The 137,799-nt window shown below is 41.8% G+C and overlaps 1 protein-coding gene, 1 long non-coding RNA gene and 2 pseudogenes across 5 annotated transcripts; 3 read left to right on the top strand and 1 right to left on the bottom strand.

The window, feature by feature from the left end:
• The first annotated feature begins 11,024 nt into the window (after positions 1-11,024).
• Positions 11,025-31,777, top strand: ZNF518B (zinc finger protein 518B). Of its 4 annotated transcripts, none has more exons than XM_032272591.1 (3): positions 11,025-11,274; positions 17,227-17,619; positions 25,136-31,777. In XM_032272591.1, exon 3 carries the CDS (start codon positions 25,332-25,334, stop codon positions 28,548-28,550), a length of 3,219 nt encoding a protein of 1,072 aa, XP_032128482.1. In that variant the 5' UTR covers positions 11,025-11,274; positions 17,227-17,619; positions 25,136-25,331; the 3' UTR covers positions 28,551-31,777. The 4 variants fall into 4 exon arrangements, with proteins under 4 accessions (XP_032128482.1, XP_032128478.1, XP_032128489.1 ...); XM_032272587.1 differs by lacking the exon at positions 11,025-11,274 and adding an exon at positions 14,820-14,939; XM_032272598.1 differs by lacking the exons at positions 11,025-11,274; positions 17,227-17,619 and adding an exon at positions 14,821-14,939.
• Positions 31,778-69,040: 37,263 nt separating this feature from the next.
• Positions 69,041-69,547, bottom strand: LOC116548799 (annotated as a pseudogene).
• A 14,573-nt stretch (positions 69,548-84,120) lies between these two features.
• LOC116546263 lies at positions 84,121-103,063 on the top strand. Its single transcript, XR_004266648.1, has 2 exons — positions 84,121-84,628; positions 102,579-103,063. It is a non-coding gene; the product is annotated as an uncharacterized LOC116546263 (long non-coding RNA).
• Positions 103,064-119,496: 16,433 nt separating this feature from the next.
• On the top strand, positions 119,497-121,479 carry LOC116545758 (annotated as a pseudogene).
• The last annotated feature ends 16,320 nt before the right edge of the window (positions 121,480-137,799 follow it).

Here is a 137,799-nt window from a genome sequence, read left to right as displayed (position 1 = left end):
TTTTTTTTTTTTTTTTTTTTTTTTTTTTTTTTTTTTTTTTTTTTTTGAGAGGGAGTCTCACTCTGTTGCCCAAGCTGAATGCAGTGGCATGGTCTCGGCTCACCACAACCTCCACTTCCAGGGTTCAAGTAATTTTCCTGCCTCACTGAGTAGCTGGGATCACAGGTGTGTGCCATCACACCTGGCTAATTGTTGTATTTTTGGTAGAGCTGCAGTTTCACCATGTTGGCCAGGATGGTCTTGAACTCCTGACCTCAACTGATCTGCCTGCGTTGGCCTCCCAAAGTGTTAAGATAACAGGCATGACACCAGGTGTGGTGGCATCTGGCCTAGAATATCTTAATAACAGAAAAATATAAGAAAAATAAAGCTATGCCCAAAATATGTTATCTTTAGTTAGAACTGAGTACACAAGTGACAGGACCCCATTCAAAATGAATATGTGGGGCTGGGCATGGTGGCTTACACCTGTAATCCCAGCACTTTGGGAGGCTGAGGCAGGTGGATCACCTGAGGTTGGGAGTTTGAGACCAGCCTGACCAACATGGAGAAACCGTGTCTCTAATACAAATACAAAATTAGCCAGGCCTGGTGGCACATGCCTATAATCCCAGCTACTTGGGAGGCTGAGGCAGGAGAATTGCTTGAGGTGGAGAGGTGGAGGTTGCAGTGAGCCGAGATTGTGCCACTGCACTCCAGCCTGGGCAATAAGAGTGAAACTCTGTCTCAAAAAAAAAAAAAAATCTATATCTATATCTATATCTATATATGGGGTTCCTTGTTCAAAATATCATTAATCATGTCAAGACAGTGACCACAGAGCATTAAACCAAGCATGGGGTCCCCCGAAGTGTGGGGACTTGTGTGACTACACAGATCACAGGCCCCTGAAGCCACCCGTCTTCAGTTAAGTCTTCTTATTGAAAAGCCAACTGCATTAATTTCCTATGGCTGCTATAACAAATCACCACAAACGTGATGGCTTCAAACAACACACACTTATTATGTTACAGATTTGGAGGCCAGAAAAGTGAGCTAAAATTAAGGTGTCAGCACGATGGGCCTCCTCTGGAGGCTCCAGAGCTGACTCCATTCCTTGTGCCTTCCAGGTTCCCAACAGAACTAGCATTCCTCCTCTCCTGGCTCCACACTGAATAGCCTTTTTCCCTGTGCTCTCTTTGTCACATTGTCTTCCCTCTTACTCTGACTCCTGTACGCCTCTGTGTTAGTCCATTCTTGCATTGCTGTAAGGGAATACCTGAGGCTCGGTAATTTATAAAGAAAATAGGTTTATTTGGCTCACAGTTCTGCAGGCTGTACAGGAAGCATGGCATCAGCATCTGCTTCTGGTGAGGCCTCCCGAAGCTTCCAATCACAGTGGAAGGCAAAGGGGAGTCAGCATGTCACATGGCAAGAGCTGGGGCAAGAGAGAGGAGTAGGTGCCAGCCTTATTTAAACATCAGATCTCACATGAAGTAACAGAGTGAGAACCCACTCATCCTGGAGAGGATGGCACTAAACCATTGCTGAGGGATCTGCCCCCATGCTCCAATACCTCCCACCAGGACCCACCTTCTACACTGGGGATTACATTTCAATGTGAGATTTTGAGGAGACAAACATCTAAACTATGGAAAACCCTGATTACCTTAGACCCACCTGGATAATGCAGGTAATCTTCCTATTTTGACATCCTTAACTTGATTACATTTGCAAAGTTCTTTTTGCTACATAAAGTTCCAGAGATTAGGGCATGGACCTCTTTGGAGTTTCATTATTCAGCATACGATACTAATACAACCCTCTTTTTTAATGTCCAGTGGGCTTTTCTTACCAAAGCAGTCAAGCTACACAGTGCCATGAAATCACAGACTTGGAAAACACTTTAACTTCTCTAGCCACTGGAAATTCCCAACTGAATAGCTCATGGTCATATAAACTTGTTTCTAAAATGGAACTTTTTTTTTCTGCCCACTCTGAATGTCCTATATCAGGAGGTGGTTCAAAGATCTATTTATTTAGGCAAGGCAGAAACTTAGAGTCATCCTAAATTATTTCCTCTGCCTCATGCGCCACTTCCGCTCTCACCCGCATTTCTGATTAATCACCAAGTCCTGCTGATGTATAATCTCAAAAAATTTCTATAATTTGTTTGAATCCACCATTGTCAAGCTTAAGTCTTCATTATGTCTTCTACCAGTAGCCCTGCCTCTATTATCTCTCCATTCATCTTCTACAGATCTGTAAAGGAATATTCCTTATAGCACTGATCAAACACCAGAAAACTGGAAATACCTTAAACATCCAGGAACAGAGAACCATACTCATAGTATAGTCATAAAATGGAATCTCATACAGCATGGAAATGAATTAGATTATGCACCTCAAAATAGGTATCAAAAATATGATGTTGAATCAAAAACAGGTTGTAGAATGTGCATGCATTATAATTATTATTTTATCTTTTTTGCCTTTTAAAAAAATTTTATTTTCTGCCTGTATTATAATTACATATAGGTTGATAGATACAATTATATTTGTTGTATTATATAATGTGCATATATTTTATGTGTTTATACACACACGTGTATGTATATAATCACATATATATATATATATGTATGTGATACATACTTACATAAGAGTACTATTTTCCTGTAATCCCAACACTTTGGGAGGCCGAGGCACGTGGATCACTTGAGGTCAGGAGTTCGAGACCAGTCTAGCCAACAGGGTGAAACCCCATCTCTACTAAAAATACAAAAATTAGCCAGACATGATGGCAAGTGCCTGTAGTCCCACCTACTCGGAAGGCTGAGGCAGAAGAATTGCTTGAACCCAAGAGGCAGAGGTTGCATAAGTCAAGGCTGTACCACTGTACTCCAGCCTGGGTGACAGAGAGAGACTCTGTTTCAGAAAAAATAAAAATAAAAAGAGTACTATTTTATGTTTAACTATATACATAAATATCACATCATGCTTGAAATTAACCACATACAATAGTACTCTTATTTAAGATAACACATATGTAGTAAAATACATAAATATTCATCAAAACAGTCATCACAATATTTAGCATGACGGTGTTCTCTAGAAGAGAAGGAGGATAATGTGGCATAGCAGAAAGACAGAGCTACCTTTAAGTATTTCTTCAATGTTTATGTTTTATTTTGGAAGAAAAGGAGGGGATTTAAAGCAATATGGTAAGACGTTCATATTATCTCAAGCTGGGTGAAGACTGGATAATTGTTAAATGCTCTTACGATATTGTGAAACGACTCATAATCAAAAAGAGTGTTTTAAGAAGCATGAAATCCACATGCAGACTTCCAGGGATCTCTCAACATAAATAATGGCTCCATTAAGTCAACCCAAAGCAAAGCTTGCCAGTCATTGGGCCCTGCTGTGTACCTTAATCTCCCTTTGGCTTTTGATTATCTCATTATACTATGCAGAAGACAGCAAGGATCACCAGAAATTTGAGGAAACACTCCCACTTGAAAGCTAGAGAACAAATGACCTCAGATGAAAAAAAATCCTAAGTAGCATCCTCACAGAGATTAGAGAATACAATGCATTCATAAAGCGCAAGATTCTATAGAAAAGGGAAAAACAGAAGACAATGGGATAAAGAGTCAAGGAAATTATGTAAATTTTGGAAGATAAAGTCAAAGAAATCTTCCAGAAAGTAAATGGAAATGGAAGAAAGGTAGAAAATATGAGAGAAGAGATTGAGTGATGGAGAAGATCAATCCAGAAGTTTCAATATCTGAATAATAATATTGTCATGATTATAATGATGATAGAAACAGATAGTGTAAAAAAAAATAAAAAAAGAACAAAAAGATAACAAAAACAAGTTCCAGAATTGAAGGGCATGAATCTCTACATTGAAAGCTGCATTAATTGCACAGAACAATAAACATGTATTTATCCATATCTCGATACAGCATCACAAATGATAAAGACAGAACTCTGTAACAGTTTACCTATAAAGGAAAGAGAAACAGGCATCAGAATTTTCACCCAAACTGAGCCAAGAAGACAACAGAGCTCTTTATTCAAAAGTTTGGAGGAAAATTTTCAACCTAGAATAATCCACTGACCTAATGTGAGGAATGAAAAAGATATTTTCAGGCTGTAAGGCTTCAGAAAGCTTACGTCCTACACTACTGTTTCTTAGTAAATTATTTGAGATATTTTCTGGCAAAAAGAAAGTAAGTAAATAAGCCAAGGGATTCTGGTATCCAGGATTTTAATACAGAAAAGAGAAAAGCCACGAGGGAAAATCATAGGGTGATCCCTGGGGAGCAGGTATAGCTCCCCACGCAGATGTCCACTGGAAGAACAACATGTCTGCTGGTAATTTTTGGGTTGGGAAGAACAGGGGAGCTTTCCACCACTCCCAGCTAAGTTTTGTATTTTTAGTAGAAACGAGGTTTCACCATGTTGGCCAGGCTAGTCTTGAACTCCTGACCTCAGGTGATCCGCCCACCTTTGCCTTCCAAAATGCTGGGATTACAGGCCTGAGCCACCACAACCTGCCAGTTTCATATGCTTATAATTACAATAATGTAACTACTTTGACTTCTACTTTTATAATCCACATAATGAAGAAAGAGGCAATGATTCAGTTATGCTAAAGAGCAGAATATGCATGTTCAGCCTTGAAGATGTAAAAGTAGAGAATACAGAAGCAAGAGATGGAAGAGAAGAGGACTGAAGGAAAGACACTGGGCGGGGGGATTCTCTTACAAAGATAGGAGCAAAAGATGCTGTGTCTATAATGAAAAAAAAGAAGTTTTAATAATTATTTCAACCTGAAAAGGAAACCAGAAGAGAAAAAGAAAGAGAAATAATTATATAAAATAATTTCATGGAGGGGAAGTGATGATTCATATAAAAGAAGCAATTCTTTGTCTATCATAACAGAATAGAGAATTTCTAAAATTGATAAATCAAAAAAAGAACATTATACAAATATTATTTAGCCATATGGAGCTAATTCTCCTATGCGATAGCTTGAAGAATTAAAAGTGGAATTAAAAGACTGTTCAATAATGTTTGCTTGGCATTGTAGCAATCTTCAATCAAAACTCATCAAATGAACGGATGCTTAAGAAGGGATTTACTAGCAGACTATTGCATTTTGTCTTCCCATTCTATTTAATTTTTTAACCACATGCATGGGTGGCTTTGAAAAAACTATTCATCATTATTTATCAATACTTTAAAAGAATTTGTTATGCTTAAAAAACAGATATGTTTTGGTTTGAGAATAAAATTTATATAAAATACAGATTAAAATGCAAATTACATTATGCAGCACTGAAAATACACTGTTTTCATGACTAGTTATTTAGAACTCTAGTATTTTTCCACTTAAAATTAAGTGGTTTCTAATCTGTAATTTTCATGACTTTATTTCTAAATGATAAGAAAGAATTTCATGCAGGTATTTGCAACCACTTCTCTGCAAATAAAACACTCTTGGTGTAGACAGTCTTTATTTCCAAAAACCTCAAAGCCAAATTGGATATAATTTCTCTTTGTATTTTTAAATTGCTGGAAAAGTCTTCATCTTCTACATATGAATTTGGATCACATACCTGGAACTCAGATACCTAGAAAAAAGTTCACCTTGAAGCGTGAAAATGCTGAAAATTGTCATTGTTTACTCTCATTTTCTTGCATCAGTATTCTCTTTGCCTTTTTATTTTGTCTATTACTCAGTATGGATAGTCATTAAAAATGATTATAAAGTAGTTCAAAACTCCATGCTGATCACCATGATGGTAGGGAGTACACAGCACACCAGGTTAAGTGTCTGATTCTGAACATGCTTGTCTAATCATCACGAGCCATAATATGCATGCAGAGCACTCAAAGCTCTCTTCTTTTTTTCTGATTTTGAGATGGAGTTTTGCTCTTGTTGCCCAGGCAGGAGTACAATGGTGCGATCTCAGTTCACTGTAACCTCCGCCTCCCAGATTCAAGGGATTCTTCTGCCTCAGTCTCCCGAGTAGCTGAGATTACAGGTGCCTGCCACCACACTTGGCTAATTTTTTATATTTTTAGTAAAGACAAGGTTTCATTATATTGGCCAGGCTGGTCTCAAACTCCTGATCTCAGGCGATCCACCTGCCTTGGCCTCCCAAAGTGCTGGGATAATAGGCATGAGCCCTTTGCCCAGACTCAAATCTCTTTTAAAGACAGCGAGAGAAGATACATCACTCTTTATTCTGAGATTCAAATAAAAATCGTGAGAGCATCTCTCTTGTAGTAGGAAATGCAATGGACATCACTTTATTTCTGGGAATTTATGAAGGAGTGGTGTTGGGAGAGAAAGATTAATTCTTTTTCTTCTGTAGACTTCTCCGAGTTTTTGCTTCTGCTAAATTATTTGAATTTGCAAACAATCCACTACATGCTGTTCATTTTCCTTTTTTTGAGACAGAGTCTCACTCTGTCACCCAGGCTGGAGTGCAATGGCGTTGTCTCTGCTCACTGCAACCTCCACCTCCTGGGTTCAGGCAATTCTCCCGTCTCAGCCTTCAGAGTAGCTGGTACTTCCAGTGATTGCCACCACACCTGGCTAATTTTTAGTAGAGACAGGGTTTCACTATGTGGGCCACTACCTGCCTCAGCTTCCTGGGTAGTTACAGGCATGCAACACCATGTCTGGCTAATTATTGTATTTTTAGTAGAGTCAGGATTTCACCATATTGGCCAGGCTGGTCTCAAACTCCTGGTTTCATGTGATTCGCCTGTAATCCCAACACTTTTGAATTACAGGTATGAGCCACCCAGCCCAGCCCAGTCTTTCTTTCTGAGCAGCTATAGTGCCCAGTTAGAAATTGTAGGAAGGCCATGATTAAGGAGAAGAGAGGAGAGACAGATTTAGGGAAACGATTAGCAGGCTATGCTACCACTGGAATCTTAAACTAATTATAGGTTTTGGTGGCTTGTGTAGCAACATTTCAGAGAGTATTTCTAAAAAGAGAGGAATAAAGGGCCGCAGTGTCCATATATCTAGCTAAAGCAGGGTTCTATTAAGGAGAAAGAGAAAACACATTGGGTAAAACCTGGCAGCTTCCAACATAACTACAAATACTACATTTTATATATCAGACTTTTCCTAAAGAGTCAGGGAAACAGTGAAAAAACTATTATATTGCTCATTCTTAAAAGTCTGTTACCAGCTAACTCCTGGAAATTTATCATAGAAAGCACCTCAGGGTGTTTTCTCCAGACCCCACCTCCTCTCTCTACTCTGAACTTTTCTCTCAAGTTTTCCAAACCTCAAATTCCTGGAAGCCAAAATTATAAAAACCATAGAAGAAAATCTAGGCAATACCATTCAGGACACAGGCACAGGCAAATGCTTCATGACGAAAATGCCCAAAGCAATTGGAATGAAAGCAAAAATTGACAAATGGGATCTAATTTAATGAACTACATTTAAACTAGTTAAATTTCTTCTGCACAGCAAAAGAAACTATCATCAGAGAAAACAGACAACCTACAGAACAGGAAGAAAATTTTGCAATCTATCTCTCTGACAAAGGTCTAATATCCAGAATCTACAAGGAACTTAAACAAATTTATAAGAAGAAAACAACCTCATTAAAAAGTGGGCAAAGGACAAGAACAGGTGCTTCTCAAAAGAAGACATACACTTAGCTAACAAACATAAAAAAAAGCATAACATCACTAATTATTAGAGAAATGCAAATCAAAACCACAATGAGATACTGTTTCACATCAGTCAGAAGGGCTATTAATAAAAAGTCAAAAAACAACAGATGCTGGTGAGAGAAATAGGAACACTTTTACACTGTTGGTGGGAGTGTAAATTGATTCAACCATTCTGGAAGACAGTTTGGTGATTACTCAAAGACCTAAAGGCAGAAATATCATTTGACCCAGCAACCCCGTTACTCGGTATATACCCAAAGGAATATAAATCATTCTGTTATAAAGATACTTGTGCGTGTATTTCATTACAATACTATTTACAATAGCAAAGACATGGAATCAAACCAAATGCTCATTGATGATAGACTGCATAAAAGAAATTTATATACACCACGGAATACTATGCAGCCATAAAAAGGAATAAGATCATGTCTTTGCAGGGATATGGATGGAATTGGAAGCCATTATCCTCAGCAAACTAACACAGGAACAGAAAACCAAGCACTGCATGTTCTTACTTGTAAATGGCTGAATGACGAGAACACATGGACACATGGTAGGGAACAATAAACACTGGGGTCAGTGGCAGGATGGAGAGCATCAAGAATAGTTAACGGATGCTGGGCTTAATACCTAGGTGATGGGATGATCTGTGCAGCAAACCACCATGGTATATGTTTACATATGCAACAAGCCTGCACATCCTGAACATGTACCCCTAAATTTAAAAGTTGAAGAAAAGAAAAAATAAATCCTGGGAGCTATGCTGCTCTCTTTATGCTGTTTTGAATAAGGAGTAAACTCTCTGCTTTAGGTATGGAAAGTAAGATCGCCAAGGCAAGGTCTGGAATTTTATTTTCCTTAATGAAGATGGTTTCTCCCCAAGAGGAATTCTAGTGCCAGTTGTTGATGAAACAACATTCTCAAGCTACTTATTTGCTAAATATATGAATCATCCACATTTTTCTTTAGAGTATTCCTGGATAAAGTGGAAAGATAAATTATCAGAGCTGTCATCCCTTTACTAGTAAGATATACTTGTCAAATAGTCATTGATTCAGTAAGTATTGTGCCAGCCATTTAAGTAGCATCTCAGTATACAAAAGCAGAGGAAAATAGATGTTTCTTCTAACGGGTCTTACCATCGATTGCTATCTAGTGCTGTCTAGATTATGTGAAGAGAGAACAAGTGAACCCCAAGAGACCTGTCAGTAACACACTCCTTTGACATAAAGCAAGAATGTTGGGCTATGTCCAAGAATGGGAATAAAAAAAAAATCCATGCTGAATATCTACATAAACTCAGCCTTCCCTGAATTTTGTCATTCATGATCTTTATGGACATCACAGTATACTGGAAGTCTTCTAGAATGAATAGTAACAATAGCTGTTATCATCTAGAAAATATGTCCAGTTCTCCAAGGCACATGAACAGAGGATGGCATTCCCCTGTTCCTTGCATTTAGGAGGGGTCATGTGACCTGCTTTGGCTAGTTAAATGAGAGTAGAAGCCATGTGCCATGTTTGGTTGGAAGTCTTAAGAGTCAGTGCTCAGTTAAGCCAAGCTCTTCTTCCCTCTGCCTTGACAAGTGACCACAGATCAGTTGGTGTCTGCTTGGTCAGTCTGGTTTCTGGACTAAAGATACCAAGGAGTCCTCAAGCAATCCCTGATGGAGATCTAGTGTCAGTGAAAAGAAACCTTTGTCTTTCTAAGCTACCGACATTTGGGAGATTTTTTTACTATTGTAGTGTAACCCAGCCCATCCTAACTGATGGCAATCATAAATGTCTCTCAACATGAGAGTCTTCTATAAAAGGTAACTCATCTCATCCTCATGGAAACCTCATGAGACAGATACTAATATTATTTCCATGATTTTCCCCGACAAGAAAATTTAGAGATGAAGGAGTAGATGAATAGTTAAGTACTAATATCCAAATCCCTGAGATTCCAAGTGGACTTTCATACTTTGGTGACCCAAGTTTTTTGCTTGAATTAATAAATGGCAACTCAACTAAAATAGGTGCCTGTAAGTGTCAGGCCTCTGCCTCAGGCTCTGGGAATCTAAGGGCGGACAAGACAGAAAATAGCTTACTTCCAAGTGGAAGGAAACGAAAAGACCCAAGAAAGCATACAACAAACAGGTTCAGTTCATTATGAAGAACATAAAACACAGGGATGTGACAGAATGAGGAGTAATGAAATGGTTAGAAAGGCCTCTGAGGAGGTGATTTTTTAGTTGAGAGGAGAAAGAGATATCCCAGGCAGGCGTAATAGTGCAAAGGTCTTTCCCTGGAGAAGCCCGGTGTGTCAGCGGTGCATGCAGAGCGGAGTCAGTGTTGCAAGACCATGCGGGAGAGGGTGAGACGACGTGGCAGGCAGGCAGGCAGGGGCGCGTTCTGTAGGACTGGAGGCTACAAGGACTCTGGAGCAGGGTGACTTCATTCAGTTTGCTTTGTGTAAGGACCAGTCTGGATGTCGCAGTGTGGGTGAGAGGCCAGTGGATACAGGGAGATGAGCCAGGAGACTCCCGCAGCAGCCTAGATCTACCTGTGGTGAAGGACTAGGTCTTGCCCCCCACGCCTATCCTTTTTGAACCTACTCGAGTCAACGCGGTTCTGCGCGCAAGCGACCACTCCCTGAGTTCGACCCCACCCAAAATCCTGGACGCTGCAGCTTTGTCAGGTTGCAATGATTTTCTAAAGGCACCCTCTCCGGTTCTGATCTATACCCTCCGGAACCGATCTGGGGCCGGTCCCTGCCCCCCTCTCCGCTTTCCAGAACTCTGTCTCGGCAAGGGACGCTGGCGGCTCCGCCCGGATGGGCCGTGGCAGCCAGACCTGTTCTCTGCCGGGAACTATGCTCCTGCTATGTCCCCAAGGCTTTAATGATGAACAAAGCCCCGGCGCCCGGTGGCACTTTCAGCCCAGGGGCGGCGGGGAACACAGCTGGAGGGGCGAGGAGCCACAGTCATCAGGAACCCTCGGATCCCGCGCCAGCCTGGGGAGGGAGCAAATGGGAATGTAAGACAAAACATTACATTCCCGATTCTTGGAGGCGCCTGGCGGGCGGGAGCGAGCGCGGCCAGGTGAGCGCAGGGCTGCACCACCCGGCGCGCTGGGTAGAGCTCTACACGCAGAGTAGGGTCAGTCGGGTGCGCAGCGACGCCACAGGCCGCGGGCGGTACTGCGGCGCGCTGCGGCGCCGCGCCTCTCAAGGCTCTACCGGCCGCGCATGCCCAGTGTGCTGCTCGTGGCCCCTCCAGTCCCACTGCGCGCTTCCGCGGCAGCAGGGGCTGCTGAGCTGGGCGTGCGCGGCCGGGAGAGCCGAGGGAAGGTGCCCGCGCTGCGGGACGGGAAAGGGAGGCTGAGACGTGGTCCCTGCCTTAGCCACGCTCCAGCGCCTGACACCCTCCACGAAAGGTTGCTCCAGTTACTCCTGTTTTGCAGCTGAGAAAACATCTCAGAGACTGGCAGTAACTTGGCCAAGATCACACAGCTGGAAGGACGGCAGATGAGATCGGGATTCGGACTCCACATCCGTAACCTCCCGCGCCGCCCCAGGGCTGAGGCGAGGTAAGCTTGAGAACCGGGGCTGTCTTCTCGGAGCTTGGGGGCCTTTATCCCTCCTTCACAGATGTGTAAACTAAGGCTCAAGGAAATTACTAGAAACTTCCGAAATGTTTTAGAATTGAAAAAAAAGCCACTTTCTGGGATCTCCTGTCCATGCATAAATCTTGAAGTGTCTGAGATTGACGTGTATGTGCTCTGACCTGGGTGTTAGAGACCCAGCCCTTTTCCAAGGGACACTGGTATTTTTGTCAAGTAATATAACATTCGGGGGTCCTAGAGGCCAGGGAGAATATAAACGTGGGCAATGCAGTGTGGAAGGAAGTTCGGAGCAAGAGAAAAGATGATCGAGGCAAGCTCATAGAGAGGTCTTCCTCTGAGCCCCAAGCTCCCCACTGGCAGAATTTGATGAAGGGCTCCCCTAAGACCACAGTTTCTTGGTGCCTAGAATAATCTCAATCCACGCTGCCTTTCCTTTTCTTCCTCAAAAGAGCCCACTTCAGGCCTTTGCACATGCTCTCCTCTCCCCTGTCCTCCATCTTCCTACTCAAGGCTTAGAGCTCATCTCCCAAGTCCCATCATTCCATCTGTAAGGTTTGTGGTCTGGAAATGAATGCTCCCTGAGGGCTGAGCCTTACCTAGTTCCTCAGTCCTCTAGCCTGAGCACTAGCCTGTGCCTGCACTGAATGGGCACTCAAATACACGTTTTTTTGAGGCAGAGTCTCACTCTGTCGCCCAGACTGTAGTGCAGTGGCTTGATCTTGGCTCACTACAACCTCCATCTCCTGGGCTCAAGAGATTCTCCTGCCTCAGCATCCCAAGTAGCTGGGATTACAGATGTCCACCTCCACACCCGGCTAATTTTTGTATTTTTAGTAGAGATGGGGTTTCGCCATGTTGACCAGGCTGGTCTCAAACTCCTGACCTCAGGCAATGTGCCTGCCTTGGCCTCCCAAAGTGCTGGGATTACAGGCTTGAGCCACTGCGCCCAGCCCAATACTTGTTTTGTTGAATGAATGAGTGAATGAATGAATGTTGGCTCCAAGATCTTCTACTCGATGACTGGTTCACATCTTCCCTCTTCTCTCCTACATTTACGTAGTCATAACTAGGAGGGTGCATTGGTTTCTTGGGGTGACAGTACCAAACAAACACGTATTGTGTCGGCTTAGAAGTCTGAAATCAAGGTGTCCGCGCAGGGCCATGCTCCTGCTGAACCCTCCAGGGTAGGATCCTACCTTCCTTCTCCATCTTCCAATAGCCCTTGGCTCGGGGCAGTATACTCCAATCTCTGCCTCTGCTGATGGCTCCTTCTCCCTGTGTGTCTCTGTGTCTTCTCATGGCATTCTCTTCTCTGTATCTCTTCTTATAAAGACATCAGTCACATTGGATAAGGGCCCACCCTAATGATCTTGGCTTACATCTGTCAAGTCCCTGTTTCATATAAGGTCACATCCATAAATTAGGGGTGGGGGATATTGGCGCTTCAATGTATTTTTCTGGGAAACATAATTTAACAGAAGTGATCCATGGAATTTAGGCAAACTAAGCTGGGGTATGGGGAAGAAGACAGGAAGGGCAGACGTAAGGGTAGGGAATGTGTGATGATTCACATTTGTGAGCATCAAAAGACTTTTGGGGACATCAACCTTAAAGGTTTCTGCTGAAGTTGTTTCTATCCTTCCTTTGCCCTTTTCCAGGCTGTCAACATCCCATTCCCAGACCCTCCACAAAGCATTTTATCTCCCTGAATTTGGGCTCCTCAAGAGTAAGTTAACAGTCACTTCCTATCTGCCAGGGACTGTGACAAGTCCTGACTTGCCTTCTCTTGTTTAATGTTAACAACCCCCTTGAGAGGAAAGACCTATTGTTCACTGAATTTTACATGAGAAACTGAGGGTCAGACAGGCTCACAACTTCTATGTGCCCGAACTGGGATTTATAACCAGTTCTAACTTCAGAGAAACTCCCAGGAGACCCACAGGTACCTTACATCAATTCTGTGTGACTTAAGAGGGCAGAACTGTGATGCCTGAGTAGAAGTTCTAAGGAGCGACAACACTTTGGGCTAAAGTTTTGGAACATTTTCTCTGATGTTTAGACCTCAGATTCTCCGATATTCGGAATTCATAGTTTTTCCTCATGTGGTTCATTTTGCCACTAGAGATTTTCAGGCAGCGGTTGCTAGTATGGATTCTCAATGCCCTTCCCAACTTGACCCTACTCTCTAGGGAGACTGAGCTGTCTGGCATACTCTGATAGGCACTATCTGCACATAAATGTGTTTTTCTGAGAAGACGTCCATTAGTTTCTCTGAGCCCTAGGAGATAGAAAAGCAGGAGCCTAGCAGCTCAGGGAGGAAGCCTGATTAGGACCAAGGTTAGGAGCACTGCAGCCTAGGGCAGGGAGAAGGATTTGCTCTCTGGGCTGCTGTTTCCTCTGCCCAGCTCTTGGTATTTCAGTGGCAGAGGTTTTGCCCAGCTGCTGGACTTGTGGTTGAGCCTGTCGTCCTCAGCTCCGCTCCTCCGCGTGGCAGGACTGCCCAGCTCCACATCTCCGTGCAGCATACGGGCCGCTGTCCATGCATGCCGACCTCTGGCGCCAACAGTAAGGTGGTGGAAATCAGCCTTGCTCCTCCCCCTTTTAGAGCTTTGAAATCAGCTTTAGCTGTTCATCCCGAAGAAACTACTTCCCAGTGACTCTGCTCCCATGCCTCGATCTGCCCCTGCTGAGAGCAGTTTCACTTCATGGGGAGTCACCGATTATGGGGACCCTGGCAATATGGTCCTCTTCTTTCCTCTTAGCGGCTCTATTCTAAATATGTCTTCCAGATCGTAGATGCAGGTGTATCTAGAGGGCAGCTGGCTCGCCCAAAATAGCGCTGGAGTCCAGGAGGCAGGAAAGAAACTCGGGCGTTAAATGAGTTCACACCCTCTCCAGACGCCCACAGTCATTTTCCCCTCTGACCCTCACAACGCCCAACTGCTAGAGGAGGCTTTGCGTCTCACATACGACCTTCCCCATCTTCAGAAATGAAGACACAGAGAGGTCAGGGGACTTCCTTGCCAAAGTCCAGCAGCTAGGATGTAAAGGAGTCGGGAGAATTGGGATTTGTATCTAGGACTTCAAGGCCATCTCCTTCACTGAAGCGCTCCAAGAAGGATGAGTTTGGCGGCTGAGGACCTGAGCTCCTTTTCTCTCGCTTTCACTCACCCGCTGCAGGACTGCAAGCTCCACGGGGGCGGGGGCCAAGGCCTCCCTCCAAGGGACCGGTACCAGGCAGGCACCCCCGGGTGGCGGGCTGGGCCAGGACCGAAGCCGAATCCTTCTTTTGCAGAGGAGGCTCTGAGCCTGCGGCATGGCTAAGTGTGAACCTTGCAGGCTGTCGTGCAAACGCGTTGGGTCAAGCTCTAAGCCTAGAGGTCGGGCTCGGCTGGGTCTGAGGCTCTGGGCTCTGGACTGCGTAGAAGCCCGGCGGGGGAGGGTGCAGCCTTAGAGACCTCAGGCGCCGGCCTCGCTGGGACCGCGCAGCTTCGCACTGCGCACGCGCAGGACTGGCGCGGGCTCCGCCCCCCGGGTAGGGACCTACAGCGGGCGCGGCGCCGGCGGTCTGCGGCCGGTGGTGTAGACGCCCCTTCGCCGGTACCTGGCACCTGGATCCGGCCTGCTGGGTAAGTAGCTGAGCGGGAGGGCGAGTGTCCCGGGCTCGCGTGCACAGGACGGAAGCGCTGGCTGCGGCCGGGTAGTGGGGCCGCGCGGGGCTGGGGCCTGACGGCGCCGGGCCGGGTCAAGCGCTCGCGGCTCCGCGTGCCCGCGTGAGGGCTGGCGTCGCGGCGAGCGGCACCGGGAAGGCCGAACGCGGGCTCCGGCTGGTGGGCGCGGGGCACCAGCCAGGGTGGGGGCCCGGGCCGCATCTCGGCGCGCTTTGGAGCAGGGACGCGGGCCGGGCCTGGGGTCGGGGTCAAGCGCGGCGCCCCGCGCTCGCCTTTGTGCGCCGCGACCCAGCGGACTCCGCGGGGGCGGAGGCGGAGGCGGAGGCGGGGGCGTCCCGCAGGGCGTTTGGTGTGGCGACCCCGAGTGGCCTGCGCTCCCCTCCCCCAGCGTTTTGAAAGATGCCTCCTCCGAGGGCTCCTACCGTCCGCGCCGAGCAGGAAGTGTCGTCAGGAGGCCATTTTTAAAGCCTCCTGCGGGCCTCGTAGCTGAGCCTTGACGGTTTTGGTTTTCTTCGGCTGGAAGAACCCCGGCCTTCCCTCCCGGCGGGCGGGACGCTCCCGGGAGATGACGATGCGCCCGCTGCGCCAGGCCTCGCCCTCCGAGCGCACAGGCTCAGGCGCGCTCGCCTTGGATGCTGCCTGCCATCGGGGAGCGTGCCGACAATAAACTCGAAAACCAGCCTTGGCATTGTCTTTTCTTGGGAGGGACAGGAGTGGGCCCGTCTATCGAGGACCTGCGCATCTTTTGCGGGGGGTGAGGAATAGGTTGAACGAGAAGAGATGAAGACTTGAATTGTTCCAAATGCTGATGTCATTGTGTGACCTCCCCATTCCGGCCTGCCCGTCTTATCTTGTTGCCTTTGGGGTTTGGGGTTCTGTAAAGCCAGGAAATTGTAGGGTTCGAAAGAATGAAAGTTTCTTAACCAGAAAGGAAAAGCCAAAAGAGAAATGGGAGAGAAAACACTTAAACCTTTATGTATCAGTTGGGTAGTTAACCTATGCTGTTAAAATACCTCCGACTTTAAAAATTGGAATAATGAACGATTTATCGTAACATTTAAAAAAAGTGAACTACTGAACATTATGTCCAGTTTAAAAGTAGAAATCTACGTAGCTAAACTCTAATATTGTGTTAGAATCCTTAAACTATCCTAAGTTTAGACTTGAAATTACCAAGTTAAGACAAACCTGGGTCTCCAGAAGCTTGCAGTGCTCCCGTACAGTAGAGCAGAAAGACTGAGAATGGAGATGCATCTCTCTCTCGAGTCACATATGCAAAGTTTATGTCAGTACACAGCCAAGGGTTCAGAAAATATTGTTTAGAAACCTGTGTTATAGACTGTTGTCTCTTTGAGTAGAATACAAATAGTTCTTTAAAATTGTGTGATACTGGTATCTTTAACCTAGGATACAATTTTTAAAAATTACTTTCATCTTGGATCAGATGAGCCTTGAAAACTAACACTTTTCTATGCAGACAGTTTTGTTATGCTGATAACATTCATTGCAAAAGCAATTTGAAAAGAGCATAGGATGGCCATTATTTATTGGGACTCCTCCCTGATGTATTATGCACAACCTATGAGGATTTTAAAAATGCAAAATGGCAATTAAATAATCCATTTCGATCTCTAGAGGTTTATTTGCCTTTAAGTAAGGGGGTCTGGGCCAGTTTTTGTGCAAAAGGAAGAACAGAGAACATTTTTGTTTTTGTCTCTGTGAAGGCTGACCTTTCTCTTATTCACTCATTCTTTCAACGAATACAACTTTTTTGAGTGCCTTCCTTGGCCAAGCCCTGTGCTATTGCTTATGATAAACAAGGTCATTACCAGGGAGGGTTTTCCCAATCTTGACTGTTCTGAAACTGCCTGCTGTCTACTGCATTTTCTTTGTTATGCAAACCCAGCTAACTGCGATTTCCTAGATTCATCCTTGGAGTAAAAGCAGCTACAGATCAGCCAGTCTAAACACTGTCATCAAGGGGTGAGAGGGGGGAGGCACCAGAATCACCTAGGGAGAAATTGAAACCATATGCCTGAGCCACACCCCAAGAAGTGGGAATCTGATTTGCTAGGTTGTATGTTTGTCCTGGGAATCCTTTTTTTAAGCTCCATGGGTGACTTTGCCATACACCCCTGCTTGAGCAGCACTTCTGGGGCTCATTCCCCTTATCTTCAGCACTCCTTGAGATACCAAGGCTGTGCTGGTCCAGGACTTAAACCCAAGTATTTGGCTTCTGTTGCAGGCCTCTTTGTGCAGCGCCTTGCTGGGGCCCAGGGTACTGATGTAGAAGCCTACACCAGGGCCTGAAGTTGTGAAACTCGTGGCACTCCACGCCTGAGAAGAGAAGGCCTGAAAGAGAAGGAAGAGCCCATGGCACTTGCCATGTTTTTGACTTATATCTGCAACTCCAAGGCTCCAGGCAGGAAGTAAGAACAGTGCTCAAGTGGCAGCAGATACTGACTATATAGCTTCATCTCACAGCTTCACACAGCAAGGTAGCAAACAAGGAATGTGAGATTGGACACAGTTGCTGCTGTTCACCAAATCTGTGATCTTCAAAAAGCCATCTAGCTTCTCCAGACCTGTTACCAGAGAAAAAGCAGATAATTGAAGCCTGGCTTCAAGAAGTTTGGAGGTAACATAGGAACCTGCTTATGCAGGCATTCTTTCATCTGACTTGGGCCAAGGTGCTCCAGGAATGACAAGCAGCCAGCCACTGGGAGAGCATTCTCATTATATTCCTGATAGAACATTCACTATTTCACTAATAATACCCATTTACTTCTCTTTATCTTCTGTTACACTCCTTAAAACCAGCAGGTCACAGCAGGTGTGGGAATAAAACAGTCCTGGGCAGTGCACATGACAGGCACTGAGCCAGGAACATACAAATTTCTAAGAATCTACAAAGCAGTTACCTCATTATACACCTCACAGAGAGCATCATTGGTGTTTCCAAGGTCACAGGGCTAGGGAAGGGCGGAACTCTTGTCTGTTTGCCCCATTACAGCCCCGCAGTGGTGGCCTCTCCCCACCTCCAGGCACCCACAAGTATATAAAATCTTGTACAGGGACGTTGATATTATTGTTGCCGTTCCAAAGTGCACCTGCACGTGTGATGTCAGGTGGTCCGCAGCCTTGGCTGCATGGCTGCATATGAGAATTACCTGGGAAGCTTTTAAAAATCCCAGTATCCCCACCGCCTCAATTACAGTGGAGTGTTTGCAGGGGACATTATTTTTAAAACTCCCAAGTAAATTCTGGTGTGCACTGGGGTGACCAGCTGTCCCAGGGATCCCCTTTAAAAAATAAGTTTAATATCCTGGGCGCTTGACAGGCCAATTGCCCTAATGCAGCCAAGGTTAAGAACTACTGGTTTAATGGTAGCTATATTTTCTGTGTTTAATTATCTTTTTTAACTCTGAATCCATTTTTTTTCAACTCTGAATCCATTTTTTTCTGCAATTTAAGGCAAAAAAAAAAAATGCAAAGATACATGTCTCTTTAGAAACCCAAAGTCATTTGATGTGCTTCATGACATAAAACTTAGTATTTTCATGTAATACTACCTTGGTTTTAGCACATATATTTTTTAATGTTTACCAAGAGCATATTTGCTCTTTCACTTTTTTTTTTTTTTTTTTTTTTGCATACAAAGCATAAATTTTAGAAATCAAGCACTCTAATACTGGCTATATTCTTCTTTGGAAAGATTTTTTTCTTCTTAAAATGCTAAGAAAAAGAAAGCGTATAATATTACTTCCTTTGTTTTCTGATGTAGGCTCAGTTGATGTGTGCAGCAGTGTCAAGTCAATTTCCAAAAACTCCCTGTAGACAGGGTAGGGAGAAGACCCCCACTTCCTGCTGACTAATGAACTGTTGATATAGACCTTTGCCTTGTCAGATTCATTTGTTAAGCTAACCAGTGTCTGCTTCTCTGGACATTACTGGACTCTTCTACCTGAGAAGGGATCTTAAAAAAAATATTGACTGATTTCTTAACAAAACATCTACTCTTTGCCAAGCATAAAGTTACCATACACTCTTTTCTCATTTATCGTCACATCAGCTGTATAAATTAGAAATATTCCCATTTTATGAGTGAGAACATTCAGGCCCAGATAGGTTAACAAGTTTGAAATCACACACTAGTAAACCAAACACCTGGGTTTTGAACCTTGTTCTTGATGGCCCAAAGTCATTATTCTCTACTTTGTTAAACTCAGCTGCTTTCACCTGGAAAGCAGAGGAATTGGGCCGTCTCCTGTAGCCTTCTTGCTCCATTCTGCTGCCGAAGCAGTACACTTGGTTTCAGATGGAAATCCAGGATCCCAGGGGTGGCACATTTATCAGCAGCATTTGGATATATTTTTCATCATCAAGATGGCAATCAATTTGCAATTCAGTCATCTCAGTGCAAGGTAGTTTGGCATAAATATTATGGCACTTAATGGATTTTTTCCCTCCTTTAAGTCTGTTTACCTAGCAGTTTGCTTCTGATTCATATTAATGGTCTGAAAAAGCTCTTTCTGAGGCAACAGTTTCTTCCTCAATATTATCCTACTGGGGAAATTTTGGCAGTTGATGTCTAATGTTGAATTTTTTTTTCTTGATCAAGTTTTGTTTACTGGGCACTTTGGGGTAGAATTGTTTTAAAATTTTGGTTACTGGGAAAAGTTAGACAAGCCTTTGCTATGGTGAAACAGACAGAAGGAGTGTAGATATAATTTGTAAGTGGCTATGCCATTGGGCTAAGTGCTTTGCATCCATTATCTAATTTGTATCTCCAGATCATGCTTTAAGTTTGCTGATGTAAAGCGTAATTCCTTGCCTGGCAATGCACAGAGAAAAATCCTTTGCTGAAAGACCCTGCAAATGAGATACAGGATCAGAGTTTGAACTGTAAACTTTACGAGTCCATTCCATGTGATCTTCATGCGTACAGCAGCTATACCCTGCCGCAGTGATGGGTATGGTAGAAGTCACATTCAAAGGAGAGCTTTTGGGTCAGAATTGCTGAAAAGAGCTGCTTAAGTTTGCTTCTCCATCCAAAAAGGATACAATCAGTCAACTAACACTGAGCTTGCTGGGCATCTCATGAACAGAGGTCCATGTAGCATGCATGCGATATAATTGGCTGCTCACCTTTCCTTTTCACACAGCATTTATCACAGAAACACATTCATTTGCTGCAGGGATATTTCCCCACTTTGGCTGAGCTTTGAGAGAAGTGGGTGAGGAAAAGGTAGTTTAGTAACTAGTTTATATGTAACTCTAAGTTGTAGTGCATACTCTTGTAGTTGGAGCATCTTTTCTATGGTGATTATAAACAGCTGTTAGCTCTTGGCACTAAAGCTAGGCGGGTGGTTGTGCCACAGAGGTAAATTATCTTTTAGGCTGTATAACCAAACACACAGGATTAAAATTATAAAGTGAGATTTAGGGCATATTCTGAATAGAGGAGTAAATCAGGCAGCTAAGAAGCCTGTATCTTAGTCCCTCTGACTATGTGATTGGTATATTTTTTATTAAAAAATGGAAACTAATTTAACAGCATATGTCAGTAATTTAATCCTCACAGTAACTCTATGGGGTAGGTACTGTTGCTGTCTTATTTTACAGGTGTTAAAAAAAAAACTGTCTTATTATACAAGACAGTTTGCATACCTACGTCGTATATCTAGAAAGTGATAGAGCTAGGATTTTAAACCTTATGGTTCCAGAATCTCTAGCTTTAAACACAATTTCTCTTCTGATTCTGTTGAGCATTAGATGTTTCCAATATTTAGAAGTCCAAATGCTTCCTTTTTAATAGGAACTTACACAGTCTTTTATGTTTTTTTAATAGCCCTCAATGTCACTGATCTGGATTCTTCCAAACTTGATACCTTTTTTTTGGTCCCCGTAATAAGTCTTTTAAGAAAACAGGGCAAGTGAGCTGAAAATCAAAAGAAAACCCACCAACAGTGAATACATTCAGATCTATTTCCAGGTCTTTCCTTTGAAGAAAGACAAGACTGAATCCAGAGAGCACATGTGTGACACACTGTGCCACTTGCCTTTGCCGCATAGCAGTCTTCTTTGGCTCATGCTGTACATCATTCTACATTAGAAAATTCACTGTATGTTGCTAAATAATTCTTTGAAAACAGGCAAATTAATAAATGGACATCGTATTTGTTGTGCCATAAAGTTAATGTTACTATCCTCTGTGTTTTTGAGAGCTTTCCTATCTGAATTGTCCTAGAAGGTCAAATGCAGAGGTTTTTGTAACATATGTTGAGAGTTTGCAGGGTAGGCGAACACTGACCTTGATCTTAATAGTGATTTATTGAGTGCCCTTTTAGTGCTAGCATACCCATGCACAGCTTTGTCTTCAGTGCCTTTTGTACTGCTTGGTCATCCACCCAGAGGGCCATAACTTGCCAAGAGGACTCAGCTTCACAGGTGTCTGTACTTGGGTGTGAACCATGGAAGACGTTGTGTTGAAGGGACAGGGGCTAAGAGCCTTTTACACAGATATGCCGGATGTCCCTCAGGAGTGTCCATGTGTAAATACCAACATCAAAGCCATCTTCATTCTGCCGTGCGGCTGCGTCTGTTTACCTTTGTATTGGAGTATTACATCTGAGGTGCATTTTACCCTGTCAGTAGACACGCAGGTTACAAAGGCTGAAGAGAACTCCCATCTGTTCAGTTTGAAGAAACCTCACATCTATTTCACTTGAACAGTGAGATGTGTCAATGTAGTAACATTGCATTAGTAACATTGAGCATAGTTTAGAAGCCAAGCAGATACTTTCAAACTGGTGACATAGTTCAGTCATGGCCCAGATGTCCTGCCTTCCCCATCACACTGCATTTGCTAATAATCATGGCTGCATCCTTCATATTGGCACTTCCTCCCATGGATTCTTAATTCAAAATAACTGCTGAGACAGTTTTGCAGAGGACCCTCCAGGAGGACTCTGCTTACCTCATGCACTCTGGCTGGCTTGGTGTATTCTCTAGGGACTTTTCTTGTCTGGAATGCTCTCCCTTCGTTGCTGATGGACGTGATCTTACTGTCTAATCTGTCTCAGATTTTCAAGTATTCAGTTTTAGAATAAATGACACACATACCCCTCAACTTTTTAGAAGGACTGAGAGAGGAAAATGGCAAAAGTGGCTTCTGTGATTTTTGGACTCCTAGGGGCTGAGCAAGAGCTGAAACATTGAAAATGAGCCACTGGAATCCTGGTTTGGAGGATTGTTCAAATAGAGAAATCTTGTCACATGACTTAGTTGATAATTTCTTAGGGCCAATATAGAGGGTGTTGTATTGAAATAGTTGGTAAGCAAATTGTGGCAGGCAGATTAAGTTTATCACACACATACTAATATTATGAGGTTGGTAGATAAGAGCATAAACATACCTATCAACTTGGATGCAAATCTTTTGAGCAGACTGGAGAACTGAGGATGAGAGAAGAGATGTACAGATTGGTAACTGGTTGATCAAGAGGAATTAAGTTTATTTTTGTTGCCCAGAGTCAAAGAAATTTACAGGAATGCTGATTTCTGTTTCGTTTAAGGGTAAATTGTTGATAATGAGAACTATGTGAAAATAAAATTGGCTGCCTATAGAGGGAAGTGGCTTTTTGTTTATGACAATATTAAACCGTCAACTGCATGGTCAATTGGACAAGATAGTTAAGGATTTAAATATTGCCAGAAGCTTCAACGAGTAATTTGGAATGCTGCCTTTTCATCAGGATTACTTAAGGTGCCTTTACATGCCACAAAAAAATCTCATTTTCTTCTTTCTCTCCTGAGTCTTAGATTCACTTGCTTCAAGATGAAGTCTGGGAATGTCCATTTTTGCTCTGATTCTGAGGCTTCTCCAGGTTAAGAACTGCTGGACCAGATCTCCCTTATACCCAGTCTTTAGCCTCTGCATTCCTTGGGCTTTTTTTTTTGGGTTCTGGTTGCCGTTTTTCTGTTTTACCTGGATAACAATGCTGACATGACAGTGTTGAGGATAGTAGCATTCTTAGATGAACAATTGTGTGATTTCAAGGATCAGCAGCATCAGACTGGGCATAGAAGTCATGGACCTTTTTTTAATAGATCAGTAAGAGATGCAGGTGAGTTCTTGCTTGAGGTCATTTGATGAACAGCAGAAAACCTGGGAATTACTTCTGTCTTCCTTCACTAAAGCCCTTGCAAGTCTGAAAATGAAAGTGTATGCCAGCTTCTAATAAAGACTCCTCTGAAAGTTCTGTTGTCTTTACCAGAAATGCAGTGGAATGTGAAAGTCCTTATCTTTGCACATGTGTGTGTTTGCTAGTTTGAGGCATTCATGTGTCCTATCCAACACAGGCATGTGTTTGAACATTGAGGGGTTAGATGTTCCCCCAACTCACCGCTGCAACCCTGCAGGCCTCCATCTGCTTAATGTCTTAAGTGTTGTATGTATACTTATGATAGGGCAAGTCTGATTGAGGGCTTGATTTCATGTTGGAAAGTGCTTTCGAAGAAGGTGGCTATCTAGTCACAAAAGTAGTGTAGGAAAAGAAAACACTGCCAAAGAAAATACAGCTTGTCATTAGATATCATGTGGTGTTTTGGTGCTTTCCAAAGCAGCTGCTTTTGAAAGGCAGGTTTTACACCGTATCTGAGTGTGCCACTGTTGCATCTCTTGAGCCCCTGTGGAGGGGCCTTTTCATTTCCCCATGTCGGTCTTTCAGACTACCTTTATATGGCTCTTGGCCTGTTAGCACTGTGCCAGAAGGAAGCTATCTGTGTTTCCACCCATCATTGTCATTGAACAAACACTGACTGAGTCCCTATGGGTGCCCCTTGACACTTGGAGAAGGACTCGAAAATTTCAAAAGTCTTCCCCTATACTCTAGCGTTCTAATCATCATGGTGGCTCTGGGAGAGATTGGATAATTGTTCCCAATTCTAGTTGCCACATGAAAAATTGAGGTTTGGAAGATCTAAGTTACTTTCTTAAGTCATGAAATACTTTTTACAGATTCCAAGCTAGAATGGATTTTGTTAGGCTCCTGGTGCTGCATATTCTGGGGGAAAAAAAAGTGCCTTTAAAGATCGTATAAAAGAGTCACTCTGTGTATATTGGAGTGCTTACACTTATTGTGCTCCAGGCCCTTGGTGATCTCCTTTCTGCCCTGCCCTTTCCCTAGCCATGTCCATGCAATACTGGGTTGTCTTTCCTGGACCATGTCCCATGTTCCCCATCCCCCTTTACTGTTCCTCAGGAACAGCAGGCCCCCTTCCCACAGACGTTTGCCCTTTCTCTGCTTGAAATACCTGTTTCCCAGCAGCCAAAGTGCTAACTCCCGGTTGCCCCCAGGTCTCTGCTGAGACATGAACTTAGCATAAGGCTTTTCCTGACTGTCCTTACCTCCACACCCAGCCCTGCAACCTCATCACGGTGGCCTTCCCTGTCCTGTTGGCCTTGCTTTATGGTATTTCTTTTCCCAGTTACCTTACCATCATTGGCAGATATGTAATCTGTTTCCCCCTCTGCAGTGTGTACATCACCAGGATAGGGACTGATTTGCTTTTTTTCACTGCCTTACAGCACTTTAGAATAATCCCTAGCACGTAATAGATTCTCAATAAGATGCTGAGGCAGGCTTCCTAACATTGTCAGTATTATGGGCTTTGTACCACTCATGAAAGCAAATTAAGCATGTGAGTTAGAGAGTTGATATCCATGTTGATAATAAGCTATAATGTAGAAACAAATGTGAACACCCAAGGCCAAAGCCCTAGCTTTACCAACCATTTGATAGGTAACTTGTTCAAAAACTGAACTGACATTGTCCTGTTTAACATTTTTGTGAAGCTAGTATGAAATTATACCTATGAAAGATATGTTCACTGACACTTAAAAATGACTTTCTCTGATCAAAGGTTTCCTGAATGGTTGCTATGATGTCCTTGCTCCTGATATATCTATATTCATTCATGATTTGGCTAAAGTGGTAATTTATAAGGGGCTGAGTGTATAACACGTGTCTAAAATCATATGTTGAGATTTACCATAAAATGTCCAAGGCCATTAAAATATAGGATAAGTTTGTTAATAGCTTAGCCAAACTCTTATATTAATCATGCTTTATAATTTTGTTTTCCTTTAGTGTTACCTGGAATATCAGAGAATTGAAAGCAGTCATATTTTGGGATCATGCGCCTACTGTGGCAGTATATAAAAAAAGATAAGTATGCACCCAAGAAGTAGCTGCTCCTCTACCTATCACAAACTGTATAGAAGGATGTCTCCTAAGGATTTTATCATGTGAAAGCTTTCTGAACTTTAGTCGGCTCTTTTTAGAAATGCAGATAAAGAAGATGAAGGATATCGGACAGCAGCTGTACAGTACACACGTGAACGGCGGACATAATTCCTTGACCATGTCACCGAAACAGCCTGATGCTAATGGAGCACCTCGACCAGATAGACAGGAAACACCAACCATTTTGTATCAAGGCTCAGAGGCAGAGGGTGCCATGATGACCATTGCTACGTGTGCAAAGTGCAAAAGTGTTCACAAGATCTCTCTTCAGGATTTGCAGAAGGGTACAGGGAAGGACGGTATGTATGTCTGCTTCCAGTGTAGCCTCGGTGCAGCTTCTCCCAGTTTTCATTTTGTGAGCAATAATCCCAGTGCTACTCATGTTGGAAATAGAGCTGACACCTTCTCAAGTTCTGTTAATAACAAATTTAAGGTAAGGAACTTTAAGCCAGGCAAATACTATTGTGATAAATGTCGATTTTCCACAAAGGACCCGCTGCAGTACAAAAAGCACACCCTTCAACATGAGGAGATTAAATTCATTTGTTCTCACTGCAGCTACATTTCATACACAAAAGGGGAGTTTCAGAGGCATTTGGTGAAACACACAGGCATATTTCCTTATCAGTGTGAGTATTGTGACTATGGTGCTATTAGAAATGATTATATTGTCAAACACACCAAGAGAGTACATGAAAGGGCAGGTGCAAAACGGCCAGTCAAAGCTGTTGCCAAGCCGGAGCCAAAAAGAACCGGCACTTCAAAACAAAACCCAGACCTTTTAAAAGCATCCAGTCAACGGGCTGCAATTCAAAATAAGTGGTCAGATCAACTATCAGGTTTCTCTCTCCATGCAAATAAAGACAAAATGCACAATATCATGTTACCCGAACCAAAGGAATACCAAAAAGATGTAGTTTGTATTCCAAATAAAATGACCCTTTCTGAGCCAACTGAAGTGAATCTGTTTGAGAACAAAAATGTTGAAGTAGAAGTGTTATCCCCTGCGAAAGAACCTGTTCAGCCAGGTATGCCGTTGACAGTTGTTGCACCAGCAGAACTAGTTGTCCCTGCAAACTGTTTAGCCCAGTTGATAGACGTGAAGGTGGTCAATGGTACACAGCAGGTTGTTCTGAAACTGTTTCCGCTGGAAGAAAATACTTGCCTTGAAGCTGGGAGGGGCAATGAAGGTAATTCTGAACATATGGCGAAAGAGAAGGGTTCAGATGAACAAGAAAAAATACTTTCTGCAGAAAAAACAAAGTCACTGACAATTGATGAGAATGTTGGAAAACTTGTGGGCATTGATAGTTTTCAATCTTCAGTTCAAAAACAACTTAAAAATATGAAATGGGTAAGGTCTTACGATTTTATTATGCCAGATTCTAGTGTGCACCACCATGGAAAATCCTTCCTTCATTCTGAAACAATTGAGGATTTTCAGAAAAAAGATAATTTGTATCCACATAGAACTGCTTTTCCTTCCGTTGCCTTAAAAGGTCATTCTCTAGCATCTGTATTGAAAAACAGTGTTTTACGTAGTCTTGGAGCTGCATCAAACCCTTTTCCATATAAAGCTGTTTGTTTTGCTGAAAATGGAAGAAATTTACACAGTAATTCATTCCCTTTTGCTGCATCACCTGCAACCTTTCCCTTTTCTGGAGAAAAGGGCTTATTGCCTATAAGTGAAAATGACTTGGAATCTAGAAGAAAGATGAGTATTCCTGTAAAAATGATTTCCTCTATTAGGAAGCAGGAAGATAACCAGACAGAGGAACACAAGGTGGTTTCAAGTGTAGGCCAGATTTCCTCTCAACATAAAAATGAGTATTTACATATTAACATAACCGGAGAAGATAGACCTCAACAGCCTGGGGATAAGCCTTTGGAATTAAATAATTCTGAAAGGACTAATAACACTAATGATGGCCCAGTCATCTCATCAGTATTTTCTCTGAGCTCTGGATCTGAAAATGTCCCTGAGGGCATCAGGTGGAATAGCTCAACATCTAAAATAAAGTCAATCGAACTGTTGCGCAGAAAGATAGCTCAGTTAATTGAGTCCTGTGGCAAGCCTTCATCTTTGGCTTCAAATAGTGCACATCGTCGCTCTGTAGGGCAGGCGTCAAAGGTAACTTCAGAAGCTACCTCTGAAGGTATTCAGGAAATCAATGTGTCACTCACTGGCCCTGACCATCCCACAGGTACTCTTCAGAAATCTCCGAATGATGGTGTTACTGGTAACAGACAACTTACTCATCAACAAATATATCCACAGTTTGCAGATGGCAGTGTTAGGAAAACCAAAAGAAGAGTGGCCAGGAAGGCTCATGTTGCCACACCAGTGTTAATCCCCAAAGGGGCTGTGCTGAGGGTTCTTAATTCCTCTGAGGATGCCCACATCATAGAGGCTACGTGTGAAGCACCTGTCAGCATACCTCGCAGCGAAACACAGTTAAAACCAGCTCCATTTTGCCCTGTGAAACAGGCAGACTCAGACTTACAGCCTTTAAGAAGTGAAAGGGGGCCAATAGATATGTCCCAAAATCTTGAGACACCTCCAAGGCCTAAACTGAGAAAAGAGAGTGCTGTCTATAGCACCATCTCTAAAAAAACTGGCACTCTGCATGGACAGCAAGGAAGCAGTGAATTAAATAAGCAAGGGAGACTGCTTTCCAGAAATCTTTCTGTAAGTAGAAATAAAACCAAACAAGTACACTTAGCCAAGAAGAAGAACAAAATTCAGGCTGAACCCAGCCGTTCTCTCAAGGATCCTTCAATTTTTCAAGTTGCAAGACAACTTCGGCTGATAGCAGCTAAGCCAGATCAGTTGATTAAATGTCCCCGTCGGAACCAGCCAGTCATTGTGTTAAACCACCCTGATGTGGACTCACCAGAAGTGACCAATGTGATGAAGGTAATAAATAAATACAAAGGCAATGTCCTCAAAGTTGTTTTATCAGAGAGGACTAGGTGTCAGCTAGGCATCAGACGACATCATGTACGCCTGACCTACCAAAATGCAGAAGAAGCCAGTCACATTAAAAGGCAAATGATGTTGAAAATGAAACTCAAAAAAGTTCATAAAAACAACTACCAGGTAGTGGATTCCTTGCCTGATGACTCCTTACAGTGTGTGTTTAAGTGCTGGTTTTGTGGGCGGCTGTATGAAGACCAGGAAGAGTGGATGAGTCACGGCCAACGGCATTTGATAGAAGCAACTAGAGACTGGGATGTGCTTTCCTCCAAGGGCAAATAAGTAAACAGTTACTCTTTGAAGCAATTTATCTTTTAGTTTATTCTGGTTTGGAGTCCCTCCACCCAGAATGAGTAGCAGAAGAAATATAGACTGTAGAAATGAGAGGACTGCTAATTCTTCATTCAGAACTGTAGGTATATTGGGAGCCAGGGGTCTGAACATGAAGTATGTGATTGGATCCCAGAATGTATTTGAGGTCCCTGAAATTGTACACACAAATTTGATACATACGCATTTTTCTGGAGAGAGCCTGTGAAACTTTGAACAGATTTTCAGTGGGATTTGAGAGTTTTCTTTGTTTAGCACCCGCTTTTCTAAGTACATAGAGGTCTTTCATAACCCATTCAGAGGGGCAGACTGAAAATGTTTTACACATGCTCTTCATATAAATACTACTGAAGAATTAAACCTATGTTTTGGTGTGCACATCCATTTTGTTTTTTTCATTAACTTGCATTCTGATTATTTGGTGCACAATGGGAATTACATTTTCTACTCTACTGTCTTAAATTTGGTTGTAGAGAAATGTCCATTCTTTTACTCCCTTCCTGGTTTTGTAATACTCCCAAATGTTCCATGTAGCACAAAGAGCTTTGCTTTTATTGGCCATTTTAAAGAATGTTTTCAACTGTGCCTGAATTTACTCCTTTCACAGCAAGTGTTAGAAAAATAACATTTTCAAATATTTAGCTTTTACTTTCTTTAAAATACATTGATTTATGACAATTGGGAAGGGAATGTATCTTTTTGCAAAGAAAAAAATTACAGAAGGAAAATACCTAGAACTGTTTTCTCTTTGCCCCTACCACTCCCAGAAACATAACTTAAGTGACCAATTTAAAATGCAAGGGAACAGGCTTACACATAGATAAAACTTGCAAACAAGGCTTTTAAAGTTATGAAAGGGGTTTCATATGCCTTTTAGTTTTCATTTGGGATTCATGCAGAGACCTTGGGTGGATGCTGTCTATTCTGTCTTCTTGAACCCTTTTGAGTCGTGGACAATAGCCTCCCTTTGCCATTTCTTAAGAGGCTTCCTGTGGCCTAGCACAACTTCCTTGCCCACTTCTGTTTCTTCTGTGCCTTTGAGTAAGGTTTTCCGTCATGAAATTACTAGAAAATTTCAGGAGTCAACAAAGTAAAGACCTCCCACTATTTTTGCTAAAGTTGTAGGAACATGATCCCCGATTTTCATTGATAGTAACCCTAACCCTCTGTTTCTAATTTGTCTTAACCCCATTCATGCTTACCCTGCCGCTCAGCTTTCTCGGGGAAGCAGCTCGGGGAACACTCCCACTCCCCACTCTACCAGCAGATGTCAGGACTGTTGCTTATCTACACAACACATTTGTGTTCTTTAGGAAAAGGCCCACCCCCTGCACAAGCACAGCTTCTTGGGCAGATAGATGGCTTGGCAAATGCTCAAGACTGGATTCTAGTCTTCACTTGACTGTGCAGCGGGGCACTGACCTTCAGGTAGAGCACAAATGGCATAGCCATGAGGCAGCCCCAAATTGCATTTTCCTCCCTCCAGGAGCTATTCCTGCCTTAGGTGATTTATGGGGTGCAGTGAATGAACTGAGGGGTTACATCTGAAAAAGACACCAATGATTTCTATCTTACTGGGTAGTCAATTGGAGACTCTGATTTTTTTTTTTTTTTTCATATGGGAAAGTCTTAGATTCCTGTAGACGGGATTGCAATCCTTTGCAGTTTGTTCTCATAACAGATAATCAACATTTCTTTTGTATAGTTCAATACATGATCAAGTTAATTAATTTTTATTGAAATTTAAAACTTGCATTTTTATATATGTATATATGTGTGTGTACACATAAAATATTTTTTACCATATGAAAATTGCAGTACCTAATTTTCTGATTTCCTATTTTATAATGATACAAGGGCTGGAAAAATGTAGAATGTTTTTATATTCTAGAAGTTTATTTTGAAAGTACATTTTTATAAGGGTCTAATCTCACTTTTAGAAAATAAAAGCACAGGAATGATGGGGTCTGGTTTATATGAACAAGTGAGTAAGAACCCCTGTGGATCATTTTATTACTGCATTTAGTCCTTGTGCATTTTTATTTGGTGATTTTGGGGAAGTAGATTTTTGGTACCATTTTACTACGTAAAGGAGAGCATTCAAAGTTTTATCCATCTTACGTACTTGTACTCCTATGGCATGAAAAAAAGCTCCTGGGATGGGGAAAGGAGTGAAGAAGAAAAGGCTGTGGTTTTTTTTTTTTTTTTCCTACTTTTTTTGTCTCCTATTCCTCACCACATAGTGCTTTTTACTGAAAAGCTAAACTGAGAATTGGCCTTGAATCAGGTCAGAGTGTTAACTGCCAACATGAAGTATTTGCAGTTTGCTGCATCAACTGTTTTTCAAACATTATCTAAAAACCCAACTTGCATACTTTGATGGAGCTTAATTGTGTGAGTAGAGTATGTAGCAAAGCTTTTCAGGATTTTCAGAACTAGCATACCTTTTAAGGAGTAAAGGGTTTCTGGAAGTCAAAAATGGGAAAGCAAAAAGTAGCTGTCCTCCCTATATAAAGAGCTTTAGAAAATAGCTTAACCTGTAGGCACATGTCATGAAATAAACACATTTCTAACAAAACGAGGGAGTAGAGGCAGACCTGTGTTGGGTATTCGTGTGTTCTTACCTTAATTTTGAAGGACCTCCAGTCACTACATTTTGTTAATACTACCAATAAAATCATTTTGAATTTATTTTTTAAAGTAGGTTTTCTTTGGGGGGGGACCAGAGATTTTGTTATATTTATGATATTGACAAATAGAGTAAAAGTTTTTAAAAAACCTGACCCAAAGTATACTTTAATAGACTATTCAAATTTTTATCCCCAGTCCAGAACATCTCATAAGCCTTCATTAAGGGCCAAGTGCTGTCTGTTGAACTGGACTGAACACAACACAGTGTTTCAAAAGTTCCACCTTTCTCTAGGACATACTATATAATCCATCCCAGAAATTGAAGATGTGATGCTGCACGGCCTTTGGAATAGTTTTTAAATCTGTAAATGTCTGTATGAGCAGAAACAAAACATTGTGTAACATGTTTTAAGCATTATTGTAATTCCTGTGTTAACAGTTTGTGTGTCTGCTGCTCTGCTTTTGAAACATGTTTGTATATAGATATAGGAGTTGGCATAAATTTTGTTAAATAAAGCAACAAAAATTTTCTTTGCCCTTTCATTTCAGATGTTATGCAGATAACTGTTTATTACATAGCTTATTTGTATTAGACATTTCTGAATCAGAGGCATCATTCTACACAACAGGTGTTTTGAAGTCTACCGGGGTATTTTTAGAATTAGATGCACTGATGGGATGGTTAACCTTGCACACCCTAATATGAGGAGACCAGGCTATGTTTGTTTTGTTTTGCTTGTAAATTCACAAGAGGTGCTGGTTTGGACAGCAGTGGCAATTTTTCTGTCATGGTTAGTGGCCTCAGCAGAGAATGTATCTGGGCCTTTCACCTGCCTTCCATATCTCAGGTGGAAGAGTTCCCAGGCAGTGATGAGCCCCTGGACCACGTGAGTGTACTTGCACTGTTGATGTCATCTCTCCAATGATCTCTTGCACCTGAGTCCACATACGTTTGGGATGCAAGAGTATGAGGATATTTAAAGAGGCACTTAATTTCCTCATCTCATTACCAGGCCCCAAGGAGTCATAAAGGGAAAGGAAGAGAAATGGACTTATGACAAATACTGGCAGATCTGAGGAAGATGGAGATGAGTTGCTTAAGTTCAGCATTTTGACCTATTGGTTTCTGAGTTAAAATGAGTCGTCATCTTTGAATCCCATGCTGTCATTTAATACCTTTGGCAGTAGTTATTTCGGGGAGAGTGGAGGTTAAATAAGGGATCAGGAAACTGAAGAGGATCTGTATTATGCCTGGAGTACCAGGGATAGCTGTAGTGTGGTGAGTCAAATAGGGAACATGAGTGGAAATTGACTTCAAGGGTGTAAAGCTAGGAAGTGGCCATCACTAACGCACACTATTACAGAAAACATGTTAAAACTAAAGCTCAAGAAAATAACACCTGATTCACCAGGTTTACATGATGCCCCTTGATTTCAGTGAGACTTCATTTATCATGTTACTTCATTTAGAAAATAGCTTAACTTGTGGGTACATGTCATGAAATAAATACATTTTTAACAAAACTGGAGGGAGTAGGGGGGCAGAGCTGTGTTGAGTGTGTGTTCTTACCTTGATTTTGAAGGACCTCCAATTACTACATTTTGTTAATAAATGACAGGATAAATTAAGCAATGCAATGTTTTGGATAGTGTTTTGGCAGGAGCGGCATTAGTACCCCCTGGTATCTGCAAAGCCCTTTGCTTTGCAATATGTAGAGTCATTTGCTGCCACAGCTACGCTCAGTATGAGTTGCTTTTTAAGGTTTCCACATCCATCAAATGTGAGCCAATTTGTAGCCACATTTTAAGAGAGTAAAACGAACAGATAAACATTTAATTTGGCCCAATACATCTAGAATATTATTTAAATATCTTCAATCAGCAAAATATTTACCGTGACATTATACACTTTAAAAAAAAATGAGGTTCAGAAATCTGGTATGTATTTTACATATACAACATGTTTCAATTTTAATGCTAAATTTTCAGTTATTGTAATCAGTAACCCTACCAAAACACAAGTTTTTAATGGAAAGATATTTTATACTACTTCAGTTTTTAAAATTAAAAATATAGTTCCTCAGTCACCTTAGCCACATTCCAAGCATTCACATGCCTAGTGGCTGCTCTACTGAACAGCGCAAAAGGGGCGATATGCTGTATTGTGAATATTTGTGTGCTTCTCTAAGCTCCTTGATGGGAAGCATTGGATTTTATTTTCTATGTATCTGAAACTAGGGTAAGCTAAGCTAGACTTCACTCATCAACATTTAGGGAATGCCAGTTCTGTGCCAGGTTCTGTATTAATGCCTGGCAGTCCTATTTCTATGTCTATACCCTGGAGAAACTGTTGACCTGGGACTTTTTCAGGTTAGCACTTATTTATTTGGCTGTTCTAGTTGCTCAACCAAAGAAATACTTATTCACACTACATGTCCACCGTGAGTCAATAAGGGGCTCAGCTCCCCACAGTCTGTTAGAGACCTAGGCCAATGGAGGGCCATATCTTGTAGGTGCCCCCTTGGGATCACTTGAGTGTCTCCATCACTGGGAGAGGAAAGGAATAAGAGGAGAGGATCTTGTACCGGTGAGAAACACCACACAGCACTCCACTCACAACCGGCTGCCCAGAACTGGTCACGTAACCTGCCATGGTTGTTCAGCACCATCTTTGAACATAGGAAAAACAAGAGAACCAGTGTATTGATAAACACCAATGATATCTAACACACTGGGTCATACGGTGCATGCTGGAGGAGTATAAAGGTCAATTGTCTATGTAGAAACCAACTTGCCACTCTGATAGTTGTGAAATGGTAACATCCTGATAAGAGCTGAAGATCTGCAGAAATGAGAATTTCAACATGATGTTTGGCAATACTAAACTTGAAACAATGTATTGTTTTCATTTTCCTAATTATTAAGCTAGTACCCCTTTGCAAATATTTATTGGACATTTAAATTTTCTATGAATAGCTTGTTTATTGAACATTTGAATTTTCTCTGTATAATCTATATTCTTTCTCTACTATTGAGCTATTTTAAACTTTTAGAAGAAAATGTGGGCACTCTTAAAAATTCATAAAAACATCTTTAGGATTGGGCTTCTTGTACTTGTTTTTAAAAAAGAAACCTTTCTCTACCCTGAGTTTAAAAAAAATAGTCTTTCATGTTAAATTTAATATTAAAAATAAAAATAAACTTTCACACAACAGTGGACTCCATATTGTTATACAAGTGGTCAGTTATGGGCTTTGTAAAATCTTTTTCAAAAGGATGTAGGTCCAGATTTTTTTTTAATATGAAAAAATATCAAAGTCTTTTTTAAGTCCACACTCTCACAAAAGTTAATTCCACGTGGATTATTTACTCACTAGTCCTTAAACCCATTGTTAAAGAGTCCAAGCTTTTCCTTCTGTGTGTCACACTACATCTGTATATCCAGGTTTCGTATTTGTGTAGATCTATGTCGGGGTTCAAGTGATTCTCCTGCCTTAGCCTCCCGAGTAGCTGGGATTGCAGGTGCTAGCCACCATGCCTGGCTAATTTTTGTATTTTCAGTGGCGATGGGGTTTCACTATATTGGTTGGGCTGGCCTCAAACTCCTGACCTCAAGTGATCCACCCCTGTCGGCCTCCCAAAGTCCTGGAATTACAGGCATGAGCTACCACGCCCAGCCCATATGCATTTTAAAATGCTTTTCAAACCCTGCTGAGATTTTTTATTGGAATACCATTGGAATTTTAGTTGCATTTGAGGAAAATCGTCATCAATGGGAACATGCTATCACCATTTAGTCTGGTAAATGTAATAAAGTTACACCAGACCAATAACATTTCACAATTTATTTCCTATATTTTGGGGAAAAGATCTCATTTGCAATTAAAATTAAAACCACAGATTGCAAAATCAATTTTAGTTGATTCCATCAAGAAAGTTTTAGAATTTGCAAATAAGAGAGGTGAGCAACATTTCCAAGTGTAAATTCAATATCAAAAAAAAAAAAAATCAGTTGGGTTTCTATGCATGAGAAATGGAAATAGCTCTAGCAGGAACGTTTGTTTCCATCACCTCTTCTCTTGAACACTTTAAGCCCTAACCAATGTAATATGAAATTAAAAATAAAAATAGGTATCTTTGTATTTCCTAGGTAGACAAAAGATTAGGGCTTAAATCAATATTACAAGAGGCAAAAGGGCCCTAAGATTTTTGCCATTTCATTTAAACATAATTTTTGTCATAGGTTTTTGGAAGACGCTCAGTTTAAGGCATTTTTCTTTATTCCCAAATGGCTTTTTTAACATAAAATTTTAACATTACCGCCGGGTGCGGTGGCTCAAGCCTGTAATCCCAGCACTTTGGGAGGCCGAGGCGGGTGGATCACGAGGTCAAGAGATCGAGACCATCCTGGTCAACATGGTGAAACCCCGTCTCTACTAAAAATACAAAACATTAGCTGGGCATGGTGGTGCGTGCCTGTAATCCCAGCTACTCAGGAGGCTGAGGCAGGAGAATTGCCTGAACCCAGGAGGCGGAGGTTGCGGTAAGCCGAGATCGCGCCATTGCACTCCAGCCTGGGTAACAAGAGCGAAACTCCGTCTCAAAAAAAAAAAAAAATTTAACATTACGTTTATGTGACTTTTGTCTCTTTTAAGAGTTCCTTTTGTTTCTTTTAAAGATATTGAATAGATTTTTCTCATGTTTCTCCTTATATTGCTGGAATGAACCCTACTTTGTCATGATCTGTATGTATAGATGGTACTGCTAACTTTGCAGACCTAATAGAAATCTTTAAGTGATATTGCTCTGTAATTTCCTCTTTCAATACTATCTTTACAGTGTTTCATTGTCAAGATTATAAGTGAGTTGGGTCACTTTCTGTATTTCTCTGTTGGATGTAAATTGTTTCAGAGACTAGAAATTAACTGGTCCTTGAAGTGGTAAGCCATCTCACCAGTGGAAACATCTTGGGTAGGTGTCTTTAACAGAGAAGGAGAAACATGAATAGGGTCAGGAAGGAGGGTTTGGAAAGTCTCAAATTCTGATTTGATTACTATACTGATTATTTTTGTTCAGGTTTTATCTTCTTAATTTTTCTACTCAGTTCACTATCACTAGAAACATAAATAACAGTTCTTTTGGCATATAAGTGCAAGTCAGATGATGCACCTTTTATTATTGTGTGAGACACACAGATCTATATGCCATTACCTTAGCCTCCTGCTCCAGCGACAAAATACTGTAGACCGCGTAGCTTACATAACAGAAATTTATTTCTTGCAGCTCTGAAGACTGGAAATTCTAAAATCAAGGTGTAGGCAGATTTAGTGTCTAAGGGCTCACTTCCTGGTTCATAGAAGGCACCTTCTCACTGAGTCCTCACATGATAGAAGAAATGAATGAACTCTCTAAAGTCTCTTTATAAGGGCACTAATCCCATTCATGAGGGCTTTACCCTCATGACTTAATCACTGCCCAGAGGCATCCCCAGTTAATACCACATTAGAGATTCGGCTTCAACATATAAATTTTGAAAGGACACAAACATTCAGACCACAGCAGCCAGTTGTGTATATAACCTAATCCTTCATCTATTATGAGTAAATATAGGTTGTAAAGTGAAATGTCTGGTAGGTATGTGTTAACACTGTTCCAAAAATAGTGTTTTACTCAGTTCATGAATGCAGCTCATGAAATCTCTAAGAACATGGTTGTCATCACCCTAACTGTGCTTAGAAACATGCCCTTATGTAAAAAATACAGCTAGAAAGCAAATGGTGCTTGTTATAGAATGCACCCTGACCAAGTTGTAAAGAACTGTGTCTGCTGCTGCTATTGCTAAACCTTACAAGTTTTCAAATATTCCTCAGAGCATTGGCTATTCATTGTTCACAGTGGCAGCGCCTGAAATTAACTGGGACTGGCTCACTGGCCATTGGCAATACTGGAGCATGTCTAATCCAGATTGTACTTGGGATATGCTCACATTTAGGGGATGTCAATTTCCAGAAAAACGCCTATTATACAAAGAGCTGCCTGATGTCAACACTAAGCCTATATTAGTCCAAATAATAAAATTTGAAGTGCTTTAAATATAGCAAAGGTTTATGCATACCCATGCGAAGTCTGCTACAGGTTGGACAGCACTCTGCCAACATCACCTTGGGGGCCACATGCTTCACATGGCAGAATATAAAACAGAGAAGAGAGGGCAGGAGAAAGGAACACTAGCTCTATAATACCTTAGCCAGGAAGTGACATGTGACATGTCCCCAACATTCCATTAACTGGAATTAGTTCAACAGTTTCAACCTTCTGCAAGAGAAATCAGGAAATATAGGGGAGCACGTGGAATATTTGCTAAATAACTTGCCACATTAACTGTCTGACTTTGCCCAAGTAACTCAGCCTTCCTGTGCCCCAAAACATGTAGTATTGGCTCTAATTTTACAGCCAAAATTAGCATATTTTATATCTTGAAGGATTATTATGAGAATTCAAACACTCAACATGGTATCTCAGATAGTGTTGGTTCAATAAGCACTAACTGACATCTTTTCTGGGGCAGGCACAGACCATCTTGATGTAACAGTGAGTATGCTAGCAAGATCCTTGTCCTCATGTTGCCTAGAATTTGCTACTCAAAATGTGGTCTTTGATCTGACAGCATCAGCGTTACCTGAATCTTGGAAAAACTATAGAATTTCTGGCCCCATCCCAACCGACTGGATCAGAATCTGCAGATGCCTGGTGGCTTGCATGCAGATGAGAGTGTGAGAAACACTGACTAGAACACTACTCCTTCATTTCTCCCTTCATCTGGTGAACCGTTTTCTTTCCCAAGAACACCTGCCCTGATGACCTCACCAACTCCACCCCCATCCACAGTTAGGGATTAGATGTTGCCACGACACTGCTATTGTTCTTAGAAAATAAAAGGAAATATAAAGTGCTTATGGTCCAGTGGGGAAGACACCATCTTTATGTTATTAGAGGAAGCAGTGCCATAGGCAGTAATTAATGGTAATATGAACCAGAGGCGTAAGGGGGAAGGCGTAAGCGGGAAGGAAGAAGTGGGGGACTGACAGTGTCCTTGCACTGTGCACATGGGACAAAACCCCGAAATCCAGGGTTGAAGGGAAGTAAACAAGGTTCTGTTGCTGTCCAGTTCAGTTAAGAACTTGTTCAGCACTAGTCTCTCCAAAGTAGAATACCTGCTTGCTATGGCTTTTTGTTCCTAGTTTACTGTATTGCTGGGACTGAGAGCAAGGCTTCCCAGGGCCTTGTGCATAATAAGCCTGTGATTTCAAGTCTCAGTGGAGTTTGAGTAGCACCCGCTTATTGTGCATGCAAATTATTATGAATCCCATTAAAAAGTGGATTCTGAGTCAGTGTGTCTGAAGATGTTGATGCTGCTGGTCCAGGGACCACACTGGCAAATCATTAAGTTCTCTTTTATTAAAACAGAATAAGCAACAACTTTAGGGGGAAGTAGCTTACAGCCTTGCTATTCAAACATTTTTACATATTTCTATAAACTGACACAAAAAGCAATCATATCCTTAACTTGGCAATTTACCCTTTTGAGCCTAATATACTAAAAAATAAATTTCTTAATGTTCCCTTAAACACTAGGGAGCAAATAGTGCATCAGATTACAGGGTAGTCTGCCCATCAGCATCTCAGCAACTCAGATAAGGCTTATCCTATGACAGCTATACCTCACCCCTCTACAGCCCTCCTCTCCAATGCCATCTTTGAGGATTTGGCCCTTAAGGATCTTAATGCGGTAATTTAAACCATGGACATCTACCACCTAAGAATTCTGAATACTACTTTGTAATGACCTCCTATAACTAGCCATTGTGTGGGTGGGCCCTTGGAGATCTCTAAACTGGTCCCCTGGTTTAAAAATCACTTGGGGGACTGGGCAGGTGCTTCAGGGCTAAGCAGGTGGCACTGGAGTCTCCACCCCCCACCCACATTCCAGACAGAACAGCTTCAATTTTACCTATTATGGTGGCTCTTGTTTTTAATTTATCTGCAAATGTTTTGAGGAAAAGAATCAATTTGACCTTTTGGTGTACTCCTAATTTACCCTATCATCTTACCCCAATTAGAATGACTATTATCAAAAATGCAAAACATACCAGATGTTGGCAAGGATGCAGACAAAAGGGACTTTATACACTGTTGCTGGGGGGATGTAAATTCTAAATTCATGCATTCATTATAGAAAACATTAGAGATTTTTCAAGAAACTGAAAATATAACTACGATACAATCTAGCAATCTCATTACTAAGTATTTATCCAAAGGAAAGGAAATTAGTATAGGAAAGGGATACTTGCAACTCTTAAGTTTATTGCAGCACTGTTCACAATAGGAAAGAAATCAACCTAAACTTCCATGAATGGATGAGTGAAGAAAATGTGGTATATATATATATATATATATATATATATATATATAATGAACAGTATATTCAGCCATAAAAAGAATGAAATCCTGACATTTGCAGCAACATAAATGGAACTGCAGGTCATTATGATAAGTGAAATAATCTAAGCAAAGAAAAATACCACATATTCTCACTCATATGTGGGAGCTAAAACAGCTAATTTTATAGAGGTAGAGAGATCAGTGATGGTCACCAGAGGCTGGAAGGTTGTGTGTGTGAAACTGGTGGGTAGGGATGGGGAATAAAGAGAGATTGGTTAATTGGTACAAACAGATGGAAGGGATACATTCTAATGTTTGATAGTAGAGTAGGGTGACTTTGGTTAGTGACATGTTGTACATTTTAAAATACATAGAAAGGATCAGGTGCGGTGGCTCATGCCTATAATCCAAGAACTTTGGGAAGCCAAGACGGGTAGATTACCTGAGGTCAGGAGTTTGAGACCAAACTGACCAACATGGTGAAACCCCATCACTACTAAAAAGACAAAATTAGTCAGGTGTGGTGGTGCATGTCCCTAATCCCAGCTACTTGGGAGGCTGAGGCAGGAGAATTGCTTGAACCCAGCAGGCAGAGGTTGCAGTGAGCTGAGATCACACCCTCCATCTCAATATATATATATATATATATAGATATGTGTGTGTGTGTGTGTGTGTGTGTGTGTGTGTGTGTGTGTGTGTGTCTGTGTGTGTATGCATATATATGTGAGAGGACTTGAAATGGTCCCAACATATAGAACTGGTAAACGCTCAAGGTGATAGATACCCTAACTACTCTCACTTGCTCATTACACATTGTATGCATGTAACAAAACATCACATGTACCCTATAAATATGTACAAATGTTATTTAAAAACTTTAAAAAATTAAAATACTGGCCTAGTCAATTCGTTTCATCTAGCTTCAATATTATACAAATCCCCACCTTCTAAAGGATTATGTATTATATTTAGCAGGAAAAAGTGTTCTTCCCAGTCTATATTTATTTTGGTAAAACTTTCACTAGGAAAGCCACAGAAAAGTATAATTTAGAACTCAGGCTTCTCAAATAAAATGAGAGAAGATCATTATTATCAGTTGTATTTGCTGGTAATTTACACAAATGCTTTCTAAAACTGGATGTTATCCATATATTCAATGACAGTAAGAACTAAGACTTGTAAAAAAGCTAAAAATAGCAATAAATATTTAAATGAAGCATTTTTAAAAGCAAAATAAATTTTTAACCTGTAGAATGTAGGGGCAAGACTAGATCATAAAAATAACGGTGTTTGTTATTTCTATCATTATTGCTACCACCAAGCAGAAATGGAAGGAACCCTATTTCAGTCCATCTAAACCAGGTTCTCAAGTGAGCTTTCTTCTGTTTTGGCCACAGATTGGCAGACAGAATCCCATTTGCTGGCAGAGCTGGAGAACTACAAGCCATATGACCTGAGCACACACAGGACAGGCCCTTTCTGCAGGTAGGCAGGCAGGTTGGCACCAGCAGAAGAGAGCTTAGAAGCAGCTGACCTTTCCATGCTCACTTCCTTGTCCCAGAGGCAGTAATTGCATGTCATTCAATTTCCAGTGGAGAAGAATGAGTGGGGATGGGCACAGCTAGGGTGTCCCTGGGTGTCATTCTAGTGGAAGACCCATCATGGCAACCACTGCAGTTCTCATGGCAACTATTGTGGTTCTCATGGCAACCACTGAGGTTCTCCACAATGCTGGATATGTTCTGCTTGTCCCATCACCACCCTGCTTATGTCCAGAGGGGCTGAACTCTATGGACTGAAATACATGGGCCCCCTTAATCTCTGTTTGGGTTTAAAGGTCAGAAGGTGGCAGGAGAAAAAGGTCAGGGTATGTATTCCTCCAGTTTCCCCATTGCCAAGATCTCCCTGAGAAGTACTTATATTTCTCGAGCTAAGACCACAGTCAAGGGCAGAACTAGTTTTGTGAGGTGAGGTGGACATTTACACAAATTTTGAACCCTCCTTTAAATAATAAAAAATTGGCCAGGTACAGTGGCTCACTCCTGTAATCCCAGCATTTTGGGAGGCTGTAGTGGGTGGATTGCTTGCTCAGGAGTTCAAGACCAGCCTGGGCAACATGGAAAAACCTTGTCTCTACAAAAAAAATTAAAAAATAGAAAAAATTAGCAGAGCATGGTACTGTATGCCAGTGCTCCAACCTACTCAGGAGGCTGAGGTGGGAGGATTGCTTGAGCCCAGGAGGTAGTCTGCAGTGAGCCATGGTGGTGCCACTGTACTCCAGCCTGGGTGACAGAGCAAGAACCTGTCTCAAAAATAATACAGGATGGCAAGATGGCAGAATAGGAACAGCTCTGGTCTACAGCTACCAGCGGGATCAACGCAGAAGGTGGGTAATTTCTGCATTTCCAACTGAGGTACCTGGCTCATCTTATTGGGACTAGTTAGACAATGGGTACAGCCCTCAGAGGGTGAGCTGAAGCAGAGTGGGGCATAACCTCACCTGGGAAGTGCAAGGGGTCAGGGAACTCTCTACCCTGGCCAAGGGAAGCCATAAGGGACTGTGCCATGAGGAATGGTGCCCTCTGGCCCAGATACTGTGGTTTTCTCATGGTCTTCACAACCTGCACACCAGGAGATTCTGTCGGGTACCTACACCAGCAGGGTCCTGGGTTTCGACCACAAAACTAGGTTGCCATTTGGGCAGACACTGAGCTAGCTGCAGGAGCTTTTTTTCATACACCAGTGGTGCCCGGAACACCAGCGAGACAGAACTGTTTACTCCCCTGGAAAGAGGGCTGAAGCCAGGGAGCCAAGTGGATCCCACCCCCACAGACCCCCTAGCAAGCTAAGATCCACCAGCTTGAAATTCTCACTTCCAGCACAAAAGTCTGAAATCTACGTGGGATGCTGGAGGTTTGTGGGGGAAGTGGCACCTGCCATTTCTGAGGCTTGAGTAGGTGTTTTTCTCCTCACAACGTAAACAAAGCCACAGGGAAGTTCCAGCTGGGCTGAGCCCTCTCTAGCTCAACAAAGACCCTGTAGTCAGACTGCCTCTCTAAATTCCTCCTCTCTGGGGACGGTATCTTTTAAAGAAAGGCAGCAGCCCCAGTCAGGGGCATATAGATAAAACTCCCATCTCGCTGGGACAGAGCATTTGGGGCAAAGGGCAGCTGTGGGCACAACTTCAGCAGACTTAAACAATCCTGCCTGCTGGCTCTGAAGAGAACAGCAGATCTCCCAGCACAGTGCTCGAGCTCTTTTAAGGGCAGACTGCCTCCTGAAGTGGGTCCCTAATCCCTGTGCCTCCTGACTGAGAGACACCTCCCAGCAGGGGTCAGTCAATAAGACACCTCATAAAGGAGAGCTCCAGCTGGCATCTGGTGGGTGCCCCTCTGGGCCAAAGCTTATAGAGAAGGAACAGGCAGCAATCTTTGCTGTTCTGCACACTCCACTGATGATACTCAGGCAAACAGGGTCTGTAGTGGACCTCCAGCAAACTGCAGCAGACCTGCAGCAGAGTGGCCTGACTGTTAGAAGGAAAACAAACAGAAAGAAATAGCATCAACAATCAACAAAAAGGACATTCACACAGAAACCCCATCCGAAGGTCACCAACATCAAAGACCAAAGGTAGATAAATCCAGGAAGATGAGGAAAAAGTAGCACAAAAAGGCTGAAAATTCCAAAAACCGGAACGCCTCTTCTCCTCCACAGGATGACAACTCCTCGCCAGCAAGGGAACAAAACAGGACCGAGAACGAGCTTGATGAATTGACAGAAGTAGGCTTCAGAAGGTGGGTAATAGCAAATTCTTCCGAGCTAAAGAAGCGTGATCTAACCCAATGCAAGGAAGTTAAGAACCTTGGAAAAAAAGTTAGCAAAAATGCTAACTAGAATAATCAGTTTAGAGAAGAACATAAATGACCTGATGGAACTGAAGCACAAGAACTTAATTGATACACAAGTATCAATAGCCAAATCAATCAACTGGAAGAAAGGATATCAGAGATTCAAGATCAACTAATGAAATAAAGCATGAAAACAAGATTAGAGAAAAAAGAATGAAAAGGAATGAACAAAGCCTCCCAGACATATGGGATTATGTGAAAAGACCAAACCTGCATTTGATTGGTGTACCTGAAAGTGACAGGGAGAATGGAACGAAGTTGGAAAACACTCTTCAGGATATTCTCCAGGAGAACTTCCCTAACCTACCAAGACAGGCCAACAGTCAAATTCAGGAAATACAGAGAATACCACAAAGACACTCCTTGAGAAAAACAACCCCGAGACACATAATTATCAGATTCACCAAGGTTGAAACAAAGAAAAAAATGTTAAGTACAAACAGAGAGAAAGGTTCAGTTACCCATCTTCTGGTGGGGAAGCCCATCGGACTACTAGCAGATCTCTCTGCAGAAACCCTACATGCCAGAAGAGAGTGGTGGCCAATATTCAACATTCTTAAAGATAAGAATTTTCAGTCCAGAAATTCATATCCAGCCAAATTAAGCTTCATAAGTGAAGGAGAAATAAAATCCTTTACAGACCAGCAAATGCCAAGAGATTTTGTCACCACCAGGCGTGCCTTACAAGAGCTCCTGAAGGAAGCACTAAATATGGAAAGGACAAACCGGTACCGGCCACTGCAAAAACATACCAAACTGCAAAGACCATCAGCACTATGAAGAAACTATATCAACTAATGGGCAAAGTAACCAGCTAGCATCATAATGATGGATCAGATTCATACAAAACAATATTAACCTTAAATATAAATGGGTTAAATACCCCAATTGAAAGACACAGAATGACACAGTCAAGACCCATCTCACATGCAAAGACACACATAGGCTCAAAATAAAGGGATGCTAGAATATTTACCAAACTAATGGAAAGAAAAAAAAATCAGGGGTTACAATTTTAGTCTCTGATAAAATGGACTTTAAACCAACAAAGATCAAAGAAGACAAAGGGCATTACATAATGGTAAAGCAATCAATGCAACAAGAAGAGCTAACTAACCTAAATATATATGCACCCAATACAGGAGCACCTAGATTCATAAAGCAAGTTCTTAGAGACCTACAAAGATACTTAGACTCCTACACAATAATAATGGGAGACTTTAACAACCCACTGTCCATATTAGACAGATCAATGAGACAGAAAATTAACAAGGATACTCAGGACTTGAACTCAGCTCTGGACCAAGTGGACCTAATAGACATCTACAGAACTCTCCACTCCAAATCAACAGAATATACATTCTTCTCGGCACCACATTGCACTTATTCTCAAATTGACCACATAATTAGAAGTAAAACACTCCACAGTAAATGCACAAGAACGGAAGTCATAACAAATAGCCTCTCACACCACAGTGCAATCAAATTAGAATTTAGGATTAAAAAACACACTCAAAACCACACAACTACATGGAAACTGAACAACCTGCTCCTGAATTTACTACTGGGTAAATAATGAAATTAAGGCAGAAATAAATAAGTTTTGAAACCAATGAGAACAAAGACACAATGTACCAGAATCTCTAAGACATAGCTAAAGCAGTGTTTGGTGGGAAATTTATAGCACTAAATGCCCACAGGAGAAAGTGGGAAAGATCTAAAATTGATACCCTAACATCATAATTAAAAGAACTAGAGAAGTAAGAGCAAACAAATTCAAAAGCTAGCAGAAGACAAGAAATGACTAAGATCAGAGCAGAACTGAAGGAGATAGAGACACGAAAAGCCCTTCAAAAAAATCAATGAATCCAGTAGCTTCATTTTTGAAAAGATCAGCAAAATAGTTATACCACTAGCCAGACAAATCAAGAAGAAAAGAGAGACGAATCAAATAGACACAATAAAAAATGCTAAAAGGGATATCACCGCTGATCCCATAGAAATAAAAACTACCATCAGAAAATACTATAAACACATCTATGCAAATCTAGAAAATCTAGAAGAAATGGATAAATTCCTGGACACATACACCCTCCCAAGATAAAACTAGGAAAAAGTCGAATCCCTGAATAGTCCAATAACAATTTCTGAATTTGAGGCAGTAATAGCCTATCAACCAAAAAAAAAAAAAAAAAGCCCAAGACCAGATGGATTCACAACTGAATTCTACCAGATGCACAAAGAGGAACCGGTACTATTCCCTCTACAACATTTCCAGACAATGGAAAAAGAAGGGCTCCTCCCTAACTAATTTTATGAGGCCAGCATGATTCTGATACCAAAACGTGACAGAGACACAATGAAAAAAAGAAAATTTCAGGCCAATATCCTTGATGAACATTGATGTGAAAATCCTTAATCAAATACTGGCAAACTGAATCCAGCAGCACATCAAAAGCCACGATCAAGTTGGCTTCATCCCTGGGATGCAAGGCTGGTTCAAAATATGGAAATAATTAAGCATAATTCATCACACAAAGAGAACCAAAGACAAAAACCACGTAATTAACTCAATAGATGCAGAAAAGGCCTTCAACAAAATTCAACAGCCCTTTATGCGAAAAGCTCTCAATAAACTAGGTATTGATGGAACATATCTCAAAATAATAAGAGCTATTTATGACAAACCTACAGCCAATATCATACTAAATAGGCAAAAACTGGAAGCATTCTCTTTGAAAACTGGCACAAGACAAAGATGCCTTCTCTCACTACTCCTATTGAACGTAGTATTGGAAGTTCTGACCAGGGCAATCAGACAAGAAAAACAAATAAAGAGTATTCAATTAGGAAAAGTGGAAGTCAAATTGTCTCTATTTGCAGATGACACGATTGTATATTTAGAAGACCTTATCATCTCAGTCCAAAATTTTCTTAAGCTGACAAGCAACTTCAGCAAAGTCTAGGATACAAAATCAATGTGCAAAAATCACAAGCATTCCTATACACCAATAGTGGACAGAGAGCCAAGTAATGAGTGAACTCCCGTTCACAATTGCTACAAAGAGAATAAAATGCCTAGGGATACAACTAACAATGGATGGGAAGGACCTTTGCAAGGAGAACTACAAACCATTGCTCAACGATAAAAGAGAGGACACAAACACATGGAAAAACATTCCATGCTAATGGATAGGAAGAATCAATGTCAGGAAAATGGCCATACTGCCAAAGTAATTTATAGATTTAGTGCTATCTCCAACAAGCTACTGTTGACTTTCTTTACAGAATTAGAAAAAAAGCTACTTTAAATTTCTTATGTAACCAAAAAAGAGCTCATATAGCAATGACAATCCTAAGCATAAAGAACAAATTTGAAGGCATCATGCTACCTGACTTCAAACTATACTACAAGGCTACAGTAACCAAAACAGCATGGTACTGGTACCGAAACAGACATAGACCAATGGAACAGAACAGAGGTCTTAGAAATAACGACACATGTCTACAACCATCTGATCCTTGAAACACTGGACAAAAACAAGCAATGGGGAAAGGATTCCCTATTTAATAAATGACATTGTGAAAACTGGCTAGCTATAGGCAGAAAACTGAAACTGGATCCCTTCTTTACACATTATACAAAAATTAACTCAAGATGGATTAGAGACTTAAATGTAAGACCTAAAACCATAAAAAGCCTGGAAGAAAACCTAGGCAATACCATTCAGGACATAGGCATGGGCAAAGACTTCATGACTAAAACACCAACAGCAATGGCAACAAAAGCCAAAATTTGAAAATGGGATCTAATTAAACTAAAGAGCTTCTGCACAGCAAAAGAATTATTAGAGTGAACAAGCAACCTACAGAATGGCAGAAAATTTTTCCAATCTATCTATCTGACAAAGGGCAATATCCAGGCTCTACAAGAAACTTAAATTTACAAGAGAAAACAACCCCATCACAAAGTGGGTGAAGAATGTGAACAGACACTTCTCAAAAGAAGACATTTATGTGGCCAAGAAACATATGAAAAAAAGCTCATCATCACTGGTCATTACAGAATTGCAAATGAAAGCCACAATAAGATACCATCTCATGCCAGTTAGAATGGTGATCATTGAAAAGTCAGGAAACAACAGATGCTAGAGAGGACGTGGAGAAATAGGATCACTTTTACACTGTTGGTGGGAGTGTAAATTAGTTCAAGCATTGAGGAAGACAGTGTGGTGATTTCTCAAGGATCTAGAACCAGAAATACCATTTGACCTAACAATCCTATTACTGGGTATAATCCCAAAGGATTATAAATCATTTTACTATAAAGACACATGCACAAGTATGTGTATTGCAGCACTGTTCACAGTAGCAAAGACTAGGAACCAACCCAAATGCCCATCAATGATAGACTGGATAAATAAAATTATATACTATGGAATATTATGCAGTCATAAAAAAGGATGAGTTCATGTTCTTTGCCGGGACATGGATGAAGCTGGAAACCATCATTCTCTGCAAACTAACAGAGGAACAGAAAACCAAACACTGCATGTTCTCACTCATAAGTAGCAGTAGAACAATGAGAATACATGGACACAGGGAGGGGAACATCACACACCAGGGCCTGACACAGGGTAGGGTGCTAGCGGAGGGATAGCATTAGGAGAAATACCTAATGTAGATGATGGGTTGATGGATGCAGCAAATCACCATGGCACGTGTATAGCTATGTAACAAACCTGCATGTTCTGTACATGAGTCCCAGAACTTAAAGTATAATAAAAAAAGTCAAAACAGTCAAAAACAACGATAGATACAATAAGTTTTTAAGAAATACATAATATAAAAATATGTAAATAGTAAAATAAGTGATAAAAATTATGTGAGGAAGAGGTACAAGCCTAATGTTTCTGTATGCAACAGAATTTAATTTATCAGTGTAAGATAGTCTACTACACTTATGAGATGTTTTATTTCAGTCCTAGGTAAATCCAAAAGAAAAAACTAGCAGATACACAAACAATAAAGAAAAGGGAATAAAAACTTAGCATTACAAAAAAATAAAATAAAATAAATGCCCCCTCTATGGGTGAGCACCAGCTCAATTTGATCTGGATTTCCTTTCTGCTCTAACAGGACAGCACTGAGATCAAGATCTAACAATTGTTGTGTTCTGCCTCCCTCAGTGCTCATAGATGCCCTCTGTACCATGCTGCTGTGCCTGCCACTACCAGTGAGGGAGGGAGAGGCGGTATGGTGATTCCGGACTGTTTTTTCTATCGCTTTAGTACTTCTTTTAGCTATATGAAGTTAAAACCAGGTACTGTGTGTACTCACATGCTTTTTAGTTCTTATGAAGGTGTTTTCTTTCTGTGTAGGTAGGTGTTAACTTGATCTTCTTGTTGGGGGGAGGGGACAATCAGTGGAGCTTTCTATTCCATCATCTTGCTCTGCCTTTCCCCTCTGTGTCTTTGTATCCAAGTTTCCCTCTTCTAAGGACACCAGTCATATTGGATTTAGAGTCCATGGTAATCCAACAAGCCTTCACCTAACTATATCTACAGATACCCTATTTGTATATACGGTCACATTGATAACATTTAGGGTTTTGTACTTGAGGGAACAAAATTCAATCCACAACAGTGTACATGTGCGAAGTTTCTCTGGTTTCTATTAAGCTTTAGTCTGCAATCTAGACTCTAAGACAAACAATCAGACATCCCTTTGCCTCAATCTGGCAATGTTCGTCATCTAGGCTTCTGGGCAGGTTGTCTTATTTAGCTTTTAGTAAACTACTTTAAGATTTGCATTTTAATTTTAGTGTTACTTAGAAGCATTTGAAAATTAATCATTCCAGTTTTCTTAAAACCTTCCTTTCTCTAGCATTTCCAAATCTGTGTTTCTTCCCGAGTTGCCTTCCATCTTTCCAACCATCTCCTTCAAGTCTCCATCTGTCTAAGTGTTCCCTCCAAGACCACCCGAGTTTTCATGACCCACTACAAGTGCTCACAGGACCCATCATATAGTCCTACTTGTAGCTAAGATTTATCATAGTGAAGGGATACAAAATACAGTCAGCAAAATGGGAGGGTACATAGAGACTAGTCCAGAGGAAACAAAGTGCAAGCCCCCAGCAATCTTCTAATTATGGAGTCACACAGGGCATACTTAATTCCTACTGTAAGGAATTGTGACAACATATATGTAGTATCACATATCAGGGAAGCTCATCAGAGTTTTAAATTAGGGCCTGGTTTTGTAGACAACCTCTGCCTGGCATGCATTCAGCACAAACCACATTGTCTGCAAACAATAGGCACAGTGAGCCACTCTTACTGAGAGGAAACTTCCTATCAGTGTGAGTAACTGTTTACCAGCCTGGGGCCAACCCTCAAGCAGACCCTTCTAAGGATCAGACAAGCTGTGTTAGCTCTCTTCTCCACTTCACCATTTCCCTTCTCTTCTTGCCATTCCCTTGGGCTCTTCCTAAATGTTTATTTCTCCACATGAATTAAATAATTCATTAATAGTTAAGTAACATTTAAAGTAAACTTTTATTGAATGGTGGGCATTACTTGAGATAATAATTTGTTTATGATAAGATATATTTTCATTTTTGACATGGTGAGAAAATTGACAGACAACAGAGGCATATCCTGTGTTTGATATGTAGGAAGTCTTGATATTATCCAAATAGAAAAAGAGGAAGTCAAACTATCTCCTTGCTGATAATATATTTCTATCTAGAAAACCCCATAGTCTCTGCCCAAAGGCTCCTAGAACTGATAAACAATTTCAGTGAAGTTTCAGAGTATCAAATCAATGCACAAAAATTAGAAGCATCTCTATAGACCAGTAGCATCCAAGCTGAGGGCAAAATCAAGAATGCAATTATATTCGTAACAGCAAAAAAAATAAAAAATAAAAAATAACATACCTAGGAACACAGCTAATCAGAGAGGTAAAACATCTCTGCAAAAAGGATTACAAAACACTGCTCAAAGAAATCAGAGATGACAGCTGGGTGTGGTGGCTCATGCCTGTATTACCAGCACTTTGGGAGGCCAAGGTGGGTGGATGCCCTGAGGGCAGGAGTTTGAGACCAGCCTGGCCAATATGATAAAACCCCACCTCTACTAAAAATACAAAAATTAGCCTAGTGTGGTGGTGCACACCTGTAAATCCAGCTGCTCAGGAGGCTGAGGCAGGAGAATTGCTTGAACCTGGAAGACGGAGGTTGCAGTGATCCAAGATAGTGCCACTGCACACTCCAGCCTGGGAGACAGAGTGAGACTCTTTCTCAAAAAATAAAGAAATAAATAAAGAAAAAAAGGAATCAGCGATGACACAAACAAATCAAACAAATGTAGAAACATTCCATGCTCACGGATAGAAAGACTCAACATTGTTAAAATGACCATGTTACCAAAAGCAATTTACAGATTTAGTGCTATTTCTCTCAGGTCAGCAATGTCATTTTTCACAGAATTAGAAAAAAAGATTCTAAAATTCATATGGAACCAAAAAGGAAACTGAATAGCTAAAGGTATCCTAAGCAAAAAGAACAAAGCCAGAGACATCACACTACTGGACTTCAAACTATACTGCAAGGCTACAGTAACCCAAACAACCCGATACTGATACAAAAGCAGACACATAGACCAATGGAATAGGTTAGGAAACCCAGAAATAAAGCCACATACCTGCAACCATCTGGTCTTTGACAAAAATGACAAAAACGAGAACAGAGAAAGGATTCCTTAAGTCAATAAACAGTGTTGAGATTACAGGCTAGCCATATGCAGAAGATTAAAACTGGGCCCCTTCCTTTCACCACAGACAAAACTCAATTTAAGATGGATTAAAGACTTACATGTAAGACCTAAAACTATAAAAACCTTAGAAGAAAACCTAGAAAATACCATTCAGGACATAGGTCTTGGAAAAGATTTCAGGACAAAGTCTCCAAAAGCAATTGCAATGAAAAAAATATTTATAGATAAATAGGACCCAATTAAATGACTTCTACACAGCAAAAGAAACTATCAACAGAGTAAACAGACAACCTCCAGAATGGGAGAAAATATGGACAAACTATGCACCTGACAAAGTTCCAATATCCAGAATCTATAGAGAACTTAAACCAATCAGCAAGCAAGAGGATCCAAGATGGCCAAATAGGAACAGCTCTGGATTGCAGTTCCTAGTGTAAACGCAGAGGGTGAGTGATCACCAAATTTCCAAACAAATTTTTACTGCCAGGAGATTTCTGGGCAGAAAAGTGCCACAAGTCATCAGCATGGCTGTTTCAGCTGGCACAGTGGGTCTCCCCACAAAAACTCACACAAATCCGGGCACCATTTCAATAGGTGACTGGAATGTCTAAGAGACAGAGCCACCCATTCAACTGACAGAAAGGGGCCTGAAACAGCGAGCCAGGTGATCTGGCTCAGCTGGTCCCACCCCCACAAAGACCGGCAATCTGAAACCCTCTGGATTGAGAGTTTCACAGCAAGCAAAGCTGGACCAGGGATGGTCCAGCTCTGTGGGAGGAAGGCCGTCCACCATTACCAAGGCAGTCTGCCATTACAAAGGCAGTCTGCCATTATTGAAGCAGTCCGCCATTACAGAGGCAGTCCGCCATTACTGAGGCAGACCGCCATTACTGAGGCAGACCACCATTACTGAGGCAGACCGCCATTACCAAGGCAGACCGCCATTACCAAGGCAGACTGCCATTACCAAGGCAGTTCTAACTACACCCCTATAAACAAAACTGAAAGGAAGTTCACACAGCAGCTGGGCAGAGCCCAAGGCAACTCAGCAACGCCTCTGTTTGGCAGACTGTGACTAGGCTACCTCCTCGCTGGGCTGGGCATCTCTGAAAAAAGGCAGCATAATGGCAGAAACTTATTAATGAAGCCCCACCTTCCTGGGACAGAACACCTGGGAAAAAAAGGCATTTATGAGTTCCACTGCAGGAGACTTAAATGTACCTGCCCAACTGCTCTGAACAGAACAACGGAGCTCACAGCTCAGCACTTGAGCTCCTATAGGGGTCAGACTGTCTCCTCAAGCAGCTTCCCGAACCTTGCATAACCAAAGAGACGCCTCATAAAGGAGAGCTAAGGCTGACCTCTGGCGGGTATCCTTCTTGGACAAAGATAACAGAAGAAGAAACTGGCAGCAACCCTTACTGTTCTGCAGCCACTGCAGGTGATCCCTAGGCAAGAAGGGTCTGGAGTGGGCCTCCAGCAGTCCTACAAGAGGGGGCCTGACTGTTAGAAGGAAAACTAAGAAAGAAATAACTTCATCAGCAACAAGAAGGACGTCCACTCAGAGACTCCATTTGAAAGTCACCAACCACAAAACCACAGGTAGATAAATCCACAAAGATGGGAAGAAACCAGTGCAAAAAAGATGAAAATACCCAAAACCAGAACACCTCTCCTCCTCCAAGGGATCACAACTCCTTACCAGCAAGGGAAAAAAGCTGGATGGAGAATGAGTCTGATGAATTGACAGAAACAGGCTTCAGAAGATGGATAATAACAAACTTCTCTGAGCTAAAAGATCATGTTCTAACCCAATGCAAAGAAACTAAGAACCTTGAAAAAAGGTTTGATGAAATGCTAATGAGAATAAACAGCTTAGAGAGGAATATAAATGAATTGATGGCAGAAAAACACAACACAAGAACTTCACAAAATACACGCAAGCTTCAATAGCTTAATCGACCAAGCAGAAAAAAGGATATCAGAGACTGAAGATCAACTCAATGAAATAAAATGAGAAGGCAAGATTAGAGAAAAAAGAATAAGAAGACATGAATAAAGCCTTCAAGAAATATGGGATTATGTAAAAAGACCTAATCTACGTTTGATAGGTGTACCTGAATGTGACAGAGAGAATGAATCCAAGCTGGAAAACACTTTTCAGGATATTATCCAGGAGAACTTCCCCAACCTAGCAAGGCAGGCCAACATTCAAGTCCAGGAAATACGGAGAACACTACAAAGATACTCCTGAAGAAGAGCAACCCCAAGGTACATAATCATCAGATTCACCAGGGTTGAAATGAAGGGAAAAATGCTAAGGGCAGCCAGAGAGAAAGTTCAGGTTACCCACAAAGGGAAGCCCATCAGACTCACAGCAGCTCTCTCGGCAGAAACCCTACAAGCCAGAAGAGTGTGGGGACCAATATTCAACATCCTTAAAGAAAAGAACTTTCAACCTAGAATTTCATATCCAGCCAAACTAAGCTTCATAAGCAAAGGAGAAATAAAATCTTTTATGAACAAGCAATTGCTCAGAGATTTCATCACCACCAGGCCTGCTTTAAAAGAGCTCCTGAAAGAAGCACTAAACATAAAAAGGAACAACCAGTACCAGCCACTCCAAAAATGTACCAAATGGTAAAAAGCATCAACACAATGAAGAAACTGTGTCAACCAATGGGTGAAACAACCAGCTGGCATCAAAATGGCAGGATCAAATTCACACATAACAATATTGACCTTAAAGGTAAATGGGCTAAATGCCCCAATCAAAAGACACAGACTGGCAAATTGGATAAAAAGCCAAAGCCCATCAGTGTGCTGTATTCAGGAAACTCATCTCACATGCAAGGATACACATAGGCTCAACATAAAGGGAAGGAGAAAGATCTACCAAGCAAATGGAGAGCAAAAAAAGCAGGAGTTGCAATTCTAGTCTCTGATAAAATAGACTTTAAGCCAACAAAGATCAAAAGAGACAAAGAAGGGCAAAACATAATGGTAAAAGTATCAATGCAACCAGAAGACCTAATGATCCTAAATATATACACGCCCCATACAGGAGCAACCAGATACATAAAGCAAGTTCTTAATGACCTACAAAGAGGTTTAGACTACTGCACAATAATAGTGGGAGAATTTAACACTCCACCATTAATATTAGAAAGATCAACAACACAGAAAATTAACAAGGATATCCAGGACTTGAACTCAGTCCTGGACCAAGCAAACCTGATAGACATTCCACCCCAAATCCACAGAATATACATTCTTCTCAGCACTGCACGGCTCCTACTCTAAAATTGAGCACATAATTGGAAGTAAATCACTCCTCAGCAAATGCAAAGGAATGGAAATCATAACAAACAGTCTCTCAGACCACAGTGCAATCAAATTAGAACTCAGAATTCAGAAATTAACTCAGAACGGCACAACTTCATGGTAACTGAACAACTGGCTCTTGAATGCTGACTGGATAAACAATGAAATGAAGGCAGAAATAAAGATGTTCTTCAAAACTAATGAGAATGAAGACACGACATAGCAGAATCTCTGGGACACATTTAAAGCAGTGTCTAGAGGAAAATTTATAGCAATAAATGCCCACATGAGAAGCAAAGAAAGATCTAAAATTGACACCCTATGGTCAAAACTGAAAGAGCTAGAGGAGCAAGATCAAAGAAACTCAAAAGCTAGCAGAATACAAGAAACAACTAAGATCAGAGCAGAACTGAAGGAGATAGAAACACAAAAAACCCTTTAAAAATTAATAAACCCAGGAGCTGGTTTTTTGAAAAGATCAACAAAATAGATAGACCACTAGCCAGATTAATAAAAAAGAAAAGAGAGAAGAATCAAATGGTCAATAAAAAATGATAAAGGGGATATCACCACAGATTCCACAGAAATACAAACCACCATCAGAGATTACTACAAACAGCACTATGCACATAAACCAGTAAACCTGGAATAAATGGATAAATTCCTGGACACTCACACCCTCCCAAGCCTAAACCAGGAAGAAGTCGAAACCCTGAATAGACCAATAACAAGGGTAAAGATGAGGCAGCAATTAATAGCTTAACAACCAAAAAAAGCCCAGGTCCAGATGGGTTCCCAGCTAAATTCAACCAGGCATACAAAGAGGAGCAGGTACACTCCTTCTGAAACTATTCCAAACAACCCAAAAAGAGGGAATCCTCCCCAAATCTTTTTATGAGACCAATATCATCCTGATACCAAAATCCAGCAGAGACTCAACAAGAAAAGAAAACTTCAGACCAATATCCATGATGAACATAGATGCAAAAATCTTCAATAAAATACTGGCAAACTGATTGCAACAGCACATCAAAAAGCTTATCCATCACAATCAAGTATGTTTCATCCCAGGGATGCAAGACTGGTTCAACATATGCAAGTCTATAAATGTAATTCACCACATAAACAGAACCAAAGACAAAAAACACATGATCATCTCAGTGGATGTAGGGAAGGAGTTCAATAAATTTCAACAGCCTTTTATGCTAAAAACTCTCAATAAACTAGGTATTAACGGAATGTATCTCAAAATAATAAAAGCTATTTATGACAAGCCCACAGCCAATATCATACTGAATGGGCAAAAACTGGAAGCATTCCCTTTGAAATCTGGCACTAGATAAGAATGCCCTCTCTCACCACTCCTATTCAATATAGTACTGGAACTTCTAGCCAGAGCAATCAGGCAAGAAAAATAAAGGGTATTCATTTAGGAAAGAAGAAAGTCAAAGTGTCGCTATTTGCAGATGACATGATTGTATATTTAGAAGACCCTATTGTCTCATCCCAAAATCTCCTGAAACTGATAAGCAACTTCAGCAAAGTCTCAGGATACAAAATCAATGTGCAAAAATCACAAGCAATCCTATACACATATAACAGACTTAAAGACAGCCAAATCAAGAATGAACAGCCATTCACAATTGCTACAAAGAGAATAAAATACCTGGGAATACAACTAACAAGGAACGTAAAGGACCTCTTCAAGGAGAACTACAAACCACTGCTCAATGAAATAAGAGAGGACACAAACAGATGGAAAAACATTCTATGCTCATAGTTAGGAAGAATTAATATCGTGAAAATGGTCATACTGCCCAAAGTAATTTACAGATTCAATGCTATCCCCATCAAGCTACCAATGACTATCTTCACAGAACTGGAAAAAATCACCTTAAACTTCATATGGAACCAAAAGAGAGCCCACATAGCCAAGTCAATTCTAAACAAAAAGAACAAAGCTGGAGGTGTCATGCTACCTGACTTCAAACTATACTACAAGGCTGCAGTAATCAAAACAGCATGGTAGTGGTACCAAAACAGAGATATAGACCAATGGAACAGAACAGAGGCCTCATAGGCAATGCCACACATCTACAACCATCTGATCTTTGACAAACCTGACAAACCTGACAAAAACAAGCAATGGGGAAAGGATTCCCTGTTTAATGAATGGTGTTGGCAGAACTGGCTAGCCATGTGCAGAAAACAGAAATTGGACCCCTTCCTGACACCTAACACTAAAATTAACTCTAGATGGATTAAAACTTAAACATAATACCTAACACCATAAAAACCTTACAAGAAAACCTAGGCAAAACCATTCAGGACATAGGCATAGGCAAGGACTTTATAACTAAAACACCAAAAGCATTGGCAACAAAAACCAAAAGAAACAAATGAGATCTAATTAAACTCCAGAGCTTCTGCACAGCAAAAGAAACAATCACTAAAGGGAGCTGGCAGTCAACAGAATGGGAAAAAATTTTTGGAATCTACCCATCTGACAAAGGATTTATATCCAAAATCTACAAAGAACTAAAAGATTTACAAGAAAAAAGCAAACAAACTCATTCAAAAGTGGGCAAAGGATATGAACAGACACTTTTCAAAAGAAGACATTTATGAGGCCAATAAATATGAAAAAGTACTCATCACTGGTCATTAGAGAAATGCAAATCAAAACTACATTGAGATATCATCTCACACCAGTTAGAATGGTGATCATTAAAAAATCTGGGGACAACAGATGCTGGAGAGGATGTGGAGAAATAGGAACACTTTTGCATTGTTGGTGGGAGTGTAAATTAGTTCGACCATTGTGGAAGACAGTGTGGTGATTCTTCAAGGACCTAGAAATAGAAATTCCATTTGCCCCAGCAATCCCATTGTTGAGTATATATCCAAAGGATCATAAATTGTTCTATTATAAGGACACATACACATGTATGTTCATTGCAGCACTGTTTACAATAGCAAAGACCTGGAACCAACCCAAATGCCCATCGATGATCAACTGGACAGGGAAAATGTGGCACATATACACCATGGAATACTATGCAGTCATAAAAAATGATGAATTTGTGTCCTTTATAAGAACATGGATGAACCTGGAAACCATTCTCAACAAACTGACACAGAAACAGAGAATCAAGCACCACGTGTCCTCACTCATAGGGAGGTGTTGAACAATGAGAACACATGGACACGGGGAGGGGAGCATCACACACTGAGGTCTGTGTGTGGGAGGGGATTAGGGGAGGAACAGCGGGGTGTATGGAGGTTGGGGAGGGATAACATGGGGAGAAATGCCAGATATAGGTGAAGGGGATGGAGGCAGCAAACCACATTGCCATGTATGTACCTATGCAACAATCCTGCATGTTCTTTACATGTACCCCTGAACCTAAAATGCAGTAAAATACACACACACACACGCACAAATCAGCAAGCACAAAACAAGCAATCTTGTTCAAATCGGTAAAGGACATGAACAGATATTGCTCAAGATGACATTTCTCAAAAGATGACATACATGCAGCCAACAAACAAACATGAAAAATGCATCACTAAGCATTAGAGAAATGCAACTCAAAACTACAGTGAGGTGCCATATTCCATGCCAGTCAGAATATCTATTATTAAAGTCAGAAAGTTACAGATGCTGGCAAGGCTGTGGAGAAAAGGGAATGCTTATATACTTTTTGGTGAGAAATGTAAATTAGTTCAGCCACTGTGGAAAGCAGTTGATTTCTCAAAGAACTTAAACTACTGTTTGACCAAGCGATACCATTATTGAGTATATGCCTATATTAGTACATTCTCACATCGCTATAAAGAAATACGTGAAACTGGGTAATTTAAGAAAAGAGGTTTAATTGGCTTATAGTTCTGCAGGCTACACAGGAAGCATGATGCTGGCCTCTGCTTCTGGGGAGGTCTCAGGAAACTTTCAATCATGGTGGAAGACAAAATGTAAGCAAGGCACATGTTACAGGGCCAGAGCAGAAGGAAAAGAGTGAGGGGGGAGGTACTACACACTGTTAAACAACCAGATCTCATGAGAACTCGCTATCACGAGAACAGCACTAAAGGGATGGTGCTAAATCATTCATAAGAAGCCTGCTCCCACAATCCAATCTCCTCCTGCCAGGCCATCCTCTAACACTGGGGATGACAATTTGACATGAGATTTGGGTGGAAACACAAATCTAAACTATATCAATATCCAAAGGAATAGAAATTGTTCTACCATAAAGACACATACACTTGTGTGTTTGTAACAGGACTCCTCACAATAGCAAAGACATGGAATCAGCCTAGATGCCCATTAACACTGGACTGAATAAAGAAAATGGTACATATGCATCATAGAACACTACACAGATATAATAATGAATACAATCATGTCCTTGCAGCAACATGGAAGTAGCTGGAGGCCCTTCTCCTAAGGAAATTACCACAGCAACAGGAAACCAAACACTACATGTTCTCACTTGTAAGTGGGAGCTAAACACTGAGGGCACATGGACACAAAGAGAGGAACAATCAATACTGGAGCTTACTTGAATGTGGAGGGTAGAAGGGTGAGGGCCACAAAGCTACCTGTTGGGTGCTCTGCTCACTACTTGGGTGATGAAACCATGTGTACACCAAACCCCAGCGACACACAATTTATCCATGAAACAAACCTGTACATATACACCCTGAACCTAAAAGTTGAAAAAGGAGAAAAAAAAAGGTTTGATTATGTATAGGTTCCCCACATTTCTTAGGCTTATTCCTATGTGTTTAATCGTTTTAACTTAGTTCTATAAACGTGATCTTTTCTTCCATTTTATGTTAATCATTGTTTTTAATCTGTTTTTTAAAAAAATGTTAATTTCCATGAAGCTCCAACTTGTCACATTTCTGAAGTTGGTATTAGTAAATATGATACCAAAATAATTTGCATAAAATTAGTATACATATGTAGAAATTATTGCAAATAACATACGAAGTTATTTCTTCTTGTTATACCTATTTTTTCTTCTATTTAACTGTTTTAACTGGTACATTAAGAACCATATTAAACAGTACTAGTTATTCAGAAGGCTGAGAAGGTAGGATTGTTTGAGCCTCGGAGTATAAGACTGGCCTGAACAGTATAGTGAGACCCATCTCTAAAAAAGAGATTAAAAATAGTACTACTAATATCAAATCTAGCATTAGTACTAGTCAGTATCAGATTACTTTTGGTTTTTCACTCTAATCCAGGCTTACTGCTTTGGGCACAGGAATCTGATTAGAAACACATATAACTTGCTAGACATTAAAGTCTGCTATATTCTCATATGTACATAGGTCAGCATGTGAACATACTATTCTACACAGTTATTTTCTCCTGTATTACATTGGCAATTATTGAACTTTATAATAAGGTTTGGCATCTATAATCTAATTACTTCTTGGGAATGGTTGTTGAATTTTTTTTAAATACCTTTTACGTTGTAATGATTATATGTTTTCTCCTTGGGACTATTAATAAAGTGAATCATTGAACCATCCTGAATTCCATTTAACTGATTGTATTGTTGATACTACTCCTGTTGTTACTACTATTGATACTATTATACCCAACAAAATCTAGTTTATATGCATGGTCCTAGTGGGCCTCCTAATATTTGACGTTGATTTAGAGAATTGATACCCAAAGCAATTTTTTCTTAATATTAATAGCAAACAGGTGATTGCTACATAATTCCATAGCTAGCCCTTTGAAAAAGATATTTTTCTTATGTAAATCAAAACATTATACCCCCCAAATTAAGAACTCTTTGGTATTGTCTAACACCCAATCTGTATTTAAATATCCCGAATTGTCTCAAAATGTATTGTTTGAATTAAGATCTAAACAAAGTTTTTGCATTTTGTTTGCCTGTTACTTTCTTAGCTATGTAACTTGGCTCTGGGTGCTATTGTAAATAGCACAAGTAGGAACTGATTTTGAGGCAGGTGGTCTGAGGCTAACTTCATATGACTAGCAAGAAGCCTACAGGAATGCCTTGAGCCCCACAAGAAATACAGCTGTCTTTCCAGATTAAAGTCCTGGCCTACAGACTTGGCTAGGAAACAAGAAAAATAGGAACAGCCACCAAGGTCAAGTCAGTCACACTGGAAAGGTTTGCCTATTTGGAATGGAGCCTTAACCAAAGCTCAAACATGCTTTTCCCGTTATCTTCCCCCAAGCCGTCCTTTGCCAAGGGAATGGCTACATACCCGAGTCAGTTCAGGTCAGTGCTGGAGCATCACAGGGCCCTGCTTTCTAAGTCCTAATCAGCCTGACCAAGTAGAAACAGCTGTTCATTATGAGCAATGAAGAAAGATGCTTCCATGATCCACCAACTGCTCTTGTACTAAAATTTGAGGTTCTGGGCCCTGGCAAGGCCCAAAGACTTAATCTGGCTCCTTATTAGTTTTGTTCCCAGCCACCAGAATTTGGCTCTCGACACATCTGGCCAATGGATCAAGATCTTACAAGACATTAATATTAGTTAGCTGATATGGTTTTCCTCACCCAAATCTCATCTTGAATTGTAGTTCCCATAATCTTCATGTGTCGTAAGAGGGGCCCAGTCAGAGGTAATTGAATCACGGGAGGGTTACCTCTATGCTATTCTCCTAATAGTGAGTTCTTATGAGAGCTGATGGTTTTATAAGCTTCTCCCACCTTCTCTCTGCACTTCTCCTTGCTGCTGCCATGTGAAGAAGGATGTGTTTTTGTCCCCTTCTGCCATGATTGTAAGTTTCCTGAAGCCTCCACAGCCCTGCAGAACTGTGAGTCAATTAGATTCCTTTCCTTTATAAATTAGCCAGTCTAAGGTATTTCTTTATAGTTCTTCATAGCAGCATGAGAATGGACTAATACATTAGCCTTTAACTATTTTTTTTTTTAAACTCGTGTTCTGTCACCCAGGCTAGAATGCTGTGTTGTGATCATGGCTTACTATAGCCTCAACTTCCTGGGCTCAACAATCCTCCCACCTCAGCCTTTTGAGTAGCTGGGACTACAGACATGCACCACCATGGCTGGTCAATTTTGTGTGTGTTTGTGTGTGTGTAGATGGGGTCTACACTATGTTGTCTAGGCTGGTCTGGACCTCCTGGGCTCAAGTGATCCTGTCACCTCAGCTTCTCCAAGTGCTGGCATTATAGGCATGAGCAATGGGCCTAGCACCTTCAACTTTTGTGTCTATTCCTAAATTAGGAAATCAACCAAGGAATAACACAGAAGTCAGATGGAGTTAAACACCTTAATTTCATTCCTGGCAACTAGATTGGAGAACACAGTTGATACATGTGGTCCTAACAAGCCTCTTGAGATTTCACATGATACAGACACCTGCCACCCAGTCACGGACCCTGCAGGACATCCCAGCCTTCTTTACAGGGTCAGCTGGGCCCTGCCAGTGCCCCACAAGAGGGAGCAGGACACAACACACATCCTGTGGGCTGGGGTAGCCTAGGAAAGAATGATTACCATGGTGATCAGCCACACAGGCTCGGCTCATTATCCTAACAAGGTGGTACCCCTCTACTCTTCTTCTGAGTCACAGCAAAGTTCGTAAGGAAGAGAGTTGAAAGTGCTCCTCATATACTTCTGGAGAGCAGAACAGAATGTCCGTCCCTTCTCTATGTAAAAATGTGAGGAATGTGGGTAAGAGTAACAGGATGTCTCCTTTAGGGGAAATACAACCTAAAAGGGGAACTGGACAGTGACACGTTTGGACAAGTCTTTTCAGTTACTAGGTGTACACGCACAAAACTGTTAAGGAAAATAATCTCCCCAGGATCACCCAGCTAGTGAATGTTAAACTTCTTAAGTCCTGGTTTCTCTACCTATAAAAAGGACAAATGGATTCAACTATTTCCAAACTCACCGTGTTTTCATATAAACCAAGCTAGCCAGGTGCAGTGGCTCACACCTGTAATTCCAGCTGTTCAGGAGGTTGAGGTGGAAGAATCACTTGAGCCCAGGAGTTTGCTGACAGCCTGGGCAATAGAGTAAGACCCCATATTTAAAAGATAAAATAAGAACCAAGTCGCTTTCAGAAGTCTGATTCATGAAACAAACTAAGCTAACCAGCATTTTCTCCTGGGCATCTGGTTCTGACTTAGCAATTCCCAGACTTGGTAACTACCTAAGCACCACGTGTTGACCGTCTATTCCTACAGGATTGAGGTAGGGGTGATGAGCAGAAAGGATAGTAAAAACTGAGTATTTAACATTCCCCTAGACTGACTTTTTTTTTTTTTACAGAAAGCTATGAATCTTTGGTTGGGCCTAGTGAATGTGCTGTAATAAAAGGAGATGTTGTTTTGATTTTCACAATCCATCATTCCAAGGCAGTGAAAAACAGGAAAGGAGCCGCTTTTCTTGGAAGGAAAAGAGAATGTCAAGTTGTTACTATTTGTTTGTATTCACACATCCTGTCTCTCCCAATATCTCACCTGTCAGAGACTAACGGGACAAAAGCAGACAGGTAGGATGGCTTTAAATTATGTGTACTGAGAAAAATAAATGAAAAACAGCATGTAAAACAATCCAAGGAAATTAACATCGTTGCTGTTTAGTTCTCTCATGCTCCCTGCCATAGGCTAAGGAGGAAGATAACATTTCTATTCAATTCAATCCAAAAATTGTTAGGAACTGGAGATGCAAAGACGATAACATGGCCCTCAAGGAACTCAGAATAGATGAGAAGGTAAGTCTAATACATACGCTAAGAGCAATGAGGTCGATGAACCTAGGGTAAGAGATGCAGACTCCTCAAACCAAGGATGCCTTCTGGAAAAGAAGATATCTGAGCCAAGTCAGAGGTTGTGCAGCAGTGATCCAGCAAAATGAATAGTGGGACAAAGTCAGCAATAAGAGCACTCTAGGTAAAGGAAATACAAACAAAAAAATGTCAACGTCTGTCAGGACTTGCTGCCTTCTGATGTTGTCTTAAGTGCTTTCCATGCAGTGTTAACTCTGATGACACCGTGCTCAATGCAACCACTACTATCAGCGTCCCTGTTTTTCAAATGTAACAATAAGGCTGTAAAAGTTAAGCAGCTTGCCCAAACAGTGGATGGTACACATCAGAATGAGGATTTGAACTCAGGTCAATATAATTCTAAAGCCTCATTTTTGATAGAGACAAGCTACACTGTTCTCCCAAAGTGATGAGGAAAGGCACCAAATGTGGGTGACAGTATATCATCAGAGGGTAATGACTACAAAGAGTGCTGTTTCCAGATGGTAATGGGGGAAGCACAGAGCAGCTCAAGATTACATGAAACTTTTTATTTTTTTGTACTTTAGGCTCTGGGGTACATGTGCACATCCTGCATCCTGTAGGATTGTTGCATAGGTACATACATGCCATGGTCATTTGCTGTCTCCACCCCCGCCGCCTACATCAGGCATTTCTCCCAGTGTTAGCCCTCCCTATCCTCCCCCTCCTTGCTGTCCCTCCCCCCTCCCCGGCCCTCCACCCACCACCCCCAGCCCAGTGAGTGTTGTTCCCTTTCCTGTACCCAAGTGTTCTCATTGTTCATCAGCCGCCTATGAGTGAAAACATGCAGTGCTTGGTTTTCTGTTCTTGTGTCAGTCTGCTGAGAAGGAGGGTTTCCAAATTCATCCATGTCTCTACAAAGGACACAAACTTGTCATTTTCTATGGCTGCATAGTATTCCATGGTGTTTATGTGCCACATTTTCTTTGTCCAGTCTTTCATTGATGGGCATTTGGGTTGGGTCCAGGTCTTTGCTATCATAAACAGTGGTGCAATGAACATGTGTGTGCATGTGTCTTTATAATAGAATGGTTTATAATCCTTTGGGTATATACATAGTAATGGGATTGCTGAGTCAAATGGTATTTCTGGTTCTAGATCCTTGAGGAATCACCACACTGTCTTCCACAATGGTTGAACTAATTTACACTCCCACCAACAGTGTTAAAGTGTTCCTTTTTCTCCACATCCTCTCCAGCATCTGTTGTCTCCAGATTTTTTAATGATTCTAATTGGTGTGAGATGGTATCTCAATGTGGTTTTGATTTGCATTTCTCTAGTGACCAGTGATAATGAGCATTTTTTCATGTTTCTTGGCTGCATAAATGTCTTCTTTTGAAAAGTGTCTGTTCATATCCTTCGCTTACTTTTGAATGAGTTTGTGTTTTTCTTGTAAATCTGCTTTAGTTCTTTGTAGATTCTGGACATTAGCCCTTTGTCAGATGGGTAGATTGCAAAAGTTTTTTCCCATTATGTTAGTTGCCAATTCACTTTAATGATTGTTTTTCTGCTGTGTAGAAGCTCTTAATTAGATCCCATTTGTCTATTTTGGCTTTTGTTGCTGTTGCTTTTGGTGTTTTAGTCATGAAGTTCTTGCCTATGCCTATGTCCTGAATGGTTGGGCCTAAGTTTTCTTCTAGAGTTTTTATGGTGTTTGTTCTTATGTTTAAATCTTTAATCCACCTGTAGTGAATTTTTTATAACATGTAAGGAAGGGGTCCAGTTTCAGCTTCCTACATATGGCTAGCCAGTTTTCCCAATACCATTTATTAAACAGGGAATCCTTTCCCCATTGCTTTTGTCTGTTGTCAAAAATCAGATCCTTGTAGATGTGTAGTGTTGCTTCCGAGGCCTTTTTTGAGATGGAGTTTCACTCTTGTTGCCCAGGCTGGAGTGCAATGGTGCAATCTTGGCTCATTGCAACCTCTACCTCCTGGGTTCAAGTGATTCTCCTGTTTTAGCTTCCCAAATAGCTGGACTTATAGGCACCCACCACCACACCTGGCTAATTTTTGTATTTTTAGTAGAGATGGAGTTTCACCATGTTGGCCAGGCTTGTCTCGAATTACTGACCTCAGGTGATTCACCCACCTTGGCCTCCCACAGTGCTGGTATTACAGATGTGAGCCAGCAAGCCTGGCCACATGAAACCTCTTATGTACCATGTGAAGAGGTTGGATGTTATCCTGGGGCAACAGGATCTCAGAAGAGGTTTAAGCAGTTAAATGCCATGGCCAGATGTGTTTTATGTAAATTCATTCTCTTTGGTCTCACACCGCAGTAACATGAGAGGAACAAGATCAGAGACAAAAAGACTAGTAAGATCTAATGGTAACCAGGAAAGAGGGTGTCTGAATTAGGACAGTGGGAGCTCAGATGGAGGAGAGTGAGACCATTTGAGAAATACTGAAGAACAGTAGGACTGGTAGATATAATGGGTGTAGGCACAAAGGAAGAGGAGGAGGAGGAGGAAGAAGAGTTAAGGGTGACTCCAGGTCTTTGTTGGAATGACTAAGTGAATGTTAGTGCCTCCAACTGGAAAAAGAGAAGGAGAACTGTTTGAGTTCAGATAACACAATAGATTCCTAATTACATAAGCTAATTTCTGTAAATTTGTTACATAAATTATGTCAGCTCGTTTGACTTGGTTTTGATATGGCTCATGGTTATACCTATCACAGCTGGTTCTGGGACTCAACCACAATCAGAATTTTTCTTCCATTCTCTCAGCTGGAATTTCCTTTTGCAGCACCCTTGGGCTCACTATGGTGGTGATAACAATTGACAGGCTTTATTTTCCGATCAATCATCATCACAGCTGAAGAGGCTTGGCTTTTAGCAACCACATCAACTCTTGGGAAGAAACTTGAACAGTTCCCACTTGGCTCATATATCTGCCCCCTGGAAAATCACTGAGTGGATGGGAAGAAAGAATATGAACAGCGATCAGCGATTCTGGATTATGTGTCCTTCCTGCTGGTGGGAGGAAGTAGAGTCAGGGAAGGCTCTGAAAGAGCGAGCAGTCCCATTACCAAAATAGATTTGTCTAGTGAACAGGCCAAAGCAACAGAAACCCACTCCATGGGAAAACATCCCATCTGATTATATGACTGCGGAATGTAGAGGGAGAAGACAAGGTTGAAGGTAAACACTTGGAAGTCATCAGCCATCCTTGAAGTTAAAACTGAAGGAGAGTATAGATAAGATTGAGCCAAGGATGAAAGAATTCAGAGAATACCACTCTTTAAGACAGGAAGAGGAACAGAAACTAGAGAGAAAACAGAGGAGGAGAGGAATCATGTGTCAAAGAATGCATGAGCATTGTTTCATTTAACTTCATTACCAGTACATCCCTATAAAGAGGGCATGAGGATTCTTTTTCCTGTTTTAACAGTAAAATTACTTTGAATCTGAGCTATTATTCTTGCTCATCATCAAACAAATCTGCTAAGTGGTTGAGCTGGGATTGGAATATTTTGTGAGACTCCAACTCCATTCTATTAGAAAGATGAGAGATTCCCCACCAAGGATCTAAGATGTACCCTGTTCCAAGATGCTTTCTCCTAGCACGTGGGAGGATTTATTTTTAAAACACATATTTTCTTCTTGGCAGTAAATAGCGTCTTTGCTCCACAAAGAAACCAAATTAAAAACAGTTCTGATCCTCTTGCTTCAGAAGAATTTATACTTACTCAAGGATTCTCAATCTGTCCTTGATTACATGGGTCTCAGTTATAGGCTTGAGAAAACAGAAATGTAGAATGTGAGCACTAAGATAATTAGAAACCATCTAGTAAAGGATCCAGTGGTGGACTTCAGCGAGATCTATTTGGAAACCCTTGAAATTGAATGCAAAATTATGTTTGTGTACAATGAATTTTTTTATGGGAAGAATTTCTATTCTTTGAATTCTCGAAAGTGTATGAGTCCAAGTACCCTCACTTTGCAGACATGGAAATTAGTCATTTATATTCCGTGGGCCTCCAACTCATATCATAAGGCCTTGATAGAATTAGGTCTAGACCTTAGGTCTCTTGATTCCCAGAGCATGACTGTCTCAGGAAGCCTCTGTCTGTAAAAATCCTATTAAGTGCCTGAAAGAAAGGCTTCTGGCCTTGAGATCACCTATACATTTTTTGGCTAGTAAGGTTTCCTCCTCTTGTAAATATTCCTTCAAAAATAAAATTTGTAGTTATTAGACTATCACTTACAAGCACAGGGAATATGAGATGTGGATTTGACGACGTCGGCAACTGGCAACTGCACAGAAAACCAGGGCTCTGTTGCCTTCCTACCTCCTAACTCATCGCCATGTCCAAGAGGAGGAGGAGAGAGGGCCTTAGGTGTGAGAATCCACATCTGCTGAGCACTCAGGGGAGAATGAGCTTAGGAAGATCTTGGTTTGGGTTTCCTGAATCAGAGCCTGTGATGAAGATGTGTGTGTAAGTGGTTCATTAAAGATGTGCTTCCAAACAAAACTGGGAAAGAACAACAAGGCAGGGGCAGAAGTCAGGGGAGTGTGATGTCAGAGTCCTCTCGAGTGTGGCTACAGCCTGATCCTCAGAGGTGAGAATTTACTCAGAGCATCTTAGAGCTCATCCAGTTTTGAAGCCTAGAATCTGAGGTGCCTTAGTTCTGCTGCAAGGGGCTTACACTTTAGCACCTACAGCTCTTTGTGTGCTTTGTGGTATAGGCAACAAAGGCAGATCCAGTAGCTCAACTACAATCCTGGGAAGAAAAGAGGTAAATGTGAGCCATGGGAGAAAATGCATGTCTGTTGGGAGGATGTACAGAGAATAGTGAAAAAGGATCTGAAGGGGACAGAATGTTAACATCTAGTGAAGGAAGGAAAATGAAAATTTATTGAAAATACTTCTCACTATCCTCCTTTTTCCCTCTCATTACGAAGTTCAAAAGGAAGCTTGCTATGGATTTCTCTGTATTATCATTTAATATAGGACAAATAATTTACCATATGGCAGCACAGCTATTATGGAGCTTCATTGGACATTTGTACAGTTAAACTTGAGCTTCTGAGCCACAGTTGACTAATACAGGTGCTAATAATTTTATGTCGTCTCGGGGAAAATGGTCTCCTCTTTTATGTTTAACATATATGGCTTCAGATCCTTTGAATGGCAAAGGAAGGCACCTTTGGAAATGGATCTTTCAGCAAAATTTACAAGGCTGTAAAACATATCTTTACTAGCCTAGTGAAGAGGGTACCATTTCCACACAGACCCCCATGAAGTTAAATCTAGCTTAGGTACTGGAAAACTCTGGATAAGTGTTTAACAGTTTTTGAAAACAGCTTTTGTGGAAAGAGCACAAAAGTAATCAACTCATTTTATTAATATTTGAATATTTTATTCTAACAGTATAAAGTATGAAAAATTAGTGTATTTGAATCATTTCAAAGCAAGTTTCACACTAGCAGATTTCAGATTTTAGCGCCTTGAAAAGAAATATTCAGAGTGAAGACACGTGGCAACGCAGGCTGCAGGTGACCTGGGGGGATGCTCATCTGACTTCGGTGGAGTTCACCTCACAGAGCAGTCACTTGAATTTTTCCTCTGCGTTTTGAGAGTGCCACAAAACGCACTTAAAGAATGAGAAAGGAGTTCACTAATTTCACTGCTAGTGGTTAGAAGATGAACTAGAAACAAAAGCAGAAAGGTTGTAGGATGGACTGGGAGGTCAAATGGTCCGAAGGAGCTGAGGATGCAGTAAACGGTCTTACTCTCCCATCGCGCGCGCAGTGCACCTCCCATCAGGAGAGCTGTCCCAGAAACAGGAACTTGCCGAGTGTAATCCAGCTCCACTCTTTTGCGTTAACTACACAGGTCACAATGTATTTATGTACTTAAATGGTTTTCCCAGCTTGCCGAGTTGGCTTAAAGTTTGTTCTGCATTTATGGCCTACTGGTTCACTTTGTTGTGTTGATAAGCGTTACCACAAATTGTGCTTTCCTTAGCCTCTTTTACAATGCTGCTCACACTTCACCAACAACAAAGGCAGTCTCCTTCGCAGCCTGGTAGTCCCCCATTTTCCTCCAGCGAATAGCCTCCGCCTCCCTGAGCGGGGCAGACAGAGCAGGCACACGCAGCCCCCAGCATCTGCCAACCTCTCTCCGCGCCCGCAGTCGCATGCCCGCCCCACACCCCGCTCCGGGCCCCGCCCACCTCCTTTTTTCAATTGCTTTACGTTTATTCACCTCATTTGGGTGCTATTATTTATCTCCACTTTAGAAATGAGGGTAGCAGAGAAAGATGAAAGGTGGTAAAACGTATCTTTATTAGCCTAGTAAAGTCAATGCCATTTCCGCACAGACCTCCATGCAGTTAAAGAAAAGAGTTTGATTAGGTCCCATTTGTCTATTCTGGCTTTTGTTGTCAATGCTTTTGGTGTTTTGGTCATGAAGTCCTTGCCTACACCTATGTCCTGAATGGTTCTGCCTAGATTTTCTTCTAGGGTTTTTATGGTGTTAGGTCTTATGTTTAAGTCTTTAATCCATCTGGAGTTAATTTTAGTGTAAGGTGTCAGGAAGGGGTCCAGTTTCTGCTTTCTGCACATGGCTAGCCAGCTTTCCCAACACCATTTATTGAACAGGGAATCCTTTCCCCATTGCTTGTTTTTGTCTGGTTTGTCAAAGATCAGATGGTTGTAGATATGTTGTGTTGCCTACGAGACCTCTGTTCTGTTCCATTGGTCTATATCTCTGTTTTGGTACCAGTACCATGCGGTTTTGAATTCTGTAGCCTTGTAGTATAGTTTGAAGTCTGGTAGTGTGATGCCTCCTGCTTTGTTCTTTTTGCTTAGAATTGACTTGGCTATGCGGCCTGGGCTCTCTTTTGGTTCCATATGAAGTTTAAGGTGGTTTTTTCCAGTTCTGTGAAGATAGTCATTGGTAGCTTGATGGGGATAGCATTGAATCTGTAAATTACTTTGGGCAGTATGGCCATTTTCACGATATTGATTCTTCCTAACCATGAACATGGAATGTTTCTCCATCTGTTTGTGTCCTCTCTTGTTTCGTTGAGCAGTGGCTTATAGTTCTCCTTGAAGAGGTCCTTTACGTTCCTTGTTAGTTGTATTCCTAGGTATTTTATTCTCTTTGTGGCAATTGTGAACAGAAGTTTGTTCTTGATTTGGCTCTCTTTAAGTCTGTTATTGGTGTATAGGAATGCATGTGATTTTTGCACATTGATATTGTATCCTGAGACTTTGCTGAACTTGCTTATCAGTTTCAGGAGATTTGGGGCTGAGACGATGGGGTCTTCTAGATATACAATCATGTCGTCTGCAAATAGAGACAATTTGACTTCCTCCTTTCCTATTTGAATACCCTTTATTTCTTTTTCTTGCCTGATTGCTCTGGCTAGAACTTCTAATACTATATTGAATAGCAGTGGTGAGAGAGGGCATCCTTGTCTGGTGCCACATTTCAAGGGGAATGCTTCCAGTTTTTGCCCATTCAGTATGATATTGGCTGTTGGTTTGTCATAAATAGCTTTTATTATTTTGAGATACGTTCCATCAATACCTAGTTTATTGAGGGTTTTTAGCATAAAGGGCTGTTGAATTTTGTCAAAGGCCTTCTCTGCATCAATTGAGATAATCATGTGGTTTTTGTCTTTGGTTCTGTTTATGTGGTGAATTACGTTTATAGACTTGTGTATGTTGAACCAGCCTTGCATCCCTGGGATGAAGCCTACTTGATCATGGTGGATAAGCTTTTTGATGTGCTGTTGCAATTGGCTTGTCAATATTTTATTGAAGATTTTTGCATCTATGTTCATCGTGGATATTGGCCTGAAGTTTTCTTTTCTTGTTGAGTCTTTGCCGGGTTTTGGAATCAGGATGATGTTGGTCTCAAAAAATGATTTGGGAAGAATTCCCTCTTTTTGTATTGTTTGGAATAGTTTCAGAAGTAATGGTACCAGCTCCTCTTTGTATGCCTGGTAGAATTCAGCTGTGAACCCGTCTGGACCTGGACTTTTTTTGGGTGGTAAGCTCTTAATTGCTGCCTCAACTTCAGACCTTGTTATGGGTCTGTTCAGGGTTTCGGCTTCTTCCTGGTTTAGACCTCATAGTTTTAACATCCTCTTAGACCCTATATCCAACTGCCCTTGAAAGATATGGGTGTTTCCCTTCCCCCAGTGCACAGCTAAGTTGATTAAAGACTGTAAGTTCCTATGAGGAAGGACTGGGAAAATAACTTGTGAATATACTTGCTGTCCCATTGCAGGATCTTTCCTCAAGGAAATTCAGGCTTCTGTTTAATCAGTGGCTCAGTTCTGGAAACTAAGAATCATGGTTTTCCACTGGGAAGGCTGAAGTCAGTCTCAGTATTAATGAATCTATTAGTAGTTTTTGTTGGCTGCCCATCGACCTTGCCCCTAGCAACTTGGTGGTGTATTATCTATCACTATGGATTCCTACAGGTGAGACCTTCTGGTTGTGATTCTAGCCTTGCTGCCTATTTCTACATGTGTCTACCTTGCCTCTGACAGTTTATGCCACCACCAGACCCCCCTATTCCTAAAACCTACCATTCTTCTTAGCACAAAGCTGCCTGGTGCTAGAACAGCCTCCTGGGCTATCTGTCAATCTTGGCCAGAGGGCATATCTGAGCTCCCTAGGAAATTACTCAACTATGTGCTTCTCAAAATGAGAGTAAATCAAGTAAGAATAGAACAAAGGCCAGGTAAGGGAAATCCCCAGGTGGTGGTGAAGGGGTGAAGCCCTGGAAGACATCTCTAATTCACTCATCCCCATACTTGCATCAGGAAGGGTGAGCCACTTTTCCCAAGCCTTAGCATACCTTGAAATAAACTCACTTAAGTCTTATTTTTGACCACCACATTGGACTGACACTCTGAAAAGCTTGGAATTCTCCCCACAGCTGACTTTAATTCTGAACTCTCTCAAGCAACTGAGACATTCCGGCCCCCAGCTCACTGTCAGCTGTCACATCTTGAGGCCCGTTGTCTGCTTCTCTTAAGAAGCATGGCACTTGGCTCTGTTCAGTAGGAAGTGTATCTGGCAGTTTTAGCAACATACCACATTTATTGGGTGTAGTCAAGGTAGGGCTGCAAGATAAACACTGGATGTTAAATCTGAATTTCAGAGCAACCACTGTTTTTAGTATGTTCTAAATAAGTATATTCTAAATGCTGGATGACACGTGGCCTATCAAACAAAAACTTCATCCTTTATTTGAAGTTTAGGCTTACCTGAGCGTCTGCATTTTTAATTTTAATTTAATTTTTTTGAGACAGAGTCTCATTCTCCTAGGCTGGAGTGCAGTGGTGCGATCTCGGCTCACTGCAACCTCCACCTCCTTGGTTCAACTGATTCTCCTGCCTCAACTTCCTGAGTAGATGGAATTACAGGTGCATGCCACCACGCCTGGCTAATTTTTGTATTTTTAGGAGAGACAAGGTTTCCCCATGTTGGTCAAACTGGTCTCAAACTCCTGACCTCATGATCTGACTGCCTAGGCCTCCCAAAGTGCTGGGATTACAGTTATGAGCCACCATGCCCAGCCGAGCATCTTATTTTTATTTGCTAAATCTGGAAACCCAAATTCGGAGTGGCTTCTGTACACACAGTTTTGAGGCAAACAAGCAACATTGAGGCAAAGTTTTGTCAGAGGCATTTAAACCAGAACAACTCCATCTTGAATAGGAACTGGGTTAAATAAGGCTGAGACCTACTGAGTTGCATCCCCAGACAGTTAAAATTAAGGCATTCTAAGTCACAGGGTGAGACAAGAGGTCAGCACAAGGTGCAGGTCATAAAGACCTTGCTGATAAAACAGGTTGCAGTAAAGACGTTGGCCAAAACCCACCAAAACCAAGATGGCAACAAGAGTGACAGTGGTCATCCTCACTGCTGCACTGTGTGTTGCCAGATTCTGCACAAATTTGGCATAGAGTTTAACATGCAAAGAACTGTCATAATATAGTTACAGCTCCCTGCCCCCACTACCCCTAAAAGAAGATAGGTTTGGTTTTCTATGGTTCATATAGCAAGTAAGCACTGAAAATGTGAGGCAAGATCCCATGGATTTACATTCCAGTCATGTTAGTTAGGGTTCCCCAGAGCAGCAGAACCAATAGAATATAGGTAGATGAATAAGAGATATATGAATACATATACAGGAAGATTATAAGAAACTGACTCACAATTACAGAGACCAAAAAGTCCCATGATCTGCCACCTGCAGCCCGGAGCCCCAGGAAAGCCGGCGGTAATTCAGTCTAGGTTCAAAAGCCTAAGAACCAATGGAGCCAATGACTGAACAAGGGAACCAATGACCAACACAAAAAGAAAGCAAATTTGCTTTTCCACTTTTTGTTCTATTCTAGCCCTCATGAAATTAGATAATGCCAACCCACATTAGTGAGGATGATCTTTATTCAGTCTACTGATTCAAATGCTAATCTCCTCCAGAAAAACCTTACAGGTAACATCCAACTGGCCACCTGGGCATCTCCTAGCCTCGACAATGAACTGTCACACTAGCTATGTCATTCATTGGCCACATGGCCTTGAATACACTCAGTCCCTCTTTATGCCCGTTTCCTCATCTGTAAAGTAGGAATGTTAAAAGTTCCCACCTCATGGAGTTGATATAAAGATTAAATGAGTTAATACATGTAACACCAGAGCTACACCTGGTGCACAGTAAAGTCTCATTGAAAGGTAGCTGTTACTGTTATTGTCATTCTGTGTTTACATCCTGCTGAAGTTGAAAAATCTCATCACCTGGCTCCTTTCACTTCCTTCTTCCAAATCTATCTGGGAGAATGGGGCTACTATGGACTTTATTCCAAAGGTGCTAGTGAATTTTTAATCAATTTCCTTTATTTCTTCCCAGTCTGAGTTATGCCAGTAGCAGCTAATATTTGTTATAAACTTACTAACAGGAAGTGTCCTAAAAACAAGACATAACCCCTTTTGCTAAATCTCACAACAATCTAAGTGGTTGCCACCATTATTATCCCAATATTATTCATGCAGGGACCTCCCCTCAGCACAGCTGGAAGTGGCCGTGCTTAGGGTTGACTCCAGGCCAGTGTTTCCCCCAGAGCTGCTAACTATGATCCTATTAGTTATCCTTATACTGTTTCTTCATTTCACGATGACGCTTATTCAAATTCCACCTGACCTCTAAAGTTCAGTTCTATCCTTTCATGTAAGTCAGAGTGGCCTATGCAAGGCTATTTTAACCTTTTTGTGTGCTGTTTTTTAAATTGTATTTTCAATGGAGAAACACATCATCTGTTTACAAAATAGCTCTTGAAAAATACAAGGAGTACAGATACTATAAAATAAAGCAAACTCCAGTCATGAGACACTACATACATCATGAGAAAGTAACATTCTGATCTCCAGGTTATGAAAACTGTAAATAAAGTCACTACACAGAAGAGGTTCAAGTTTCCAGCTTAGCAAAACTTGAGTGCAGTTACATGAAACGTTTAATAAACTGAATTGTTTTCCCCGATGTGTAAACAAAATGACAAGACTAAATTTGTGCCTGGTAATTTCAATCTAACTCTGAAGCTACACAACACACACGGACACCTTGTACACTTCACCTGTTAGGATGACCATCTTTTTTCTTAGGTGGTGGGAAGAAGGGCAAGGTGACTGTGTAAAGCAAAGGAGTGAAAAGTAGAAATATTGTATACTAGACATTATAAAGTCATGGTGCAAAGAAAGCTTTGATTAATGCATAGCCTAACAGCAAAAAGACTACACTCCCAACTTCGGAAAATTACTTTAGAAGGATAGGGGAAGAGTTTAAGTAATTGTAGCTTAACATGAAAAATGCGCATGTGATAGAGTGGAGCACAATGGAGGATTCATAAAATATGCTCATCAGAAGAATCTGTTAAGTTTACTTTGTCCAAATTAGGAATAAGTTTGTCAACATCTGACATCCCTCATACTTTGTAAAGATAGACGTTCTGCTGCTTAATTATGAGAAATTATTTTATTCAAAGAAACTCTTAATATTTTGATAAAATAAAGGAGCAGACAGCTGACCAGATGCCAAAGTGCTTGCTAAAAATGATTTTTAAAATGTTTCTACATGTAAAATGTACTGACAAATTTTGGTAAACCATTTAAAAATAAGAATTAGTTTTAAAATCTTAGGAAAAAATGCCTTTTTGCCTACATTTAAAACTGAAAATTTACTATACGTAGGAGTTCTGTGGAGTATACAAAATTCCTCTTAGAGATCAAATGGCCATCCCAGGCGGATATCATGTTTCACAGGCATTACTTTTAGTCACCTTCAAATTTCAGCCATGGGACCAAAATTCAGTGTTCTGTGCCATGTGGCCACAGGGTCATTGGTTTCACATTATGGCTTAAGAAAACAGTGGCATTTTGTTTCTTATGAAATAAGTCTTACCTTGTGCATACAAGCAGAAAGATAAAGGAAGAAAAGAGGGGAGGGAAAGGCACAAGAAGCTTTTTGTTTGTTTTGAAGACAACAGATTGAAGGCAAAAGAATACAGAGCCATCATGCTCAGCAAACTGACACAAAACAGAAGACCAAATACCGCACGTTCTCACTCATAAGTGGCTGTTGAACAATGAGAACACATGGACACAAGGAGGGGAACATCACACACTGGGATCTGTTGGGGGCAGGAGGCTAGGGGAGGGATAGCAGCGAGTGGGTAGATTGGGGAGGGATAGCATTAGGAGAAATACCGAATGTAAGTGATGGGGGGATGGATGCAGGAAACCACCATGGCATGTGCATACCTATGTGACAATCCTGCACATGTACCCCAGAACTTAAAGAACAACAACAAAAAATAGAGTTTTCAGTTTTCTTTGCTGACTGGTTGCTGATTTGTATGCACTATAATTCTATAAATGAAACCAATATATCATTTCTTAATCATGACCCCCTCAAAACCAAGTTATTTTCTAATTATTCTTTCAATGTCAAATGTACCCTAGAGTTGACATTTCAGTTTTAAGTGTTACAGCTACCTCACAGGAATTGAACTAGATGTATTGTGCCTTTTTACTTGGAAAGTGAAGTCAAAGGGACAAGAAATAAAGGAAGCAAACTTGTTATTTTGAAGGAATCTCCTTTCTCCTGGAGATCTAATACCTGCTATTTCCCAGATCTGTGCAGCAGATGGCAGTGTTCAATTAGTCAAAATAAAATTCTAGCCTATGGACTTCCTGTTTAATTCTAAATTGCTCCATGACCCCTCAGTGCTTCCTGGTAGTACTTTATAAAGTGTCAGCTAATTTAAATAGTATCACTATATTATGAAAGTCATCCAGAGTGCCAGGGGAGATGTGAATTAACTTCACATTAGTGACAGGAAACTCAGTGGCTGACCCAGAATCCATGTCTTCTGGCTTCTAGTTCAGTGTTAGCACTGTGAATTATACTTCTGTGAATTAAAGAAGTATTAAAGATGATGGGGATGCTTCTCGATCTTCCTCCTACATGAGAAATTCTTGTCCACTGGACCATGCTCCTGTCCAGCCTTCCCCCCCTCTCCCATTATATGTTCTGTGTTGCTATACTATCTCAAAACAACTCTTCTAAAACTAGTTTAATGACAATAGGTGTATTCAAGCAGAAAAAACAAAGCAGGGAGAAATTAAGTCCTGTGATACCAGTCTAAGGTGTGCCTCGCCATGATTTTCATGTGTTTATCTTACTTAGGGTTTGCTGAGCTTCTTAGATCTGGACATTTATGTCTTTCCCTACATTTGAAAATGTTTCTCCTGTCATTTCTTCAAATATTTTTACCTGCAATTCTCTGCTCTTTGTCTTTAGGACTCCTGCTACCTAGATATTGGCTTTTTCAATATTGTTCCACAAGTTCCTGAGGCTCTTCATTTTTTCCAGTATTTTTCCCTATTCTTCAGATTGGATAAATTCTATCATTCTATCCTAGAAGCTAAGATATCAACTCTTATTGCTTATAGGAGTTTTCTTTTTCTCTGGAAGCTCTACCACATTTTTGATTCTAGGGAAAAATCTAGATCCCTTGACCCATAATGGGCCCAGGCCATTATGCTACTGCCAAATGCAGCATGATAAATGCTTCAGGTGATGGATACCCCATTTTATGCCTGTATCAAATGTCTTATGTACCCCATATGTATAAAACTTAATTTTTTAAAACCTAATTTTTAAAAAAAGGAGCAATGATGTTTAAGGGACAGGGGGCACTGTACGTAAGAGGCTGTTATAACCATTGCCTTCTCCAGCTCCCAAAGAAGTTTTCCTGGGACTTAAGGACCAGTCTACCTGTAGGAAATGCTTGTTTATAAATTGGAAGAACCCTCTATTAAAATTTTAAAAATTGTTTCAAAACAAACACTTAAGAATTTTTGATATTTTATTTATCTTCACTTAAATTTTTGTAAGATAGAAAGTATTTACATTCTAAGATACTTTCTTCCCTCACCTACCTGTCCACTGCTGGTCAGAGTTAAATCCTATTTTGAGATTGCTTTAGGTGTGAAATTTACATGATTCATATTCCATTGATAATGCTATTAATACTATTCCAAGTTGTAAGCTTTTCATAGCTTCTTTTCCCTCTTGATGCAAGTTAATGGAATTGCCTTGAAATTCCTTGTTTCTTTTTCTAAAGCATTTCCACGAGAAAAGCAAAGATCTAACTTAAGTGTAAAATCCTCAGCATCCCCACTGAGTTGCAGAAGAACAAAAATATGAAAATTGGCATTAGATCCAGTATTAGAGATCCTAAAAAGACCTGTAGGGAACTCTTCTGAACATAATTTAGAAGGTTTGAAGATTATGAGGTAAAATGACTTAAAATAATTACATTTTAATTCTAGTTGACATAACATAATCCAATTAAAACATTAGATAATTAAAATTGCCTTGATTTGGGGATTTCAAAGATAGCTATATACATTCACCCTGATTCTATCAGGTGAAATGAAAATGCAAACCCAACATGTTAGATTTTATTTCATGCAAGATTTTGGCTTTTTTTTTTTAAACAATGTCTATATGACATGCCTCTAAATCCTAACATTTGCCTCATAGAGCAGGTAATTTACTATAACCTAAACATTTATTATCTAAGTGCGAACAGATGTTCAATTATTAGATACTAGGTTGATTATATTCTATTTTTTCTTGGAAACTCATACTATAGTGCAAACTATGTGGCTCTACAACTTCTTCCATTTTCCTTAAAATTTTGCTAGGAGAGTGTGTTAAATTTATCTGACAAATCCTTAATATTGGGTATTTTTTTTCTTTTCAAAAATGCCAAATTGATTATTCCTAACCATGAGCATGGAATGTTTTTCCATCGTTTGTGTCCTCTCTTGTTTACTTGAGCAGTGGTTTGTAGTTCTCCTTGAAGAGGTCCTTCACATCCTTTGTTAGCTGTATTCCCAGGTATTATATTCTCTTTGTAGCAATTGTGAATGGGAGTTTGCTAATGATTTGGCTGTTTGTCTGCTATTGGTGTATAGGAATGCTTGTGATTTCTGCACACTGATTTTGTATCCTGAGACTTAGCTGAAGTTGCTTATCAGCTTAAGGAGATTTTGGGCTGAGATGTTGGGGTCTTCCAAATATACAATCAGCAAATAGAGACAATTTGACTTCCTCTTTTCTTAACTGAATACTCTTTATTTGACCTTCTTCACAGAACTGGAAAAAATCACTTTAAACTTCACATGGAACCAAAAGAGAGCACACATAGCCAAGACAATTCTAAGCAAAATGAACTAAGCTGGAAGCATTATGCTACCTGACTTCAAACTATACTACAGGGTTACAGTAATCAAAACAGCATGGTACTGGTAGCAAAACAGAGACATAGACCAATGGAACAGAACAAAGGCCTCAGAAGAAGTGCCACACATCTACAACCATCTCATCTTTGACAAACCAGGCAAAAACAAGCAACGGGGAAAGGATTCCCTGTTTAATAAATGGTGTTGGGAAAACTGGCTAACCATGTGCAAAAGTTGAAACTGGACCCCTTTCTTACACGTTACACTGAAATTAACTCCAAATGGATTAAAGATTTAAAAATAAGACCTAACATCATAAAAACCCTAGAAGTAAACCTAGGCGCAAAACCATTCAGGACAAAGGCATAGGCAAGGGCTTTATGATTAAAACACTAAAAGCAATGGAAACAAAAGCCAAAATAGACAAATGGGATCTAATTGAACTTAAGAGTTTTTGTGCTGCAAAAGAAACAATCATCAGAGTGAACTGGAAACCAACAGAATGGGAATTTCTTTTTTGCAATCTGCCCATCTGACAAAGGCCTAATATCCAGAATCTACAAAGAACTAAAACAGATTTATGAGGAAAAAAAACAAACTCATTCAAAAGTGGGCAAAGGATATGAACAGACACTTTTCAAAAGAAGACATACATGAGGCCAACAAACATTAAAAAATGCTCCTCACTGGTCATCAGAGAAATACAAATCAAAACCACATTGAGATACCATCTCACGCCAGTTAGAATGGTGCTCATTAAAAAATCTGGAGACAACAGATGCTGGAGAGGATGTGGAGAAATAGGAACACTTTTGCACTGTTGGTGGGAGTGTAAATTAGTTTAACCATTGTGGAAGACAGAGTGGTGATTCCTCAAGGATCTTGAAATAGAAATTCCATTTGACCCAGCAATCCCATTGCTGAGTATATACCCAAAGGGTTATAAATTGTTCTATTATAAAGACACATGTACACGTATGTTCACTGCAGAACTGTTTACAATAGCAAAGACCTGGAACCAACCCAAATGCCCATCAATCATGGACTGGACAAAGAAAATGTGGCACATATACATCATGGAATACTATGCAGCAATAAAAAATGATGTGTTCATGTCCTTTGTAGGGACATGGATGAATCTGGAAACGCACATTCTCAGCAAACTGACACATGAACAGAAAACCAAACACTACATGTTCTCACTCATAGGCGGGTGATGAACAATGAGAACACATGGACACAGGGAGGGGAACGTCACACACTGGGATCTGTTGGGGGGTGGGGAGCTAGGGGAGGGACAGCAGGGGGTGGGGAGGTTGGGGAAGCATAACGCTGAGAGAAATGCCTGATGTAGGTGTTGGGGGGATGGAGGCAGCAAACCACCATGGCATGTGTGTGCCTATGCAACAATCCTGCAAGATCTGTACATGTTCCCCAGAACTTAAAGTACAATTAAAGAACAAATACACACAAAAAAAGCCTAATTAACTCAGACTAATAGAATAGTGAGATAGTTTAGTTTTCTGGGAATTTCTAGGATAGTACTTCTAAAAAATAATGTTCATAGTCCACATTACTTCTATGTATGATTTTCTAGTTTCTTGTGAACTTATAAATCCATAACACTTAAGACTATTAAAATCAGTGTACCATAAACATTGACTTCTGACTATCTGTGTGTGTATGTGTGTTGCATTCACAATTATATCAAGGTAAAGTTAACAATTAAGATGATTAATTACCTCCAGAGAACAGAAGCCTGTTGAATCAGAGAAAAAAAAATTAGGCTTCGTAATTGTACTCCACCTGGGAGTAGGGTTTGTTTGAACAGTAGATGCTTTGGGGCACTGTATTCTGATTTGTTTTTCAAACATACTCCAGATTCTCTCTTTTGGGGCTTAACATGAGTTAAAGCAAAATCAAAGGAGTATTAAAAAAAAGATGCATTCAGCAAATAATGCTAGATTTACATCTAAAAGGTAAGCTGATAAACTTAACTGATACATTTTAAGAGCAGAGGAGAGGTTGGAGTGAGCCATGAGGCACATGAACCCAACAGTACAGAAAATGTGGTAGAAACAGATATGACTGCCAGCACAGGACAGAGGCAGAATCATCGTATGCAATTGTGTGATAAAAATATTGAAGGACCTGGTGGAGTTAGGTGGCCGGTGGGAGAAGTTATAAGCTGTAAAATCCCAGATACAAGAACAGTATTTGACTGTTATACTGTTAAGGGAACCATGTGGCAAGTATGCACAATGTGACCGTAAGGACTCAAGAAAAACATATTCTAGAATGCTGATGTGGAAAATTATTTTCTCTTTAATTATTCTCTTTCCAGCTTTGTGTTCAGCGATGTCACATTGGCAGCTTCAGATAGGCCGTGGTGGGAGAATTTATGTCTTGAAAACCAGAAAACACTACAAATCAGAACTTTTTAAAAGAGAGCTGCCATTTACTAGCACACCCCTGGATAAAAAGTCTTGGGATTTTTTGTAAATTTCTAATAAAGGTTGGGTTTTTAAGGTCCTCTAAAAATTAACCTGATAACTTGAATGGTTTCAAATAGTGAATGCTGTTCTGAAAACAGAATTTATTTGCTGGGAGGCATACCTAAACCTGGGAATGATCTATTTTCAAGGAGACATAATAAAAGAAAAAATTAGTCAATGTTCTTAATATCATTTTGTGAAGTTAGATTTGACAAGGTAACACCACATTTATTGATTATAGGATTATGACTTTTTCTGAAGTTCCAGTGTTGGGATTACGCATCAGTCCATTCTCACACTTCCATAAAGTAGTACCTGAGACTGGGTAATTTACAAAGAGATTTAATTGATTCACAGTTCTACAGGCTTAACAGGAAGCATGACTGGGAGGCCTCGGGCAACTTACAACCATGGTGGAAGGTGAGGAGGGGTAAGCAAGTGCCTTCTTCACATGGTGGCAGGGGAGAGAGCGCATGAACCAGAGGGGGAAGTGCCACACATTTTTCAACCATCAGATCTTGTGAGAACTATCATGAGAACAGCAAGGGAAAATTCACCTATATGATCCAATCGCCTCCCACCAGGCCCCTCTGCTGACTCGTGGGAATTATAATTCGACCTGAGATTTGGGTGGGGATATAGAGACAAACCATATCAGACTAGAATCCTTTATTAATGTTTATGTCATGATACTCAGAGACTGCTGGGGAAAATTTATTGCAATGTTGTCGCTGTGTTCTAATGTCAATTTCGACTAGCCATTACCCCCTGTATTTTCGGGAAAAGATACTTTCATGAACACTGTTTAAACCTGCAAGAATGTGACTGCACCTGTGGGATCGCGTGTGGCCCCAAACACTGCAATAGCAATGCCTTTTCCTTTCTTTCTGCTTGAAATAACCCAGAGCAGAGAAGCTGATGGCATCTGGGAGCAGGTGCTTCTTTCTCCGCGGTGTATGCTGAGGTGATGCCCCTGAGATCTTATGCAGTGCTGTATTCTTACACCTGCTAAAACGATCTTGTCAAGCGTTGAAGCCTATGGGGCAATTCTCTCAGCTATTTAATAGATGACAGCCCCATCAGCAAATAATGGAGACACAACAAAAAGCAGTTATCAAATGCGTTCTAGGTGACTTTATTCCCCATAATCCCATAGACCTTCTACTCTAAACCTGTAACTGATCAAGAAAAATTCCCAGCTTCTTTCTTAGGGGAAATAGTGAGCCTTAAGAACTTCTTTAACAACAGCTGCAGCTAATTTGTCAGGAAGGTCACCACTCATTATCAAAACAGCACAAAAAATTCTGTAATAAAGTTTTAAAAATTATATGTAAAGTAGCAGATAGAATGGCATAACCCCCAAGTATCCATCATTGGCTCCAACAATTATCAATGTATGTCTTTCATCTTGTTTCACTTCTGCTCTCACTTACCACCCAATCCCACTGTTGGGTTATTTTAAGGCAAACTCCAGAATTATACTATTCTACCTCTGAAGTTGCTATTACGTATCTTAAAAACTAGAACTTTAAAAAAAGCACAATACAGCTGGGTGTGGTGGCTCACACCTGTAACCCCAGCACTTTGGGAGGCTGGGAGTCCAAGACCAGCCAGGCCGACATGGCAAAATCCTGTCTCTACTTAAAATACAAAAATTAGCTGGGCGTGGTGGTGGGCACCTGTAGTCCCAGCTACTTGGGAGGCCAAGGCCAAGGCAGGAGAATCACTTGAACCCAGGAGGCGGGGGTTGCAGTGAGCTGAGATCGTGCCACTGTACACTCCAGCCTGGGGAAACAAAGGCTTTGTCTAAAAAAAAAAAAAAAAAAAAAAAAGCTCAATGTAACTAAAATACACCAATAATTGCATGTTGCATATTATCAAATTGGCACTTCAGGTTTCCAATTATTTCATAAAGGCACTTTTATGGTTGGCTTATTGGAATCAGGATCCAGAGAAGAGCCTCTTATTAATACATTTGTTTGCTATGACTCTTAAATCATTTTGAATCTGTAACATCCACGTCTCTATTTCCGTTTTGAGTAGGTTGTCTTGAAACAGGTTTCCTAAAATCAGAGCCCAAGACGTGGATTTTGGTAAAAGTGGTGGATTGAGGAAGTGCTTTCAGGAGAGGGCAAACAGCAGGGAAGCAGGACTGGGGAAAAATAGCCAAGCAAGGATGGCATCTTGATTAGCTCCAGCCTGACGCCAGAGGGAGCTCTGGCACCACAATGTTGAATTCCCTTTGAGCAAGGGGCAGCCCACAGTACCGCAGGCCAGCCAATCAGTAAGGGCTGTCCCGAGTGGGTGGGCGTGGTTACCTCTTGGGCCGGAGAGCTCATTTGTGGCCAAAGGCTGTTTCCTAGAGGAAGGGGCTGGTGTAACCTTCGGCAGACAGCGCTCTCAGCAGCAGGCTTATGGGATCGATGAAGGAAGCTAATAGCATTCACACCAGAGTGTCTCTATCTTCTTTTTCCTGTAAACTCGGCATAAATCTAGAGGCCTGATCCAAATCAGGCTTTAAATTTGGCGAGACCACTGTTATGGTTTGAGTGTTTGTCCCATCCAGAACTCATGATGGAAATTCCCAATGTGTCAGTATTGGAAGGTGGAGCTTTTAACAGGCAATTGGGTCATAAAGACCCTGCCCTTGTGAATGGATTAATCCATTCACAGATTAATGGATTAATGGGTTATCATGGGAGTGGGACTGGCGGCTTTTTAAGAGAAAGCAAGACCTGAGCCCGCAAGCTCAGCCTCCTCACCTGGAGTGCCCAGCGCAACCCCAGGTCTCTGCAGATGGCCCCCTCACCAGCTGTGCCTCTCAGGACTTCCGAGGCTCCAGAACTGTAAGTAGTAAGCTTTTCTAAGTTACCAAGCTTCATGTATTGTTTTATAGACAGAAAAGAGACCAAGACCACTACTTTGATGAGGGTTATATGCTTCCCCCTACACCACCTTATAGGGCACTTTATATCTGGTTATTAAACAACTCGTATTGTACGATTCTGGTGCTATTAAATATTTCTGTGGGAAACTGATTTAACCACTTCCACATTGCTAAATGAGTTGGCTTAACAAGTTTGAGAACCTGGTTTCATTTAACAGTGTATATGCCTTTGATGTGTATTTCACAACTCTTTATAATCCATATGAATGTGTGGTATTCTTTATATGGAAAAAGGTTTTCCAACAATAAAGCTAGAAAAAAATGAGTGCATTTTTTTGGGTTCCTCCAGATGCCTGGGAGGTAAAACCAAATTAAAACTGGCTTAAAGAAAAAAAGTCATGTAAGTGTGACTCATTTAACTGGGGTGTCATAGCTGAATCCAAAACCTAGAAGATAATGTTGTAGTTTTTACTGAGGCCCTGCTGGGTTTCTTCTGTCCATTAGGTGGCTACCTTACAAAGCAGAACTGCTGTAGGAGAGTCAGGAGTTTTCATCATATTTACATCGTATCCTTTCTTCAATCCCAACAGTTGGGAATGAAATTTCTCTTACTGAATGAATACTGTTTTGGACTAATTGTTTGGGCCCCTTCCCCACATGTTGAAACTCTATCCTCTAACATGTCAGACTGTCACGAATAGGATTAGTGCTCTTATGAGAGATATGAAAGCTTGCTTCGTCCGCCATGTGAGTCTATGACAGGAAGTCAGCTATCTGCAACCCTGAATAGGGCCTCACCAGAACCTGAGCATGCTAGAAAAATGACCAAGCTTCCAGCCTCCAGAACCGTAAGAATTGGGATAAATCCCACCAGACCATGGTAAATGATTCTTTCTAATGTTATATTTGGTTTGCTAGTATTTTGTTGACAATATTTGCATCTATGTTCATCTGTGATATTGGACTATAACTTTCTCGTAGCACTGTCATTTGCCTTGGTATCAGGGTAATGCTAGTCTCATGAAATTTCGAAGTATTTCCTCTTTAATATTTTCCTGAATATTTCGAGAATACTATTGTTATTAGTTCTTCAAATATTGGTTGGAATTCAGCAGTGAAGCCATCTAGTCCTAGGCTTTTCTTTGGAGACTCTTACTGATTCAGTCTCCTCACTCACTATTGGCTGTTCGGGCTGTTCAAAGTTTCTATTTCTTTACAATTCAATCTTGATAGGTTGTGTCCATGAGAATTTTTCCCCTGGGTTATATAATTTATTGAAGTATAACTGTTCTTATTTCTGTGATTCTTCTTATTTCTGTGGTATCAATTGTAGTGCCTCTTCTTTAGTTGAGGTTTGCCAATTTTAATCTTTTAAAAAAAGAACCAAGTCTTATTTTCATTGATTTCTCTATTTTCTGTTTCTGATTATTTCTGTTTCTCTATTTTCTGTTTCTGATTATTTCCTCCTGCTAACTTTTGTCTTTCTAGTTCCTTGAGGTGAAACATTATTCAAGATCTTTTTGGATCTAGGCATTTATTACTATAAACTTCCCTCTTAAAATTGATCCCATAATACTGTAAGATTTCCCTTTTAATTTCTTCATTGATCTATTGGTTATTCAGCAGCATGTTTAATTTCCATGTTTTAATTTTTGAAAATTCCTATTATTGATTTCTAGTTTTATGCCATTGTGGTCAGAAGAGCCTTGATTTCAGTTTTCTTAAATATGCTAAGACTTATTTTATTGCCTAACTTGTGATCATGGAGAACCTTCTGTGTGCACTCAAAGTGTGCATTCTTCTGCTAATGAAGTGTTATATATGTCTGTTAGGTCCATTTGGTCTAAAGTGTAGTTATTAAGGTAAAGTCTGATATTTCCTTACTTCTTCATCTGGATGATATATCTATTGTGGAAAGTGAGTTTTGAAATCCCATTAGTGTATTAACTGTATGTGTTTAGATCTATTAACTTTGTATTTAAGTGCTCTGATGTTGAGTGCATATTTATAACCTGACCACTTTATTACATAAATTTTCCTTTTTATATTTTCTGACTTGATCATTTTGTCTGATACCTACCTGTGCTCTCATTTCTATTAGCATGGAATATCCTTTTCCATCTTTCACTTTGTCTGTGTCTCCTTACAGGACAAATGAATCTTACAGGTGGCATATTGTTGGGTCTTATTTTTAACGCATGTAACCACTGTCTTTTTAGACTTGAATCCATTTATATTGCAGGTAATTATTGGTATGTAAGGACTTGCTGCCATTTTGTTAGTTGTCTTCTTGTTCTTTTCTAGATTTCTTCCTTTTTGTCATCTTGTGATTTTTTTTAGTGGTATGCTTTTTATATTTTAGTGATATGCTTTACTTTTTATACTTTGTGTATCTACTATTGGTTTTTCAAGAGAGTGAAGGCAGATCAAGTAGAAGCATCTCAGACTGAGTCATGTTTGTCTAGGGCCTTCAGGAACAAGATGTACATGTTATACTTAAACACAGAAGAATTGTTATTTTACCCATGTAAAAAGAGGGAGGCTGGAACAGACTAGGAGAGTGTTCAGACTGCATGTAAGCCTGACACCAAGCCAGGGAGACAGGGAAGGTAGGTTGGGTGAAGGAACCTAGATAGTTAACTTTGCAGAGGGCTCCCTGGCAGCCTTGCTAAACCTTTATTAGCACGCACACTATCAGAGGAGTCTCCATCTTTTAAGATGAAGTCTGTGCTGGTGACTCTGCTGAGCTCATCTGGGAGCAGCTTCTGTGAACCATGTCTTTTAGATTAAGTGCTGTGGTAGATTTCAGGGCTCAGCATCTAAGGGCCTTAGTCACTTACACTCTCCTTAGTTAGAGGTCTGCGAGTCCTGTTTTCTCAAGGCCACTACCGCAATGCAGGTCTAAGGAAAGATCAACAAGACCATAGCAGGATTCTTGCCAAGGTCACACATCAGAGGAATCCTTTAACTCCAGGACTTGCATCTCAGAATCCCCCTACTTCCCAGTGATCAGCCAGGAGCAGCCCAGGGAAAGAATAATCTCAGCACAAATAGAGATTGGTCTCAGAGCCAGAGGCTCAGGCTGTTGGTCAATGACCCTCTCCCTACAATCAGAACTATGAAATGTATTCATGGCACAGTAAGTTTCCTTCAAGGATCATAAATCCTCATAGATGTATCCTGGCCTAGAGTCCTGGAGTTGAGATAAATACATACTGAGTAATTTTGTGACCTGGCATCAGCCCTCTATATAGAGGCCAAGCACTGAGGTCCCCTAAGAACTAAGTACATGTGAGCTCCTTCATTCTTACCAAAACATATTCTACCCATTCCTGGGAGAGTATATAAGTTGGGCCACCTTATTCTATTGAGGCAGGAGAATAAGGTTGGGAGGCAGGGAGCATAAGACTGATTCATACCGACTTCTTAGAACTGAATCAAAAGGAAAGCCCTGCCTCTCCACAGGCAAGTAACAAAAAGATCAGCAGCTACTCCCTTTGCAAACCCCATGCTTTCTACTGCATTGCAGATGAAAAATGGAAAGCACCTCTGATTGGTCCCCTCCTGCAACCAATCAGACTGGTCACCAGCCTAGTCTCATTTGCATAGCGGTATAACTGTAACTTCACTTCAGCGTCAGTTTTGCAACCAGTTGGACTGGTTGCAGGCCACTACTAATTTACATAGGATGTAACTAACCAGTAAAAAAATCTGGAGCGTTTAAATATGAGAAAATTCTTTAACTCACACTCGAACCACTCACTCAAGCTTCCTCCCAGTATGTGGAGTTTACCTTTGTTTGAATATGTTTTCATTGCTTCATTCTTTCATTGCTTTGTCTATTTTGTCCAATTCTTTGTTCAAAATGTCAAGAACCTAAACAACTCATAGTCAATACCCTCTGCTGGTAACACTGTATCTAAAACAGCATTTTCTCTCTGCAGATCCCATGGGATTATTTGAATTATTGTTGCTTTTTTCCGTAAAAGAATGGCTTCTCCTACCTAGGATTGTTTCCTGACCCACCTCTCCAGATACTTATTTGAGAGGTGTTTCCTGAATATTTTTACACGCTAAATTTCATTGAAGTCTGCTTCCTAGGAAAATCATGAGTAGGGAGACCGAGAAGTCCCACAATAGGCTACCTACAATCTGGAGAACCAGGAAAGTTAGCAGCATGGCTCAGACCAAGCCCAAAAGCTTTAGAATCAGGGAAGCCAATGATATCATCTGCAGTCTAAAGGCCTGAAATCCTGGGGGCTCCAGGGATGGAAGGAAGTGGGGGAGGTGGGGGCACTGGTAAAATTCTCACCACGTCTCACAGTCCAAGGGCTGATAATCTGGACTTCTGATTTCCAAGGGTAAGAGAAGAGTGTCTTAGCTTCAGGAGAGGGAGCAAATACTCACCTTTCCCGATTTTATTCCATTTGGGCCCTCAGGTGACTGGACGGAGCCTGTCCACATTAAGGGCTGATCTTCTCCACTCAGTCCACTGAGTCACATGCTAATCCTATCTAGAACTAATCTGACATATCAGAAAAATGCTTTAGCAACAAGCTGCATACACGTCTCCTATTAAGTTGATGCCTACAGTTAGCCATCACCCTACGAGAAAGATAATTAAACTCCATCTCACCTTAATGCCAAAATAAATTGGAGTTATCAAACTTTTATAATTTAGGCTTTTATAATTAAGGGTACACATACAGGTTATTTGGGTTGTAAGTTATATGAATGTGCTTTGGTCAAGGAATAGGCTGAGATGGATATTCAGGCCTGCAGACACACACTTCCACTTGTTATATAACCTGTTTAAGTTCTTACTTGGCTCTGAATCACCATTGTCTGTAAAAGATATAATTTCCCTGCTAACCCTGTACAGGGGCTCTTGGGGCTTGGCTCAGCTCAATGTGGCTTGGTATGGTGGGTGTGCTGGTGTCCAGACAAAGAGCCAAAGATGTCCATCTTCCAGATTTACAGTGGGGAGCTAGGACCTAAGCTTGTGCCCAAGGAGAAAAAAAGTTAAGCTGCTGACCCTAAAGGCAAGGGAGAGCTGGCTGCTAAGGGGAGCTGCCAGACTAAGCAGCTAAGAAGGGTGGACAGTGGAAAAGAGATAGTGTGAGTAAGCTGTGTAAAGAAAGCTGCTGCTAAATCAAACCATATTCCCCATGAAAACATGGGATGTAAAGATTTCAAGGAGGTCAGTCTTTTCACCAGGGAAGTCCCTTAGGGAGCCACGGATGCTCCTGGCTGAGCTGACCGCCCTGCTCCTCCCTTACCCTCCTTCTTCCCAGCTGCCTGCCTTACCTGCCTGAGCCTACGAAACATGATCCTACAGGTAGGATGCTGAGGATCCAACCCAACATCCTTCCCTGGAAAGCACTTGGAAGCCCAGACTGTTCCTTTACTCACTATTATAACATAATACATTTACTCACTATAATAACAGCTAAGATTGGCAGGTTATTGCATGTACAAACATTGTGTGCAGAATTAGGCTTTTCCAGTAAGGAAAATTATCCAAATCTTTTCCTTTTGGGTTTCCTCGTAATCTATTTCAAATTGAAAGTACAAACATAGAACAGTTTGTATTGAACACCTTGTGGTGTCTGAAGGTAGGTATGCCTTCCAATAATGGAAATACTCTATTTGAACCAAAAAACTTCTAACAGGCTTGTGTTACCTTAGAAGGTTTTCTGGCCCCTGTTATTTTTTATCTGCTGTATTAGTGACATGCATTTAGAAACAAGTAAGTTTTTCTATCCATGTAAGACACTTCTATCCTACATGAGATAAAAAGAAAGCCACATCTGGTCTCGTCGTACCCATGAACCAGGCTCGGTTCCCCCATCTTCTCTGTTCTGTGTCCTCTGCTCCAGGAGGCCCAGGTGACTTTGCCACAGCTTCTGTTGCTCTGTGGCCTACAGGGGCTGAGAGATACAAAGGGAAGACAACAGGACACCCCAGAATCTGGGAAATGGTTTTGCTATTGCTAAGCTAGGCCTGATCACCTGCCTAGGACCAAGTAAAGAACTCTGGAGTATAAATAGAAGAGAGACAGGAGCCATACATCCAGATGGCCCAGGTTGCTCTTAAGTGGCCACTGTTGCCCTGTGACAGGCAGGTGCTGTGAGATCTGCAGGAACACAGAATACCCCAGAAGCCAGGGAATCAGACAAGATGGCCAACTAGATGCAGTCAGAAGGAAACTGTCACTGAGGGACAGGGACATCGGGAAGACTGGTGCATACTCAGATCTTCGGCAGGCAGGCAGATGCTGGGCTGAAGCGGGAGGAAACTGGAAAAACCTGCACAGGACTACCGTGCAGCAGGACTCACTGCTGGCCCCTTAATGACTCCTAGGAATGGGGTGAGTCAAACAATCAAGGAGTGATTCCCTCTTGGCGTGGACTTCTGAAATGTGGGCAGTAGGAGACAGCCCCCCCCGCCTCCCCGCCGCCCACCTCCAATGGATCCTTGAGCTAGCAGGGAGAACCACTTAGAGTGGTGCTAGGGGCAGAACTCCAGGCTCTGCAGAGCCCAAAGGATTTGTTGTAAGAGAATCTGTAGTAGAGTACAGCCAGGGACACCCATTCCAAGGCTTACCTTGCTCCCCTAGCAGACATTAGGCATAGGGAGATTAACAGACCTAAATGATGCTAGGTGATCCTGCCTGCCAGATGGGGCCAGTCTGATATAAACACGGTCACTGACCTCTCCTGGGGCCCCAGCCTGGCCATGCCTGCTTGTAGTGCAGCACAGCTCCATTCTCATCTGGAATCTTGACAAGGGAGAGGTCTACTTCCTAAATCCCTCAGGTTTTTGACAAAATTTCCTTGTGATTAAGCTAAATCAGAAAGGGAGGGAATCTCTGCACATACTGATCTCTGAACTCAGATTAAGCCTAAGATCTCTTTTAAAGGCCTGATTAAGTCAGTCTCACCCAAGATAATCTTGTTTACCTTATTTGGGGTCTGATTACATCTGCAAAATCCCTTCACCCTTGTCACGCGACGTGGCCTAGTTAAGGTCCTGAACATGAGGTGACAAAGATGAGACCATCACAGAATTCTGCCTCCCATGGCAAGAGTTCCCTGCTAACATCTTCTTAGCCAGTGACCACAGTGAAAGCCACTTTTTGCTGCTTACGGAAGGCCATCTGGAAGAACACCTGAGGTATAAGAAAGCGACAGCTTCCAAAGGTCATGTGAAATGGTAAATTGAGGCAGAACAAAAACTTAGAAGTGACCCAGTGGTTAAAGTATTGTACTTCCAAAAGTATTATATCAGCAAAGCCAAAGTGTGTCCATTAAGGCTGTGCAATCTTTATAGCTGAAGTGCACTGAACGTGTTCAGCAAGATCATATACTCAAATTGGGTTACCTGGAGAAACTGACTTGAGCTCTCAAACTTGCTGATGCAGTAGTTCAAGAACTGTCACATCCAACTGAGAAACCAGCAACCCAACTTCGGTAATGACCACCATAAGCAACATCAAGTTAGCTTGTTTGAGTGAAGGGGGCAGTGGTCCTCTTATCTGCAACGGCAAACATTTGTCCCCCGAGCCCTGGAAAGTTGAACACCTAGGACGCTGATACATCTTAGTCTTCAGATACTGAGCAACCTAGAGAAGCTGGTACCTCTGTTTTGGAATTCATCATGGGATTCTCCATCTCATGATGACTACTACACTTATCTGGGGCTCTCCAAAACTTGCTGAGTCTCTATTTCCTGTGAGGTAGATCAATTTGTATAACCCTACACCTTACCTAGGGAAGAAAATTTCAGTATCCTAAAAGTATTTCTCCCCAAGATGTCCCATCAGAGATGAACTGGTGCTATTCTTCAGCGTGGAAACTTCTGAGAAAGGTCTGTCATCCAAATACTTTTCATGGGTATACGGGAATCTAAATAGACTAACACCCAAAGATCAGATCTTCCTTTAAAAACCAAAAACAAAAAAAAAAACCTTCCCCCTTTGCACATTGCCCATATTTGTCTTCATGATGAGTGCCTGCTCACCCAGATTTCTAAATCATGCACAGTCATCAGGTGATTGGGAACGATAGAAACTAGCCAGTTTTCCCTGGCTCTCAGTTCACCCCAAGTTGAGCTTATCTCTGTGAAGTACCTCAAATAGATTCAATATAATTTGATTTTTGCTGCTCCTCATTTATCTGTTTCAAAACAGTACTATTGAGGCTGGGGGATAACAACATGCAAATTAACAGCCTTCCCTACTAGAAGTTCATAAATAGCCCTGAACTTGCATGCTAATATATAACATGAATTTTCTATATTTAAAAAGATATTGTGATATTGTAGTAAACTTTGACAAAGAGACCATTAGTTAGGTTGTATATTTATATTTCAGGCATATAAAGAGTATGCAGAAAAATCTTGGAAATCATGTAGTTAAAAAAGTACTTCATAGAATATTGAAAATGCAGGTTAAGTAGTTTTACAGAAAGAATGAAAAGATAGCAAGAGTAAAATGAAGTCTTAAGGTGGGCTCAAGTTAGATTAACAAAATCTCCAGGTATTTAGAAGTCAGATAAAATAGTGCAAGAAAGCCTCTTAAAAAATGAAGCGCATGGGTATGCAACACAAATGGAAAAACGGACTTCCAAAGTCTATTTTTGTGAAACTTGAAGATACCAAAAAATAATCGCAGAAAATTCTACTTTAAAACTTCAATTTTTTTCCCAAACAAATGATAATGGTGGAGAGAAAAAGGTGTAGAGAGAATAGGAGGGGCTAACAATTCCAACAGGACTCTTCAAAACTTTGTCCTCTTAAAATAGTAACTACATAAGAATTTGAACCTCTAAAGAAAATTCTTGGGCACGTTAACATACATGATTGTGTGGGAAATGGTGAATTATTTGCTTAGGTCAAGCACAAGGAAAGGTAGAATTCTGGAATGCTTTTCTCCATTAAGGCACCTAAGTTAGACCTAAAGCTCCCAATTACCCTTTACTGGAAACAGGACACACTCCGTGTAAACTTTGCTGTGGCCTACCCCTCATCATTTCTCTAGGGAACAGCTTTGAAAGATTTGAAATCCTCCTTGTCCTGTGATTCCAGGTCCTACACCACTGGAGCACCAAAGACTACACTCATACTTCCATTTAGGTCTTTCTGCTCATCCCATCACTAGGCTACCTAGGTATATGTGGTGATCTTGACGCAGGTCTCCAGGCATGGTGTGGTGCATGTATCACAGGTAACCTCTCAGGTGAAAACTGAAAGACTAGCTATGTTCTAAAAACCCAAGAGACTCTTCAGGTAGGAGAAAGAATTCCCAAAGGCCACATTGACCTCCAAAACAATGCCTAGGTGATAGTCCCCAGGTGACTCCCCCTTGAATATGAAACTGTGAGCTTTGAGCATAAATCAGTTTGTTGCTTTTCTTTGAGATGAAGTTTTGCTCTTCTTGCCCAGGCTGGAGTGCAGTGGCACAATTTTGGCTCCCTGTAACCTCCACCTCCTGGATTCAAGTGATTCTGCTGCCTCAGCCTCCCAAATAGCTGGGATTACAGGTGCCTGCCAACATACCTGGCTGATTTTTTGTCTTTTCAGTAGACACAGGGTTTCACTATGTTGGCCAGGCTGGTCTCGAACTCCTGACCTCAGTTGATCCACCCACCTCAGCCTCCCAAAGTTCTGGGATTACAGGTGTGAGCCACCATGCTAGCTCATGAATCAACAATTGTTATCTTCTCTTGGTGACAATTTGCCCTGTTTTCTACAGATTATATTTCAGTTCATAGGCCTGTTGAGATTCATCAGAAAATGATATTCAAACATTTAAACAATTTATGTTTTAACCTTAAATGTGCTCTCTGCTTCCCACTAGTGCATCAAACATAAAACCTAAGAACACAGTCAGGAACACTCAAGAGAAATTCTCATGCCAGAACTGGACAGACCAATGAAAATGCGAAATCCAAGAAGGGATCTACTCTCAACCAATAAATTCCAGCCCAAACCCTGGAGATCCTAAGAACAAAATATTCACTGCACCCTACTTCTTGAGGATTTGTACCCAAAAGCTTGTCGTTTTTAATATAAGTGTGACAAATTAGTTCTTTCAAGTACGCCCACTAACATTCAACTTCCCTCAGGCATGTTGTTCCACCCTGAATTGTTTGCACACATTTTATACTCAGTCCTGGTCATCACACCCCACTACCTCACTCTCATGCCCAGCTTGCAGTCCTTCTCCACTCTTACCTAGTGGAGATGGTACACAGCCTAGGAAACACCTGTGCCTAGGAAAATGGTATTCCTAGGCAGTCCCCCACCTCCTCTAGGCACGACTGGAGGACAACAGTGCAGGTGCAGTGTATCACGATGTTCTTTAGTTTTCAGCAGGTAAGCTTAAAAAAAAAGTCTGACAAATCAAACATTTGTTTCCATGAATCAACTGTGGGATATCAAAGGATAACTGCTCCACAAGATTAACCTGTGTTTTCAAACTTGTGTACTGAGAATCAGCTCAGCTGGGAGACCCCCACCCAGGTGGTGCTGAAGGTGTTTGAGAGGCAGACACCCAGATAGCACAACAGAGTAGATCTGTCCTGGGGACCAACCGCCCCAGAGCCTGCGAGGCTGACAGCCCTGAGCAGGCTTTCATCCATGTATTTGCTCTTAGACAAGTGATTCTTACTAATACACAGGTGTTCTATATTAACTTAAAAATACATCAGGTAGGCAGCTGTTACCCACCTACCACTAATTACGAACTAAAAGTGTCCTCCACAAGGGAACCTGGGGGGCAGGGTAAACTTAATGTTTCTCAACATCCCCCCCTTTTTTCATGAAGCTGGGTAAGCAAGTACAGCTCTATCTTGGTGAACCATTTCTTGGAGGCTTCTGGATCTGTACTTGCAAACTACACAAAGAGAAACAAAACAGATTAATAACAGTCATAACAGCAATCATAGGTCCCCCAAGTGTTTTTATCCAAATTTAGGGCTGCCAATCTATCAGCAGCTTCCTCAAGCACCTCAGAATCTCAGAACCTGACCACCTATCTGCTTTCACATTTCTTCCTTAAGGAGTTGGGGCCCAGACATCTTTTGGGAAACAGGGCAGAGGTCGTTCTTCTGTAACTGCTTCCTGCTGCAAAGGGGCATCGAGGGCCCTCTGGGTCCCTCCTCCTTGCTTGCTGTCTAAAGGCCTTTCCAGGTGCTGATTTATTCTCTCCCAACTATGTTCAGTCTCATACTGTCCAGAGTTACTAAATTTTTAACTCTCACACCACCAAAAGATATGGAGTTTAACACAGCTCTGAATCTTAAGAGCTTTTATTTCTTGTAAACTTCTAATGAATAAGAAGTAGGGCCTGATTCTCTTATATTTTCCTTCCCAGAGTTTTATTGGTTTTAGGGCCATAGGTATTTTTCAAAGTTCTTTTTATTCAACTCTTAACATTACCAGTACTATTTTTGGTCTTGATTCTATTAATTCCCATCTCTCCAGACAGAGTTGTTATTCGCAGTATGTATAAATTCTAAATAATTCTAGTTCTTTCTCTGCCATCTGAATTCAATGTTACTGTTATTAATTATTGGTCCTCTAAGGGGATATTTAGCATTGATTGCTAAATAGAGGACCAATAATTAGTAATTCCATAGGAATTGCCGTGCAGCACCTCAGCCTCTATCACAACACCATCTCTCCAGATTTATGTTAACTTAGCAGATCATTCTTTATGTGCATTCAGGTCCTGATGGCCAAAACATTGTTACTTCATTTCCTAAATTATTACAGAAAACACTCAGGCCAGAGATTAAAGGAAGGAAAGAATACATGTCCAATGTGTGAAACTTTTACTTCTATCCCAACTCCAGAAATACTTTGTGATAACTGTCATAATTACCATAACAGGCTGTCCTGCTTTCTTTTTTTCCTCTGCTATTTGTGAAGGCTTTTTAATCTGACCCCAAGTCAGTGGCTGATGTTCTGCATGTTCCCCTTATGGGAGCATGACTCCCCCTCGATATTAGTCTTGCCATCTCTGCGACTGGGGGGTCGGTCCTCTGCAAGTCTCTTTTTTAGTGTCTGGTTCATAATACAGCTTTAAATGTCTGGATGGTACCCACACTGATTGCCGATTTGGACCTGCAGATTTACAAGCAAATCCTCTCCCCCACATTATTATATTGCCTTTTTCCAATTCCAACCCAGGCACAAAGCTCTTGTCCTGCATCATTTGGTGGCCTGGGGGACTATATGATTGTTCAGGTATTAAAACCTGATCTCCCCATTGCTGTAACAAATCTCTTCCCCATAAATTAACAGGGATTTGTACCACAATAAGATGAATAGTTGCAAGCTGTCCTGCAGGCCCTTTGCAGGTTAAAATGCAACTGCTTTGACACACTGCAGAGGCCTGCCCTACTTCAAGCATGCTGCACTGAGCATTTTCCATAGGCCAAGAAAGTGGTCCATGTTGGAAAGAAATAGAAACATCTGCTCCAGTATCTACCAACCCTCGAGAATTCTTTCCTTGAATTGTAATCTCACATGCAGGATGTTTACCAGTAATTTGATTTACCCAATAAGCTGCTCTGTCTAGTTTGTCTGCACCCCCAAAATCCTCTTGTTCTTTTAGTTTCACGTTTTCCTCTTTCCTCTTAAGGCACAACTAAAAGCTGTGCTATGCATTCCCCAGGCTCAGCACTCCAAAGAATGGAAGAAGACACTACAGTTTCAATTTCCCCTATAAAGTCTGCATCAATAACTCCTGTTTGAATTCTAACTCCTTCAACAGCAAGACTAGATCTTCCTAGAAGCCCACGGTTCTGGGGGGTAAAGAGCTACAGTCTCCTGTAGAGATTTTTTGCGGTGGCTCCCCCAATAAAATTCTTTCTCTTTGAGAGCTGCAGAAATCTGTTGTGCTCCCAGCTGTGGTGGGAACAAGCATTGTATAAGGATGAGGAAATAGCTTGCACTGGAGAGGCCCTGGTTTGGATCCAGGCCCAAGGCAGACTCCTCAACTGTTCCCCAAAATCAGATCTATTGGAATCAGCAGGTAAGAAATAGCTACGTTCTTTAATAATCCTAGCAAATGGAGACTCAGGCCCATATTGGCTGATGGCCTGTTTAGACTCCTTCAGCAGTTTGAAGGGAAGGGGTTCAAAAGCAACCCATACTTGCCCCTGCTGATCTTGAGGGTGTGCAACAACTGAAAATTGCCATGCCTCCAAATCTCCCCCGCTTCTTGCTTGAATTCAGCTTGAATGGATCTGGTTACCGTAGTTCTAAGTATAAGCGCCTACATTGGTTACTGTAGTTCCAGGAGCACGCACGCCAACAGAAGCAGAGGTAGAAACATCGGGAGGATCTGGCCATCCTTCTACAAGATACTGAGGGGGTGCTGACGGGCACACCTTTTCCTTATTTGACTTTTCATCTTTTTGCTCTATAATTTCTTTCCATACTTCATCACACTCCCTCTCTCCTTTCCTGAATCCTTTTCCTCCTCATCTGTCAAACAGCTGAAGGGCAGAATGCACCAAAGCTCAAACAGACCACACCGGAATTGAGATATCCTTTGCTCCTTCTCTAAAGTAGTACCCACTTTTTCCCATTCTTCCATGGTCAACGCTCCCTGCTCAGGGAACCAGGGACAAAATTCCACAATCACACCGAAAAACTGTGTTAAACTGTCCGTGCCAGCCTTAGTTCCTCCTCTTTTAAGCAGCTGTCGAAGCAAACCAGAACAAGCCTCTCGCTTGCTTGCCCCTTGTCCCATGATACCTCACTATGACCGAGCTCCCCCAGCTCAACCCAGGAGATTTTCCAAACGTTCTCGGGCTAATTCCGAGCTCCCCCAGCTCACCCTGGGAGATTTTTTCAAATGTTCTCAGCCTACTTCTGGGCTCCCCCCAGCTTACCTGGGGGATTTTTTCCTCAAACATTCCCGGGCTACATCCGAGCTCCCCAACTCACCCTGGGGATCCTTTCCAATAGTACCTGGGATACCTTCAGCTTAGCCTCGCTTACTCTCTTGCTAATGCAACTCTTCCTCCCGGGCTTGAGTCTCCACACTTGGGCACCGCTTACCAAGAACCAGCTCCGTCGAGAGACCCCCAACTCAGGCAGCGCTGAAGGTATTTGAGAGGCAGACACCCAGATAGCACTACAGAGTAGATCTGTCCTGGGGACCAACCACCTGAGAGCCTGCGGGGCTGACAGCTCTCCAGGCTGAAGGCCCCAAGCAGGCTTTCATCCACATATTTACTCTTCAGTGATTCTCATTAATACACAGGTGTTCTATATTATAACTTAAAAATACATCAGGTAGGCAACTGTTACCTGCCTACCACTAATTACAAAGTATCCTCCACAAGGGAGCCATGGGGGCAGGGTAAACTTAACGTTTCTCAACACTTGTGGTTTTTTTTTTCCCCCTTGGATGTTTGCCATCATTTTCAGTACAAGGAAATACAAAAATATGCATTAAATACCACCCTTGAGTCAGAGCAACGAGACTATCTTAACTGAAAGACATTGTGACTAAAATTTAAGAATGACAGAAAGAGAACACAAACCTCTCCCTACATTTCTGGGGAGTCTGTATCCCTCTCCTCCAGATGTGGCTGGCCTTAGGCTAACCCTGACCACCTTCCATTCCACCAGTGTGGCTGGTATCTTAAGACCACACATGCTGGGGCACTTGCGAATGGGACCAGCATGAACTTATCCATCGAGAGGTCCCTCCACTGGTATTTATGGACACCTCTTTCCACCTTCAGGATTATCGTCCTTAAACATAGGTCACAGCCATGAATGATACAGTATTTCTAGGACAATCTAGCAAAGTGAACACCTCTTGGAAAGTGCAGCAGCCAGAAGATTCAGGGAACACTCCTCTGCTATTAGCCTTTATTTTTTATTTTTTATTTTTTTTAATTCTATTAAAGAGGGGTCATTCTTGGCATCAGCCTTAACACGGATCTTGGACCACCTCCTTTTTTAAGAACACAGCTTTGAAGGTCAGTGTTACTCCACTCCATGACAGGAACTCACCTACCTGATCCCAGCTAACAGACAGCAGGAAAATTTAATTCCTCATGAGTCAACTTGCATAAAGTTGACTTTGTAAGTAACATGAATAGACCTTTTTCATGGTATCCTTTTAGATCAGTTCACCATACCTAGCCATGTGCAGTCACGATACATGAGGGCACAATATGATTTCTCACTAACTTGTCCTTGTATGTGTGATTAAGGTTCTGATAAAGGGCTTGATGACCTAGAAAGGTGGTGAGAGAGAAAACTGAAGTCTCATGAAAGGTTCATGCTTTGAAAAGGGCTGTACAATATACAACCACCTTGGTTGTTCACCTAACAGTTTGGTGACCAACAGCCAATAGCAAGTGCCAGAAAACACACAATTTAAATCATGAGGCCCCACCTACAGGCCCAAGGAATGATCCAAAACAAGGTATCATTTAATTATTCCCAGCAGACCCAGATCTACTGATCACATGAATTCTCATATGCTCATTGACTAGAAAAAACCTGAAGACGTCTCAGAGGCTAAGAGGGATCTTCCAAAATAAACTTTCCCAATTAAGATGACCAGGACTATGTATCTTGGCAAAAATGACACAGACTCCTCTGAAGTTTCTCATCCTGAAGAGACATCTGTATTTTCCTATGACACCTGGAAAACCTGCTTTGAGTCAGTTATCAAACATGCAACATGATCAAGGGTGTTTCAGGAGACCTCGTGGGAATGTGGGTTAGTGACGTTTAGGAGCTGAGAATCAGTTTCCTGCTGAATGAGCTTACAGCCACTATTTTGTTGCCAGCTTTGGACAGGAACAGCCACTCTTCTACCAACAAATTGCAAATAACAAAATGAGGCAGTTACAACCTTTTGTTAATTTGGAGTCTAAAGTCTTTCTTCACCTTGTATCAAAAGAGAACTAAGCTTCAATCCTCAATGTATAATTGCCCCATCTAGGTGACCAGGCACTGGCAGTAGGATCAAACAAAAGAATAAATAGGATGAAGTTATAGAGTAGAAGTCTAAATATGCCTGCATTTTGGACGATATTGAGCCACCAGCAAGTCAACATACAAAACAATAAAAGCACTATACTTTGAGTCATCCTGAATAGTGGCCTGTGATTGTGAAATATTGACAGTATACTTCAGTCACTTGAGTCTAGCCTATCTCAAACAGGCTCATAGCTCTGGTCTCTTGAGGAGGAGAAAATCAGATACACACATAGAAGCACAAGTTCAGAAATGTGTTCCCAAGGAACTACACAGCAACATGAACCGTGCTTCTGCAAAATTTGCCTGTGCTGAATTGAGCTCATCCCTTTAGTAGGGGCAGTCATGACACAGCATGGGAGACTCACAATGGGCTCATTTGTGAGGACCAAGTAAACTAAGTCCACTGGTTGAATTCTTACCAGCTTTACTACCAGAGAAGCTCTGATGCACCAGTCCTCATCCTTTCCAGGCCAGTGAGCCCCCTGCTCCAGTTAATGGTAGCACAGCTTCCATGAGAGGCAAAAACTGTCTCACTGATAAACAACAAGTTTTTAAATAAAGCAGACCATAAGCATCTTTTTCCTCTTGTCACAGCCATCCCCCAGGATCTCCTAGCCATTCTGCCTGGAAAAGCATTGCCCAGAATAAACCAGAAAGGAGCTAATGATTGGGAGGCATACTAACTGACCTTTCTTACTCAGGAAAGTTCTCTGGATCAAAGTTATGGGGATAAGGGTCAGCAAACTGCAGCAGTGTGACACTAGGGGACTATAACTATAATGGTTTCAGAATCCTGTGTCTCCAGACAAGCTCTAGCTCCCTATAGGAGAAGGTATAATGATGTGCCCAGAGCCCCACACTTGTCTAGAAGCACCACGTTTCTATTGGTGCCAAAGCCATACGTAGAAACTGTACAGGACATCCAGCTTCCACCTGATAGCATTTCAGTCTTTGCTTCCTACGGGGAAATTCTGGGAGCCATAACTGAGATGTCACAACTTTAAAGGGTAGTACAGCATGACATCCACCTGATTAGACATCAGTCCATTAGAGAACAAAAATGTTTTCAATAGAGCCTCTTAACCTGTATGTATGCAAAGCCAATAGCCACTATAAAAACCCAGAAGATGAAGGGTAGTCATGTTAAGGTTACTATCATTAAAAAAATAATAAAAAAACCACATACCCCCCAAAATTAAAAAAATTTAGATACATAATTAGTATCCTCCTATATAAGGTCTGATATTGGCCAAATAAAGAATGTAAAGTTGTAAAATGGATTTAGCAAAAATATGGTACTATGTAAAAATATATGGGATAAATAATAGAATTAATATGGCCAAGGATTGCAACATATCCTGCTGATCAGAGGAAAACACGAAAACTAAAATAAGGAGGACAAGGGAACATAGAGAATTTGCATCATTCAGAATTTGTGTCAATCATTAAAATATCTCCCTCCTCCTGTTCCCCCCAAAGCGTAAATAGAGAGTTAAGACTTTCAGCCACTTGAATTCAGGGCACCCCCCATGGGCCTGAATATGTGATTCAAATGCCTATGGACCCTTCTCTGCTAAGACAACTCATTTAACAAAGTTACAGATGTCATCAGAAGCGAACAGCAACAGGTAATGGACCAGATGTTCTCCGTATTATGTATTGATAAAACAGTTTATTTCTGCCAGCATAAAACATTATCTTTAATTGGAATGTAGATTCATATATATTCAATTGAGAAGGCAGAACATCAAAATAATTACCCATTAGAGGACTAAAAAAATGTATCAGGTCCATACACAGTGCTGTATTCTTTTAGTTAAACCTAAAGAATACTATACTCTTCATGGTATCTGGAAATACTAAATACAGTCTATTTTCTCTTTCAGGAAAACATTTAATCCAGAAGAACTCCAAGATTAAGATTTCAGATTTAAAAATTTCATGATGAAACCTACCAACTTTTATTGAGGACAGCAAAAGGGAAAACCACTCCAAGAGATAAATTACCCATGACACCTGCCATAAACGTTCTGTTACTTTTTGGGAGACCAGAAGCCTACAGATACTGATTCTACATCATGAGAACACGTGAAGCAATATGTTTTCCTAAAGCTAGAGAAGAGAGACTGGGTAGGGTGAGTAGAGAAGGATGAGGATGAAGAGAAATAGGTCAAAGAGCACATACAATTAGATGGAATATATTTGTGTTCGATAGAGTAGGAAGATAGTTAAAAATGTATACCCTGACTTGACCACTATACATATGTAACCCCATGAATTTGTACAAAAACGGTTTTTCTAGACAGACTAAACTTTTAGTTTACTTTCAACCAATTCACTTCAAATAAAGTCAGGGCTGGTGGTGCCTGCATCAAGACCTCTGGGTCATTTAACTGTTTCCTACATATGTAGAGCTCAACCTGAAATCATCAGGGTAGAAGGGAAAGCGTTTTGTCAGAGATTAGGCCTGTCAAATGTCAGCCCTCAGCATAACATTTCTGGGCTCTTATCCTCCAGTTCTTCACTACCCGGTCTTGGCAGAAATAGTTGAAAGTCCACCTCAGCCTCCTAAAGTGCTGGGATTACAGGCATGAGTCACCGTGCTTGGCTGGTGTGCACTTTTCTTAAACACATACACAAATTTAAGAATATGAAAACTTTTCTGTCAAGTGATTCCTGGTCCCACTCCAGGACACTGAACGCCTTACTCACACTTAAACCAAGGTCTTCCTGCTCATCCCATACCTTCTTAGATCAATATCATGACCTAGAATCAGGTCTACCGACATGGTATCACAGTGTGTGTCATACTAGTAACACCTGGCAGGAATGAAGGAACACAACCCTGCAGCTAAGCTGATGGATTCCCACTGGAGTCCAATAATGGCCAGGACGATACCCAGTTAAAAGTCCTCAGGTAAGCACCTCTACTGGAGATGAAAACGACAAGAATGAATGAATCAATTTGAAATATGGGTATAAATATCATGAATTAAAATTTCCAAAAGTGGGTATAATTTGGGGCTTCTATGAACGAAACTAAATATAAAGATCTCACCTAAATAACTTTACCAGTGGATTCTGCCACAGTTATGACACCAGTCACACACCGATTATTCCAGAAAACATTAAAAGATGAGAATGTTTATCAAAAATTTGCTTTCCCACAGCAACCCAGTGGGTTAACTAGAACAGCAGGCAGCATCCTAACCATCCCCATCTTAGACACTAGATGCTCACATTTCACAGTGGACCATGATGTTCCTGCTCAGTAGTTGCAGGTGAGCACAGCACCACGAGGCAGGTCACATCTCACTGATCACCGACAGAAAGTTCCCTCTCACAGTTTAGAAAATTCCCTATCCTCCCTTACAGCTACCTCTGTTACAATTGTCAGAACAACCTAGCTAAAAAAAAACCCTGTCCAGTACAGATCTCAGAGTCCTAGGCCTGGAATGCAAGACCAGCAGCTACTTCCACATCAGAGCCCCAGCTCATGCTTGTGAACCAAGGAGACTGACAGACCCTCCACACCCCATCCCAGCCCACCCCACAGGAATGGGGATATCAGAATTCTGTTCCTTTGATTAGAGATGGAGCCCTGGTTGTAAAGGTGACCAAGATTCTTCCTAGATTTGGTGACAACAACTCCTGAGACCAAAGGCATCAAAAGAGAAAGGCAGTTGCTGCCAGCACCATGTGTTCTGTTGGTCCTTCACCTCCACTGAGTGGGCTTCCAAGATGCTGCACCTACCACTGACTGGAGAAACTGCCAAAGATGTAAATTTCTCATCAAGAATACTTGCTTATTACAAGATAAGGGGTGACTCATCTGCTAAACTTTCTAAGGAGAAACAGTGGAGTTCGAAGCAGATATAGGTCACATCATTAACACTGAGAACACATCAGTACTCAGATATGAGAGAGGAGACTCCCTTTCCTTCCTGATCTTTGAGGTAGACTGAGGAAATCATTCCCTTTAGTGCCCCCTAACCAGAGATGACCCTGGCACAAAGGTGTCAATGTATGAGCCCTACTAAAAATGATAAGTCAGCTGTTCCTCATATACTTACAGAAGGGTTTGGTCCTCAGTTCTCTTCAAAGGTAAAGACACTTGGCCCAGTCCTGAAGAAATTTCAGGCCAGAGGGTGGACTGGGTACCAGCCCCACAGTGTGGGAAGCCTGCCATGAGTTGTCCTGTGAGTAGACACAGTTTCTGGAACTGCTGCTGAGAAGTTTACTGGCTCCCCGTTGTGTGATCATTCCAGAAGGATGGAACCAATTGAAGAAAATAATTGTCAGGATAGAACCTGAGGAAGCACCTGTCAGTGCAGAGCTGCTCCCTGGACACTGGGCAACCCTCATTAGCGGCTCAGTAGGAGGCTCCACCAACATCTTAGCCCCAGACCACACCTGGACCTTAAGAGATCCCAACTTGTGTGACCACTGGTAACTGAAGTGATAGGATACTTTAACATCCAACATATTGGATTGAATTTATGTAAAGGGAACAGGTAGTTTTATCAACATTTCCTTAGTGTGTAGGATCAGACAGAGTTCCTACTGTCAAGGTAGACGTTCACCAGCCCAACAGCACAGGAGACAAATTGGACACAGTGCAGGCAGGCTATCGTCTGGTCAGACTCAGTGGTTATCTTATAGAAATACAACCCATCATAATTACAGCCTTACATGGCAATGCCCGAGAGCATCCCCTCATGATGCATCACATGAGGGATTTGTGGGAGCCAGTAAGAGCTGCTGCGCTCAGGCTCTGGAGTGGAGCAGCCTTCAGTGGGATGTGCTCCATGAGGGGCCCAACTATGAGTCAACTTCAGAGCAAACTGTGGTCAGATCAGAGACCCTGCACACCTTGGAGCACTCGAAGATGCAGCTATGACCTAGATTATTAAAATCATTGCTTTATTAATTGCTTGTGTGCCTGCTGCCTGTTCAATTGTAGAAGAAAAGGCACAGTAAATAAATAATGTTTGCATTTCAGTCACTCAAACATCTCCTTCCAAGATGCTCATCTGACCAGGGTGGAAGGCAGTTACAACTTCAGGCATTTGAGTTCAAGCTTATCTCTGTTCCTGCCCCTTGTGGTTCAAACACCTGTGTGTCCTCATTCTCAGAACACAAAACCCATGGGAGATAAATAAAAGGCTGTCACCTGAAGGTTCTGCCACGTTCAGATACTGAATCTACATATCTTGAAGATAATCCTTGAGCAATAATCCCATGGCAGCATACTGAAGAGCCAGGGATTTGGGAGCCCAAGTGCATGAATCTTGGGGTAACATATGAGAAACCAGACTCAAATGCTGTGCATGTAGCAGCTGCTTGTGGACATGTCTAGAGAGATATCAGAGCGAAAGTCTCTCTCCAAGTAACCAGAGGGACAGAATCTCACGTGGACCATGGAAAACACTCATGTGGAGAAGATCTGCTTACGGCAAACAAGCAGCAAGAGTATCAGGAAAAGCAGTTTGAAAATTCTGTATGCTGTGACCTTGAGAGTTTGGCAGGATTAGGTCACACAAAATCCAAACACCTGTTGACAAACAAAAGCAAAGTAGGTTTGGAATTCCTCAGTGTTCATCATTGATGTCTAAGATAACCTGGAACCAAAGTACAACACTGCAGTGAATGCAGCAGGACCACAGTTTCAAATAGATTTCACTCTCATCTGAATCAGACCTGAGTGTTTCAAGGGAGACGTCACCCACCAAGCCTGCCTTCATTAAGATCCACAGGGTAAATGCAAAGGTAAAGACCATGCCAACATGATGAGAGTCAGAATGTTCAGCTATGGAACAAGAGTCAACCTATTGCAGTAGGACTGATGCTGTTCCTTTCTCCCTAAAGGGGAACCCCAGAGTATTAGTGTATCTTCATGATGCTGATAAAGACATACCTGTGATTGCATAATTTATGAAGAAAAAGGTTAAATGGACTCACAGTTCCACATGGCTTGGGAGGCCTCATAATCATGGCAGATGGCAAGAAGGAACAAAGCATATCTTACATGGCAGCAGGTAAGAGAAGAATGAGAGCCCCACGAAGGAAGTAACTCCTTATGAAACCATCAGATCTCATAAGAACTATAATTAACCAGCGTGAGGGAAACCAACCCCACGATTCAATCATCTCCACCTGGTTCCACCCTTGATATGTCGGGAGTATTACAATTCAAGATGAGATTAGAGTGGGGACACAACCAAACCATATCATTCCAACCCCAGCCCTCCCAAATCACATCTTCTTACATTTTTAAATACAGTCATGCCCTCCAACAGTCCTCTAAGTCTTAACTCATTCCAGGATTAACCCAGAATTCCTAGCAAAGTCTCATCTGAGACAAGGCAAGTCCCTCCCACCCATCAACCTGTAAAATCAAAAGCAAGTTACTTCCTAGATACAATGTGGGTACAGGCATTGGGTAAATATACCCATTCCAGATGGGAGAAAATGGCCCATACCAGTGGGCTACAGGTTCCAAACAAATCCTAAATCCAGTGGGACAGCTAAATCTTAAAGCTCTGAAGTGGTCTTCTTTGACTCCATGTCTCACACCAAGGTCACACTGATGCAAGAGGTGGGCTGCCATGGTCTTGGGCATCTCTGCCCCTTGTGGCTTTGCAAGGTACAGCCCCCTTCTGCCTGCTTTCTTGGGCTGGAATCAAGTATTTGCCTTTTTTAGTACATTCTGTGAGCTGGAGGACAGTGGCCCTTTTCTCACAGCTCCACCAAGCAGTGCCCTAGTGGGGACTCTGTTGCGAGGGCTCCTACCACACATTTCCCTTCTGGACTACCCTAGCAGAAGTTCTCCATGAGGAATCCACCCTTGCATCAAACTTCTGCCTGACCATGTGTTTCCATACCTCCTCTGAAATCTAGCAGAGGTTCTCAACCTCAACTTACTTTTTTTTGAGACAGTTTCACTCATTGTCCAGGCTGGGGTGCAATGGTGTAATCTCTTCTCACTGCATCCTCTGTCTCCTGGGTTAAAGTGATTCACCTACCTCAGCCTCCTGAGTAGCTGGAATTATAGGTGCCCACCACCACACCCAGCTAATTTTTTATACTTTTAGTAGAGATGGGGTTTCACTATGTTGGCCAGGCTGGTCTTGAACTCCTGATCTCAAGTGATCTGCTCACCTTGACCTCCCAAAGTTCTGGGATTAAAGGGATGAGCCACCACACTCAGCCTCAAACCTCAGGTTTTGTTTGTGTGCACCTGCAGGCTCAAAACAATGTGTAAGTTGGCAAGGCTTAGGGCTTGTAACTTCTGAAGCCATGGCTCACGCTGTACCTTGGTCCCCTTTAGCTACGGCTGGAGCAACTAGGACACAGAACACCAAGTCCTTAGGCTGCACACAGCAGGGAGCTCATGGGCCTGGCCCATGAAACCATTTTTGCATCCTAGTCCTCCAGGCCTGTGATGGGAGAGGCTGCAGTGAAGATCTGACATGCCCAGGTGACATTTTCCCCATTGTCTTGGCAATTAACATTTGCTCTTTAATTTCTGCATGAATTTCTCCTCAGAAAATGGGTTTTCTCTCATGTCATCAGGCTCCAAGTTTTTTGAACTGTTATGTTCTGTTTCCCTTATAAAACTGAGTGCTTTGAACAGCACCCAAGTCACTCACTGAATGCTTTGCTGCTTAGAAATTTCTTGTACAAGATATCCTAAATCATCTCCCCTAAGTAAAAAGTTCCACAAATCTTTAGGCCATTTTGATGGAGTAAATTGCCACCAATCTCTTTGCTAAAACATAGCAAGAGTCACCTTTATTCCAGTTTCCAACACGTTCCTCATCTTACCTGAGACCACCTCAGTCTGAATTATCAGCATTTTTGTCAAAGCTATTTGAGGTTTTTAGGAAGTTCCAAATTTTGTCACATTTCCTTTCTTCTTCTGAGCCCTCCAAACTGTTCCAACCTCTGTTACCCAGTTCCAATGTCACTTCCACATTTTAGGGCATCTTTATGGCAGTGCCTTATCTACTGCTACCATTGTACTGTATTAATCTGTTTTCATACTGCTGATAAAGACACCCGTGAGACCTTAATTTACAAAGAAAAAGAGATTTAATGGACTCAGAGATCCACATGGCTGGGGAGGACTCACAATCAGGGCAGAAGGGAAGGTGAAAGGCATGTCTTACACGGTGGCAGGAAAGAGAAGAATGAGAGCCAGAGTGTGAAATCCCTTATAAACTCATCAGATTTCATACTGTTTCATTATCATGATAACAGTAGGGGGTAACCGACCTCATGATACAATCATCTCCACCTGGTTCTGCCTTGACATGTGGGGAATATTACTATTCAACGTGAGATCTGGATGGGGACAGGGTCAAACAATATCACCCTGGAACACTGGGATCCCTCTGGGAAGTATGGGCAAGTGTGAGAGACTGGAAATCTCAGTGCAGTGTCATCCTCTAGACTCCCCTTTTCTCCTCAGCACAACAGTGGAACACAGCACCATGCCTGTTGTCTCATCTCACTGGGACTCTTTCCCATGACTTCAAGGTCATTGTCCTAAGGCTTTCCCAAAATTCTCCAAAGCAGCTCAGCCTCAGGCATGAAGGGCCATCTCAGCTGTGCAGACAGATTAACCTCGACCAATGGGTTGTCAGTTTGAGAGTGAATCCCACAACACTGACTCCTAGGAGGCACATCCTGAGGTGATTCTGAAGTATTTCCTTTCAGCATTCCCAGTGAGCCTGAATCACAAAAGCCTGGAGGCAACCAGCCCAATGCTCTGCCCATCTCTGCGGCTCTCCCCACCCTGTCTTTCACCGCTCCATCCTCTGGGGTTCCAGGATCACTTCTAAAGATATGTTTATATCTTCCAAGCACAGGTCTCAGATTGTGAATTCAATACATTCAAACTAAGACTTCAGCATTTTCATACTTCAACCAAGACAGTAAAAGAGTAAGAATTCTCTCATTTGAATGATGTGAAAATACCAAGTTACTTATACCAGGAATCTAATAACACGGAGCGTATATTTCAAAGTCTCTATTTGAAGTTAAGATGAAATTGTGAGCTTAGTTCAATTTAAATTCCAGCTATTTGTGCTAATGCCTGAGACACAACTGAGCAAACCTTCTGCAGGAAGTAGATGCAGGATGTACAGGTTGACTATGAAAAGTGTCTCCCACCAAAAGCACCAAAGGACAAGGGCTCCTTGCTTCCTCTATTCTAGGAAAACTTCCTGTTTTTCCAGACTAAAAACTAAACAATCTTTACATTATTGTGAAAATGGCATTCCATGGAAACACTTTCAGATTTGAAACAAAGCTTTAAGGTAGCACAGACATATCCTCACTCATGGTGACTCAAGTTATCAAGATACTGTCCAACTCAGCTTCCTTAGTCTAAGAAGCACCAGCTGAACAGGGTCTGAAGTGGAAACAAACTCCCTGAGGGGATACCTGTGAGCACAACCAAAACCAGCCAATATTCCATATCACAAGGAGTTGAGAGAGAAAGTCACTGTGGCTCAGCAGAGACACCTGGCAGTGTCCAGTATCACAGAGCAACAGTGAACAAGGAGCTGTGGGGCAGAGACAGGCAATATCCACCTTCAAGCCTTTATGCCCCCCGTGCAGTGCCTACCGTGATGTTTTCTCATCCCTGACGGACTGTACCACAAACACAGGAGTGGGGCTTTGACATGCGAAGACACTGAAATGTGTTCAGAATACAGGTAGGAACCCGAGATAGGTCTGTTCACACCCATGCACTCATTCTTTCATCTAAGAAAAACCCCATAAGGTTTCAAACCCACATGATAGAAGTGTCTTTGGGAAAACAGATTTTATGAAATAAAGGCAAGATCCATAGCAAGTGGAATACACCTGGCCACACTTCAGTAGAAATAAGCTGCATCCTTGGGAACTGCTTAAATACTAAATATATATTTGGAATTATAAATCCTTTGCAGTACGATGGACTTAGTTTCCACACAGCAGCATCTATCTGAAGCTTCACCCCCTACCCTGATACCACTCAGTTCCTTCTTAGCTATGGTATTCCAAATCTCAGGTCAGTGGCCTAGAGGGCTCACTGACTCTCAACTGAGACCCTATGGCTCAATCATCTCCACCTGGTTCCACTCTTGATACGTGGTGAATATTACAATTCAAGATTTGGGTGGGGACATAGCCAAATCATAGCATTCCAACCCTTCTCTTCTGTTACACATTTCTCTGAAGCACAGGCTTTCAACCATAGAGAAATTTCCTTCTTGTCACATCATTCCAGGTGCCCACATGAACACTCAAGACCACACATTTCCCATTTGCAGTATTTCGAAGTATCAAGCTTGTATTTCTACTTTTCATAAACAAGTACACGTTTTAAAGCATATGTTCTTTCAGTACCATCCCTTCATGGAAAGAAGGCTGTGTCACTTTATGAGTATCTACCCACTACTGCAAGATTTGTTTGATGATGTAAAGGAAAACTATTCTCTAACAGTTTTTCTAACTACAGCGTCAGCAGCTCTGAAGCCTCGATCATGGATGCTTTATGCCTTCCAGCCCTCAACATCTGAAAATCCTGACATTATTACTGAGCCTCTACCACAGCTAAAACAGCTGCAACCAAAACCTGGCTCTCCCAATTTATATAATCCTTGTGACACCTGCAAGAAGGTTTACTGTAGCCTGGTGGGAGACTAGTCATCTGTCTCAACTAAGGAAAAGTTCCAAGAACAAGCAGACCACTAACCAGCAAATTAAAGCATATATTTTTCCATGTAATATTTAGTGGAGAGTCCTTTAAGATTGTAGTAATGTCACCAAGGATACCTTCAAAGCTAGTTAGCAGGTAGGGTAAAACAGGTAAGGAAAACAGCTACACTCACACAAGGCAAAATGACATTTATGGTTAATGCTAACTTGCCATTGGATGAGGGGGTATTACATTCAACTATACTCTTTATTATTATTTGAGACAGTTTCACTTTTGTAGCCCAGGCTGGAGTTCAGTGATGCAATCTCCTCCTCCTCGGTTCAAGTGATTCTCCTGCCTCAGCCTCCTAAGCAGCAGGGCTTACAGGTGACTGCCAACATGGCCAGCTAATTTTTTTTCATATTTAGTACAGACAGGGTTTTACCATGTTGGTCAGGCTGGCCTTGAACTCCTGACCTCAGGTAATTCACCCAACCTTGGCCTCCTAAAGTACTGGGATGACAGGTGGGAGCCACCATGCTCGGCCGCCTCCTTAATGCATGAATTATACTGGAGGCTTAAGAGTTCTAACAAGTTGAGGACCAGCAGCCCATTTGAAATGCCAGGTAACGTAGTGTTTAAACTCTAAGGCTCTATCTAGGAGACCATGGGATGGTTCAAAACATGGTGAGATCTTACTGTTTCCAACTTATATCATCTAATCAGGGCTCAGCACCCTCACATGCTGTGTTCCTGAAGGGAACAGGGAAACCAGCTATGTCCGCTCAGACTACCCCAGATCTGGTCCCACAATGAACTTCTCTCTAATAGGGACCTTTATTAATATGTGTTTTGGGAGCAAGGATTCATACTGGCTCTTTTATGTTTTTCATCTTTAAGTGACATACAATCTCAACTGTCTTCTACTCCTGGGTCTTCCCAGCTTTAGAATGTCCCAGTTTTAGAAGTTCCACGGTAACCGAGAGTCCTCTTTAGCCAGGTATTGAACAACACTCACCAGCCCCCAAGTGTGTCAAGAGATCCTACTGGGGAGGTGGTTTATTGATGTGTAGAGACTGGAAATGAGCTCCTTGAACATCTACTTTGCTGCTGAATGGACCCAAGACCCAGTCCCAGTTTTAGACGGGATCTTCTATTCAAATAAAGAGCTCAGAGAGCAAGATGGGATGGCTACAACCTTTCTGTTCATTGTTACTGTAAGATTTTATTCACCCTATATTAGAAGAGAACAAAGTTTCATCCTCATTTTGTCCCAGCATCAAGACCACCATTCACCAGTAACAGGAACAAGGATTGAGGCAAGTAATGAAGATTAAAAACCCAAAGTGAAGGAAGGTAAACATGCCCCATTTGTTGCATGACTAATGAGATACCAGCAAAGATCAATATAAAAAGACTTGAATCATTTTCCTAGGAAGTACCAGCACCCTGGAGTCATATGAGCTCACCCCTGAGGACCATGAGGACTCTAAGTACACACCGTGAATTATCAGCTTTACTCCCGCAGTGAGATGCTCACATCCCAACTTCCTGACTGACCGACTGGCCATGGGGCTCCCTGTGTTTCACAAGCTGTCTTCTCAGTGTGAAGATGAGGGCTTCTGCGCCTTCTCATGCTTCTTTCAGTCAGTCCATTTGTGAGCTATAGTGTGGCTAAGAAATTCACTTTGAGAAGCCTTGAAGTTGTTTAGTTTCCTTTTATTGCAATCTCCTACAACCTCCGACCTGATGCCAATAGTAAAACCTTCGAAGAAAAACACACAGATCTAGGCTAATGGCTGGAAGACGTGATCAGCAGCTGGCTCTTCCACCCAGAAAGTGCTACTGGCTTAGTGTTGAACTAAGCAGCAGTGCACGGTAGCAGGGTGGCACCGTGTGAATATGAAGGTTTCAGAATTTCACTCCAGGCCTTCTAGAGATGCCTTAGACACCCAGGGGAGAAGGCACTAAACAGCCCATAACGACCATCCGGCAACTGACTGCAACAATTTGTATTCGTGCTAAAGGAATTCAGAGATAAGCTAAAACATACTTCCAACTCTAACCTTTCTGTGGAAAATTTTCAGGAGCAGCACTGGAGATGAGAGCTTGGGAGGAAATACAGATATACATTATGACCTTCAATCCTGGTAGTAAACATCCCCTCCAAGTAAAGAATAGATACATTTCCTGACAGAGCCTCTTCCTCTATACAAAAGGACATGTTTTATAGCCACAGCAATAACCCCAAGGACAAAAACTAGTCATTTAGTATCTTTAACAAAACCTTACTCAATGAAAAGCATTAATTTAAATAAAGAGATTGAAGTATATAGAGTTCATGTCCTTAAAGTTATGGTGGAAGACATTAGGCTAATAAGGTAAGACAAAAGTACTTTGCCAAAAAATACTAGTACATAATACATGAAATTAATAAAGAAGATGGCTGAAGATCACAGGGAGATCTTTTGATGACCAGAGAATCTAAAGGCGAAAATGAGGACAAGAGAAGAGAATGTATTTGCTTTGATCATTGGAACAAGCTCCTCGTCCTGCTCCACTGAAGTACAGGTAAGGACATTCAGACATTTGGGTTCATGGCATCCTCCATGCCTCAGACATGGAGTTTGAACATATATGGATCTGGCCTTGCCCAGACATCCCATGAAACTGTCCCCATTATCCAAATCATTATAAGAAATGGCAGTACATAATTAAACAGTTCCCTTTGTTTTGTAGTTTGAAAATAATCTGTTTCCATCAATATAAAATATCATCCTCCTGAGTTGTCCAGGGAGACCACTCTCAGAAAAGTGATCCAAGTGAAAAAGTAGGACAGGGAGGGGTAAATGGAGGTGACAGTCTGATTAAGATGTGCTGCTGATTCAATTATTTCAAACAGAAACATTTTCCAAAATGATGCTCTTCCCCATCAACTAAGGGGATTGACTTAGACAACCCAGTGCTTCCTCAAATTCTCCATCCTAGGAAGCTCCTGTTTCACCGTGGAGCCCAACATTGCTGCTATTCATCAGCACCATGTGCTCGGTGTTTAGTCCTTCACCTCCTCTGGGTGAGTTTCCAAGGAGCTGTGTACCTACCACGGGCTTGGGAAACTGCCAGAGCAGATTTCAGTCACCACAAGCAGCTACCTGATAAGTCCAGGGTAAGCTGACTCTGCAGAGTTTATTTAACTGTCCAGGGGAAGAGAAAGAATCAAGGCAGAGCTCCATGTGAGTGTAGGTTGCATAGTGAACAGTTCTCAGACATCAGGGAGGAGTACTTTCCAATCTGTCTGGGGTCTTTGAGGTAGAAATAGAAAGCTCCAGTCCATTAGTGATGCTCAACCTTATAAGGCCCTGTATGCAGAGCTTAGGCACATCAATTAGGGTCACAAACCAGCCCTACCACAGCTATCACAGCACATGTTCACTGTCCAGTCATAAATAAGGTAGGTTTTCAGCCCCGTGTACAGATACTTCCAGTCCTGATGGAACTGAAGGCCGGTGGGCTGGCTGGGTACAGGCCTCACAGTATAGGCAACCACGACAAGGTGTCTTCAAAGTGGACCCAGGCCCTGGAATTGGGCTCCTGAGGAGTTTCCTGGCTCAAGGCTGTGGAATTATCCTGCAGAGATGAAGCAGCTTGAAGGAAGGAGAATGTTCAGGATGAAACAGGAGGAAGCACCTGTCACTGCAGAGATGTGCATCAGAGGCAGGGAAACTCATCAGGACCCCTTAGGAGGCTCCATCAGCCTTTTAGCCCCAGGCCTCACCTGGCCCTGATGAGATCCCAACATATATTACCTCTGCTTATTGAGTAGACAGGATATTGAATAGACAGATTACATTCATCTTATTGGTATAACTTTATATTAAGAAGAGAATACTTGCTTCTGTCAAAATCTCCTTAGTATGTTGGATAAGATCAACAGTTTTATCTGGATACAAGTTCCCCACCCAACAGCAGAGGCACAAATTAGACAGTGTGAGAGCTCTCATCTTGTGAGACTGAAGGCTGTCATAATAGAAACAAGAGCCACAGAGTCAGAATTGCAGCTGCCTGGGCCAGAGAATCGTCAAGCCAGAGTGTTCAGGGAGAGAGATGCCTCTATCATGAATGATAAAAACCACTGCTTTACTAATCCCAGGCATTCTTCCTGCCTCTGTAATTGAAGAAAAAAGCAAGGTAAGCAACGGGGACAGAAGTTAACATGTCATTCCCTCAAACACCCTGTTCCCAAAGGTCTCTCAGAGCAGTATAAAGGGTCGTCAAGCCCTCAGGCATTTGGACTCAGGGTCACCTCCTTGCTCTTTATTTGTGGTTCAGACACCCATGTGTCTTTGAGACAGCCAAATGCTTAGGCAGACACAAAGGGGTCCCTGGCAAATCTGACCTGCCCCCCAAGTGTTTACATCAGATGCTCTTGTGCAGATGAGGAGCCTGCCCACATGGACACTAGGGGAACGGGGTGGAGCCATGGACAGAGGGAGGAGCCCAGCCTTTTCAGTTCCCATGTAGCATCCTGATCACCAGTGAGGGGGGCCAGAGGGCGGGGAGCTGTTAACAGGACTCCATCTCTCTTTGCTGAATTTTTCCCCCTTTTTCACTCCGTAAAATCTTGCCCTACTCACCCTTCAATGTTTCTGCATGCCTAAATTTTCCTGCTCATGTACCAACAACCTAGTTTTAGCTGAACTAAGGAGCAAAATCTGCAACATCCTCATTCTCTGAGCAACCATAACCAACGGAGGGGCGAGAAACAGGTTTTTTAGAAGCTGTCACCTAAAGGTTCTACCACGTTAAATACTGAATCTATATATCTTGAAGACACCACCAAGGAGGTAATTTCATGGTAGCTCTTTGAAGACCCAGAGAACACAAGTCAGGTGTGTGAATGTAGGCTCAATACTGACATCAGTAGTCTGAGAAACAAGGCTCAAAATAAACACTGCCCATGTGAAAATATTCCGTGCATGTGTCTAAAGAAATCGGAGCTGAAGCCTCTACCACAGTGTCTGGGGCTGAGAGCCTCACTTGGGCTACCTTGAATACTCAGGGAAAGACCTCTTACAACATATAAGGTGCAAGAGTATCAGGCAGACACATTGAAGGAAGTTCCAGGCTGTGGTCATGAGTGGGTGGCAGAATGAGGATCACAGGAAACCCATCTAGACTTGCCGGCAAAGCAAAAGCTAAGTAGCTTCGAAATCCCCCATGTTGTCCCATCCGTTTCCAGAATCACCTTAACCAAGGATTTATGGCAATGGAGGCAGCAGGACCATGTCAAACATTTCTCTTATGTCTCATTTAGTTCTGGCTGTTCTGAAGGAGAAGATGTCACTTCCCAGGACAGCATTCACTAGACTGCACAGGACTGAAGGAGAAGGTAGGGGCCACTACAAGATAATGGAAGGAAGAATCTTCACTTATAGAACATGAACAGCCCTGCTGCAAAAGGACAAATCCTGTGCCATTCCTGATGTTTAAAAACCTTAGGAGCCTTGGAATTCTTTCTTGTGCCATGTGTGGGCAGATGCAGAAGCTGGGAAGTTCAGTGACGTCCCCCAGGATCACCCCATTCAACATAGCTGCTGAGGACAGCACCATGCCTGCGGCCCCCCATCCTGACTATAAAATACAATTAAAGAAGCCATTTTGAAATTCCTGCAGAACACTGCCTTACATTGAAACATATTCTCGTTTGAAGGAAAGTTCAGGATAGGGTCAGAAATAGCCTTACTCATGATGATGGCTAAGTCCTCAAGGCAGTCCCCAAGACAACTCCTGCAGTGTGAAAACCACCTAAACACGGACTAAGGAATCAAACTCACTGAGAGCACACCTGTAAAAACAGCCCACAATGACCAGTATGCCACATGAGGGGACAAGCTAGAGAAATTCACTGTGTCTCAGCAGATATGTGGGTAGTGCCCAGTACCACAGGCCAACCATCAGCAAGGAACTATGGAGGAGGGGCAGGCAGTGTCCTCCTCCCAGCATTTATGGCCCAGGTCAGTGGTCATCCCTGATGGTATTTCGTACCTGGTAGACTTAGAAACACAGGACTGGGGCTGTTGAAACTCAAAGGCTGAGGGGTATCCTTCAGAGCACAGGCAGGACCCCAAGATAGGTCTGCACGTACCAATTAATTTACCAAGGAAGACCCAAGACTTTAGATACGCCCAATAGAGTAGTAAAGTCCTTGTTAACACAGGATTTTATAAATTGAAGGCAGCACTCACAGTAGGTGGAATTGATCTGGTCACACATGGATCAGAAGCTCCATCCTTACCCTTAGGAAACACACAAAGAGGAGGTAGAGAGTATTAGAAGCCCCCTAGAATACAGTGAGTTAAATTTCAATGCAGGAACATAGAAAGTCTCACTCACTCCCTGGACACCGCTACCAGTTCCTCCTTACACATGAACTTTAATGAACTTCACCTCAAAGACATGAACAAGACGAACCTAGTCTAAACTTAGCCATTCTCACCTCCTCTTTATACATATCCAATCACAGATTTGAAAACACATCAACATTTACCTCTTACTATTTGATTTCAGGTTCCAACCTGTGCATTCAAGACCACACTTGCACTCTCTATCTGGAGCATTGCAAAGTATATTGATATTTACAATGTTTTCAACAGGCATTAAAGGATATGACTATTGAGCACCATCCTTCAATGTAAGGAAACCTCTGTCATCTGAGGAGTGATGTGCTTACAAACATGGAAAGATTTCTGTGATGCTGCAAGAAGATAAACAGCTTCCCGTAACCACAATTCTAACTACAGTCTCAGCATTTGTGAAGCCTCACAGTCCATGCTTGAAGATGCTCAGCCCTCCTCCTCCCCATATCTTCACATTAGGAAATATGAAATCTCCAACCACAGCATCGACATCCGCAACCCCAAGCTGGGTCTTCTGACATAGGTGATTATTGTAGTGTCCTTTTAGGAAGGTCAATCTAGGCTGATGTCTCATTGCTTTTGTACAGTAACACACATCTTGTCACCTTAATCTGAGCACTGCAGATACCATACAGCAAGCATCATCATGAAAAGGTTACTTGGAGAGAAGAACCAGGGTTTTGGGGAGTGTAAACACATTCTCAGGTAACTCCAGAAAAGCAGCTGGATGTTGAAAGAAAATGGTATTACACCACTACTGATGTATACTATGTACTTTGGGCTAGGATGCCTGCCTATCTACAGGACATGTAAACACTTCAGACTGTCTCTATTCCATAAATACAGTGTAACAACCATTTGTGTCACATGTACATTGCAATCAGTGTCACAAGCACTCTAGAGATGACTTAAAGGACACGGGATTATGGGTAGGTTATAGTATGCAAACACTAAGCTACTTTGTATCAGGAATTTGAGCATCTGCAGGGGCTCCTGAAAATAAACCCCACATATAAAGGAACAACAGTACTCATTTTTCATTCTAAGTGTTTCAATATCAAGTTGACCAGTCACACACAGCAGAACCAAGGAACAAGACCCTAAAGTTTAGCTGTCACTCAAGCTAATACTGCCATACCTCAGAACAGAAAGAACACTGATGTACCCAACTAATTGGGAGCTAGCACAGAGATCACTTTATTCCAGATGAATCCTGAGGACTTCAGTTCCTGTAAGATCAAAGGAATGTGTATTTTTCAGAAGTTGGCATCCCCTCCTCAGGCCAGGTACCACCACCCTTCTACTCCTGGGATCAGCCTGCCCAGGGCAGATAGAGCAACTCAAGCCAATGAACCAGGACATCCAACTTGGAAGGAAACCACACATTTCTGATTTTGGGGTAGGAAGCACATAACCCTCATTCCTACCTTCGTATATTATTGGCTTCATATGAAGAAGGAAATCTATTTCTTCAAAAATACTCTTCTGCAAAAACTAATTCTCTCACTGTTATGATATTCATCCAAAATGGGGAAGGGGAAGGGGGAGTGGCCAACATAAGCCGACATCCCATCTCAGTCACTCCCCCAGATCACTCTAATCAACACAGCTCACCTGCAAAGAATTCAAAGCTGCAGCAGCAAACCATGAACCATAAAAGTTTAAAATTCTCCATATCCTATCAGTGGAGGGCACTTTCAAGGCTGTAGTTATGTTACCAAGAACCTTCAATGATAATTAGCAGGTAGGGTAAAAAAAAAAGAAGCGAGGAAAGAAACGTAAATCCACAAAAAGAAACGTGATTTATCAGTAGTGTTAACTGGTCCTTGCATGAGTGGTTCAACTTCCAGTGAAATTGAGGAGTCTGGTAGTTGAACATCGGGGTGTAGGTTGCTGTGTGGCATGATCCCCCAGAGCCATGCCCAAGGTAGTGAATACCTGTTCATTGGCCTCTCTGGCTTCCGTGTGCCAGACCAATGACCTGCACCTGTACTGCAGTATCAACTTCACTTGCCGGACACTGACCAGGAGTGCCACGCTCATGGTCCAGTCTCAGGAGGACCATCTGTACAGCCTGTTTTGGGATACAAAGGACCTTACAATAGAAATAGTAGTGATCAATGGACAATCCGTCACATATTCTTGGAGAACCTTACAAGGGATCGCCAATGGAAATCTCTTCCTATCGCTTTGAGCAAAAATCAAGACGTCATTATAGACATTTTGAGACCTCTCAAAAATCTTCTGCTCTTCAGTGGTGCTCACTCCTGAGCAGACTTCTGGGAACAAATACCCATCTCTCTTTAGCCAGTGCCAGGTCATCCACTACAGAGCAATCCTTCCTTGTCAGGACACTGAGAAATTAACCTGTACTGCAGAGGTGTCTGTCCCTAAAGAACTAGTAGCACTTATGAGTGCCATTCATGATGAAGAAGCACCTGACCCAGAAGACTTAAGCAGGAAAATCAAATCATCCAATATCTTCTGATACTCTGCCTGATTGCTTTAGTTGTTGGAGTTTTAGAAAGCTGGCAAATAGGCCCAAGAACTTTGGTGTGGTCTGGGAAAGAGCAGGTGGAAAAGTCTGCTTACAAGTTTTCTGAGACTGAATCTATACTTAAAATTGCAGAAAATCTGTGAGAACCATAGGTATGTAGACAGTATGACCAATTGGTCCTGCCACTATTTTCCCCTATGGATGCATAAAGAATCCTTGCCTTGCTTTTGTAAAACCCCTACTCTATTGGCAGGCGACAAGTCGCTCTCCAATGTCATGGCACATGAAATATTTCGTAGCTGTACAGGGCATCTAGTGACCAACAAAACTTGAGCTCCCTTTTTGTTAAATGAGGGACACACTGTGTACTTGGAATGCCTCCATTTTGGAGGATTGTTTGGTGCAAAGTTCAGACATTTTAATGCTCTGGGAGGATGGAGAGAACTACACAATTTTGTAAATATATTTGGGGAGACGCATACTTTTACCAAACCTATGGTTAATCTGAGAGACATGGACTCTGTTGTAGCTTATTCTTCAGTCCCCTGTGAGAAAGGCTTTGCTTTACTTTACCTTAGAAAACTGCTTGGAGAACCAGAGTTTTTCCTAGGATTCTTAAAAGCTTATGTTGAGAAATTCTCTTATTAGAGCATAACTACTGATGACTGGAAGGATTTCCTGTATTCTCATTTTAAAGGTAAGGTTGATGTTCTCCATCAAGCTGATTGGAATGCCTGGCTCTGCTCTCTGGGACTGCCTTCTCCGATTATGGTATGACTGACAAATGCTTGTATTACCTTAAGTCAAAGACGGATTACTGCTAAAGAAGATTTAAATTCATTCAATGCCACAGACCTGAAAGATTTCTTATCTGTTGAATGAGTTTTTAGCACAGATGCTCCAGAGGTCACCTCTTCCACTGGGGCACATAAAGCAGATGCAAGAGATATACTATTTCAATGTCATTAACAATTCTGAAATACGATTCAGATGGCTGCAGCTCTGCATTCAATCCAAGTGGGAAGACACAATTCCTTTGGCACTAAAGATGGCAACTGAACAAGGAAGAATGATGTTTACCTGGCCCTTATTCAAGGATCTTGCTGCCTTTTGACAAATCCCGCAATCTAGCTGTCTGAACCTACCAGGAGCACAAAGCAAGCATGCACCCCGTGACTGCAATGCTGGCAGCGAAAGACTTAAAAGTGGATTACCTGCCTATTGGTGATTAGAGATTTCACTTTTTAAAATGGAATTCACCAAGAAAGACAAAAATTTTAGCTCACAATTAAAACTGTGTTTTTAAATTTTGCTTTTTATTGTTTTTGTTGGTGATTTTGGTAAAATCAAGTAGAGCTACTTCTTAAAAAATAAATCCTCCAGTGAAGTGCTCCTTAGATAATCAAGTGGTAGTGTGAGATAGTGGAGTACCCAGAGGCTGTTCTATTCCTCTACGTTCTTTTTAGTGCATGAACCACACAGGAAACTTAAATGTCTCTAGTTGGGGACTAATACCCAATGTCATGGCAAGTAACGTATACAGTTTAAACTCTAAGGTCCCATCAACGGATCCACGGAATGATCTGAAACAAGGTGAGATCTCACTGCTTCCAACACACCCGTGCTCCCTAAGCAATGGATCCCTCAGATGCCCTGTGCCTGGAGGAAACGCTATCTTCTCTCAGACCCTAACCCAGATCTGTTCCCACAGACTCCTGCTTAATGTGGATATTCAGGAATGTGTGTTTTGGGCAATAAGGCCCCTGTCTCTGATATTTTCTATCTTTAAGTGACAGCTTAATGAGTATCTTCTAAACTTGGATTTTTCTCACTATCTGAGACCTCCAATGAGCCAGTATTGAACAGCACCCACCTCTGACCATGAGTGTTTCAGAAGATCCTTCTAGGGATGTGGATTATTGATGAAGCATAGAAACTGGGAATGAGCTTGTTCTTCTACCATGCTGAAGGGACTCAAGTCCGCATGGCATCACCAGCTTTAGACCGAAGACAGACTTGTTTTATACTGAAAGCTTTCAGGGAATAACCCAGGCAGCCACAACCTCCCTGTTTTTTTCCTACTATAATACTTTCTCCACCTCATACCAAGAAAAGACTAAGTTGTTCCATTTCTAACACATCTCAATGTCACTAGCACTAGGATCAAAAAGCAAGAAACAAATCTAAGGAAGAGATGAAAACTGGAAGGGAAAGTAGTTGAACCTGCCCCCAGCATTGAATGGCTAATGAGATGCCAGCAAAGATAATAAAAAAATTCAACTAGAAGCCCCTTACTTGTAGTCTTTAGCGCTAGGCTGTCATAATCATGTCTCAGCATATTTTACCACCAATCATTCAAGTACAGCCTGAATCAAACAGGCTTATAATAGTTTTGTTTTCTAAGGAAGGAACAAATATCTGGAATATACAATATATCCAAAGCAGCAAGCAAGCACAAATTCAGAAATCTGTTCCCACAGAAATGATTAGCAACATTTTATCAGTCTCAAAAACTGTCAAGACTGAACTGACCTCACCTCTTTAGTAAGAGTAATCAACAGAGACCACTCTGGAATCACTTGGACTCAACCCTGAAGACCAAGATGACTTAGTAAGTATACAGCTTGAACCAGCTTTTTGGCCCGAGGAATTAAGATGTCTGGTCCTCAGACTTCCCAGCTGGCCATGGAACTCCCTGAGATTCACAGAGAAGTTCGTCAGTGTAAGAGATGAATAGTCTCATGCATGCTACTCCCTCTTGCTGACCAAGGGTACTTGTCTCAGTTCACAAATGGACTAAATTCATCATGTCATCTGTGTTATGACTTCATATTATTGTTCTGTTTGCATCACATCTGTTCCACTATCTTGGAGGTTATCAGCTCTGCATGTTAATTACTTTGTCGGAGAAAAGTGACCCAATCTTAGGGCTGGAAGACCAGTAGCCATCTCTCCCTCCCAGAAAACACCACTGGCTCCAGTTCTCAGCTAAGGGTCAGTTAACTGCAGCAGTATGACACTGTGGAACTGGGAAAGTACCAGAATTCAGCACAATGTTGCCCATGATGAAAACTTTCCCTCACCTGGGCCACAGTCATGTTTTTATTGGTGCCAAGGCCTCCAGATATAAACTACAGGGGATATTCAGCCCCAACCTTCTGCCTTTCAGATTTTGCTAGGGAAATTTCAGAAGCTGCACCTGAAACATTACAGCTTTGTAGGAAACAAAGATGTAGGTTATAAACCCTCCATCCTGGTGAATGCCACCTCAATGACAAACAAACATTTTCTGAAAGGGCCTCCTCAACAATATATACAGACCAGCTTTATAGCCAGTACCAGGACCATGGGATAAAGATACCAGTAATTCAAAGGGCACAAACATTTTAAGAAAACTTTAATTATAAAAATAAGATCAAAAAGTTGACATATTGAGTTGATATCCTCAAACAGAGGAGCAAGCATTAAGCAAACAAAGCAACATGAAGTCATAAAAGTATTCAGCCAAATACTGTTAAAAAAAAATGTAGGATAAATTCTAGAATAGAGCTGAAGAGTGCAGGTAGATTTCCTGAGGATCAGAGGAAAGTACAAAGGCTAAAATCAAGACAAAGGAACAGAACTTATTTGCATTAATCATTCAAACATTCCCTTCCTCCATAGGCCCAAAGTGTAAGGAGAGGGGAATAGGACTTCCAGGCATTTGGGTTCAGAGCACTCTTCATCGGGTTCAAACACTACAGACCCACTGTGCTCAGATAGCTCATCCAACTGTCTGATTTATCAAAATCATAAGGAAGAACAGCCGTTCTATGCACTACATATACAGGAAACAATTATTTCCATCGGTATAAAATACTGTCAGTTGGAACATAGACTATGATCTTGATTACACTGAGGATTCAGGACTTCATAATTATTGGCTTTTGTGAGCACTAACAAACAGGCCTGGGCATGCAATATTACTGATCCAGTCAAATTTAATACATTCTACACCACTCCCGGCATTCAGGTTAACTTTTCTAAGTAGGACTTTTAAGAGACAGGGCTATGGGATTAAGACTTCCAAAGAAGAACATGATCAAGGTGGATCTCATCAGCTTTTACTGAAAGCATCAGAAGAGGAACTGCCCAGCCATGAAGGATTAACTGACCTGCCATGCCTGTCACAGTCACCTGTGTGACTATCCTGAGGCCAGGATTCTACAGACCTTAAATATGTGTCACAGAAAACATGAAGGAGTCCTGTGACCTTCAACCAGCGCATTCCACACAAGAAAATCAGAGCTGGTCCACTAAGAGGACAGACTCTAAAGACCACTAGCAGCCATGTCTGGTGTTCAACCTAAAGTCATCGGGAAGAGGACGAAAACACTGAGGGCCTTGAGATGGCCAGTCCTATAGTATGAACATTACTGAGCCCTCACCTCTACCCTTCACCACAGCAAAGGGGCCCAAGGCAGAGAAGCCTGAACACCACAAACTGAGGCCTTGGATGTGGGATCCTGGGAGGAAAGACTGCAGTGAGCCAGCCTCAATCATTACTGCCCATGCCATCCACATCCAGTGGAACCACCCTGTGGGTAAAATGGAGCAAACTTTCCACAGAGCAGTTAGGTGGTGAGAAACCTCACCAAGAGCACTGCAAATACTTGTTTAATAATTACCATCATGCACACACAGAATAGCTGTGTCAGACAGGGGTCAAAGGACAACGTAGGCTGTGTGGGTAGGATGAGGTAATTGAAGTCAAAAGTCACATACTGAGGTTAGCACAGTTAAAACGAGTGACCTTAGCCAGCAGCTCCCATGGGGAAGGCAGCACCTGGTATGAAGAATCTGGGAACCTGGGCTATTCCCACCAGAGACTGCAACCAAGGGAGTGGGTGCACACAAGCTCATCCTTTCTTCTCATTCAACCCTACACATTTGAGTTGGGAGCCAGAGTTCTTTTGGCCAGAGTCACTACCATTTCAAGGGAGCAGAAACACCATGTTGGAGGAGGGGAAAAAATTCTTCCCACCAAAAATGCATTAACCAGTTTCAAATGGGATGCTGACTGTTCTTAGAAGCCCAAGTACACACAGAAGTACACCTGAACAAAACTCAGTGTTCCGGTAGTTTAGATCCTGTTTATCCCCAGAGGACATAGCTTTTCATTGCTATTTAACCTATGTGAGACATACTACATTCCCCCAAGTGGGAATCTAACCCTATATCCTGCATTACATCCCAATCAAAGGCTAAGTTTTGAAACTGTCTTCTACATCAGTTACCAAAACAGTGCATGAGCTGTGATTTGACATGGGAGGTAGAATAATTTTGGCTCTTTAAGCATACCTTTCCACCTAGTTTTGTGGAAGAAAAAGGCATGAGATTTAAATGGATCCTTTGAATATGAAGTGTGTTCCGCTGTTTTTATTCTCAGGTTTTTTTTTTTTTTTTTTTACATTCTTATACTTAATAGAAACAGACATTGCAGGAGACAGACAAGGGACAAGGCTGACTGAGATACAGGGCTGTGAGAAGAATCTCATTCCAGGAGAGGGAGAAAGTCCCTGTCACAGGAAGATGAAGGAGAGAGCTCCTGGCTTCAGTACGTGCTGAGTCCAACCCTCTCTTTCTGATGGGGAGACCCAGTCTGTTGGACATTGTTCTGGAATGACTGGGCTCCCTTTCTTTCACACAGAGGACCATCTCAGCAGTACAGGGGAAGTGAGGTCTTAGGAGAAAATTCAAGGACAGTGGAAATAGAATTGGTGGGTAAAAACAGACTTGTTCCCAGGAGGGACTTCCTGAGAAATGTATTATTCATTCTGCTCAAAGGTTGCCATCACAAGTGAGCCCTGCTCAGCTGTGTGTGACCAGCTCAATCCTAACAACCCAGTGGCTGTCCTCTCCACCCCATCTCCCCTTCTCCACTCTCCTCCTCTGGGGTTTCCTGGGACCACTTCCAGATTAAACACCAATAAAGCAGGCAGATTAATGGTCCTCTAACAGCCTAATCCTTAGAACCCATGAACTCAGTATACTGCATGGCAAGGGGAAAATGAGGGTGACACATGGAATTGAAGTGGATCACCAGCTGACTTCAGGGTAGACAAAGGGTATCCTGGATGATCTAGGAGATCACCGTCAGAAAAGCAAGTGGGAGAGGGAGGTTAAAGTGCACTGCTGATGCTGTTTGTCTATGTCCCCACCCAAATCTCATTTTGAATTCCCATGTGTTGTGGGAGGGTCCTGGTGGGAGGTAATTGAATCATGAATCACCATAAAAACCCTAGAAGAAAACCTAGGTAAAACCAATCAGGACATAGGCATAGGCAAGGACTTCATGACTAAAACACCAAAAGCAATGGCAACAAAAGCCAAAGTAGACAAATGGGATATAATTTAAATTCAGAGCTTCTGTACAGCGAACGAAATCATTAGAGCAAACCAGCAACAAATAGAATGTGAAAAAAATTTGTAGTCTACCCATCTGTCAAAGGGCTAATATCCAGAATCTACAAAGAACTAAACCAGATATACAAGGAAAAAACAACCTCATTCAAAAGTAGGCAAAGGATATGAACAGACACTTTTCAAAAGGAGACATATGAGGCCAAAAAACATGAAAAAATGATCATCACTGGTCATTAGAGAAATGCAAATCAAAACTACATTGAGATATCCTCTCACGCCAGTTAGAATGGCAATCATTAAAAAATCTGGAGACAATAGATGCCGGAGAGGATGTGGAGAAATATGAACACTCTTCACAGTTGGTGGGAGTATAAATTAGTTCAACCATTGTCTAAGACAGTGTGGCAATTTCTCAAGGATCTAGAAATAGAAATTCCATTTGACCCAACAATCCCATTACTGGGTATATACCCAAAGAACTATAAATTGTTGTACTATAAAGACACATGCACATGTATGTTCATTGCAGCCCTGTGTACAATAGCAAAGACCTAGAACCAAGTCAAATGCCCATCAGTGTTGGATTGGACAAAGAAAATGTGGCACATATACACCATGGAATACTATGCCGCCATAAAAAAACAATGAGTTTGTGTCCTTTGTAGGGACTTGGATGAATCTGGAAACCATCATTCTCAGCAAACTGACAAGAACAGAAATCCAAATACTGAATGTTCTCTCTCATAGGTGGGTATTGAACAATGAGAACAAGGGGACTCAGGGAGAGGAACATCACACACTGGGGGCAGTTGGAGTGGGCTAGGGGAGGGACAGCAGGGGGTGAGGAGGGATAACATGGAGAGAAATGCCGGATATAGTCAAAGGGGGAATAGAGGCAGCAAACTACCTGGTTATGTACATACCTATCCAACAACCCTGAATGACCTGCACATGTACCCCAGAACCTAAAGTAAAATAAAGAGTGCAAGTTTCTAACTCATTGCTCACTTATCACAGCATCTTAGAAAAATGGTACCTATCCAAAAAACCCTGTTTCACTTTGAATATTTAGGAGAAATTCAGTCTAAGTCACATTGCTTGCCTTGTATTTCAAGTAGGAATCCTCAGAACTGTCCTTTATCTGGAAACGCTAATCCAGAAAGTACAATAAAAAAGGCCACATATCTCCTTAGCATCCCAGCATTGAGATTCAGAAGTGATACTATAGACAGTGCTCATTTAAATTGTGTTGAATATATATGCACATATGCCTTGAGGTAGGTTAAAATATGTAGTAGGGTGTTTTAGATTTTCTATGAAGAAAACTAAGACAACAAAATATCTTCCCTCAAAGTTTTCTATGGGCTCAGATAACTCTCATACTGGATTTTACCACCAGCCAAAGTAGAAATACACCAACCATATACAAATTATTCAGAACATAAAAACTAGACATTTTTTAAAATGACACAGTCCAGTCAAATGAATGGACTGATGTTGACAACTCAGTCCACTCTCAAATTCTCCATCCTAGAGACTCCCACATCACAGTGGAGCACAAGACTTCTGCTTTTCATGAGCTGTAGGTCGGCACAGCTCCAAAGAGACAGGACATTTCTCACCAAGTACCCGCTAGTAAGCGCTGTCTCACAGATAGCTGTCAATTTTCTCTACCTTGTTCTCATGTCATCTGCATTTCAGAATTTTTGAAGCATTTCACAGAAAAACGACAGAAATGTGAAAGGGTCTTAGAAATCAAAAGCAGCTGTTTCCACATCACAGAAGAGAACCCTGGTTCACACATGCATCCCCCCTGGGGCTTAGAAGCCCAGAACTCCCTACCAGGGGATGGGAATGGTTTCAGAATCCTGTCCCTTTGTTGCAACTGAGCCCTTTCTTCCCAGAGGAGATGGTACTATTGCCACCATGATCAACGCTGTCTCTAGATTTTCTAGGACATTTAAATGTTACCAAAGGCACCAAAAGAGAAAGGCAGAAGCCTCCAGCACCAAATGTTCTGCATTTAGCCCTTCACCTCCTCTTGGTGAGTTTCAGGTTCTGCACCTACCACTGACTTGAGAAACTTCCAGGGGATTTAAATCTTCCACCATGAGGAACTACTTGCTGGTGAACAAGTGAGACAGGAAAGTCCATGACCTGCTGAACAGTCAAAGGGGAAGAGACAGAAGGAGAAGCCGTTCCATGGGGATACAAGTTGCATAATTCATATGAGAAAACATGCCTCTCTGATGCCTGGGAAGTGATGTCTTCATCTGTGGTCTAAGAGGAAGGAAGGGAAACATTGCCTAAGGACTCCTTAGCCTTCAATATCCAGGCAAGCAGGATCTCCAAAAAGGATTGGGCCAGTAGATCAGCCCTCCTAACAAGGCAGCTGTCCCTTTTCTAGTCATAAAGGAAGGGTTTGGTTTTCAGCTCTTCATGCACAAGTCCATTGCTGAGTCCTGATGAAACTGGAATCCAGAGGGTAGGTTGGGTACAGGGCTCACTCGGTGCCTATTTTAAAAGAGCATACCAACCACCACAGCGACCACTTGGCTGGTGTTCACATGTTCTGTTGGGGGTAGGGAGCGTGTAGCAGCCTCCAGTGTGATGGGCTCCATGAAGGCTTTGACTGAGTCATCTGGGAGAAACCCAGTGGCAGACCAGAGAATCTTGACACAGTTCAGGAGAGAAAGGAGCTATAACATGGGTTATACAAAGTACTGCTTTCCTAACAGCTTGTGTTTCAACTGCTTCTATATTTGGAGAAAAGATGCAATAAGCAAAAGAGACAATGTTTGCATTTCAATCTAATACCCCATTCCAAGGGGCCCATCATAGTAGGGGCTAAGGGGTAGTCAGCACTTCAGGCATTTGGGCTCTGAGCCACTTCCATTCCCGTTACATCTGGTTCAAACACCTATGTGTTCTCATTCTCAGAGCAACCGCAAACAAAGTGAAATAAATCAACAGATCAAAGAAGGCTGCCAGCTGAAGGTTCTGCCTGTCAAAACTCACTGGAAGTTCCACCTTGAAGACTATCCCAGCAGACTATCCCATAGCATATTGCAGACTAAAGATGAGATACCCCAGATGTATGAATCTTGAGGTGAGAGTCCAGGCTCAAACATTGCTCAGGAACATTGGCCTACAGATATGCCTGGCGTGAAACCCAAGTGCCTTTTACAACACTTGGAGTACAACAACTTCACATGGGTCACCTCAAATACCTGATGGGAAGGGCCCACTTGTGACACAGGGACCAAAAGTATCATGAAGACAAGGTAAAGGATGTCCTGCCTATGACCATGAGGGGTTTGCAGGCTGAGGATCATATAAAACCCACAGAAACCTGCCAAGGTGAAAGCAAAGTGGCCTTGGAATCCCTCACCTTGTTTGGGCATTCATATCTAAAATAGCCGGCTTTGCAGTGAATGCAGCAGGACCATGATATCAAACAAATTGCATTCTTCCCTCTGAACTAGGCTTGTCTGTTTCAAAGACATCACGTCCCAGGGCATCTTTCATTAGAATCCACAGGGCTGAAGGTCAAGGCCATCACAAGACAATGGATATTTCACAGCTCTCAGCTATGGAACTTGTTGGAAATGACTACTGCAGTAGGACTGATGCTGTCCCTTCTAGGTGAAGATGAGACTCCAGGAGCATTGGGAATCTTCTGGCAAGTAGAAAGGTGTGGCAGAGACTCTGGAGCAACATCTGCCAACCCCATGTTTCCAGCATAGCTGGGGAGGACAGCACAACACATGCAGTCTGACCTCAACAAGACCCTTTCCTGTGATCACTTGGTTACAGTCCTAGAGCTTTCCCTAAATTCGAGGGGCACAGTTCAGCCTCAGGCACTAACGGACAACTCAGCTTTTCAGAGAGCAGAATAACCTCTACCAGTGGGTTGGTCAGAGTTTGAGTGGACCCCAAAATACACTGTCTCCTAGGAATCACATTCTAAAGCGGCTACCCAACCCCCATGTATCCAAAGAGACACCTCATATAGGAGAGCTCAGGCTGACATCTGGGATTATCCTTCTGGGACGAAAATTACAGAAGAAGAAACCGGCAGCAACCCTTACTGTTCTGCTGCCCCCATGGGTGATCCCCAGGCAAGCAGGGTCTGGAGTGAAACTCCAGCAGTCCTGAAGCAGAGGGACCTGTTAGAAGGACAACTGAAAAACAAAGAAATAGCTTCAACATCAACAAAAAGGATGCCCACTCACAGACTCCATCCAAAAGTCACCAACTACAATGACCACAGGTAGATAAATCCACGAAGATGGGAAGAAACCAGCACAAAAACAATCAAACACCAAAAGCCCGAATTCCTCTCCTCCTCCAAGGGATCACAATTCCTCACCAGCAAGGGAACAAAGCTGGATGGAGAATGAGTCTGATGAATTGACAGAAACAGGCTTCAGGAGGTGGGTAATAAACTTCTCTGAGCTAAAAACATGTTCTAAGGTGATTTTGAAACATTTCCCATAAGTATTCACAGTGGGACTCAGCCACACACAGCCTAGAAGTGACTTGCTCAATGCTCTGCCCATCCCCAGCTGCTTTCCCTGCCCCATCTTTGACTGCTCCATGCTTCTGGTTTCCTGGTGCCACTTCCAGAGTATTATATCCCCAAGCATAGGGCTCAGATTCTAAATTCAGGGAATTCAAACTTAGATACACAAGTTACATTTCATAGTTCAAGTAACACCTCTCTACTATTCTTTCATTACTGTGATTGAGCAGTATCAAAATGCCCAATTAATTATATTAGGAAGAAAAGTTGTGGCCATATAGTCTCTAATTCAAGTTATAGTCTAATTGCAGTTAATATGACTCTAAGCTTTGTTCCCTTAATCTACATTCTAATATTATTTGTGGTAATACCTAAAAAGAAAAAAACTTGTCAAACCTTGCACAAAAAGTACATAAGGGGTATACAGGCTTTCATCATTTAAAACGTCCCACCAATACTACCACAGGCAAATGCCTCTTGATTTCTCTTTCTACTAACAAACTTTAAATTCTTTGAGACAAAAAATGCCTCTTTGCAGATTTTTGCAGGAGAGTGCATTCCCTTAGAACATTTTGAGATTTGAAACAAAGCTCAGGGTAGGAGCAGACACAGCCTCATTCATGTTGATTGTCAAGGTCTCAGAACAACATCCAACTTATCCCCAACTATTCATAGATTCACAGCTGAACAAGGCTTTAAGGTGGAACTTCCTGATGGAGGACACATCTATAAATAACCACACACGGCCAGTATATGTCACATCACATCATGTGGGGTCAAAGCCAGAGAAACTCACTGTGGCTCAGAGATGCCTGGGAGTGCCCATTATCAAAGGCTAGTGGTGACTAAGGAGCTGTGAAGAAGAAACAGACAATGTTCATCCTCAAACTGTCAAGTCCCAGCACAGTGGTATCCCAGACAGATTATGCCAAGCACATAGTTCTAGGGATGGACAAACACAAGGCCATTGAAGAGTGTCCCTCAGACTACAGGGAGGACTCCAAGATAGGTCTGCACATACCCATTTCTTCACCCAAGGGACACGCTGCAAGGCTGCAGGTCCATCTAATAGAGTGTTCTTGGTAACATTTTATAAATTCAAGCTCTACAACAGGTAGGTAATCTAGTTACACATATATCAGGAACAAGCTGCCTCCCCATTCCTTGTAACACAAACAAATACAAAGGGAAATCAGAAATCCTGTGCAGTGCACAGGATTGAGATTCTTTTCACAGCAGTGTGTAAATTCTTGCTCCCTCCCCGGACACCACTGCCGGTTACCCCTTAATCCCGAGTTTCCTGAACTTAAAGTCCAGGCTCTACAGCGGTTAATACATAGTCTAAACTTAGTCTTTCCCATGTACTTGTACCTCTAAGATCACAGGCTTTTAAACACATGAAAGATTTTCATTCTATCCTTGGATTCCACATCCTAACCTGCACACTGAAAGCCAGTCAGTCACACTTTTTATTTAAAGCTTTTCTATGTATCAAGTTGATATTTGCAGTTTTTCAATAGCTGTGGGTTTAGCAGGGTATGATCCTGGAGGAGAATCCTTCGACTGAGGGAAGCCTCCCAGTCATCTGAGAGGTAACTGCCTGCCAATGACAAATGCAAGATTTTTTTGATGATGCAAAACAAACAGCCTCCTAAAGCAATGTTTCTAATGATAGTGTCTTCAATTGTGAAGTTTCAATCCTGAACATTTGAAGATCCTAACTTGTGGCTCCCACTTCAATGAACAGAACAGTGTGTGGATCTAAGCAATGATGATGCAAAGGCATAAGAATGATACAATGGACTTTCGGGAAAGACTGGAAGTGGGACAATAGATAAAAGACTACAAATATGGTGCAGTGTATACTGCTCAGGTGATGGGTGTACCATCATCTCAAATCACAACTAAAGTACTTCTGTAACCAATGATCACCTTTACCCCAATGACTTATAGAAAAGTAAAAACAAAATGTGTATCTTTTAATTCTTCCCTAAATGGTTATCTGGGTTGCCTGATTTATTGGAGTAATTAAACAACTGCTTTTGGTGCTCTACTTCATTCTTGAACATGAGTTCTCTGCAGTACAACAGTATACACAAGCACAAGTGACAGAAAATAGTTAAAAATGCCTATGATGCATATGAAATCTTATTTTAAAAAACTGTGTGGAGACCCACATCATGAACTTTTGTTAGAACTACTGCAGGAACCACCAGGAAAACCAAAATAATTTAGACCCTTTGAAAGAAGTGGCTTGCCACTGCAAACTCCATGAGACAGCTGAAAAACAGTGCCTCAAGTGTGAGAGGAGGGAAAGTCCATCTTCAAACACACAACCTCACTGAAGAACCAGAAAATCCAGATCACGGGAGAAAGATTTAACATTACTTGGAGCTGAAATGAGAGAGCCGAACAAAATATAAAAGTAGAGGAATCAGCGGGAAGAGGCCTGTGGGCACTCCTTGCTCCCAGGGAAGCCATTTCTGACTATCTCACAGGGTGCCTTGGGGAGGGGTGCCAGTGGAATTGGGGAAGGATCACAGGGAAAAGGAGACTTCCAGCTGAACTCTATGGTAACTTTGAGCAACTTCCCTGGGCAGAATCGGGGTGGTGAATGGCAAACAGCAAGTACAGGTACTGTTACCTATGGAAGGTATTTAAGCTACCAGTGGTGAATCTGCATGGGTCTGCAGCAGTCTCAATTCTGGCACGCTTAGAATAAGGAATTCAGTTGAGGGGTGTAGGCAGAAAGACTGAGGAAATTTTCAAAACCAAATGGAAGTTTAGTTAAAAAGGCTTTAGAGCAGGAGAGAAAGGAAAGTTCATTTGGAAAGGACCCAAGTGAGCATGTGAGGGTCAAGGGCTATGTTTAACTTTGATCCTAGGACTTTATATGCTGGCCCCTTCCCTGTGATTCTTCCCTTAGGGTGGGCTGTCCACATGCACAGGACCCTCCTTACCCTTGAGAGGTAAGCATGCACAGTGTGTTTCAGAAGATGTACAAATTCTCTCTTGAGGCTTTCTTCCCTTTTCCAGTGGTGTACTGCCACATAAGGTAATGGCTGTGCTTTGGTCAAGGAGTAGGCCGAGGTGGATATCCAGGCCTGTACAATTCAGTGAGCTTGGTGCACAAGTGCATACATCCACTTGTCATATAACCTGTTTAAGTTCATACTTGGCTCTAAGTCACTATTGTCTGTAAAAGGTGTAACTGTCATGCTGATGCTGTCCAGGAGCTCTTGGGGGCTGGGCTCAACATGGCTTGACATGGCGGGAGCACTGGCACCCCAAGAAACAGAAATAACCCAGTCCATCTTGCAGACAGACAGGACGGAGCATGGACAGAGCTTGGTTTGCTCATGCCCACAGAGAGAGGAAGAGTTAAGCTGCTGACCTTAAAGGCAAGGGAGAGCCGACCATGCAGCTGCAGGTGTGGGGACAGCATGAGCCTCAGAGCTAGAGCAGACAGTGAGATAAAGGTGGACAGTGTAAGAAAAGTTCCTCATGAGAGAGCTAGTTTAAGCTGTGTACAAGAGCCACTGTGAGAAAGCTGTTGATGAGAGCTGCTGCTGAATAAAATCATCTTTCATCTGCCTACAGCCCCCTGAATATTCTTTCTGCTCATCCACCCACTTCCTCCAGACCTCAGTATGACCTTTGACGAAGTCATGAAACTGACACCCAGGTCATAATCCACTGTTTTGTCTCTTAATGCATGTGCCAGAGAAGTTGCTTCTCCCTGGCACCCGCATTCAATTAACTCTTTAAAGTGCAACAGGTGTGGACCATCAGAAAATGGCCTCTCCCTGGCACCTCCTGCCAATTTATCACATTCAGAGTGGTAATGTGATGATCATTGCCAAACCATCACCTGACATTCCTACTGGGTGGGAGAGGCCTCTCCTGCTCTGCTCATGCCTGTCTCATTACTTGTAACAAAACAGACACAGAAGGCTAGGGCTGCTGTACCTGGGAAGGCAAGGAGGGGTGGGACCTGAAAGCCCTGCTTCTCAGTGGGGAGGCTTATAGACTTTGGCAAGATCTCAGCCCTGCAACCCTGGAGGCCTAGATATAAATTTGGTGCTGTTGGTAGGGGATAGTGGGAGAGACTGGAGGTGCTGGCTGCATAGGGTGGGGGGGTGAGGCTTGTCACTGCCAGATTTCCCCCATTTCCTTGGTGACCTGTATGACCCAGCAGAGGCACCATAATCCCCCTGTGAACACAACTCTATCAGCCTGAGAACCACACTCCATTCTCCACAGCAGCCACAGCAAGTCCTGCCCAAGGAGAGTCTGAGCTCAGACGTGTCTAACCCTGCACTCCCCTAATGGTCTTTCTCTACCTGCCCTGATAGCTTAAGACAAATGCTCCTGGGAGCTCTATGGCCCTGCCCATCACCTGAGAAACCCAAATACTTATCCAGGCAGCCATAGGTCAAGCTTGTATTCCCCCTACACTTCCATAGCTAATGCTCTCTTGAAAGTGCCACTTCCTGGTTGGAGGACAACCAACTCAAACCATTACAGCCACTCAGAACAATCCTACTCCAAGAAAGGACAAAACCGCTCATTTCACCACCTGTAACATCCTGGCTAACCTGAGGTTCTGAGTCTGTCCACATGACAACTTCACTGTTAGCATAACCAGCATTTGAGAAAACCAGCACACTAAACAAAACTTCCACCAAGAACTCCCACAGAGTCCACCTCACTCCCCTGCTTCCTCCACTGGAGCAGGTTCTGGTATCCATGGTTGAGAGACCTGAAGACAGATCACATCACAGGGCTCTTTGCAGACACTCTTTAGTACCAGCCCAGAGCCTGGTAGCTCTGCTGGGTGGCTAGACCCAGGAGAGCAGTAACAATCACTGCACTTCAGCTCTGGAAGCCCCACCCCTAGGGGAAAGGGGAGAGCACCACATCAAAGGAGCACCCCATGGGACAAAATAATCTGAGCAGCAGCCTTGAGCCCCAGGTTCTTCCCTCTAACATAGTCTATCCAAATGAGAAGGAAGCAGAAAAGCAGTTCTGGTAATATGACAAAGCACATTTCTTTAACACCCCCAAAAGATCTTACTAGCTCATCAGTAGTAGATCCAACCAGGAAAAAATCTGATTTGTCAGAAAAAAATCAGGAGGTAGATTAAGCTACTCAATAAGGCATTGGAGAAACGTAAGAACTTAGAATTAAAAAAAAAAAAAAAAACACAGAATCTGGACAAAAAAATCTCTGGAGAAACAGAGTAACCAAAACTTCTGGAAATGAAAGACACTCTTAAATGCAAATGACACTAGAAGTTTTCAACAATAGAATTGAACAAGTAGAAGAAAGAACTTCAGAGCTTGAAGTCAAGGCTTTTGAACTAACCCAATATGACAAAGAAGAACACAAAAAAGGCTGCAATAAGTCTCGGATTATGTTACACAACCAACCTAAGAATAATTGGTGTTCCTGAAGAAATCTGTTTGGAAAACTTAGGAGGAAGCAATCGAGGAAAACTCCACAGGCCTTGCTACAGATCTAGACGTCCAAATGCCAGCAGCTCAAAAAATACCCAGGAAATTCGTCACAGAAACATTACACCTAGGCACATAGTCATCAGGCTATCTGAAGTCAAGATGAAATAATCTTAAGAGCTATGAGGCAAAAGCATGAGATAACCTATAAAGGAACACCTACCAGCTTAACGGCAGATTTCTCAGCAGAAACCCTCCAAGTTAGAAGGGGCTGGGGTTCCATCTTCAGCATCCTTAAAACTATTATAAAGAATTCTGTATCCAGCAAAACTTAGCTTCATAAATGGAAGATAAAGTCCTTTTCAGACAAACAAATGCTGAGAGAATTTATCACTATCAAGCCAGGTACATTGAACTGCAATAACAGCTCTAAATCCTGAAACAAGCCCTAAAAGACACCAGAACAGAACATTGTTTTGAGAGGGAGTCTTGCTCTGTTGCCAGACTGGAGTGCTGTGATGCAATTTCGGCAACTGTTACCTGTCCAGTCATAAAGGAAGGGTTCGGTTTTTAGTTCTCACCACACATGGGCATTTCCAGTCCAAATGAAGCTGAAGGTCAGAGGGCGGGTTGGGTACAGGCCCCACAGCACCGGCAGCTTGCAGTGAGTTATCCTTACAGTGGACTCAGTCTCTGGATGGGGGTAAGCAGATTCCTGGCCCAGGCTGTGGAATTATCCTGCATAGATGAAGCAGCCTGGAAAAATGACAACATTCAGGATACAACCTGAGAAGCCACAGTCAGTGCAGAGCTGCTCACTGGATGCTGGGCAACTCAGCGGGACCCTGAGGAGGTACCATCAGGATGGCTCTTAGCCCCAAACCATACCTGGCCCTAGTAAGATCCCAACATGGGTTACCACTTGGTATTGAAAAGACAAGGTATTTCAGTTGCCAAAATATAGATCATGCTTCAGATACCATTACTGAGTCTATCAAAATTCCAGCTCACTGTACCAGAGCTCTAAAATCTCCCAAGGTAGATAGAAATCAGGCACCAAGGTACACTGCCATAGTACAAAAAGGAAACTTCCCTTAAAGATGTAGGATGTATG

Source organism: Sapajus apella, unplaced genomic scaffold (genome assembly GCF_009761245.1).
Source record: "Sapajus apella isolate SASKATOON/1434 unplaced genomic scaffold, GSC_monkey_1.0 scaffold5, whole genome shotgun sequence".
NCBI classification, from domain to species: Eukaryota; Metazoa; Chordata; class Mammalia; order Primates; family Cebidae; genus Sapajus; species Sapajus apella.
The sequence above is the reverse complement of the archived record's forward strand: the minus strand, read 5'-3'. Positions and strand labels throughout refer to the sequence as shown.

Bases quoted from the DNA above. Each gene is read 5' to 3' on its own strand.
- ZNF518B (XM_032272591.1), top strand. From the start codon at position 25,332: ATGCAGATAAAGAAGATGAAGGATATCGGACAGCAGCTGTACAGTACA.